The 141,873-nt window shown below is 41.2% G+C and overlaps 8 protein-coding genes and 2 long non-coding RNA genes across 13 annotated transcripts; 5 read left to right on the forward strand and 5 right to left on the reverse strand.

The window, feature by feature from the left end:
• Window positions 1-3,343: 3,343 nt before the first annotated feature.
• Window positions 3,344-8,323, forward strand: cuedc2 (CUE domain containing 2). 3 transcript variants are annotated; one of them, XM_012880567.3, is made up of 9 exons: window positions 3,344-3,468; window positions 4,012-4,130; window positions 5,256-5,399; window positions 5,508-5,569; window positions 5,664-5,797; window positions 5,895-6,062; window positions 6,627-6,691; window positions 6,777-6,837; window positions 6,932-8,323. In XM_012880567.3, the coding sequence occupies exons 2-9, from the start codon at window positions 4,057-4,059 to the stop codon at window positions 7,076-7,078; spliced, it is 855 nt and encodes a 284-aa protein (XP_012736021.2). In that variant the 5' UTR covers window positions 3,344-3,468; window positions 4,012-4,056; the 3' UTR covers window positions 7,079-8,323. The 3 variants fall into 3 exon arrangements, with proteins under 3 accessions (XP_012736021.2, XP_021163234.2, XP_021163235.2); XM_021307559.2 differs by lacking the exon at window positions 3,344-3,468 and adding an exon at window positions 3,480-3,832 and having other exon boundaries at window positions 3,961-4,130; XM_021307560.2 differs by lacking the exon at window positions 3,344-3,468 and adding an exon at window positions 3,480-3,832.
• A 4,136-nt stretch (window positions 8,324-12,459) lies between these two features.
• On the reverse strand, window positions 12,460-24,475 carry hif1an (hypoxia inducible factor 1 subunit alpha inhibitor). Its single transcript, XM_012880566.3, has 8 exons — window positions 24,032-24,475; window positions 17,434-17,684; window positions 16,871-17,019; window positions 15,698-15,843; window positions 15,494-15,600; window positions 14,550-14,613; window positions 14,341-14,451; window positions 12,460-14,045 (listed from the first exon to the last, which is right to left on the reverse strand). Exons 1-8 carry the CDS (start codon window positions 24,209-24,211, stop codon window positions 13,989-13,991), a joined length of 1,065 nt encoding a protein of 354 aa, XP_012736020.1. The 5' UTR covers window positions 24,212-24,475; the 3' UTR covers window positions 12,460-13,988.
• Window positions 24,476-24,670: 195 nt separating this feature from the next.
• Window positions 24,671-28,445, forward strand: LOC118557204. The gene is made up of 3 exons (XR_004927696.1): window positions 24,671-24,743; window positions 28,002-28,151; window positions 28,281-28,445. It is a non-coding gene; the product is annotated as an uncharacterized LOC118557204 (long non-coding RNA).
• Window positions 28,446-34,918: 6,473 nt separating this feature from the next.
• On the reverse strand, window positions 34,919-42,743 carry wnt8b (wingless-type MMTV integration site family, member 8b). The gene is made up of 6 exons (XM_012880481.3): window positions 42,673-42,743; window positions 41,412-41,445; window positions 40,340-40,478; window positions 38,366-38,491; window positions 38,128-38,270; window positions 34,919-35,610 (listed from the first exon to the last, which is right to left on the reverse strand). The coding sequence occupies exons 1-6, from the start codon at window positions 42,741-42,743 to the stop codon at window positions 35,041-35,043; spliced, it is 1,083 nt and encodes a 360-aa protein (XP_012735935.1). The 3' UTR covers window positions 34,919-35,040.
• Window positions 42,744-48,752: 6,009 nt separating this feature from the next.
• On the reverse strand, window positions 48,753-57,319 carry scdb (stearoyl-CoA desaturase b). Its single transcript, XM_012880586.3, has 5 exons — window positions 56,959-57,319; window positions 54,303-54,433; window positions 52,196-52,401; window positions 51,506-51,738; window positions 48,753-50,289 (listed from the first exon to the last, which is right to left on the reverse strand). Exons 1-5 carry the CDS (start codon window positions 57,185-57,187, stop codon window positions 50,090-50,092), a joined length of 999 nt encoding a protein of 332 aa, XP_012736040.2. The 5' UTR covers window positions 57,188-57,319; the 3' UTR covers window positions 48,753-50,089.
• Window positions 57,300-59,426, forward strand: LOC110366467. Its single transcript, XR_002426707.2, has 2 exons — window positions 57,300-57,448; window positions 58,772-59,426. It is a non-coding gene; the product is annotated as an uncharacterized LOC110366467 (long non-coding RNA).
• Window positions 59,427-60,417: 991 nt separating this feature from the next.
• trmt2b (tRNA methyltransferase 2 homolog B) lies at window positions 60,418-64,907 on the reverse strand. The gene is made up of 2 exons (XM_021307589.2): window positions 64,033-64,907; window positions 60,418-61,431 (listed from the first exon to the last, which is right to left on the reverse strand). The coding sequence occupies exons 1-2, from the start codon at window positions 64,840-64,842 to the stop codon at window positions 60,811-60,813; spliced, it is 1,431 nt and encodes a 476-aa protein (XP_021163264.2). The 5' UTR covers window positions 64,843-64,907; the 3' UTR covers window positions 60,418-60,810.
• Window positions 64,908-67,927: 3,020 nt separating this feature from the next.
• Window positions 67,928-78,828, forward strand: dnajb12a (DnaJ heat shock protein family (Hsp40) member B12a). The gene is made up of 9 exons (XM_012880593.3): window positions 67,928-68,121; window positions 68,445-68,619; window positions 72,690-72,835; window positions 72,912-73,082; window positions 75,063-75,142; window positions 75,243-75,352; window positions 75,455-75,627; window positions 77,132-77,274; window positions 78,184-78,828. The coding sequence occupies exons 1-8, from the start codon at window positions 67,989-67,991 to the stop codon at window positions 77,251-77,253; spliced, it is 1,110 nt and encodes a 369-aa protein (XP_012736047.2). The 5' UTR covers window positions 67,928-67,988; the 3' UTR covers window positions 77,254-77,274; window positions 78,184-78,828.
• Window positions 78,829-79,363: 535 nt separating this feature from the next.
• Window positions 79,364-80,651, reverse strand: LOC105938731 (DNA damage-inducible transcript 4 protein). The gene is made up of 2 exons (XM_012880594.3): window positions 80,324-80,651; window positions 79,364-80,205 (listed from the first exon to the last, which is right to left on the reverse strand). The coding sequence occupies exons 1-2, from the start codon at window positions 80,487-80,489 to the stop codon at window positions 79,700-79,702; spliced, it is 672 nt and encodes a 223-aa protein (XP_012736048.2). The 5' UTR covers window positions 80,490-80,651; the 3' UTR covers window positions 79,364-79,699.
• Window positions 80,652-97,088: 16,437 nt separating this feature from the next.
• spock2 (SPARC (osteonectin), cwcv and kazal like domains proteoglycan 2) lies at window positions 97,089-139,150 on the forward strand. 2 transcript variants are annotated; one of them, XM_012880643.3, is made up of 11 exons: window positions 97,090-97,496; window positions 117,584-117,592; window positions 117,991-118,036; window positions 130,198-130,312; window positions 130,653-130,758; window positions 133,758-133,866; window positions 134,041-134,175; window positions 135,810-136,028; window positions 136,286-136,348; window positions 138,129-138,260; window positions 138,747-139,150. In XM_012880643.3, exons 1-11 carry the CDS (start codon window positions 97,308-97,310, stop codon window positions 138,890-138,892), a joined length of 1,269 nt encoding a protein of 422 aa, XP_012736097.2. In that variant the 5' UTR covers window positions 97,090-97,307; the 3' UTR covers window positions 138,893-139,150. The 2 variants fall into 2 exon arrangements, with proteins under 2 accessions (XP_012736099.2, XP_012736097.2); XM_012880645.3 differs by lacking the exon at window positions 117,584-117,592 and having other exon boundaries at window positions 97,089-97,496.
• Window positions 139,151-141,873: the final 2,723 nt, after the last annotated feature.

Genomic DNA, 141,873 nt, shown 5'->3' on the forward strand with positions numbered 1-141,873 from the left:
ATACCAAGGAAGCATTTAAAATGTGTTGTTATTGTTTTTTTTTTGTTGTTTTGTTTTTGTCTTGTACATTACAAATCTAAGATTGTGTTTTGAATAATCTCTGTGCAATGAAGAATATTCCAGATTCGGTATGGCCATTCTAAATATGCTAAATTTCGAACTTTAGATGACTGGGAGCAGTCTAGACTCCCCCAAACCACATAAATAACCATTTTTATCTGCATCATGTGAAAACCTGTGAATATCATGGTCATCAGCCACCCCTGGTGAACAGCAATGTTTTCTTGGCCCACTACATGGTGGTGCCCATTCTCACTGACTTTACATGCAAATACACAAAAGACAGTACTTTCATGCAACTCAGATTTGTCTTACTTATTTATTTATTTGTTCATAGTCTTATAGAATGAAATGTGTATTTTTTTTAATCACTAAATTCCAGGATTTTTTTTATTAAAACGTGTTTACATACTATTCATTTAACTATTTGTCATTAGATCACGCATCTAACAGAAATGTTTCTAGTGTTTCTTCAAAGGCCTACATGATGATCTAAAATGATTCAATGCTGCCATCTAGTGCTCAGACATGTTAATCTTCAAATGAGGCCAAAGTGAAGAGTCCTGTCTTCAACTTCAGCAAAGTGCAGCAAGAGTTATTCTGAACAAGCAAGTTATGATTAAAGGTAGATTTAGAAGAAAAAAAAACAGCTTGATAAGGTACATTATTTGGCTGTGACAACCTTTATTTCTGACTGAAACTTATCATGGCACTGCTGTTGATATTTTAACACCCGCGTAAAAGAAAAAGAAAAGTCAAAAGAGATGTTGATCTGTTGGAATTATGAGGATAATATTTTATAATGTTATAGTTAAAAAGCTTCAAGGTTGTTGCTGGTATCAGCTGTGAACACAGGAGGAGAACATAAAACCGAATAGGTGCTGTCTGTTGATGGAAAGCAATGTCTTGTTACCTCAGTCGCACCCGTCTAGCCATGAGCTCAGAGTTGAAACGCAGGTCAGCCAAGTTGGGAACCGCTCCTGTTTGTTTTATCAGGAGCATGTACCATATTTCCCGATGAAATACTCCAGTCGGCAAGAGACACCCCTACGCAGCCGAGGAAACAATTGACCTGTCATTAATGATTCACAGGTACATATCTGCTATAATACCAACACAGGCGGACGTAACTGAAGAAGGCTCTGATGGCATCACTGATGCTGCCTCAGATAACACCTTGGTCATCAACTATGCATGGATCTGGCAAAAGATAATAAGATAATGTCCAAGTGAGAGTAGACTTTTTACCAACCCAAGGTCGGTAGGAACAGCAGTAAGACAGCGAGGTAGAAAGAGATAGATCATCGAACACAACAGAAGCTAAAGCAGCTCTGAAATTTTTTTGGGCGAAAGTCTATTAAGAGTGCAACATGAAACATGACCAGAAGTACAAGGTAAATGAGAATTTCAGTGAAAATAAGACTGAAACTGAATGTTTACAAAGACACAGAAGGTGCAGGAGCTGTAAATCAGCAAGTATGGGACCCAGCACCAGAACACAGAGAAAACAATCACATTTAAGGGAGATAAAATATGGAATTTAAACTTAATGAAAACAAAAAATATTAAAATGTTCTATAAAATGAGTAAAAAGATTCAAAAGAGGGCAACCAATGACCTGAACGAAACACAAAACATATAAAAAAACAGTATGTAATGTGACCAGTCTGACAGAAAAAAAACAACTACTGAACTCAAAATTACACAAAAGCCCTAATATAATCAACAAAAACGTAATTATAATATGGTTCCAAACTCTTGCAACACATTAAAACTTGGACTTGATGGGGTCCAATAAGAACAGAAACAAATGAACAACACCTAAAGAAAACACCACAAAAACTTCAGGAGAATGGAAAAAAATAAAATATTGCAAGCAGTACCAACTGTAGGACAAGAGAAAAAACAAATAATGAAAACATGAAAAATTACAATGTTTAAATAACAATGCGACCTGTCCAGGGTGTACCCCACCTCTCGCCCGGTGACCGCTGGAGATAGGCACCAGCAACCCCTGCAACTCCATGAGGGATTAAGTGGGTCAGAAAATGGATGGATGGATGGATGGATGGATGGATGGATGGAAATAGCAATGTATAAGAGTACAGAATATTCTACATGAGAAATAAAATTTGTCTGATCACATTATGTTTTCTGTTTTGTCTGTTTTGTTGTTGTATTTAGATTATGTTTTGATCTCTTTTTTCTAGAGAATAGGTCAGTTTGCATGTCTAGAAACTGAAATTTCTGCTCTTCGACTTTTTGCAAAAGAGCTCAAGCAGAGTCAAGTTTGGAAGACTACAGTAATTGTTGGTCTCATCTGACCAGAGCACCTTCTACATACTTTCTATGTCCACCACATGACCTTTTTGCAAACTACACACTGACATCTTAGGGCCTTGTTTTAACAATAGTTTTCTTCTTGCAACTCTTTCAACAAGGCCAGACTTGAAGAGTTTCTATAGCTGCAGATCTTCTCCAGAATTAGCATTATTATTGCTTTTCAGATTAACATCTACTTGCCTGGTCTGTCAGTTTAGCTGGATGGCCAAATCTTAGTAGGTTTGCAGAGCCATGCTATCAATTTCAGATGACGGACTGAGCTTTTGTCTATATTGCTAAATTATCTTCTCTTGCTTTAAATCTTTTCACAACTTTATCCCTGATATGTCTGGTGTGTTCCTCGATCGCCATGATGCTTTATTCATTCATGTCCTCTAATATACCGCTAAGGCCTTTACAAAACACTTGTCTTCATACCTAAAATGAATTATACAACGTTGGACTGGATTTCATTTAATCACATCATAGTAAGGAGGAAGAATACAAATGAAGGCCACTCTTAAAATTTTTTAATTTGTTTGTGTCTTGTTTTTTTTTTTTTTCTTTTCTTCCATCTCACAGTTATGCTGCACATGTTGGTCTGTCATTTGATAAAAAGTTGAAAAACACTGGTGTAACGAGTATGAATACATTTTAAAAGGCACTGTTTCTCATCTGGGTTTTTTTTAAGGTTGACTGATTTATGTTTTTTTGTGTGTTTTGGTTTTGAGCAGTTAATAAGTCTTTATGGTCATGAGAGCAAAAAAAAAAACCCCAAAAAAAACAGAGCTTGTCAGGCTAACAGTTTTTACTTCTGGTCCAAACTTCAGGAAGCGCACGTTAGATTGTTATGTTTAGTTTATATATATATATATATATAGCCATGTGCCTCATGACTCTCTCCACCTTTAGCCTATCCCTGACAGGCATGGCTGTTTACACTTGGCGGAAGTGACGTCAGCAGCGTTTTGAATCGTGCGGGCTGACGACGAGAGAGCCTGCATAATAACCTCTGCACTGCTCATCCTCCCCTCTCGCACATCTGGGGAAAACGGCGAGCTCCATGCACCCGTAATCTGTGACGCGGTAAATCTGACGCCGTCAAAAGCCGCTCCGTCTTAAATAACGCAGACTGTAGTTACCAGGGTAACAGCATTCCGCTGCAGCCTGCTGGATGGCTGGCTGTTGTTGTTGTTGTTAGCTAACGGCGCTAGTTCTCTTACATAATATTCAGCTCGTTTTATCGACGGGACGCTGTTTGCGTGGCAGTAACGAGAGCAGTGCCGCTGTTGTGCTCGTGTTTCACGCAGAGACTCGCGCTCGGCCGTTTAGCTTAAGACAATTTAGCAATGACAGCCGTTAGCTCTTCATTATGCTAACAGGACAACAAAGCTTACGCAAAAAGAGGTCACCGCGTTGTTTAGATGTTGCTCCGCAACATTTCCACGAGGTAGCCTGAGGAATAGCGTCAGTGTGGCTGGCTTTTGTAACATCTTTTGTAACAGTCTATATTCGGGTCTTTAGTCTGTAACCGTAATTGTTAGATGTGCGCCAGCTGTTGTCTCCCGTCATTTACAGCTGGCCGTGGCTGCTGAGCGCTCTGACCAGCTCCGATCCTCTCCTGTGCAGCAGCTGCAGCCTGGGCTGACCTGTACGTCTGCTTTGAAGCACAACATGGACCTCCACAAAATCATCCACAGTGCGCTGCACGAATTCATCCAGACTTACATTCCTGATGCAGATCTCAGGTAGGAGCCTCTCCAGACTTATTTAGGCCCGTAGCAACATTTCTGGGGGTTTTGCAGGCTTAGTTCATGCCAGTTTTCTCAGAGCTTCTGGTTGGCCAACCAAACAGCTAAGCAACAGTTTCGTTAACATCTGTCATGTCTACAAGAAGATACTCTAGGCCAGGGGTCAGCAACCTTTACAACCCGCAGAGCCATTTTTGCCCTCGGCCCAGCTAAACGAGCTTTGTTTAGAGCCACAAAAGTTACACATAACTTTGAAACAAGAGCTTGTTTTCATAGTATACTATAGGAAATTTGTTTACATTTTTTCATATTAAAGATCATTATTTAAATGATAAATAATTTATTATTTAAACCAGTATTATTATTTTTTTAGGTTTAATGCATTTTCTTCAATTTGGCATTTGATATAGCAAATGGCATCAAAATTATGGAAAAGCAAGTCGTTTGCAACCTATTGACAAAAAGATATACACATGTTAATTTAGCTATAGCAAAATATTCTATACAACAATAGTTTCTTTCTTTCTGGAAATGTTATGCATATATTGCAGAACTAAATGCATCCTAAAGCTAGCAGTTTCAAAGTACCTTTACATGTAGAAACATTGACCAGTCCCATCCCGTAATTTTGGTCTAGGTTTTTAAGAGCCACTTCCTGCTCTGGAGCCACAGGTTGCAGACCCCTGTTCTAGGCCAAGATTTAGCATCTCCTGCACATTTTTGTGCAGTTTTTATATAAAAAAATATGACTTTATTCTCAGAATTTTACAACTTTATTCTTGTAATATTATGACTTTATTCTCACATTATTTCCAAAAGAGACTTTTTCTTTAATGGTAATCTAGTTTATGCAACAAATGATGTCAACAGCTTTAACGTTGCATGTCCATTTTTGGTTACTCTGCGAGCTCGTCTTAAAAACATTCATAGTAAAAATAATTAATTAATTAATAATAGTTATAAATGCTAGATTTTCCAAAGCCTCCTAAACGAGGACAAAAAGTCTTCACCTTTTTCCATCAGACCTGACGGTTTTAAGAATGTTGTTCTTTTTAAGTTACCCAGTGGTCTAAACCGGAGTGATCCAACTTGAGATTGAATTTTTTCCCCCTCCCAACGCAGCGCACTGGACGATGTTCTTCTGTCGTACATCACGGGAGTTCTGGAGGATCTGGGGTCTCAGCAGAGCGTTGAGGAGAATTTTGATGTGGAGATCTTTGGAGAAATGCTGGAAGCTTACATACCAGGGTTTGCCGAAATTGACAGGTAACACGGTCACACTTCATCTCTGTCCTGATTACCAAAATGTAAGACCGATCGACTGGAGTGCTGTCACATGCGGTTGATTTAAAGGCTGTTGTGTTTACTCCTTAGTGTCAAAGTTTGTGAAATGATGTTCAGTCTGGCTTCAAAACTGGCCACTGCTCGGACGTCCGGTAAGCATCTATTTTTATTCTCTTAAGCTATGCTTTTGCGACTGGCCTAAATGTTGATATTTTTTATTTTTGTTTATCTTGTGCTTCTTTTCAGCTGATAAAGAAAACAGTGTGCCTAAGACGGAGGCAGAAGAGGTTTCTTTGAAACTCACTGCCCTGACCAGTCAACCAGCGTCTGGACAAGAACCTCAGTGCCTTAAAACACAGACAGAGGGCGCCACAGCCAAGGTTAACAAGCCACTGTTACCTTTTCAATTCAACCTTTTTAAATCTTTTTTTTTTTTTTTTATGTAGCAGTTAAACCTATAAATGCGGCATTCTTCAGCTGTCTGTGTCTGAGTGGGAGTTCCAAGAGCAGCACCTGCTGGAGATGTTTCCAAAGTGCAGTTTGTCGGAGGCGCGCAGTGCCCTTTCCATCGCCAAAGGAGACATGGAGGAAGCGGTGCGCCTCATCATCGAGGGCGACGTCCAGCTCAGCCCCACTCCTCTTAATGTAAGTCCCTCCGTGAGTGGAAAAAAAACGTTGTGCTTCATCTTAATCAATTTCAACCATCTTTAAGTTACACTGTTTGCAAAAGTGTTCATGAATGTATGAATGTATTCCCACCTTGTCACTTTGGAACCACAGATTTTCACATATATAATCAGAACTTTATGTGACAGGCCAACAAAGTTGCTCATAATTTTGGCAGAATCAGACAAAAAAAAAGGTTAGGTGGTGTTTTTTTACACATAAAAATCTGAAAAGTGCATCTTTTTTGAAGAAGAACCTTTGACCTAAATAACAGCTGCATGTCTTCTAGGAAAGGTTTCTAGCAGCTTTGCACATCTAGAGGTGGAAATTTTCCACATTGCTCTTTGCAGAATTACTCAAGTTCAGTCAGATTAGAAAGGTGACCAACTTTTCCGCTATTGACCCAGTATTTCCCAGGAACACAGAATATCAGTGTTCAACTCTTGTTTAGCTACCTCTGACAGTTTTTTTCCCCCCAGTGTTGCACTTTATTTAGCTCGATCCGCCTTCCTTTCTAATTGCAAGCGGTTTCTGCTGCCTCAGGTAAACCAAGGGAAAAGCATTTCCTCGACTGCAGACCAGAAACTTAAAGAAAGTATCCTTGAGAAGTAAGTAAAAACAGGTTAACATCATGGCTGGTAAAGGTAAACATCCTCACAAGATAATCATACTGTTCTCTCTCTACCTCTACAGGTACATGCTGGTGGACAGCGAGGAAGATAACAAAACACACCGGCCCGTCGCCCCCAAAGACGTACGGTTCTGCACATATTCCCTCTCAGTAAAGTTTTTGGATTGTGCATTCAAACTTTTTTTATTTTTTTTTATTTTTTTTTTTACTTTATCAGGCTCCAAAAAAGCTTGTTCGCTACCATGGTAACCAGGTGGTGACGACAAAAGGTGAGAGATACCAGCTCGTGAAGAAGAACGAGACGGATGACATGAAGAAGACCTACGTCAACCTGAAGCCGGCCCGAAAGTACAGGTTCCATTGATGACGAGAGCAGCTGGTGACGGCTTTGTTTACACGACCTCTTCTTTATCCGACTCATTTAACCTGAACTCAATGTGTCCCCGCCCCTTCTTCTTCTTCTCCTTTTAATAGAAAGCATTTCTCAGCGTGGCAGTGGCTTATTTTAAAACATTCTTAACCATCATGCCTCAGATGAAACCATTTTTTTTATTTTTTTGCATCGCTTTGTTATTTTTGTCAAGCTGTTGTAACGTTGTGTAACAAGCAGCCTATCAGATTTGTTTCTGGCCACCTCAGCAGGTCTGATGTCGCACTGACAGCTTTTTTTATTTATTTATTCCTTTCCTTCTTTGGGGGGGACAATGAGGGATCCATTGTCATAACATTAACATGCGAACATTTCTATCACCATGTTTGTAAATAAGTGGTGCTGTTGAAATTTGTCTTGGACATTACGAGTTTCAAGGTGCGTTCACATCGAGTGCGAACGTGTCCGGCCGAGCCACAGATTTACGCGATGTCGCTAAGCACAGGTGCCACGCGGGAGCGATGAGACGCAAAGCGAGGCCACAAAGGCAAGGATTTTGGTGACTAAAGTGAAGCCAGAGTGACGTGACACCTGCGAAGTGACAGTAGTTGGATTTGAAAAAATTTGAACTTTTGTGTCTTGTCGCTCTGAGACAACCAATCAGGAACTGGATGTGGCTGTGACGTGGCGTGGAGAAGTGCGGCGGAGACAAAGCAATTTTCATTCAACATGGAGGACCAATTTGATAGTGGGGGGTCTGTGGTCGCCCTGAGTTGTATGACTCAACCAATTATTAGTACCGACACAAGTCCAGACCGGACCGAGCCTGAAGAAGCGTGAGTGAGGAGGCTGGAGTGTCAGTTAAGCGAAAGCGTCACTAGCTAGCATCGTTGTACTGCTGTGTTTCTGGCTTGTCGCCCCGCCATGCGAACGGCCGGCGATGACGTCACGCAAAAGTGGCGACTCTGTGGCGCCAATGTGAATGCACCTTTAGTGTCTTGTTTTCCTTTGTCTGTTTTTGTTGTAAAGTTTTCATATAGATACATTTTTAGATCTCACGAGACCGAAGAGTCGGGAGAATTTTGTTGAAACCGTTAATTTTCAAAGCTGTGCTCCAAGACGCTATTCCATCAGACAAATTCACACAGGTTATTTAGTTGTTGCACTGTTCCAATCTTTTGGACAAATGTAGAAAAGAAAGCGTATTAGTTACATTTTGTCTTTGTTTACTGATTTGGGGGGAAAAAAAGTATATTCTAAGCTTTAAAATGGCCATTTAGACTTTAGACTTGTCATAGATGTGACTTAGCCCTTACAAAAGAAATATGCCTATGTTCATACTTCCATCATTGCAATAATTTATTTCTCGTAGGGATGTAGGATTTATTAGAAAGCTAAATTAATACATAACTTTGCTGCACAGCAAATACATTTTTCTAGAAGTGAACAATTTAGAACACCACCGTGTGTCCGGATAGAGGATTGTGGGTTTCCCCTAAATGCTCAGTTGGATATGATCCCGATGGGCTTTGTTTTAAAGTCCAGAATATTTATTTTTGATATATAAATGTTTTGATTCTTGAATCCTGTGTAACTGAGTTTCCAAAATGTTGGGTGGGTGCATAAAATGTACAAGGCGACGATTTGCAAACCTAGCCTGAGCCCTTCATTTTATTTCATCTGATCCACATTTAATTTGAACAATATGTCATTTTAGGTTTTAGGACACCCCAGTCACTTTTCAGTTCTTTCCAACTGAATGTCTAATCTTTTTTTTATTTATGTGCAAAATGAAGTGATTTAATTCTAGCTAAACACCAAAACCTTGTTTTGCTCAAACCAAACAGAAGAAAAAAGTACACCATACCTGCTAATAGCTAGTTTTAACCCCCTTGGCTAAAATAACTTTAGTGAGATGCTTTTTGTAGGCATCCATCAGTCTGTGGGAAGTTTGCCTCACTTTCTCTCTGGAAAGGTTTACTCCGCCCTTCATGCTTTTCTTGAGGGTCAAATGTTTCTTCCTTTCACAGTTCCCATGAAAGTTGAACTTGTGCGACCTCTTTTAGATTGCACATGCATACGCTTTCACGTTAACAGTGGTAACCGCCTGTTGTAGGTCCCTCTAACATTTTCGGAGACCTCGCTTGGTAGCGTGCGGCCCGCTTACAGAGTGATTGGCTTGGGCGGCCAAACTTTACCCTGTTTTGAACATCCACCAACTTGCAGACTAGCGGCTCCCGACCTTATTTGCGCCACGGACCGGTTTAATGTCTCAGTATTTTCACAGGCCGGCCTTTGAGATTTGGAGGACAAATACGACAAAGGAAAATAATGTGACCAGCATAAAAACTGGTATTTCTAAATATAACAATTTAAGCACAAATTCAAAGTGCATGAATAATACAAGTCGCCATAACTCTGAATCAGTGGCAGCCTGGAGCTTGTTTCTCTACAAGTTGGTCCCATCGAGGGGTAATGTGGGATGGGTCAAAGGTCAGGACCTAAAAGTTGGCTGCAGCTAATTTGAGGTGATTCTGTTAAGTTGCTCGTCTTTAAGAAGCACAGCCAGACTGAGGAAGATGACGCTGTTGTGCTTGGCTTGCCCTCACCCTTCCCCTTAAAGGTGCATAGTGCAAGTTTTGAAGTTAAATATTTATTTTATTTCTCATATATGCCCTTCCAGTTGCCCAATGTGTAAAATGAGTTATCCTCTATTTACCACAGTTGCCTCTATAGGCTCCATCAGTCCGTCAGATTCAGGCTGAATCCTCTGGGTGTGTGCAGGCTCTCGTTCACCTGGCTAAGTTGTCGAGTCTCTGCTGTAATCGATGCATTAGCGAGAGAACGCGGGCTAACTGCAATATTTATAGCTTTCTTAGATCAGAAGACATTACGACTCTAAGCAAAAAATGTGCGCAGTCGCAGCAGCAGATGTTTATTTCCTGCTTCTCCCATGCTCGTGCACAACAGGGGTGTCATTTAAGCTATCCAATGGAAGGGCTGCGTTCAGATTTTCTTTTGGTGATAAAAGCTGCGACTGTCTTGTTTCTCAAGGCTCCAGGCAGCTCTATTGCTCTTACCACGGGTTCGCTTCAACACTCAGGGGCACACCGCACTAACTGTCCGAGGCTTCTCCATTATGTTCATAAGTTATGACGTTCTAGTCATGCAGACTTCATGTGGCTCTGGGAACTGTAAAAAATCTATTTAGCGTTTTATTTGCAAAGTTTTTGCGAGTTCAGCCATTTTATGTAGATTTAAATACGGTGAGTGCTACGACAATGCTTTTAACCATTTGTTTTTTATTTCAACTTCAGTATTTAATTTAAGTTTTTTTTTTTTTTTTAGAATTGCTAAATAACACTTATGTGAAGATAAAATTTAGAACACTAAAAGGTAGTTATTAGAAATACTGATACTGTCAATATTTGTAGGAATTATCTGTGATTTCATGACCGCCGTAGCACTCTTCCTACAGAGGCTGGTGGTTTGATTCCTGCGAACTCCACATGTTTAAAATATTATCAGATGTCACCATTTCCTCAGCCTTAAGCAGACAGTAAAGCGTCACAACTAATTCTACTGTATGGGTGAAGAAGTTTTCACTCCGTCTTGTTGCATACAGGAAAACGTACATCAAACTTTTTTTTTTTTTTTTTTTTAAGCGTTAGCCACTGCTGGGTTTAAGACAAGCAGCCTAGTTTAAGCACTTGAGTGAAAATAGTTTATGGTTGCAGTCAGATATCAATAAAAACCTAAACTTCAGATGCACAAGTGTGTACAAAGCAGATCTAGATGTGTTAAAGACTAAGGGTATTCTAATAAATTGTACTGACTAGAGAGGCCCTTTGCTGGCAGCTTAAGAGCAGAATTAGGGTATCTACGTGCTGAAAACAGTAGTTTGACCCCTTGGCCTCTAACCTTTGTGTGACACAGTATAACCATCCATCAGGTCCCTATAAATGGGCATTCTCCAGGGTTTGCAAATCGTTGTCTTATTTGGCTTCCATCGCAGCTCTTTTGGAAACTGGATTGTTTGTAAGGATTTATGGTTGTGTGCTTTCAGGGAAACATAATACTGCTGTGGTTCTCATCTCATTTGTGTCCGTGTGTGAGTTTAGTGTCATTGAAATGAGTGAACTCTTTTGTTCTTGTTAATTGTACATTTTAGGACGAATAAGCCGATCTAATTTTCTTTCCCAGGATTTACTATTTATATTCCACTCCTATTTGGTGTAAGTAACACGCAGCTATTTGAAACCTGTGATATATTGTTTCTCTGACTGTAGTATAACAGAAATGGCTGTCAAGATGATGTGATGTTATATTTATCATGCGATGGTGTTACTGTATGGAGCGGACCTCTCCAAAACTCCTAACGGATGTTTTTTTTTTGTTTTTGTTTTTTTACCGTGGCTTCAAGAAATGTCTTAGTGAAACAGTAATTTTTGTAGAGTACCATACACTTCCTGTGTAAGTACTGTAGTGTCAGTACTCTTAGAAATTGTTGTTCAGATAAATCAGAGTGAAACATTTCAGTCTGCATATCGAGTGGTCGTCAGCTGTCAGGGTTCCTACACCCGTCATTGGAAAGTAAGAAGTTGTTTTTTTTTTTCATTTTTCAAAACAATCAAGTTTGGAAAAAATTGATTTTCTATAGCTGTTTTTTTCCTTACATTTTCTAAATGGAAAAAAAGCCTATTAATGCCTAATAAATGCGGTTGTTTTACAACTTGATGTGGTTTCCTCTTATTTAAAATTCTACCCATCACTATTTTTGGTTTTGACTTACTGAATGTAAAGAAGCACCGTTTTACTGCCCGTTTGTTCAAGCGACAACCTTACACTCGGCTGGCACCGGGCCCGTTCTTGAACTTGAAAATCCCAAAGCACTAAAACTGTCATTTTTACAAACTAAATACAAATAACAAAATTTACAATCTCCATTTAGTCTAAGATACTACATTCCTTATCTGTTGATCCATGTTCATATACGTCACTCTGGAAGTCAGAAGCCAACTTCAGTATTTTGTTTCATTACAAGACTGTAGTTCAGTTCATGGTTTAAAGTTAACGTCCTGTTTTCAAATATCTTGAATACAGAAATACTGACATTTGGCATGCCATAGTGTAGCAGGAGACCGGGCGCTCCATAATTGGAGGCAGAGGTCCTGATCTTGACACCTTTTGCTGACTTTCCCCAACCCCAACCATTTTCAAACAGATTACTGTCCTTAAAGCCCACCAGCACCACCACATCTTACAGAGACATAAACATTTTAGTCTGGAAAGGTACGCAATCTTTAAACCACTGAATCCACTTTTTTGCAGAAAGTAAAGAAGATCCCATATTCCAAGCTATAATAATGAAACAATTTCACATGTAAAGCTTTTTAATGCCAGAGTGAAAGCAAACACATTCATTAAAATACAAAAGTTTAAAATCAACTTCCTTTTGTTTTTGCCACGTCAGTCAAATGGAACACAGTAAACGATTCACCTAGAAATAAAAACGGATACATTTTTACACAGGAATCAAAACCTTTTAGAGTGCAGTTAGTAAGAAATACATACGCACGCCAAAAAAAACAGGACGAAAATCTGTTCCAACCCGACTGGATACCAATGAGTCCAATCCGCATGGTTTAAAGTGAGTTTGGCACAATATTCGCTCCGATCTGCCACATGTAAAAAAGCCTCAGAGAGATCTGAAGAAAGCGTTGAAGAGACTCGTGTGTCCACCTGTCCTGGAGACCTTAGGGGGACGTTTACGTCGCCTGGCTGTTGGGTTTCGAGTTAAAGGCTGATCAGTGTTCACCTTTTACACAGGTTGTAATAAAAGTAAAACTAAGTGCATGTGAGATCATTGATAACCTAAAAAACACAACAATAGCTATTTAAAAAAACAACAGAAATCATATTTTGTACAGGTTGCTAACTGATTATATTTCTAATTTGCTAAGACGAGCTTAATAAGCAATCGCAAACCTGACCACTAGATGGCGCGTTAAACCGCGCCTTAATGGCTTTTACAAGGCTACATTCCGGCAGATGGCGTTAATATTTGTTGTTTGTACCATTTATCTTACCGTAGTTTAGTTACAACTCAAGAGAAACTAGTATTAGCAATTAAAGTCGCAACACGTTTATTTTCAGCAATCAGTACTGCATTGCCTGGCTGCAAATCCCATAAAGCCCTAAAAATCAAAATGAAACAAGCAAAAGCATTTATATATAAAAAAAAAAAAAAGCAACCATAGCTTCAGCTGCACCCCACTGCTTCACGCCCATACCTTTTATCAGACCATCATCTAATAACGGATTTTAATATTTCTAAATCAAGTCTTGCTGATAAATGACTGCACGTTAGTATGAAATGATATAATGTGGGTAAATTATTCTAAAGAACAATAATTTGTACAGTTGTTTTGTGGTCAGAATGTGATTATTGTATTTTTAAATTGAGTAGCAACTGTAGTATTCCCTGTAGATAAGAAATCTCTCCATATACGTCCTCTTTATAAATATTTTACTCCTCATCTAAACCACTAGTGCTCAAAACACTGAGGTTCACTCAAATGGTAAAGATATTAAAATTTAAGGCCAAAAGCAGAAATTGTAAGACTTAAGGAAACACTGATTGAAGGAAATCTATCTTCGCGTCTTCTCTCCAACGGCAAAACGAGCGTCTTCAAGTTGGTTGAATTCATTTTCTCCTCTCGCTCGGGACAGTTGTTTTGACAATGGCATTCTGAGACTGAAGCAGAATGGTTTCATTATGGCTGATTGCTGCCATGCACTGGTGCTTAGCTCCAATGACAGAAATGCGCACTGAAAACACACACGCTTTCACATGCAAACAGTTTGTGGAGCAAGTCCGTTCAGCAGTCCCGAGGCTGGAGCTCTAACTGAGGCCCTGGTCATATCTCCCGCTGATCATCGTTTTTAGTAAAGGCCCAACCTGCACGGGAGAAAGCACAAGATTTTACTGCAGGGTGGGGGTTTATCGTATCTCCGTCCCAAACGGCATTCATCTTTCCTCAGAGCAAAAATCATGCTGGCCATGAATATTCACAGTAACTGGGTTGTTGGGAGGGTCGGCATGCCTGAGAGATTTCACTGTAACAGGTGACCTAAATATAGGTCCTATTTAAACACTCTAGAAACGGACAATGTGACATTCATGTGCAAACGGTATTCTGATGATGGCTGCGGCGCTCTGCTTCTTTCATTGCCAGTAGAACGAAAGCTTTTACCTCATGGGGATCCCCGAGCGCTTCTCCTAGCATCTTTTCAATATTCCTCATGATGGCAACCTTTTGATGAGCTCGCAGGGGGTATTCTATCTTCTTGGGTGTGGGAGCTCCCTAAAAAAAAAAAAAAAAACACAAACAGGTTATAAAGAAACGAAGTGGGAAAGTTCTACGTTTTAAAAGAGGAATGTAAATGAGTCAAATGTACGCACTTTGTACCAGAAGTTAACGGTGATCGTCACTCCGCCGTTCAGCAGTGACTCAATGTGATGCCACCTTCAAGACAAGAGAAATACGGTCGGCTAGAATCGTGAAACCAGAGAAACTTTATCATCACTTTTTATTTTAAGGTGAACAAATTTTTATTTATTTTTGTGTACTTGAAAGATTTTAGAATAAAACATGGAAAGATGAAATATGGGCCTTTAATTAATCAGCAAAATTCGAAAATGTTGAAGAACTTTGCCATAATTTTATGTTTTTATCCTTTTTAATCATCTATAAATTGAACATATTAATTTGAAGATGTTTTGAATATGTCCACTTTTACGAACGTCTTATCCTAGCAATATTAAAAAAATTATTTTTGGTTATCTAAATTTGTGATTCATGGCAACTTGAATAGGAGACAGATCCAGGCTGCAGGCAGAAAACTAGTATTAACAAAAAAAAATTTGTTGTTTAGTTTAGTTTGTTTACATGTAAAAACGGCCTGGTTGGTCTGTAGAACACCAGGTTTTCTTCTTCTTTTTTTTAAACAAGCTAAAAGTGGGACTTGTCTGATGCAGAATTACTGCCTTTCTGTCCATCAGAGGTTTGCTCCTGCTCAGCTACGTCTCCACAGAGTTGATATATGGCTTCCACCTTGTGTGATACAGTTTCACGTAACATTTCTGGAAGCAGGAGACTCTGATTACAGGAGGCAATCAAAGCAGGAGCTATTTTCATCCAGAGTGCCATAACGTTGATAATCTAAGAGCTGAACTGCTTTCTGAGCACCAATCAGTGTTAACCGTCTGTTTGGTCGTTAGACGCAGACAACCTAAAGAGCTGCACGAAAGGTTGTTACGATTTTTTTTGGGAAAGATAGAAAACCTACCATTCTGAGCTACAAATGTATAGTTTTACAGAATGATCAAAGAAAAGCACATCGTACCAATACATGGGGATGTAGAGAACATCTCCAGGTCCCACAACAGCTTCATAGCCAACAGCATTTTTAAAATTTGGAAACTTCTCATAGTTTGGGTTATCAAAATCAACCTAAAACAAAAAAAAAGAAAGAAAAACGGTGAAAAATATGAACGAGTCCTTAAGCAAAAGGAAGCAAACATTAAATCAGGTTAAGGCCCCAACTTACTTGGCTCTGTCTATCACAGGGGTGATGCACAGGGAAGGGATAGAGACACTCGAACTGGTCTGGAGGGAAGAGGATGCATCTCTTATGGCCTTTTATCTGCGCAAAGAAGTTCTGCTGCTCGTCATAATGTGCTGGTGTCACATTGCCTGAGAAGATGACGGGGGAGAAAAAGAAAAAAAAAATCAGACTTTAACACATTAAAATAAAGTTTTGGGCCTTTTGTGTGATGCAGCAGCAGTGTGTAAGGGAGAGCTGAAGTAAAACCATGTCATTCAAAATTCCTTAGAAATAAAGACAACCTTTCACTTCCCCTACAGGTCCTGGGACATGCCTCTAACAGCTGTCTACAGGCAGAAAATGTTGCTCATTCTTCTTTGACAGCACATAGATCGGAACAGGACTGAGCAGTTCTGACACGAATCTCTGATCTAAACCCTGGATGAATGTTTCGGGTCATTATCGAAACATTATTGAGGTGAACCTCTAGCATGTTCTCTGCCAGGACTGCCTCGTGTTTAGCTCCCCACAGCATGATGCTACCACCACCATGTGGCACAGCAGACATGGTGCGTTCAGGGTCTCTTTGACTCGTGGTCTCCTCGCCTAGCCCGTCAGCTTAGGTGGGCAGCCATGTCTTAATGGGTTTGCTGCTGTGGTAAACTATCTCCATGATTGGAATAAGCTCAGCGAGATGTTTAAAGCTTGAGGTATGGTCCCATAACATAACTGCATCAGATTTCAGCTTATCCCTGACCTGTATGGTGGGATCCTCACACCTTATGATGCTGCTTGCCTCCCTATTGTTCTGCTTGAAAGCTCTGGCACCTTTATTGAACTGGCCTTTTTTCTACAGCGTTTAGTTACACAGAGATGGACTATTTACCAATTAGGTGAGTTTTCCAAGCAAGCTGGTAGGACTGGATCCTATTTGGGGGCATAAAGGGGACTGAATACAAATGCATGCTGCACTTAGGTTTATTTGTCTAAACTCACTTGAAAACCATCTATATTTTTTTCTTGTGTTATACCATTATGTTCACACCCGTGTTTTGTTGGTCTACCACAAAATAAAAGCAAGATTCTGATCATAACATGGAGAAAACGCAGAAATTTTAAGCGGTATGGATTCCTGTTGCGAGGCACTTTATAACAGGACAGAAGTGAGAAGCTCACCCTCCATGCCAACCAGCAGCAGGTTGGACGTCAGCGGTCCCCAGTTTCGCTTGGCTTGCTGTTTGTTGATCCAGTTCCAGTTGAAACGCAGAAAGTCAAGAACAATCTTCTTTCCTACCGTGTCATTCAGTGTTTGCTGCAGATAAACTCTTGAAACACACACAAGGAAAGGGACATGCTTTGAGTACGAGTCGTGCCAGTTCACACACGCTGAAAACAAGTTTTAATCCTGCCTGTGTTAAACGTGCTGCGAACGAGCGTGAAAAATGACTTTGCCTATAGGGGAGTTTAAAACCTGTGAGGGGGGATATAGCATTAAACGAGGGAGACTAAACAACAGCCACTTTGAGGGTCAACAAGTTAAAAAGTGATACCTCTCTGGTATCTGATCTGAGTACGAGCTGCCAGATCAGCCAGGTCACAGATGTAAGCCCCCCCCTCACGTATCCCCTGAATATCTGCTTAGTCACTGGCTCGGTTGCACAGGCGTAGCTTTTCCTCAACACTTGGAGGTTCAGGCAGCTGAAAAATCACTTTTCTCACATCTCATCCATCAGACTTACCTCTCATCTCCTCCCTCTTCTTCTCTTTTATGCATGCTGTCCACAAACTCAGAGAATTTCATGTCCACCCGTCGAGACTTGGGAACAAAGTCCATGAATTTGCACATTTTGTTCTCGTCGTAGTAAAGGAACTTATGGTTTTCTGAAATGTAAACAGAGAAGTCTCCATTGCCAATGTTCTCCAGGAGATACGGGATGTCCCACTGCAGTGCTGGATACACGAGGTTGGTGTCCGTTAAAACCACTGGCTCCTGGAAGAAGAAGATCGGGGATACTTCAGTGAAATATTATCACGCAGGCTGGTGGTCGCTTTGTGCTTTCTGCCTGTACACTTTAGAGGAAGCGAGATCCACCGCAGGATCATTCATAGCTGCATTCTCAGCTGTATAATTAGCTGCCTCTGATTTACATACGGCTGATTTAATTATTTTTCATCCTTAGTGAATCATTTTAAAAAGGAAGGAATTCCAGATGACAAGCTGTTTTCATCAAATAGCAAAAACATCTATAATCATAAACATTAACAAAGACAAACATGGATCAACAACAACAAAAAGCACAGCTCCGTGAACGAACAGAATCTGCTTGTGATGCACAAAGGTGGAAGTGACTTGAATGTACAATAAAAAAAAAGCTATTTTCATACATTTAAAAGACGACCAAGTCTTTCAGATGTCAAGTAAAACTTCTTCATAGTAACATGCATTTTTACACTAATAATTCTCTCCTGCGGCCAGCAAACAGACAGCAGCTCACCTCTGACGTTCATTTTTGTGTTAAACTGTTTATGCATCTGAAATATGAAAAGCAACATCTGAAGCAGCCGCTGTTAACGGTAAATAAGCTTGCTTACAGTAAATCTTTTGGTGTTGTAATCATTACTACGTTATATCAGATAATGACGCTTTTAAAACGTGACTGTATCTTTTATGGTCTTTTTCATTGTCAAGGATAAATATTGCACTTTGTATGCAACAAAACTAATTAGAAAAAATATTGCCTTTTAAGACCAAAACTCTTTCAGGCAGCCAGCTTTCAGTGAGCGCTGCTGATTTTCTGCAATTGCTTGATTGGTGATTACGCTTTTGGCTGTGGCTGTTTTTAAGCGGTAAAATATATTCTACAGTGATGAATGCAAACCTTTAAATAAAAGGATTTTTACAAGTCGGTTAACTCATGTCTTCTAACTGCACAAATGGGAGATCACTCATCAAGGATCGTTTACCTTAAAAAATAAAATTCAGAATTTTTTCCTCATTTTTTGGTCTTAAATCTTTATTGGTAAATTGAAGGACATAAATTGCCCCAAGATTCTCAGCTTCTAAACCAGACCACATGTTTCATTGTGATGCCAAATTAAAGTTCTTATAATGACCTCTCAGGTAAAAATCTTTTACATACCACTCAAAATATACCATGCAAACATTTTAAATAAAAGCAACAGTGGGAAAAACCTGCACACACTGTATATTTGACATTAAAAAAACAGTGCACACTGTTTTTGGGGATCGTCGATTTAGTTTGATAAACTGTAAAAACGTAATATGCAAAGAGACTTGTAGTTGCATTGGATGGGACGCTGCATGTTTGTTCTTTTTTGTCAGAATCATGTAAAAAAAAAAGTGTGTCCTGGTAATGATTTACGTATTAAATCTACAGCTTAGTGTATATGGAACAAAAAGAGTGACAGCATGCAGTGATATTGAAAAGAGATTTGCCATTAAAAAGCCAAATGCAGCTTTTTTCTAATGAGAGATGCTTTCATTTCTGAGTTCCTTCAGCTACGATGTCCCTACAAGCTGACACTGTTTTGCTGTGGGGGGCGGGGCTATATTGAAGGCCCCTTCACGGGCCTTCCGTTTTTCCGGTACTCCTAGTCATCTACCTGCAGTGAACTTATGGAAAGCTCTGGTCAAGTAGCGCTGCTCGACCACAAGAAATGGTTTTATTTTCATTAATAATATCTTCATTAGCTTATACAGCTAATGATTGCAGTGACATGGAGCTAAACCAGTGACAGCAGGGGCTTTCAATTTAACTTCGCCTCCCCAAGGGCAAAACAGTGCCATCTTGTAGTGACACGGTTTAGCTGAATTAACTCTGCAGTGACAACGAGAACATCTCTCACTGGAAAAAAACTGCAGCATAAAATGGGAATATCATCATAAGTTTTTACTTTCTAACAATGTTTGACTGTTCAATACTTGTATTTTCAATTGCAAAATCTCGTTTTCGATGTCATTGCAAATGATGTTTCCGCTGCAAGCTGTCGCTGTTTTAGCTCCATACATGGCGTTCCAGAGAGAACGTGGCAGGTAACGATAATCCAAATGCAAAACAAACTAACGCCATGAGTCACCTACTGGGTTTTTAAATCTATACTTCAAAACGTGTTTTATGGTGTGTTTGTTAAACATAATCTCGCGCGCGCGACCGCCCAGCCGCGGAGCTCCGACGCCTACGTGACAAACTGAACGTAGCCCGCTGTGCGCGCTCCCGCCGCGCCGGCTCTTGGTTTCGCTTTCACCGGAGGAGGAGGCTGCTGCCGCTGAACCCGGCGGCGCGGAACTTTTTAAACGTGCCGGTCTGCGTTTAGCTCGTTTTATTTTTTTAATAATTTGCGTTTATTGGCAGCGGCGGCCAAAGATTACGTTTCGCATCTCGTTCATAAGAGGCGACTCAGCGAGGCAGAGGTCGCTCCAGATGTGAGCCTCGCAGACGTCAACGCGACGCTTTTATTCACTCCGTGTAGAATATCCCGGGAGTTCGGTGCTCTTTCCGCACATGCCGAGCTGATAACAATCATTCTGGGCCCGCTTTCAATTATTAACGAAAGCAAACAGCCTCTCCCCAAATGAATGAACGTCTACGAGAGGCAAAAATAACTCCTCAGCTTTAAAATACCTCCTTCAAAACCTAACATCAATTATCTAAACCACCATTGACCTGTTGACTGCTTTTTTTTGCCCTTTAAACAGAGCATTATTTTCTGGATATGACCATCTTAAAAGCTCACTCTAGTTTAACATAGATCTTTTTTCAGGCAGCTGCAGAAGCAGACAGGAAGGGCCCACATTCAGTCAGCGGCTCGGGTTGCTTTTTGCACCCCTTGTGCCATTTTTTTGAAGGTCATTTAGAAAGGAGGAGCTCACTTTTACGCAGCCACTAATGCTATTCTTGTAAAACCGTTCTCAGGAGATGAAGAACATTGTAGGTCTGTATAACGGAGCCCTAAAAAGCAGGGTAGGGAACTCTTTTTGAGAAGATACAGATGTACAGTATCTCATAAAAGTGAGTCCATCCTCACATTTTAGTAACTATTTTGTTATATATCTTTTCATGGGAATACACTGTAGATATGACCGCAATTTGCTGTCCAGGATAAAACGTATTTGTTTCAGATGGTGTCAGTCTTACCTACAGTCAAGCATGGTGGAGGGAGTGTCATGGTTTGGGGCTGTGGGGAGCTGCAGTTCACTGAGGGAACTAGGGATGCACGATATATCGGCATCAACATCTGTACCGGCCAATGGTAGTCATTTTTTAACATATCTGTCTGATAAATAAAGCTGGGCTGACATTAACAGCCAATGTTTATTTTGTGTCTGCGATTCAAGAGGGAGAGGGGTTGGGTCATGCGACAGTGATGCATCGCAGCAAGGATTGTGTGGTTTTAAAATTAGATTAAAATTTTTTTTAAAAAGTAGTGTTTAAGTCTAGACTGTAACCCACATTAACAAATTCAGATAACATAGTTTTCAATCGGTACAGGCTTTTGCAAAAATTGACCGTCACAGAAGCGTAAATGTGTGTGTACATACACACACAAACAACGATCAATATCGACACTTAACAGCAATGTTAATATCGGACATCGATATCGGCTCAAATCTTTTATACCGGTGCATTCTCTGAGGGAACCATGATTGCCCACATGTTTTGGGACACACTGACGCAGAGCATGAGCCCATGTCCTCCGCCTGCATGTCTCCAGCAAACTGTGGGCGCTTTCTTGTCCACCATTTTTAGAAGAGGCTTCCCTCTGGGACGACAGCCGTGCAGAACAATTTGAAGCGGTGTGCAGCGCGTCGTCTGACCCCGCCTGCTCGAACCTGTGCGGCAAACCCCGGCGGCCCTCAAAGGGCCATTTTGTTCTCAGGGTGTCGGCAACCGTCTTATAGCCGAGGCCATCTTTACGTAGCGCAACGTCCTTCGAGACATTTTTTTGCCATCTCAAACCTCCATTGACCAGAATGGGAGACTGAGAGTGATAACGCCAAACTTAACACTCCTGCTCCTCATCAATAACAAGTTGCATGACATCGTGGAGGAAACATGGCTAATTGGGTGCAATTTGGACATTTTCACTCACTTTTGCTGGCAGCAGGTTAGACATTAATCGCTGTGTGCAGAGTTGTTTTGAGGAGACGGCAAATTGTCACATCTTCAGTGTTGTCCCATGAAAAAATATAATAAAATATCCACAATAATGTGGAGGGGGGGCACTCATTTTTGTGTGACCCTGTGGAATCTAAATCTCAAGGTTACAAATTGCATCTTAGCCTGTACTTGGGCAACAAAAAAGATGAAACCTTAACCGAAGCAGAGCCTAACGGCTCATGGAAGGGGAGTGTTTGTGAATTTCTGGGTGCTGAAACAGGGCCGCAGCGGCGTACACTTCATTTATAAGTAAAATGATGTACTCTCTTTAAAATGCTGGGAGAACACTCCCCATCGCAAGGAATGCATTATTAATTCCTAACGCAACATCTTATTGCACAAACACAAAACGCCAGAGTTGTCCTCCTTGCTTCGACTCTGAGCCTGGTGAACGAAACTTTCTTTATCAGAACCACAGGAAGACCTGCTGAGATGCGGCGCAGCATAAATACGAGAGAGAGAAGTCAAAGTAACCATGTAGGGACGGGTGAAATGGGCAGAATTTAATTTGAAACGCAAACAGTACAGCCCATTAATAATGAAAGAACCAAAGAGGAATGTAAACAAAGGCCTTATGTGGAGCTGCACACCTGCCAGAAGGGCTTCTGTTAAAACGCCGCTGGCTGGAGACAGGAGATAATATGAGATGTGTATATAAATTAAAGTTTTAAATGTTGTTTTTCTTTTTTTAAAGCATAGCAGTGGACACCGTTTCCAAATGTCTAAATCTGTCATCCACACCGTTATTCCGGTTTAAAGTGCCTTCAATGAGATGCCAGCGATCCGATCGGAGAGATCGGGTCCGCTGTAACAGTGCCCTCATCTGTTAACGTGCACTGCTAGTCAGCTGGCTGAAAGGAGGAGGAGGGGGGGGGGGGCTACAGGCTTGCTTCACATGCAGAGAAAGACACATCCAGCTATCTGTAAATCTTTCGGAGTGCCAACAAAGTTTTGACATCAACGTAACCCCATGATGGAGTCAGCAGGTGCATTCAACCGCCTGATGTTTAAATCAATACTCTGGATTTAGTCGACCTCGGAAACTCAACGGGCTTCTTGTCTGTCACTGTGAACAAGGTTTCTGCTCATTCTCCAAACTCATTTACTCTGCAGACGAGAAAAAATTGCCACAAAATAAATGCTCCGTTAATCTTTGCATGAAGTTTTGTAAAACTTGTCATACTAACATTGTTGTGAAGAATTTGGGTATCATTATATGTATGTTCCCCACAATTCTAAAACATTAGTGCTGGAGTTATCTCCCGACTCAGCCCTACGCCTCCGATATTTGTCAACATAATACTGGATTATGTGGCATCGCTGGTTCAGACTTCTCAGCTTTTTACTCACAAATATAGCAGCATGTAAGACTTGTGACCCAAACTACTGATTTATATACTTCTACGGCAATTACATAAAAATATAAGGAAAAATATGTTTAAAATATATATATATATATATATATATATATATATATATATATATATATATATATATATATATATATATATATATATATATATTGTTTATGCATATAGCATCTATATGTTATTTATGAGCCAAGCTTTGGGGACCACTGTCCTAAAACAGATTATGCACGGCACAGTTGAGATCTGTGCTTTCTATTCTGTCTTGAAGAGAAAGAAAAAATTAAACTACGATTGTAGTTACAATGTTTAGCATCAAAAACTAGACGTATACTTAAAGTAACCAAGGTCCAATCAAAAAATATTGCATGGACGCCTATAATGGTAAGTCCGGTGTGTAAAGTAGCAAAAAAAAGTGATATGGTCATTTAAATGTATTATTTATATACATGTGGACGGGGAATAAAAAAATATATAAAAATGTATTCATTTATACTCTGCTTTTTTTCTATACTTACCAAGATCTGGAAACTAAAAAAACTACTTTTATATTTTTCCAGACTAAATAGGAACCTAGTGTGAATATTTTTCAAAGCCTTCGCTTGCTCTCAAATAGAGGAGCTAAATTACTTTCACTATCAGTTTCCTTGTTTATGCTTCTTTTGAGCCATACAGCAGGTCTACGGTGCAAGTTGCCTTTTGTAGTTTTGAACATTAAATATTGGAGAATAACGGAGAAAGTAGGACTCGTTCTCAAAAAAGCAAACACCCTAACCCTGCAGCTGAGTTACCTCGTTGTTTATCAGCATCTCTGCCCTGGGATCCTTGTAAGACAGCCGGGGAATGGGCTTGGTTGGGAAGGAGTACTTTCGGAGCTGGGACTCATCCCAGCCCCGGCTCTGGACGCCGGAGAAAGCCGCTCCGCCGTCGCACGTCGCCGCATCGGCCTCAGCAACAGTGGCCGCTGCCATGGTCGCTCGACGAGCCCCGCTCTGGCTGCAGCACCGACTGGTCCGCCTGACAATGACAGCGTCGGACAGCTGCTCCTTTCTTCCTAAGAGTGTGAATATAAACAGTAGTACTGAACCGGAACTGCTCAGGCAGCCCCCTTCCCCGCTCCAGTTTCCTACTGGATAAATGAAAATTAGGAGGCTGCTGTCGCCCTGCAGGGTTTCACCGCCGCTCTGTTCCGTGTGTGAATGTGTTTACACGCTGCAGTGACAGGCACCAAACAAAACCACGCATGCGCAGGAAGAGGCTGTCAGAAAGGCAGGCACAGGAGATTCCACAGCGACACCTAGCGTCGCGGGTCACATGGTGCGTCGTACGCTGACAGGTTTATCCACTGATCTCTATTTGTTCACTGGATGGCTGATTGGCCCGAAAAAATTAAGTCACTGGCCGCCATCTTGCTACTCCCTACTCTCACGTAAACATGCCGACGTGTGCAGCATGTGGTTGCAACAACAAGCAGCTTTCTGGCTGGGGGAAGACGTTTCACAGGTAATTTTACAGTCAGTGGATGTACTAACAGTATCAAGTACTGAGAAAGTCATGTGAAATATTCTGCATGTTATATATGCTCCTTTGTATATATATAAAAAGTATGGGTGCAGAATGTGAGAAGGGTGCAATGGGTGCAAGTATATGCATACATACTATGTATAGTATATGCAAATCCTCAACTAGAACCGCAACTCTGTATATCATTACATCATTGAAGATATTTTTGGTAATTTGTTTACTGTTACTTGCATTATTATTATTATTATTATTATTATTATTATTATTATGCAGAAATGTGTGTGTGCATACACAGGCTGTGTATGTAATGTATAGATATGCATGTACACTTGAGTGTGTATTTTGCAAATTTATGTGATTTTTCTACTGTAGAAACTGAAGCTCTGTGGAATGCCTAAATTGGTTCATTAATTTAGCTCTGTTGTAAATCTATGTCAGATTTAAAGGCTAATGCACATATACAGCATAAAAGTATATGCCACTTGACATTTTAAAAGTCTTACCAATATGGCGGCTGGTGGCTTCACAGCGACGTGTACTACTAAATAAATAGAGATCTGTGGCTTTACCCCAATCTTCTTCTTCTGTAAGGTTTTATGGCGGTTTACAAACGACTATTGCCGCATTATCACTATCTACCGGAATGGAGTGGGCCTGGAAGCCCGCCCCCATCAATCTAACATATCTTTAATTCAAATCGCCTAACATTATTTTCTTGATAAGAACCCATTCCTCCAAAAAAAAAAAAAAAAAACTCAGTATTGCTTTATTTTGACATAACATCCCTGTAACATAGCCCTCACAGTGAATGGAATTGTATTATCTTTCATACAAGCCTTAAGTGCTTCCCTCTGCTGATGATATCTTGGGCAAACCATAAGAACATGCTCAATTGTTTCCTCCTCCTCACAGTAATTACATTATCCAGCCTGATCAATTGTATCATTGAAAAGGTCATTTGTTTAAGTTATTCAGTTTAAAAATAGAAACTTATACATTGTATACATCCACTGCCAACATCGGGATATATTTCAAGCGTTTATCTATGTACATTTCCTGTTTGTTTGTTTTTTGTTATTATTATCAATACATTTTATTGTACTTTACAACGTTCAATAAAAAATAAATATAAGTACATTGTGGTGTGAAGCTGATTAAACACCAAAATTCCCCCTCTCAGAAAATGACTGTACTATTACTGTAAAGAAAAAAAACAAACAGACAAAAGGATTTTCAAAAACAAATGCCCTCCAACTACAGTTGGTGGGCATTTGTACAGTATAGGCACTCATTACTTAATTCCTTTTGCATTAATCACTCCGTTAGTTTGGAGCTACACAAACCATACAGAGGCGTAGAGCTGCCACACAAATGAGCAAAAGAAAAATAAAGCTGTTTCACGTTTTAATGTGAAAACTTTATTTTAACCAGTTGTGAGTTGGCATGCTCTTACATTACATTTGTCCTACTGGCAGTGTTTTATATCTTTGTTAGATGTAAACATGTGCTTTATAAATAAATTGGATTTGGATATTGTTCAAACAATAGGCTATCATGTTATTACAATATAATTTTATGTTAGAACAAAATAATATCACATAATTACAATGAACATTTCAATCACTACAACACAATAACTTTTCCCGTTCTCACAATAGACATGCTATGTTGCACTAACATGATAATATACTATACATGATAATTATAATATTAGAACAGTGGGGCTTTTGCATTATGACATGATAGCTACCTCTTATTATTAGAACGTAACACATGTTTACCTCGTAGCATCGTCATGTTGATCACGCTGCAGTTCTGTGGTTAAGAAAAAGTCTTGTTTATTGGAACTGAATTTATTTCTGTCAGGCTTGGATTGAGTTTATTTATTTTTATTTTTTATTTATTTTTTTTGCTGTTGTTCAGCAGCCCAAACAGTAAAGTGATAAGTATGCATACTCTGAGAAGGAATATAATGCACATAGGGCTGTACAGGAGGAATAGTACATTTGATCTGATTGAGGCGGCAGCGTTTCTCATTCATGAACTGGAGGAGGAGGGGAAGCTCCATGGAAACAAACAACACCACCTGAACTGCATTCAGACGGGTTACATTATCAGGCAAGAGAGCCGCGAGACATTTACATCAACCCACACAGGGTTGATCCAAGACAAAATTACCCAAAATCAATGTGGCATGTTGACTCCTATGACAAACTCACTGCAACTGGTCTTTCTGAACATGAAATGTTTTACATTCTAACAAGAAAACGTGTTCTTCTAACAAGATCTTTTTGACGTTTGCACAAATAAAGGATCATGTTCGTTTTCTCGTGGTTGTGTGATTTCTCAAACTGAAAGCAGGTATCTCATTTTAATGCTTTGTATTTATGGATATCCATAAATACAAAGCATTAAAAAGATAGCATATTGCAGTGGGGCCACACACGATTTTTAGAAGGTGCTTGTATTTCATTCAGCTGTATACAGGCGTGACGACGTGTCTGGTACAGAGGGGTTTTTTTTGTATATAAATTGTATTTTAATGGAGTGGTAAATGAATTGTACCTTGAAGTGTCTAGTTATTTATTTGACTTTCATGTTTTTATAGTTTCAGATGTATCGTCTCCTGCTGTCCTTTTTTAGTTGAGTTGAATAAATAGTTTTTGTTGGTCTGTATACCAGAAAACCTGGGAGTGTGTCTTCTAAGGGAGCACTATCTACTTTTTTTTTTCTTTTTTGTCTTTTATGGTCACCTTTGTTTTTGACTTCAGCCACAATTTATAGCCACAGGCTCTCATCTCCAGGAGACCTGACTCTTTTGGTGCAATAAATGTGAAGTTGTTTGGTATCTGGAAGTTTGCTGAGGTGCGTTGTAAGTTAACTTTGCAGTGATTAGTGCATTGCTTTGGTGAATCAGCCAGATTTATCTCAGGGTCTTCCTTGATGTCAGGCATTGTGGAGTATATAAATAGTGCTTGGCTGGGTTAACCAGGGTTTTAAATACCCCATATATGCATCAATACATTTTTATATTCACTTGCTTGAATAATTTGACCTTTGCTGAACTTGGTTTGCAGCACAATATAAATATGTATATTGTAATAACATGCTATTACAAGTTCTAATGTGTATATTGTAAAAACATGATGGTTTACTGTATAAAGTATATTGTAAAAACAAAAATGTTTTCACACTACAATGTGGTATAACTCTACTTTTCTTTTGTGTGGAGGGCAGCGTCATGTTCCATATAAAGGTGATCAGCCTGTGGCCCCGCTGAGGTGTTATGGAAGTCCAGGTTGCTTTGATCGCAGCCTTAAGCTCTTCTGCAACGTTGGCTCTGATGTTTCTCACCATCCCAAAGATTCTCTATGGACTTTAGATCAGGTACGTCTGTTGGCCAATCAAACACACAGTGATAGATAAACCAGATTGTGGTACTTCTGGCAGTGTGGGCAGGGGGTACGTATCAGCATCTACGTGAAGTTCGTCAACAGAGTGACCATTTCATTAGAGATGACTGTGCTGAGTTTGGACTTGAGAAAACTCAGTGGACCAACACCAACGGATCCCATAACTCCCCCTGTCATTACTGATTGACCTTCTGAGTTAAAGGAACACCTTGATTTCCTAATGAAACGCAAAAGATTGCATTCATATAAAAAGAAGACAACTGAGCAACAGTCAACTCCTTCTTTTCTTCTGTCCAGGAAAGAAATTCGGATGATTCTTGCTCCAGAAGTTGCTTCATATGTGTAATGCAACATTTGGAGCCCATGTCCTGGTCAAATCTGAGAGTGGTGGTCTTGAAGCACGAGCTGGGGCCACTGTAATCACTTTTGAAAATCTCGCCCAAGCTCTTGAATCTTCTCAAGGCTGCAGTTATCCCTGTGGCTCAGGCACCTTCTTCAAACTTTTTCCTTCCACTGACTAAACCTTGGATACAATACTGTCAACCACCAGCCTCTTTAGCAATGACTTTAAAAACCCTTTTCATTGTTATTTTGTGGCTTTCACGTTATCTGAGACACGGGTATATTTGCGTTTTTAAAGGGTATGAGCCATTAATTTGTAGTAAACCAAGTTTAAAGACGGACACATTTGATTGACAAAATATGACCTATTTTTAAAAGCATTTAAGGTGTTAAAAACACATTTGTTTTGTTTGTTTGTTACAATGTCATCGCATTTAAATTTGCTGAACAATTTGGTTCCATCACAATAGCGTGATTTAATAATTAATAATTCAGTCATTTCACTGGGTATCATCTTCATACAAGCAAATAGAGAAAATATATCACTTGCAGTATTAAAAAAAATACAATTTTATTTTCTGTGATTGATTATACTGATGTGACTGTTTATATATGCTGCCTGTTGCAATAAATGAAAGTGAAATAGCAAAAAAGAATGTATTGTTATTTTAATCTGTCTATTGTCTAGTGTTTGTGCTCTTATTTTTTTTTCTTTTTTTAACTTATTGTAGTATTTTGTTTTTGTTGTGTTGAATTAAGTGGTACCCTCTTCAGAATTTAGATCTTGATATGTCTGATATGTCTCAAATAAGCATTTATTCCCTAAAGGTATCTGGGTAATCGATTCCAATGTAATGGCATGTTGTTACCACAAGGGAGAGCCGTTTTTTGCTTTTCCATAGTAGTTACCATAAAATCATGATTTAATATTGCAATGAACTTCTCAGAAGGACTGTCCTTTTTAAGAAATAAATCTTTTAAAGAAATTAGTGAATATTCGTATTTAACTTGAATTTCAGAATAGTATGCCACATTTAGTCCGCTTGCATTATCCTAAGAGGGCACACTCCATTTGTAAAGTATGGGATTTTATGGCTCTCATAATAGGGAAACCACTGAAAAAACTGAGAAAAATGTTTATATTTCCAGACTATCTATCCATCCATCCCTCCATACTCTTTATTTTCAGCCTGTGATCTTCAGTAGGTTCCATATTTCAAGTCTGACATCTGTAGAAATATCAGTCTTATTTCAAAGAGAACCTTTGCATTTATACTTTAAAAAGTATGCAGCTTTGAAGGGGGGGGGGGGCTCCAATAAGTCCTGGTGTTGAGATGTGTTTGCTTGTCAAGCATGGTTCCTATAGATGCTCTCTATGATTCAAATTTAAAATAATTTATTTTAGCATATTTTGGCACATTTGTAACAATATTAAGTCTTGACACCCTGATGAAACAGAAAGGAGACGAGAAGAAAATAAACATCTTAAAATTGTTTCTCCTGTAATGAAAAAATATAAACATTAAAAGGGTTTGACAAAAAAAACCTCATAACTTTGACTTATTAGAGTCTTAATTTAAGGTAAATCTGGAGACTTCTGGGGCATTTGAAAGTACTTCCAGCATGAAAGTATTTTGCGCCATTTTAGCTCCATTTATCTTCCCATCAACTCAGACCAGTTCCTCTGTCCTCGAAGGAAATACTCCATATTTCCCTTTGGGCATGTTCAGGTGTTCAGGGTGATGTGAGGTGTCAGTTTCCCCCTACACATTGTGTTTCACATCTACGCCAGACAGTTCAATTTCCTTTGCACGTTTTGTGGCAAACTGCGAACACAACTTCTAAAGATATTCCTGCAGCAATCCCCCTTCTTATTTCCACTCTTCCATAAAGGTGAGATTTGTGGATTGTGCTAAATTTATACTTTTTATTCCATTTCACAATTTTCTATACTTCTCACAATGTATAGAACTGATACAAAATGATCCAGAAGGAGTAATAATAAGACTTAAAATGGCTCAACAGATAATAAAGTACAGTTTTTCGGTAACATGTTTAGTCGTTTTAATAAATATACTTTGATAGGGATGAAAGCGACATTTTGACAGGACAATTTTGCAGGGGGACACCCCTGCCAATGCACATTTTAATTGTTTCAGCAGGATGGACAGTAAAAAAAAAAAAAAAAAAAAAAAAGCAAATGAAAAATCAAGGACTTGAAACCCATAAAACTGCAGTATCCTGTGGTTACCCGACATGTCTATTTCTGGATGAAAATGTTTGGATAAAAAAAAACTGAGCAAACACCTTTGAAATCCTGAACCAATATTTGCTCGTGGTTATCACAGCCCTGGCATTAACGTCCAATCGCTGTCCATGGGATCACAGAGGGACGTAAACCCTGTACCTTGCTCCTGTGGCCTGATTACCCGAGGAAGCCCCGCTCTTAAACATCGCTCTGCCGTGGATGTAGATCTGACACATCCTGTCAGCCACTTTGATCATTGCCACTGAGTGTTTTTCTTTTTTTTTTTTATCTTTTGAGGAGGGAACAGGCGTGGGCTATTTCAGTTTGGTGATTCAGCAGCCTTTCCTGGCAGGTCATGTGTGTTTGCTCTTAAACAAGGATTTAGGGGCAGATTTAAATTGCAGGCACCGGGTGAGGCTCCCTGGTGGGTTCCCATGCCCAGTGTTTCCTGTGCAGATCAGTGAGCTGACCTGAGCAGGGCTGATCCCCCTCACCTCTCGCCCCCATTCTTTTGAGATATCAGTCACTGGGAGCTAGGACACCCCAGCAGGCTTCAAGAAGATTAGATCTCCATCCTGCAGATTCCACTACCGCTACTGTCCTTTTTCCATCTACTGAATCCTTTCCCAGAGGCAACTTGTAACAAACGCCTTCCATTACTAATCCTGTCATTTTTTTTTTAAAGATTACATGAACGGCGATACAGCAGCGGCTGCTGGTTTTGCAGAATTTGGTCAATCGCAGCTTGTTCAGGTGCCTTTTCATCTGTACTCATCTGCTTTCTCTCACATTCACACTGACCCTCGCCCCTGGAGGTGTTGTGGGTCTAAAACCTTTAAGTCATAAATCCCATTAGTCAAGGATCCTGTCAGGGATTATGAGTCTTTTTCCCAGCTTCAATCGTACAAATGATCCCCCCATTAACGTAAATATAAAGGTTCACAGTGTAAAGTTTTGAGGTTTTTTTTCAGTGACCTTACATTTCTGAAGGAATTTTCATTTAAAAAAAAAAAAAGCCTTTTAATGTCTTACGGTCTCACAAGGACTTTCTGATATATACAGGACAATAACCTGTTGTGTATTATCTCTCCACATGTTGCAAAGATTGCAAATCAAATCTGTTAACAAAACCATCTGCCTGAATTCCCGGCGCTCCTCTGGGTTGGTCGCCTCTCCTCCCGTCACCTTACGCTTACGTGTCATCACAGATTGGACACGGCAGGGTTGGCCCAGGAGACGGAAGTCCGGACCCCCGGGTCAGAGGTCGTGTCTGTCTCTACGTGGGGGTAGATGGTGCGTTTGGGTCGTGATCGGCGCTATGTGCCGTTTCACATGTCCCGTTCACCTCCACCTCTTCTTTTTGTGAGTATGTAAAGGTTTGAACCCGGGGGATGATGGTGGAAATTATCGGCAGTACACGGCACGACATCAGGCTTTGCCAGTCAAAGAAAATACGTTTTTTTTTTCCCTGCACGAAACAAGAAATAAACTTTAAAGAACAAAAGAAAAAAAGGTCTCGTGGACAGTGCGTATTATTCTCAAAGGTGGGGTCAGGACCCCCCCCCCCCCCCCCCTTTTCAGCTCAGCTAAAGTCAAGGATATTTTCAGCGTTGGCATTAGGGACTCAGAGCAGAGTGAGAAAAAACAGGCAAAGATTTAAACGTTTAAAATAAACACAAGGAGAACGTAATATACAAATGCCTTAAGAAACCAAATTTCTTGATATTTAGCCTCTCTAGAACCAGGCCTTGTCAGAAACCTTTAAAGAGATCTTGTTCCACACATTCCTCAGGTTATATGCAGTTGTTTGTAGGCTTATCTTTGAACATTGCTTGCTCATGTTCCGTCCAGCACCTTAAGAGTTTCAGGGAATTTTGAGTTGAGTTTGCTTGTTAAAAGCCATTTGACTCCAAAATTCAAACAATGTACCAATGCTTTGTCAACACAAATCCTTTAAAAACAACTTTTAAATGGAATCCTCAGGCCTTTTGTCACCAGCAACAAAATGTGTTCTTTTTGACAGAATCTATATATAAAAAAAAAAAACATCATGTGTAAGGACAGCGTGGATTCTCTTTGATTTTGTTTTTTTAAGTCGGCCACCAAATACAAAATTACAACTCTCAAAAGATGTCATCTATTAAGGGAAAAGCTATTCAAAGCAGCCGGGCTGTAAGTGAATAATCGCTCCTTCCACAGAGATGTAAAACACTCATCAGTCATTTTAAAGGCCTGATGGCAGATATTGCTGCCGTTGGTGCCACAAGCCGTCCCCAGCTTTTGTGGACGATAACTTTTATCATTTTTTTTCCCCAAAGGGAAAGATTTGTATTTACTTATGTACTTCACGTTTTAAATTACAATTGGTTTGATGGTGTGAAACATTGCCCAGGGACAGAAAGCCAAGAGCAATAGAAATCTGTAAAGGGACCATATATTTTTTTCCACATCACGGTACTTTTATAAGACACTGGACGTGAGCCACCTTCACAATAGCTTTGATGGGTTAACTTTAGCTCTACGGGGCTTTTTTCGCGGCGCTGAAAGACGTTTTGGCTCCTTTTCCGTCCTCTCTTGTTGACGTCTTACCGTGCCTCCAGGCTCCTCTGTTGCTACGACGCTCCCCTGGCGGAGCAATCCAGTCGGCCCACGGGGGGCCCATCAGAGGAGGAACGGGTTCCAATTATGATCATTATTTGGTAAATAAGATGTCAACAAGGTGTATCCTTGACACGCCGTTGTGTAAAAGGAGGAAGGTGCAGAAATGAACGCCCCCTTCTCAATGGGACCTCTAATCTCCCCCTTTCATGTCCCCTCCTCGTCTGAAGGGTCTCGGACTATGGCTGCCATGTGCAGGCCCGCCGGGGCCCGGCGCTTCTTACTCGCAGGTGGGTTGGTTGAGTGTCCTGGCAAGCATGTGTTTATAAAACTCGCTTGTTTGGGCACAATACTTGAACTAACTTCTTTTGAGCGAACAGTGTGAATCCGTGCAAAGCCTTTTCCCAAAGTTCTTTGGGAGGCGAGGGCCCATTGAGGGGAGAGAAGGGGGGATTACCTTCCTCGACAGCGGTGCATTTCCGAGAGAGCTGATTAGCTCTGCATTCATTGTTAAATCGAGCAAAGGAAGGCCCTAGAGGAGTGAAAGGACCCAAATAGGTGGGCCCAAAAAGAAAACAGCCACAGGAAGCCTTGCCCAGGCAGACCCAAAGTTTTCCCAACATTTCTTTCCCCACCACCACCGCCACCACTCCTGAGGAGGCGCAGCGTGAAAAAGGAGATTAGCATACAAAATTAGAGGCGGAATGATTTTTTAGGGGTAACCTGCTTCATTGCCCTCCACCCCCACGGCCCTGCTCTGTCTGGACAAAGTTAATTAAACCAGTATTAAACAGTGAAGGAACCTCCGAGCGCTCCACGAGGATTACCACGATGAAGGAGAGCGCTGGAGGTTATTTGTTGGGGCGTAATTGAGAAAGGCGTGAAGGGAAGGAGAGTTCGCTGGGCGCCTTTCTTTCTTTTTTTTTTTTTCTCTCCTCGGTTCGCCCCAGTGGGAGCAGAGCGAAAAGCGAGGCTGTTTGCTCCGAACCCGGCCGAGTATTCACGTCACAAAGGGCGTGTTAGCGCGTTCTCCGGCCTGAATGACACGCACGATTAAAGGATTTATCATTCTTTCATCACATTTTAATAGAGGGGAAATGAAAAAAAAACGGAACACTAACAATAAAGCCAGACTAGAAAGAAACAACGCCGTGCAATAAGTTAACAATGTACAGTACAAAGTGCTTCATTTTATTTACAATTAAATACATCATGAGGGCGAAGTCGGGTGATGGGCGAGATGAAAACGCTAAAGGAAATGTCAGAATGTGAAGGATTTCCGCACTAAACCTATGACTGTGAGGGTTTAAATCAACGGCTGCGCCAGATTATCTAATTCAATCTTTTTTTTTTGTATAGGTGTGAGAATAAATAATGTGGATAATTGGGAAAGTCAGCGAGGTCTCGTCCGGTGACATGTCAGCTTTTTTTTTTAAATGTAAAAAATATAAAAATATATCTTAAATACATTTATGCTAAGAAATCTATAAAGTTGTCTGTTTTATCGTGTGACTCTGTGCTGGAATAAACTTTAATATGAAGGGAGGGGGGGGGGGGGGAAGTGAAGTTTTTTGTCCAGAACACGTTTTTTTCCAGCAGAGTCCAGGCGTCTTGATGGAGATGCAGAGACATGAGGAGAGGGAAGGATGCGGGGGGAGGAGACGGGGGGGGATGCTCAGTGCTTCTTCCTCAGCCTCGGGCTTTTTCGGCGGATGGTGGCGCTCTCGTTCCTCCCCCTCTTACCTCCCTTCTTCACGCAATAGTACTTGGTCACAGTCTTCCTGCACTGCTCGCACTTCACCGCGCAGCACCAGTGGAACTTGCAGTTGCAGCTGGACACCATCTCGGCTTTGCGCTCCTCCACGGCCAGCCCGCACTCTCCGCACAGCCTCCTGCAGCTCCGCTTCTCCCACTTGTTCAGGTTCTTGCCCTTCTTCAGGCATTCGCGGCCCTCCGTGCCGGCCAGGCCCAGGGTGCGGTTCTCCAGGCAGTAGTCGGGCGAGTCTTCGAGGTGGACCAGCTCCTTGCGGGAGATGGAGTTGAAGGTCTCGGCGATGGCGCCACGGCTGGCCGCGCTGTTTCCCGCTCCGCGCAGGAGATCCACCTTCAGGGCCCTGTGGTACTTCTCCTTCAGGTAGTTCCCCACCTCCCTGAACTCGGGCAGCTGCAGCCAGCAGGTCTGCGTGGTGCAGCTTCCCGAAACCCCGTGGCACTTGCACGTCTTCTGCATGGTCCCCTTCACGGCCTGCAAACGCCACAAAGCAAGGACACATTTCAGAACCATGGACCTCCAGTTCAGTAGATTTTAAAGACACTTTAAAGTAATATTTTTTCGTCCCTGCCTTTATTGGTGTCTAATTTTCACTGTGAGATGTTTGGAAAAGATTATCAATACAACTTTAGAAGATGTACACTTTTTCAAGAAGAAAATGATGATGCCACAATCTTTTTATGACTAGAAAGAGCAACAGGGTGTGAGGATTATGTTTTACAATGGTGCAACGACTACAGTTCTAACTTCTAACTTTTCACATTTTACCATATTCAAACCCATAAACCTCTTAATATTTTATTGAAATTTGCTGAAACAGAGCAACACAAAGTAGTGCATAAATGTGAAGAGGCAGGGAAATTATGCATAATGAAGTCAAGTCACCTGCTTAGTGAATACAATCCACTTGTATGTAATTTAATCTCAGATTAAAACCAGCTGCTCTGTGAAAGCCTCAGAGACAAACAGCATCATGAATACCAACCTGATAGGTCAGGGATTATAGGGGTTTGGTTATAAAACAATGTCCTAATAATGGAGTACTGTTCAGTCCATGACCCGAAACTGGAAAGGTTCTGGCAGAACTGCAAACCAACCAAGACCAAGACACCAACTAAACCCACAGGGTAAACAAGGAGAGCATTAATTGGAAAAGTAGAGATCTACAGAGTGTGCTTTGGTCAAGATTTTGGCCGCACCTCACCTTGAACCGACTATCTGAGGTTAAGACGGCCGATTCCAGGTGATGTACAGTATTTAGGTTTCGATTCTGAACAGTCAAACATGGTGGTGGCCACGTCATGCTGTGGGGATACTTTTCTTCAGCAAAGAGAGTGTAGCAGGTCAGAGCGGAGGGGAAGGTGGGTCAAGTTACAGGGCCTTAAAGAAAGCATGTCAGGGGTTCCAAAAGATTTGAGACTGGGATTGGAGGCTCAGTGAAAACAAAATGTACAGTCTGATGAAATCATAGCATATCATAGCACATACATGCATCCAGTGGCCTAGTCAAAGTCCAGACCTAAGCACAGCTGAGAATCTGAGGCAAGACTTGAAAACCGATGTTCAGAGGAGCAGTCCACTTGCTCTGACTGAGCTTGAGTTATTTTGTAAAGTTGACTAGAGAAAAGAAATCAGTCTACATAGTTTCCCCAAAAAACTCAAATCTATATTTACAGAAAAAGTTGGTTCTACAAATGATTGACTCGTCGGGGCCTGAAAACAAATTCACTCGACATTTTTCAAATTAGGTTGAAAAATGTGGAAAATCCCGATTCACTTTTGTTCTATTCTGCGTATAAACATCACACAAAATCCCAACGAAATCCATTGAAGCTTGTTCTCTTTAGACAAGGCGAAAAGCTTGGCCCGTGCGACTACAATCGGCCGGCACAGTACGTGTGAAATGTTGCACTGCAGCGCAATGTCTCCGTGCAGATGAAGGCGCGTACGCAAGTGAGCGAGGAATCGCCTCCGTCTGTTGATTGATGTGTTGTCAAATTAACAAACTGCATTGTTAGAGCTTCTGACACAAAGTGGAAGAAGAATGAGCGCCCTGAACAGAAGATAGCTTCAAGTGTCTTTGTCGTCCTCTGTGTCTCCTGACTTTACCCGACACAAAACAGATGTCTGGCGATAAAGCAAGGGGCGCTTTCTTCTCGCGGAGAGGCGGCGAACTCTACACCGAGGTGAAGCTGAATCAAAGTTTCACATCGAGCCCCATTGTCCCGCCCAGAATAAATAGGAGTATTTATTTAGCATGTTCCTTGTCAACATGTTTTTCCTGTGAGTGGGGACCCTACCGAGAAGTCCCATTGAGTTCAGGAATAAAAAAAAGAGTTTTTTTCTCTCGCTTTCTATCCCCATTTTTTTCTGTTACAATGATGCTCCAGGTGCCATTAGGATCCCAAGGCCCTACAGGGGGGAGCAAAGGCATCATAAACAAAGAGCACTTCAGCTGCACGCCTGTGGTCTCCTCAGACTCCCCCGGGGCCGGACAAAGACCAACATAAATGTGGGATCCTTATTGCAAGAATAAAAAGTAAAACACTTATTTTAAGGAAGTGGAATAATGCAGAATGCTTTGCAATGTCTGGCTCCCCAGGATCTCCAATTAAGCTTGCACCAGCCATCCCGAGATTCTTGAGCTGAGGTATTGTCATAAAGTGCATTCAGTCTTGGTAAATAGGCCCTTCTGGTACACCGAACACACTGTTATTATTGGGGACGAGTGGCACCTCACTTATAGAGATCTGAAAGGGATGCTTGGGTGGCACACTCAGTGTAATGCTGAGAAGGGATAAAAAAAAAAAAAATGATTCAAAGGGTGCTTTACATTATGCACGCTGTCGGGGGACCAAAAAGAGATTCCCAAAATTTCAACCAGGTTACCACCCAGTTCACAACCTGGTTCAAATTAAGGCTCCCATGGCGTCGGATCCTTCGGGTGCATCTTTCATTTTTTAAAGCGACGAAGTGAGTTCAGAGCTGTACCTTCCGCCCAGCTTCGTTATTGTGAAGATTCATGGCCGCCCGAGCGTCCTGCCCGGTCTCCAAGGCATCCACAAACTGCTTGGAGATGGCCTCGCCGAAGCCAACATTATCGCTGCAGCCACCCCAGAGCCAGCCGTGACCACCTAACACAGACAAAAGGGAACAAGATTAATTACTGCTTATTGTCCCGCACATTTTCTGGATGCTAATGTGCAAAAAATCCATGAAAGTCTCTGACCTCGTTGTCCGTTCCTGCTGTCGTCACAGCCACAGTTGTCAAAGTCTCCGAGGCTGCAGTTCCTGGTCAGGGTGTACATGACCCCAGCAGAGCTGATGGCGTGGACGAATGCAGTCTCTCGGTTTGCTGTCGATAGAAAAAGCTCTTTATACGTGTTTCCTATAATGGCATCTGTGCCCATGTGTTTCACGCGACATGCAGTTTATAATAGGATGTGATTAATCAAAATGTTCAGCTTTTACCTTTTATAAATCATCAAAAACGGAGTGAACTAATGTGTGATTTTACTTCTGGATATTGTTCAGAGTCCTTTGCAAGTCACAAAATGTGACATTTACAGTAAAAGCCAGAAAGATATCTTCCATTTTATTATTGTTTCATGTTCAGATTGTCTTAAGGATGAGAACTGTACAGTTATTTGATCCAAAGGGAATCAATCGAGAAACATTGGAAGCATGACCTGGGCATTACTGCACTGTCTACTTTGAGTAATGCTAGATGAGTTTAGAGTTACCCAGTGAGGAGGAGGAGGAGGAGGAGGAGGAGGAGGAGGAGGAGGAGGAGGAGGAGGAGGAGGAGGAGGAGGAGGAGGAGGAAGTCAGGAGACAGACACCTATCAAACAGGCACCTCTTGCCAGGATTTAAAGCTCTCCATAGGAGGCCCAGTTTGTCTATAATACAACACTGTGGCAAATCACTGGATGTCGCAAAAATTGAGATTTGACACGTAAACTTCAGATAGATGTAATTTCTGCTCTGGTTTTGGCCAGCATTGACCCTCCTATTTATACAAGGTTCCTCCAACAACTGAATCATCAAAAATAGTCTACTAATTATTAGTGAGCCATGCAGTGGTTGTGCAAGTCTGGCTTTTCACTACCTAATCAATCCATGCTTGACCCAGGAGGGTTAAACTGCAGTAACACAACTGTCAAGACGTTCTCCCGACAACATGGTCTCTGCCTAGCTCATACTCAGTACATCTGTCTACAGCTGGTTTCCCACAAAAACTTGTGTTTGACCCCAAACACTCACCGATCTAATGCTACACACGTGGCGGACGCAAAAGAAGTTTGATTGCTTCAGACTGAAGCTGCAGTGAAACACAGACAAGAGACCGCAGCGGAAGCTGAGCGGTTAAGCTAAACAAGAGCAGCTATTGGTTTAGCGCAGTCACGTTAGCAGATGTTCTGCACTGACAGAGGAGATCTAAAAAGTAAAGGATTTTCTTCCATGAAAAACTTTATGCTCACAAACAATCCCTATAGCTAGCTGTCTCAGCACCCCCAGGTCTGCCGCATGGATGACCTTTATGGTAAAAAAGCTCATTCCATCCTGTTACAAGTGGCGCCAATAAGCAGCCGCCCATCCCTTCCACATATTCCAGGAACACAGTCTATAGGACACTGAATCTAGCTGACACGTTATCATTCATACATGGAACTAACTTCTTATTTTTAACAGAGCAACAATGTTTTTTTGGGTTTTTTTTGTAAGAAAGTACTTCTACAATGACTTTTGTGATATACAAATGATGAAAAAGGTAATTAAGATTTTCTGGTGTTTTATACTTTTAGTAGTCATAGGTGTTATGGCTCTAAAATATGATGATATTTGCCCTTTAATGTTTTCCAGAAAAGCTTTTAAACGCATCTGATAATTAAACCACTGGAATGTCAATATTTATTGCAACTCTAGATTTAAGTACAGTTTTGCTGTTAAAAACTGGTGGTAAGATTTCTGCTTACAACACAAATCTGTGAATGTATTCAGTTGGCTAAATGAAAAGATTTCAAATTAGCCAAATAATCAGACAGTTTGTTCCTCTAATTCTTAATAAATTGATCTCATATGCTAAAATGTGTTGTTGTTTTTATTTTTATGTCAAAGCAGACATGCTCATTTAGCAAACATAAAAGACAACACCGAGGCCATGAAGCCACACAATGACAGTCACACTCTGTGGGCGCTTACCGCTGCGCAGGCTGCTGTGTGTGGACAGCTGCAGAGCTCTCTCGGGGCAGTTCCAGCGGTCCCACGCGAACTGATATTTGCACTCATCGATGCCACTCTGAGCTCCTGCCGCCACGCTGCTCGAATAGATCAGGTACGCCTGCAGCAACATCACACACGGCACGATTTCACAGCCATGACACAACGCAAGCGTCTCGTCTGCAAGATGAGGCAGAAAATTTCTGCAGACGGAGAGGTTTTTTAAGGAACCTGATGTACTTCATGCACATGAAGGTAGCCTCCTGACAAAGGCTTTTTTTCATTGCGTCCCTCTTACGGCGCATATATCGAATGCAGCGTAGGACAGCTCGGCTTACAATTGTCAGGGATAAATAATGAATGCATACAGATTTCAGTTAGCATTTTCCTTCTGCTGCTTTAAAAAAAAAACATGAAGAGCAAAGATCTAAACTAAGCCCACCCATGTTGTGAAAACAAAACTGGAAAGAAATATCCACCAGTTTTTGTCAAAAAGAATATTTGTGAAATATTTGATTAACTTGTGAAAAAAAATGTGAAAAGGATGAATTCATGACAAACATAAATATCTTTCTGCTATTTAAGCCGATGGGTATTTCTCAGAGGCCTGCACTCTGAGCTTGGCTTTCGTCTGCCGCTCCAGAGTCAGTTCAGACTGCATGAATGATAATATAACTAATATGTCTCAAGTGGCCTTCAGGGAGATGGAGTACCACCTCTTTCACGGGGATCCGGCTCACTAATGATGACCACCCACAACACCGCTGCCTGCCCTCGCTTCTTAACACACTCGACCATTGGACGTACACAGAGCTTCTGAATAAGGTCAAGTGTACCAAGAGGGTAGCAGAGGGGGGGAGAGAGGGGGGAAAAAAATCACAAAACGCCAAGAATATCACTGATTTAGCGCTTTTGTTGGGTACAGACAGGAACCCAGACCTTGTCAATATACTTGAGTTAAGATAACACAGGGAGTGAGGTTTATCTCCCGCTTTTGCCAAAGAGAAAGAAAAAAAAAAGAGATTAAGGGAAGATCAAAAGAAGCCTGGCTTACCTTGGGTCCGGTCATCAGGAAATTATTCACTGACCTGGAAAAGGAGACAGCTTATTTCAGTTGGGAAAGCTCAGTGTCCGCCACAAATTCCTCCACTAGCATCTCTCATTAGTGTGCCGTGGACATGTGCAACTGTGACACCGTGTGGGCATCCAAATCTCAGCCCAAATGATTTCTAGGAGGCGCTTTGAAGAAAGGCGACGGTTCATTTCCATCTTTTTTCTGCAATATTCATAATGACTTTTGAAAACCCGAGAATCCTTTTTTTTTGTCTGCAAATAAATTGATTTCTAAATGTCTCCGGTTGAAAGAAATTGCATAATAGCATCATGTGTCAACCAACCCACAACCAAAAGAGGTGTGAATCAATAGATTTTGTTTCTGACCTTAATTCGGTTGAGTCTATTCACACAGAAGCAGTTGGCAATAAATATCATCTCACTTGGACAAAACCAATTATATGGCAATATATCATTAAGGATATGTAATTAATATGCCACTGAACAATCAGCTGCATGCAGTCCAGTTCTAAGGTGGCATTAATGGACATAGCTTTGATATGAATGACACGGCTTTCTGCTCAGGGCTGCAGAGACTAGGGGCCGCCAAGAGGCAAACATTTAAAGTAGAAAATTTAAACGATTATTTTCATTTATACACTCAGTTAGTTTTCTTGTTGTTTATTTACATGATGGTCAAGCTGTGGTATATGAGGCACAGTTTAGGCTTCCATGAGAAATTACAGTCTGGACTGCATCTGATCATATTTACCTTAAAGCAAAATACCTACCTTATAAAAACTTGGACTGAATTATTGTACAGCGATCACTGATGTGAAAGGTTGTGATTTGTGACACTTTTGTTCCGTGTTTTTTTCAATTATATTTTTGAAATATAGCTGAAGCATTTTCTTTGTTAGCTCTCAATGTTTCTTGCGAGTCACAAAGTAAACAGGCTTCCTCGGACACACGGGCCTCTATATGTCCTTTCTTCATGCAGCCATCGAGAGCCAAATATCACAATCTGGCAAACCCCCAAATGCATGGTAAATTTAAATCTTTGCATCTACCGGCAAATACGGTCTGTAGGGCACTTCCATGAAAAGCTTGAAACTTTCTGAATAAAGCGAGAATTTTATTTAATGTCATTTGCGCAGTCACCGACCTACATAAGTCCTATGTAAACCAATTCAGAATAAATATTCGGATGAGGGGGGAAAAATACAAATAATAATAACACATTATAAATAAAATAAACTCACCAGCAGTAGTACAACCTCATGTGCGTCATTAGAATAAAAACGTAGAAGAAAACCTCCCAGTGGACGAACATCCTGACAGGTGAGGCGGTAGCTGCGCACAGAACAAGGGATGCAGAGGGGACTGAGCGCACCGAACTCCACCAGGAGCTATCCGGATTCAAGGAGGGGGCTCTGAAATGGAGCCGCTCTCGTCCCAACAAGAGATTATCTGCTTAATTAAAGATTTTCCCCCCTCCTTAGCTCCCTGGCCAATCAGAGGTATTGCCCAGAGGAGAGACTGAAATGATCAAAAGGGCACCCTGGGCCTTCAGGGCCGGGCGACGGTGGCTCCCCTGCCTCCACTCAGCAGCAGAGGAAGATCTGTTTAATCCCGCAGGAAAAGTGTAACACTGATCCCCCGAAATTCAGCTAAGGAAAAGTTTACTTTAGATATCTATTGCAGATCTGATTGCTGGGATTTGTGGATGATAGCGAAGTGAAATCGGATTGTTGGGCTGATGAGGCGTCAAAAATTAGTAATTTGGAAGTACAATCTGAGGTTCAACAAATGTGTGATTGAATCAAGGCGAGCTGACCCGAAACTCCTGGGCTATTACTCACACAGATAAGCTAAAAGGTGTTTTATATTTCAAAACAAACGGCATCAATGCTGGACATTGGTTTAAAAAAAAGAAGAAGAAAAAACAGAGCTGCAGATTTGCATGTCAAACGCTGCCTAAGCGGATGATTGGTTTCAGGCAAGGTTCAAGCCAGCGACTGAATTTCAATTGAAAAAAATTGTTTTTTACCATTAAGCCTACATTGAAATTTTAAAAATGTTTATTAAAATTTAGGTTTAGTCAGTTGCAAAATAAAAAGTGAAGCTCTGATCAGAAATGGAACCACTTTCATCGCTAATCCAGACGATCATTTCCTGACGCTGGATGAAGGACTTTTCTCCAATAACCTCGTCTGACCCCCGGGTCTCTTTCCTTTTGGCTCAGGCTGGCCTTTCGAAAAACTTCTTGAGTGCAAATTGGGATTAAAGAGAGACACAGAGAAAAATCTTATTTGAAAGGTGGTGGCGGAGGGAGTGATGTTTGTGGATTAAAATTTAAAGAGAGATGATGAGCAAGAGGAGAAGCATCCTGTGGTTTTAGTTGGGGAAAAACATAAATAATGAAATATTATTTCACAAAAAACAACAAGACTGTAGGGTAACATGTTAAAATAGCCAAAAAGCATCTAAGATGGGTGATGTTCACAGAATAACTCTGTAAAGATGTTGAAACACTTCTCCTCTGGGCTGTGGAGGGGCAAGTCTCATGGAAACCAGAATGATGCACAAATAGATAAATATTAAAATAAACAAATAAGATGTTCAATAAACTGTGCTGTTATAGTTTCTTTTACTTTCATCAATACTCAATACAGAATTGTGTTTTCTTTTTCTTTCTTTTTTTTACATTTGCTCCAAAACTTTTGATATATTTTTCAAAGTGCCCAAAAGCTTCAAGAGTTGTTCGCTGGTGGTCCCAAAAGTTTTTGTTCCTGAGTTCCCGTTCATTCAGCAGGTCTTTTGTAAACATTTTTAATAGATAACATTTTTATGCACATGAATATTTGAAGTAGTGATAAAGCATTGCTTCGTTTTAAATAAATTGAAATAAAATTGGCATGTTAGTACAATAAAAGAATTCCTGATAATCCTTCAAAGCATTCATTGGTTAGACATTTATTTATCTTTTTTACATTTTTATATGAATAAATAATAAAATCATTGACCGATAAAATTCTCAAGAAATCAACCAATGAATAATCAACATTAGCTTCATTTTAATATTAAATTATTACAAATTACTTCCATATCAAAAATTTATTTTCTTGGAAGTATTTGACAAAGTTTCATTAACATTGTATTTGTGTTGTTTTTCATATGACATTCCTAATTACAGAACATGTGAGAAGACAATTTACCCTACTAAAATGTAGTATTAGTATATTTACGTATGTGAAAAAAGGAAAACAAAACAAACAATAATATGCATATTTACTTCGTAATTTTAAAAAAAAGAACAGTTAAAAGGGTGTCTTGAACCACTACACAAATACAGCATTGTCCACACTTATTTGCATTAGCGTCCCAAGAAAGGATGTTTCAAAAACTGCAAGTACATTCATGCTCAATTGCAGAAGTATAAAATCTCACGTTGACATTTTTGCTGTAGGTTCATCATCCTCCTTAGTGTATGTAGGGGGTGGGAAGATGAGCTTGGATCCTCACTAGTGTTGTTTTATATCCTGTTGTTTTGGGGAAAAAAATTATTTGATAAGTTTAGTCAAATAGCTTGTTTGCACTGTAGCATTTAATTCCCTTCTGTTTGAATTATAAGTTATCTTCTCTTTCCCATTTTCAAGAATGGCTAGAAGAAGAGGCCTCTTGGTTGCAACATATTTACACTGAAGGGAGAGAGAAGGAACATGTTACTAGTAAAACTTTATAGCCACAATTAAAAAACACAATTTAAGAAAGAAACCATGAATTCAAAAGGTTCCTCAGTGACACTTCTTCTGTGTGAAATCTTAGAGGTGTCACTAACTTTGGCACCAGTAATTTTAGCAAAAAAGGGATTTTCTTTTACCCCCTCCACTGATTTATTAACCACCACAACAAAAACAACAACAACAATAATAATAATAATAATAATAATAATAATAATAATAATAATAATAATAATTATTATTATTATTATTATTATTATTATTATTCAGTAATAATACTACAGTAACACACTTTAATTTAAGGCTTGGTTTTACTGTTATATTGTGTTTCAGACTGCAGTTGAAATTCTGCCCTATGATTTTGATTCCTCTCCAAAATAAACAACAGCAGCTCTGAGTTAATACACAAGTTATTACACAAGTTTGCCAGTATCCCTCTGCAACTGTCTGTCTCAACAGTGAATTTTCATGGGTGTTGCATGGCACAAAAAGGATGGCGTGACAGTCAGCAGCCAATGAACTGAGGGTTGGTGCCATCGTCTGGGTGACAAAGGCCAGCAGTGGTCGCTCCGCTTACAGTGGATTTGGATCAGATTCAGACTGATGGCTGCTCACAGCGACACAAGCACGCAAAGACGCAGACAAAACTGTTGCAACAAGCGAATAGCCTTTGATGCTTTCTCACGCAACAGAGGGGAGGATGGATTGCACATTATTGCAAATTTCCCAAGAGGTCCCAAAAAAATGGAGCAACAAAAAAAAAAAGAATTCTTGAGATGTTTGGACAGTCTTGCTGGCAAACATCAAAAGCCTCCTTGTTGACCTCAGCATGAGAATTACCTTCCACCTCTGAGCAAATCCAGCTTAAACAATGGGAACTGGAGAGCATTTGGTGCTGTGGAGTATTCAAACAGACCTGAGGTAAAGGTGACAAAGAGATTCAAACGCTCTCGCCACCCATAAAGCCATAAGTAATTTTACAGAGTAGGAAGAGAGGAAAAGAACAGGGTAGCTTCTCCCAACAGGAGTCAGGTTGCCAGATGCGCCGTCAGAGCGTTGAGGCTCTAGACAGCACATCTGATGTTTACGTGCACAAGTGTCCAAGTTGAGGCTTTGGTCGCCTTTTTACGCTCTAAAGGCATTTGGTCTGAATGCAGCCTAAGCCTACTGCAGCATAACTACAGAGATATCTTATGATAAAGCCACTCTAACTATAAGCTTTATTAAAATGGAAAGTTTAAAGCCTAGTCTTAAAAGTAGACAGGGTGTCTGCCTCATGGACCAAAACTGGGAGTTGGTTCCACAGGAGAGGAGCCTGATAGCTAAAGGATCTGCCTCCCATTCTACTTTTAGAGACTCTAGGAACCACCAGCAGACCTGCGGTCTGAGAGCGAAGTGCTCTGTTAGGAACATACAGGGTAATCAGAGCTCTGATATATGAGCCTGATTATTAAGGGCTTTATATGTGAGAAGGAGAACTTTAAATTATATTCTTGATTTAACAGGAAGCCAATGAAAGGAAGCTAAAATTGGAGAAATATGATCCCGCTTGTTGATTTTCATCAGAACTCTTGCTGCAGCATTTTGGATCAGCTGAAGACTTCAAACTGCATTTTGTGGACCTCCTGATATTTAAGAATTACAATAGTCCAGCCTTGAAATAACAAATGCATGGACTAGTAATTCAGCATCAAGGTGAAAAAGGGAAACCCTAGAAATCTGTTTAATATGGGATTAAAATGACATGTCCTGGTCAAAAATAACTCCAAGGTTTTTTTTACTGTGATACCAGCAGCCAATTTAATGCAATCCAGATTAGGTGATTGATTAAGAAGTTTGTCCTACTTTTTAAACTCATAAACCTCCTGCCAGAGCGCAGAGGGCTAAAGAGTCTGTGCCCAGGGTGAAGGGTCAGACAGGATTTTCTTAGTCCTGGAGAGACTGTGAGACCTGGCAACGCCCGTCAGTGAGGAAGGGGTGCAGCCGATGAGTTTTTGAGTTGTCAGTGGCATCTCTGGCATGATAAGTTCAGTGGAGCACAAAAACTCAACACGCATTAGCAGCAACTAATATTTTTGTGATGCATACAACTAGACTTTGATCAATCTTAAATTAAACTGATAATTCTCATAAACCATAACACTTGAAATTACATTTTACATAAGCTAAATGTAATTTATTTTTTATACGTAAAATTACAAATAAAGGCTCACTCATATATTAATGTATTGAACAGAAAAGCTTCACATCGATCCTTCAATGAGCCAGCAAGGACAACCAACACTAGATGGTCGCACACTATACGGCAGAATGTAAACGTAGCGTGTGCATTTCCAGTATTTTGATTGAACGATCCGAGCTTGGGACCGTAGAATTTGTGGCCCACGGAGATATACTGAGAGCGTATTGGGTATGCACGCTGCGATTTCAGAGGTTCATTATTTAAACATACATTGGTGGGCCGGCCCCAATTTCAAGGCACCTCAAGAGGATTTAGCCTACTGAGCTTGTCAGTATTCTGGCAGACTTAGATATATAAACAAAAATGTTTATTACAGAATTTTATTGCCAAGGGAATCAGTCTTTTTTACAATATTACTCTATAAAGAATGATCATGTCCCACTTATTATTGCGTTACGTAGATCCCCATAGCGACGTCTGGTAGGGCCAGGCCCCACTGGCTCCAAATGCAGAGACGCCACAGTTCTTTGTTAATTCCTGTCTGCTGTTGTGCAGCCAGCATACCACACTGCTTTGCAGGAGACCAAAACACTCTCCGTGGTGGATGAGTGGAAGGTCAGCAGCAGTTAGATGTCTGTCCAGTTGGTATTTCCTCAAGAATCTGAGGAAATAGAGCCTCTGTTGTGCATTTTTATCCACTGCTGGTGTCTCGGCTGAGCATGAGAGGTCAGAAATGCTATTAGATCAAAATGTTGAATATGTTTGGGTAAAAATTGCCTTCAGGAATTAGAACTGCTCAGACCCTAAAAACATTTAAGATGCTTTGAAGGAGCATTGCACAAGTTTAATGATTAAATATTACTAGTTTTTCTTTCCCATACATGTCCTTACAATTGCACAATGTGTGAAATCAGTTTTCCTCTATGTACCATAGTTGTCTCTATAGGCTCCATTAGTCAGTTTATGAGAGAGTGATTCAGGGTTGCATTCTTTGGGCATGCACGTTAAGCTCTGAACCTGGCTTCTATGAGTCTCTCTACGCATTAGCAAGGTAATACGATCTAACTTCAATATTTAGAGCTTTCTTACTTCAGAAGTCATCACGCTTCTAAACTAAAGACCTGTGCAGTCACAGTAGCAAATACTTTTCCTCTTCTCCCATGCTGGTGTCATTTGAATTTGTCACCAGAGGGGGCAGACTTGTGCAAAAACTCAGATCTTGCAATATGCACCTTTAATCTGAAGTAGATGTGAATATATATATATGTGTGTGTGTGTGTGTGTGTGTGTGTATATATATATATATATCTATATATATATCTATCTATATATATATATATATATATATATATACACATACGTGTGTGTAAAAAGAAATAAAAAAAACACATGGGCTCATTAAAAACGAGTACAACTATTTTGCATAAAAGTTTGGTTTATTTATCTCATACAGTAGATACAAAACATTCATTTGAAACAAAAGTGCCATTTCCCAACACATTACAAGTGTTGTTTTGTTATAGAGAAAATTTTGACAAATATTACAATGGTACTTTCAAAAATGTCCTAAAAAGTTTTCCGTGTAATTTAGGTAAATTCTTGTTTGGTTAAAGAGAAGTCTAAATAGATTTCCTTTAATTCATTGTCTTTCACTTTAAACAAACAGGTTTGACAGGGGGTATAAATGCTGTTGAAAAGCTAAAAGACACCAATTGTTAGGCCTGTTTTATCTGTATATATTGCACTATGAGCTTTAAGGATGTGTAGAACCATTGTAAGGCATTTGGACTGAACATTTCTGTACTATGACACATTAGAAGAAAAAAGAATGTGCCTTCTCCATGTCTCGTGGGCCCTTTTTACTGACGTGGAGAACATTACATAACTCAAAGATTTTTTAATGCAAGAGAAAAATCTGCTTTCATAGGGAAGTATTAAAATATGCAGTCTGATGTGTCTTTTTATCTGAATGAGAACAAAAATATGTTATATCAGACAACTTTATCCTTCTTGATAAGAAAACTAGACACTACAGGTGCCAAAGCAACCCCACCTATGGCACTTTGGAGCTGTGCTCTTCCAGGGCCAAAAATAGCAAGAGCAAAAATGGAGGCCTGACTGCGCTGATGTCACATTTCCAACATACCAATCTATATTTTGGTGAGACAAAATAAACTAAAGCTTGGTGAAAAACATACAAATGCCAGGTTAAAAATCCACATCTCATTGGGTGCAACAAAGCACCTCCAATTTAAAGCAAAGTGACTTCAGTCTCGCTTGCAGAGAAACCATAAAGGTTTCAATAAAGCTTCAAAGTGCAAAAGACAATTAATAACTAGCAAATAAATGTATAAATATGTGCAGAAAATTATTCTGCAACTACTACCTCTACACATAGCTTACACACTTTTTTATATTCATGTGTTTTTGTTGGTGCTGTTTTCATCTTGCCAAAAAGATAATACATCCAGTCTCTTAATGACATTTTTTAATAATAGGATGAAAAAGCTGCTTTGCACATGTAGTCAAATCTCTACTAGTTGCAAACACTTGGTGAAGACACTTCAGAACTTAAAAGAGATTCACAACTTTTAATGGAAACAACTCGTTCAAGCCGATATTAGTTTCACAAAGAAGCATGGTAATCACCACCGCACTAGTGAAATGCTGCTGCACTTGTTGCTACGTTCTGTCTCGGTTCGGCGTGTTTGCATCACTCTGAGAGTTTGTGGCCGCGGCCTCCCCCCGTCGTACTCAGCCACTCTTGTAGCTGCCGTCGCCCGTTCGCTGGATGCGAGCAGCGATCGTGTCTCTGGAAACGCTCTTGCAATCTTTGGCCTGACCCAAGAACCACATGAGGTTGATGAAGGCGGTGGTGAGGTTGATCTTGCAGCCGAACTCGCTGGTAGAGTAGTCGAAGGGAAACGTGTGATGGTAGTTGTGGAAGCCCTCCCCTGGGAAAAAGTGATATAATTTAAAATAATATATATCGATTTTTAATCTAAAATAAAATGTGCTTCATGTAGACCTTGGATGCAAAGGATTATCCATCTATCACAGGACTGTGGCTGAGCTGTAAACAGCTGTACGCATCATGTGATAACTTGTGGTAACTTGATGCAATTTAGAGATTTACGTAAGAATCTGCAAAATCAAGATGGCGGACCGTCTTTTAATGTAGTTCACAAGCCTCCCAAATCTAATTTAACACATTATGTCCCATTTAGACCATCTCAGAGTTAATCTGTGACCCTCCCAGCTAGGATTCCTCCAGCATAATGAGGGATGCATGTGAAGTCAGATGGCCTGGCATTGATGACTTCTCTGCCTGAAATCACATTTGTGGATCCCAAGCCGACGGTCACACAGATTTACATCAACAGTTGGGTGAGACACAGTGAGTCACAGTTTATGCATCATCATCACATCATCCTCACCTTGGTTGGTCACTGTGCTGCAAGAGCTTCCTTTACTTATTTTAAAGCAAAAGTTAAATTAAATCACTGGAGAAAAAAAAAAGCTTTTAGCTTTGAACACTGAAGTCAGTGTGCAGAAAGAATAAATACACTTGAGCTCTTTCCAGAAATTATCAGGAACCAGGACTGGGTGATATGAACCAACAATAATATCTCGATACTTTTAGGCTGAATGCCGATAGATGATTATCTCGATGTTTTTCTTTTCACACAGTAATTGTGAAAAGGCGTCTCTGAGTCGAAGTTTCATCCCAAATGTCTCACAGGTACATTTTTTAACAAGCAGCTGAAAATTAACCTACTGAAATACATAAAAGCATAATTATGATGCAACACAGACCATCTCGATATGAATGATAACTTGGCAAGATAAAAATCTTGACATATTGCCCAGCCCTACTAGGACTTGCTCATTTGGTAATGAAAAACTGAGTCAGTTTCTTTTTAAATCTAAATGAAAATAGTCCTAATAATGTGATTATTGACTTAATAGATTGAAATTCTCCTTGTGACATGTCTTATCAGATAAATGTGGCTCCTATTTAAAATCAAGCAGAAAATAGAAAAATATTTTAGATTGTTACCATTATGTCCCACGCCCCAAACCTGAGCAACACATCATAAGAGTGTTACCCTTCAGGCCCATTAAGAAACGAAAACATGACCCACATTATATGAATAAACGATTACTCACCTATGGCACTCAAGGCCACAAATTGGTTTTCCCGAGGGTTGATGGTCTTGTCGTATGGCCTGTTGCCCCACATGTGCGCAGCGCTGTTGACCAGCCAGGTCGCATTGAGCACCACGGTGTACCTCAGGAGTCCAGGAACAAAATAACCCACAACCAAGGATTCCCCCCAGAAGTACCAAGGTACCAACATGGGAACGAGGAAGCAGAGCAGCACCACAGACTGCTTGTAGTACCTGAAGGGCAGTAAAAAGACAATGTCAGACGTCACAGAGTATGATTATGACAAGAAAAAAAATGTATTTAGAATATTGTTGCACTAAGAAGTATCATGAAAGGAAAAGAAAAGACTATTCAATCGCAAATTTCTAATAAAACAACTGTCCAAGTAATTTTTTTTTTAAAAACTACTGAAATTCTGGGATTGCTTCCAGTTGATCATGAATGAGGACAAATGTCGAGTCAGTGGACACAATGCGGTCAAACTGTGACCACATCGGTCACTTTAACCAGACACACAGTTGTCACATGGACTGCAGGATCCTCCAAAACTCCGACTGCATGGCATAAATCTATGTGGCACATCTTTAGTTGCAACTTTCATTCCTAATGACTGCGGCAGGATAAAAGGAAGTCCTGAATCTTGTTGTCAGGAACTGCATGCTGAAACACAACACTGCGGCTTTTCCTCACCGTCTCTGGAACATCACCACACTATCCGCCCTCAGATCTCCCATCTCCAGCTTCTGTCCCTTTTCGATGACGTCGGGATGTTTGCGGACCAGCAGCCAGCCAATGTGGGAGAAGAAGAAGCCCCGTTTGGCGTTGTGAGGGTCTGCGTCTGTCTCCGAGTACTTGTGGTGGACACGATGGTCCCTGGCCCACTCGTAAATGTCATTCTTTGCATCGTGAAAAACAAAAAAGTCAAAAGATATTATGGAGCGACTATAGGAGGCACTAACCGATACACAAATATCCAACCACCAGAATATCACAGCAGATCACACAGATTAAAGTGTGTGAAATATTGTAGCTACATGAAATCTTATGTATCGATTCAACTTTTCAATGTTTTATAGCTTAAATACATTATGGAGAACATGCCACGCTTAAGATGAGAGTAAAAACCAGAGATTTTATGTCCTTTATGTTAAAATAATTCAGTGCATTTTTCATTTTTTCCATTGCAGACGAGCCAGATTGTACAACACTTTATAAAACTGTTCACACCCCTTGATCTTTTTTGTTTTGCCACAGTTGCTTGAACGTATTTTGTTGGGATTTTATGCGATTGACTATCTCTGTCATAATCGTAAAGAGCATTTTCACACACCCCCACCACCCTCCACCAAGTAAAAATCTCAAAAGCGTGGCTCGTATTTCTCTTCAGCCTAGTTTGCTCTGATACATCTAAATAAAATCCAGCATATCCAATTGCCTTGAGAAGTCCCATAAATATTAAAATCCATGTATGCAATTCAGTTTCAGTATAGATCCAATTGTTTGTCTTTAGAGGCTGTTGAGACAACATTAGTGAACATACAGCATTATGCAGACCAATAAACACAGCCAGGAGATCAGGCTGAAGGGAAACAGTTTGAAGCGGGATTAGGTTACATCTCTACAACTCACAGAGAACTCTTCAAACTACCATATAAAACTATAACAAGTATTGCTGACCTACCAAGACATGGCTAGGCAAGGAGAGTGTTTAATCACAGAAACTGAAGAGACCCATTTTAACTTTGGAGTGGAAGTGGAAGAATATGCTGATAGGACAGCTACTATGTGTTCTGCATAAATTTTACCTTAATGTATAGTAGTGGCAATAAAGTGTTGAATAAAAACTACAAGAGACCCAGTAAAAGGTTTTGCCACGAGCCGTTTGGGGAACACAGCGAACGATTGGAAGATTTGTTTCAGAAAAGACAAAAACTTTCTAAACCACGTGCAAAACACTATGTGGGATAACAAACCAACACTGCACCCTGCGAGAAAGAAAAAAAAAAAAAAGATTCCTGAGCATGAAACATGGAGGTGCAAGCATCATGCGGAGGGAATCTGTTTCTTCGGCAGAGACAGGTGAAGCGGTCAAAGTTGATGGAGAGATTACCGTAATGGAGCTAAACACAGAGCAGGAAGAAAACCTGTCAGAAGCTGCAAAAGGCAGCGGTTCATCTTCCAGCACAGGGACAAAAAAAACAACAAATATACAGCCAGAGCCTCAATGGTATGGTTTAGAGCAATTGTCTTCGATTCCTCTCCTCGAGGGCCGGTGTCCTGCAACTTTCATGTGTTACTCTGCTTCAACACATTAGCAGGACTCTGGAGAACCAGACTGCATATCGAGGAGCTAATTTGATCATTTGATCCTGGTGTGTTGGACCAGGGACACACCTAAAAGCTGCAGGACACCGGCCCTCCAGGAACGGAATTGAGGGCCGTTGGTTTAGAGCAAAAACACAGCCGTCGTTTAGAATCGGCAAGTCAAAAGCTCAGGCCTGCATCCAATTGGCAATCCTAGCAAGACTTGGAAATTGTAGCAATGGACACCTTTCATCCTTTCTGATTGAGCGTGAGCCCTTTTTGTAAAGATGAAAGTTTCAACAACAGCCTCTAGAAAAAAGAAATGTTGATATCCAACCATTGTTAGCCCACAAAATTCCCACAAAATTACATTAAGGTTTGTGGCTGTAACTTCACAAAAGGTGAAAAAGGTTTTGAAGGAACGGGGTCTTTTCCGAACCACTCCCACCAGTGTTAAAGTTCCCATATTTACGTGTTTGTTTGTTTGTTTTACCTGAAACGCCATGGAGTTGCCAAGGGCGAGGAAGACTCGCAGGGGAAAAGAAGCCTTGTAGGACCTGTGGCTCCATAATCTGTGCGCACCAGCAGTCACGCCGAGAGCGCTCATCAAGTAGCACGCTCCAGCTGGAAGAAAGTGAGAGGCGTCTTACAAGGGGAACTGTCACCGCTACATCGACACCAATCGTACACCCATGAGGGCAGAGCCACTGGGACACCCTGTTCCTTTCCATAACACGCCGACCCCTTTCTGCTTGTTTTGAGAAAAGTCGGGAGCGTGGCTCAGCCCCTCACGCCTTGTGCTGTTCTAAAAACCGGTGAATGCACGTCTCTGTGAGGGACCAGACAGGACCAGCCAGGATCTGAGAGCCGAGGGCTGACTGGCAACAAGCGTTCTGTTGTGGTGCCACGGGCCTCACAATGGGATGTCTTTAGGGGGGAGCGATTGTGCTTTGTCTTCTCCTGTGAAATAATATGAAGCCAAGCCCTGGAAAAGGGAGCAAGAAAATATGCAGAGCCAGAGTGGCAACAGAGTAGAGATTGTTTGGGCGACTTGAGTCACACCACAACAGTCTTCATATATAGGTCACGAATTCCAGTTAATCAGCAAACTCTTTCTGACAGGGGGAATTCAAATATTCCTCCAAATTTGGAGCATTCGGTGCATTCCAGAATCAGGGGGCGGGGGGGTAGGGGTAGGTGCTGTAAAGATTTTTTCCTTTATCACGTGTATCATGTATGAATTTTCTTATGCTTTGGGGTGAAAATTCAACCTTAAACAACCTTATCTTGAATTTTTTTTTCAGTCCTGAAACAAAATTAAATTAAAAAATAAAATGAAGACTTTACAACTTGGGCTTCCCCGAGGAAGAAAAATTTTGATACATATTTTTTCCTTAGGAGTTTCATCCCTAAGTCACATACATACAGATTCATCTCAGATTTACCAGAGCCATAAGCCTTCTTGGACAGTTGTTTTTGCAGGGCGGTGTGTTGGAAAAATCGACAAGGTTCTTCCAAAGGAGCGGCTCTTAAAGCAACGGCCGGTGAAGGATGGAGGCGTGAGCGTGTGGACAGGTGAAGGTCCCTTGCTGCTTCAGGGGCGTAGGCTTCAAACCGAGGAAAACATCCGATCCCCACTGTCAGTGCTGGCAGCATCGTGTCGTGTCGAAGCTTTTCTCCGACAGGGATGGAGACGTTTTTCAGGGTTGGGGAGATTGTGGGTGGAGTTAAGTGCAGCACAATCCTTAGAAAAATGTTTAAAGCCTGAAGAAAACCATTTGAGGCTGGGACAGAGGTTCACCTTCCAGCATCTCCTTCATCTTTTGGCTTTTGCCTGTCAGGGGTAAACACGGCGAAATAATTTGTCTCCATCTTCTGCATCTTCTTCTCACACAACAACTACCTTCACGTTGTCCATCACTCCATCCCTAATATCCTCTCTGGTCTTCCTCTAGGCCTCCTGCCAGGTGGTTCCAGCCTCTTCTACCGATGTGCTCACTATCCCTCGTCTGCTCATGTCCAGACCATCTCAGTCTGGCCTAAACATCACACATGGGCTGTCCCCTCATACTTGCAGCGGGAAAAATGATCCTAAACACGCAGCCAGATCTACAATGGAAGGGTTTAAACAAATCAAGCAATATTCATGTGCTAGAGTGGCCTAGTCAAAGTCAAGACCTAAATCTAACATAGAGTCTGCCCAGTTCATCAGTCATTTATGGAAGATATTTTGGCATGTCCTGTTCTGAAGATCTGTTGCTGCTTCTGGGGGTTTATTGCTACAGATGAAGAAAACATGAATGTTGCTCCTTAGGAAAATGTCTCTGCAACTCACAGCCGAGTCGTGCAAAAAAATACACTGGGCTCCAGCATGGGAGAGAGTCCACTTCCCAGGGGCCCAGAATACATAAAATGAATGGTTTTGGTGAAGCCTCCTAAAATCCGCCGCCACCCAACCACGTGTCTTTGTGCAGAGCAAGAATTCAGCTAAAACGATAACAGGGATCTAACTCTGTAGTCATCCAACCGCTGGACGGTCTTACGTGGATATTAATTAAAAGGGGGGAGAAAAGGAGTTGCAACCTTTGCTTAATATTTATTTGTTTATGTTCACTCATTTCAACGTACCTCATTAGATAATTACAATCACTCATTCCTTGCTCTGCTCCTGTATATCATAACAGCATCATTAAAGGTCCTGAAATTCAACTTGGATTCGGTTTTTCATCCCGTCACGCCCCTTTGTAAACTTTCCCCCCCTGCAGAAGCGGCACAAGCAGCTGGAATATTTCTAGAGGGTTACAGGTGATCACTTCCCTGCATTTGGGGATAAATTGGCCTTTGTGTTTACTCGGGGTGGCTATTGTATGAAGATGAATATGCCACAAATGGACACCGATAAAAAGAAAAGAAAATGTTCCAAAATAACCCTAAGTGGGTTGGAAACCTTTCCACAGGCCCTTCCACTGAAATCAGGCCAGAGTGACTCATTCTCCATTATTCCCACAGGCTTGATCCCCTCAGGCGGTGTGCTCTGTGGTTCGCACTGATCACACACACACGCACAGCACCAGCGCGTTATCTATTCTAACACAAACCTGCACACACACACGCACACACACAAATAAATTAAATAAATAAATACTCACTCCATCCAAGAGTTAACCACGATGCGGAAGGGAGGAGAACCAGTCCATAGAGCGCTCCACCATGCAGGAGGCACATCATGATGATATTCCTCCACACCAGGACCCTCGGCGGCTTCTTCCCCTCCTTTTCTCTGTAGGAGTCGTCGAAAACGTCGTCGGCGGTCGACGTTTCCGCCATGGCATCTCCGTTCGGCTGCTTGGCGGCGCGGTGGAGCACGGTCTCGGTCATGTTTCTGCGGAGAGGAAGCGAGCAGAACAAGAGGGGGTGATGGTGTGGTTCAGTGTTATATACGCTGCTGCGCACAGCGTGATGGGGACAGAGGAAGAAGACACGGCGGCGCGTCGCGGCGCGGCACGGAACGGCGCGGTGCGGAGCGGCGCGGCGCGGCGAGGCGGCTGTAGACTCCTGCAGCGCCCGCAGCGGGCAGCTGCGACTGGACCCTGCAACAGGCGCATTATTCTCACTGGTTTTCTGCCTGGATCACCAATGGTTTGTCTATCGCTTATTAAAAATGTTTTTTTTTTTTAGAGGTTAGGCTATTATCCCTTTTCCAGCGTTGCTAATGTTGCTATTCGGGTTTTTCTGTCATTTTTACTTGAATCTTTCCTTATATTATTTTGTATATTCTCAGGGAGTGATTTGTGTATTTTCCTGTTTTTATTTAACGCCAATAAATATTCCAAAACAAAGGAGCGGTACAGACCAAATGGCTCAATATTTACTTTACTGGCACACCCAACAAGGACGTGTCACTTTTTGCGGCACATGAGTTTTACTGATTGTTTTTTTTTTTATCTCCCTTGTCATCCTCCCTAATACTCAAATGACATGTTCTCTTGTCTTTGCCGTTTGGAGGAGAGGCTAAGAGAACGGCGTCTCTGTCTGGTTACATTTATTAATGAGGGGGGAAAGGAATCGGTGGCTTGGTGATTTAACGTTTTGCCATTGATTTACTGCTTTATCAAGATCAGCGCATGTCATTTTCTCTTCCCTGTTTTGAATGGTGGCCAATAAAAAAGAAACTGGGTCAAGCTACTAAAATGCTGAGAGAGATGATGCCACAGAGAAGATTGGAGCTAGCAGGTGGGAACATTATGGTGTGGGCTGCCTTACAGGACATGTTCCTGGCAGACTTCACACCACTGAATAAAGGAAAGAACCGGGAGATTTCTGGAAGGGATCTGAAGATGAGACGAGTGTGGCTTTCCCAAGCAGGACAACAGTCCACGACATGCAGTCAATGAATCATTATTTGGTTTTAGAGAAAGATATGAAAAGTGCTTGAATCACCCACTTTACTCGAATCCAACTGAAAATCTATGGAAAAAACTTAAGATCAAAGGATTGTGGAAAGGATCCCCCTAACCTTCAGGATAGAAAGTGTTTGTCTGGAAGAATGGGGACAAAATCACACCTGAGCAACCTGGGCAAGCTGAAATGAAAACTCTAGGTTGAAATTTTCTCCTGATATTTTCAGTGTGGGATTATGATACAGCGATATGATGATTTCATTTAAGGCTTTTAACTTTTTTTTTTCTTTCTTTTTTTTTTTTTTTGCCAGGAGGGTTAATATTTGTAGACAGCACTGTACACTAAACCAAAGAATCAACAGGAATCTCTAAGCTAAAGTCAATTATTTGGAACACAACAGATACACAATGAGCAACAAATAGAACAATTACCAATTACACTTAAACCAATTCACTAATAAATGTACCTAGACTTATGCTAGAATAAAGGCATGTGCTGTTAAAATTATAATGATAGAACTAATGTCTTTAAGCCAACTCACTGTTTGTTCTTTTCGAGCAGCTACCCGGCACCAGGTCAGATGTGGGGGACAGTCCAAGATGCAACGCTGCTCCCTCCCAGGGCTCGTTTTAAAGCGACATATGGCTGTGGAAATATGTCAACAGCTACGAGCATCCCATTGGTTGTTTGTTTAACCAATGTTTAACTCTTTTTTTTTTTTTTTTTTGTCTCCACCGGAATCTTTATATAACCCAAAGTTGTTACCCAATCTTCCCAAGGATCTCAGTCTGATGTTGTTGGGATTAATCATTGCAAGAGGTTGCAAACAAAGGTCTTCTATTTCACGCCGTGATGTCATCCAGCAATGACATTTCTGTTTTAAGGCCTGCATTTCACAACGTGTGCATTTTAAGCAGCACTTCTGCATTTTGATGCAAACTTCTGCAGCAATTGCATTGTTTAGTACGGGCAGGTTTTGTTTTATTGTTTGCAACGGCTGAATGAACAAAAAAAAAAAAAAAACATGTTTCTTCACGGTACATTAAACTTTCCAGCCTGACTTAAACTTGTTGGCGTGAAAACTGTGCAACCAGAGAAATAGCACTTATACAGATATTACAAATTGCCTTGACTGATGTATAAGCAGACACTGATGTAACTTCTACAGAAACCTATCCCAGAATGCTAAACCCAATAAAAGTTCACAAGACGGGTATTTATTATGAACCTTTACTCGGCCAGTGCTGACACAAACTTTTGAACAGGAGAAACCCCCTACATATTTTGTCCCTTAGTACAAAATGTGACCTCAGATAAACGGCGGTAATCTCTGCGGAAATAGTCTTGCCCCCAAATGTACCATCCTGATGTTCTGACCTGCAGTGAACTGGAATGAGTTGGATGAACTCAGGCAGAATTATCAAATGATTTAGGTCAGTCTTGTGACACCTAAAAACAGTCTAGGGGAGTGGTAATGGCTCCCCCTACTGCACACACGTGGGTACTACGTGTTCTGCAAAGTAGACTTTAGTGCCGTTTTGTTCCCTTTATTCGTGGTTTGCCCTTAATGCTGCATTTGTGAGTCTAAAGACAAACTGAGACTTTGTCGGTTTTATCATCTCTAGAGGTCTTTAAAGGCATTACTGTCAAATGTACGAAAGTTTTGTTGTTGCTGGCACTCTAAAAAAAAGTTACAATTAGATGCCTTATATCAGAAATCTTAAAAAGGAAAAACAATCTAATACATTTAGATTTCGTATTACTGTACTTCAACTGGGCTTTTTCTCATTAAGGACCATTCAAAAGAAAATACTTAAGTGCATGCCTATTAAAAAAAGATTTGCAGCAAGGCTTTACAAATTTGACAATTAATGAACTTTCAGAAGTCTTACTGTATCGGTGTATTTTCAATATATCCACTTCTACATTTTATTGAGTAACATTACAATTATTGTCTATCTAACTTGACAGAACTGAGCTTTTAATTAAAAGCTCAGTTCTGTCGAGTTTAATTTAATCCTAGTAGGTTAATTCATCCTAGGCTTAGTTGATCTAGGATCGTCAAAACTTGTCAACGCTTTGGATTTGGGTTCTGTAAAAAGGAATTTAGTTTAAAAGTATTCACTATGCTCTCATTGGCTGGATGATGTGAAAATGACAGCAGCACTTCAAAGCGTGCGATGAACCCAGAGTGCATAACATGTTGGTTTGTTGCTTCTCAGTTTTATTTCACATGTGCCAGTTTTGGACTTTGGGCAGGAAACAAAAGAATGAAACAAATCATGTTCGGCTTCGTCTCCGTACAGCATAGTGAAAGCAAATCGATGAGCCAACACAATGGTGTATTGATCAAAAATTAAATACTTTAAAGCATCTTTCACAAAGTTCTGCAAACAGAAAGCTGTAACACAAAGTAATACAAAGAAAGCTGTAACTGTAAATTCATTGTCATCTTGAAGTCTGTTCAGCTTTAATTAGCTGCATTCAGCCTGGTTGAATATATATATATATATATATATATATATATATATATATATATATATATATATATATATATATATATATATATATATATATATATATATATATATATATATGTGCTACCTCTCAAACAGCAGCACCAGTTCACAGTGAGGGGTATGTGGGAACATGTCCACAGGCACAGCCAGAGTGGGAGAGAAGGCCGGTCCTCTGAGCTTCTTTTCTTCGTCGGGGGCACAGCAAAGCTCCCTGAAGTTCCTCATAGCCTCTCCGTCCGGTTTGCAGGAAACATAGACCAGTCTGCGGATGGCGGCGTGATTTCTCAGCGCTCGGACCACTCTGGGGTGGAGGCCGGCGCGGGACGGGTTCACCACAGCAGTGAGGCCTCCGGCTACAGAGCCCAGCCGAGTCATCAGAGCAGGAAGCACCACCTCCGCCTTACCTGGGAGAAACTGGCAGTTTGTGACGTTATTGAGAGCCGCGTTGTGCGCGGCATCCCTCACCGCCTGCTCTATGAGCTCAACGCCGATGACCCTGTCCACTCGGGGGGATGCGATAATGCCCATGGCGCCCGTGCCGCAGCACACGTCCAGCAGAGTACCTCCCGCCTCCCGTTGTGTTGCTCCGTCCTCGGCGGCCGGGGCGCACAGGTCTCTGACTGTGCTGTACAGCACCTGAGCAGCTGCCGGGTTCACCTGGAAAAAGGCGTCGGCGGACACGCGGAACCTGAAGCCCAGCACCTGCGACGACAGTCACACGAGGACAGATGTACATCAGACTGGACATGCCTTCGTGGGTCTTAGTTTGATAAGTTAAATAAGAAAAACCCTCATTTGTAATCAGGTCCAAAGCTGTCCTGCAAACTAAACAGTCTCCAGTTTCCTGCAGCAGCTCCAGTGCCTTGCAAATCAACATCCAGCCACAAACCTCAATTCATTTGGTTGTGATTTTAGACGGACGCGTACTTTTGAGGTGGAAGGCACATGGTGCATGGTTTTTAACATTTGTTTTTCATGAATGATAGTTGGAAAAGTGTGGTTTGAGTTTTCGTTAAGTCCCCTTGAGTCGATACTTTGAAACTACCGTACGCAAAAATCACTGAAGCAAGTTTGGCCCATTCTTCCTAGTGTCTGTGAACCAAGGGTGGGCAATATGGACTAAAAATTTGCATTTTGCAACATCTATTCAGATGACAATTAAAAAAAAAAAAAAAATCGCCTTGTGTTTGGCTAGAAATGAATCCTTACAAAACTGATTCTGTGCTAAAAATAAAACATCACCAGGGGTGATATCCGCTACATCAGTAGTGCTGCTAGATCCACGCCCAATACTTGCATTCGGTCATAATTTGAAATGTAAGCGGAGCATTTATTGATGATCTCACATGACCCCAACGGTGCATAACAGCGATAACCAGACCTGGACTTTGACTGAATGTGCTATAATCTGGACCATATCAGCAAAACCGGTTCCTGCAGTACTGATGCAGATCTTTTTTTCCTTTTTTACAGTTTTATTTTCACCAGGGAAGACATATTGGAACATTAATTCAATCCATAGAGTTCGACCAATGAGCTGCGGAGTTTGTAGCTGGTGCTAGTTTTCAACTCTTGTCCCTAGTTGGCCTCTGGCACAATCCCACATGGTTCAAACGTCCCGACTAGTTAAAACTACATTTACACTCCAGAATGAAATAGATGTACACAGCCAGTGCGATATAGAGTAATTTAACAGCACAACAGGATTTAGAAGTCCAGGATAAGCGATAAAGCCAGACTTGACTTAGTGTGATCAGAGCATCCCGGCTTTATCCGTTTCATGAAGGCCATTCCAGGCTCATGTGCTCCGACTATAACAAGCCAGATCAGGTCATTCAGGCAAATGCTCGCCCCCAGCTTTCTTCAAGAGACCATGAGGTCGATCACAGATTCACTGATGCTTCGATGGATGCGGTCCGTGCTGCAGATTTCAAACCAAAGGAGCGACATCTTTTGATGGAGCCTTATGGAGGACCTGAAGCGCATCATACTCAAGATGGGAAACACTGACGCTATTATGAAGGAAAACTGATTTGTTTGGAGCTACTTATGTGCCAGACCCCGTTTTTTCCACACGCTATCAGATTCTGTGACTCTAGAGGGCGCCGTTTCCCTGACCCCTCCATGACTCCTGAAAGAAAAGTGGTAGAGGGGTGAAACTTTTTCAGCAGACAACACGCCACAGAATCTGATGCTTTGCAACGCAGTAGATCAGGGGTTCCCAAACTTTCCAGCTTGTGGCCGAGTTGCTACAATATATGCGGCTTGATGCGAAACAAGCTTGCTTACTTGAGAAGTACTTCTATATTGCAGCACAGCTCTTAAGGAAATTGAGTGTATAGTTAATTGCAACTTTTGAAAATGAATCTCATTTGTTGTGGTGGCTTATTCCAATTATTTCTATCTGCCAGCACTGAAAGATACTACCTTGGAAACTCCAAAAAAGTAAAAAAAAAAAAAAAAAAAAAAAAAAAAAACATTGACTTTTTTCCGAAATTTGAAGACATTTCGCTTCCTATCCAGAAAGCTTTCTCAATTCAAAAAAATGTTTTAATTGAGAAAGCTTTCTGGATAGGAATTTGACTGAGAATCTTCACCAGCATACCTTGGAAACTGCATTGGTCATTTGAAAATAGTGATACTCAAGAGAATTTGTCCAATATAGAAGGCAGTATTGTGAAATTAGCTTTTCTTCATATCCCCCCCCAGCTCTAGTTGGACGATTTTCTAAGTAGGTAACTTGTGACACGGGGTTTTACTCTATTCATAGTAATAGTCACCTGTATATTATATTCGGTACATATCCAGCTGTAAATTTAGTTCACAATACTAGTTATCCATATATTATACTCATAGGACAAATCTATCAGTACAATTCTGTTTATAATAGTATCCATGTCTATATTTATTCAGTAATAACTCATGTGCCGTACTTATGGAACCATTGTTTATCCTGCACTTGCTGCTATTGCACTTCTGGTTAGACCTAAACTGCATTTCGTTGCCTTGTACCTGTACCTGTGTAATGACAATAAAGTTTAATCTAATCTAATATAATCTGATCTAATCTATTTAGGGGTATCAAGATAAACCAGTGGAATTTAAACTGGGCCGTTTTCCTTTCCACTTTACCATCATGTGCTATCTTGTTTGGTCTATGACATAAAATCCCAACAAGATACTTTTTTTTTTTTTTTTTTTTTTTTTGGTGTTGCAAACGTGCCAACGTGTGGACTTGAGGGGCTATGGAGCTGGAGACAGGCCTTGGCCTGCAGACTCTGGTGCACGGCCAGCATGTCTCACCTCCTCATACATGTATGGCCGGCCGTGCAGGAGCTGGTAGGGCGACTCCTCGTGTGTGCAGCGAGTCATGGCGCTCTCCTGGAAGAACAGGGAGTCCAGCTGACAGACTGAGCCGGGGCCCCGCGTGAAATAGTCCACCAGCTCGGCCTTGTGCACGGCCACCTCCTCTGCGCTCAGCGTCTGCGGGTGGAAGTACACTATGGCCGTGGTGTGTCCCTGCGCGCTGGTCCTCACCGTGACCTCCCTCCAGTGGCCCCCGGTGTGGAAGAGCAGGCAGGGCTCCAGAGAGGAGAGGCGGATGAAGTCCTGGTAACATCTGGCCACCAGCGTGTGCTTCTCGGGCATGTTGAGCAGGTGATCCGCGCTCACGCACACTATGTTGCCCTTCCTGGCCGTGCCCACGTACAGGCCCACCGTTTTGGGGTTGCCGTCCACTCCTCTGTTGACAGAGAACGTGGACTTGTTGCGGTAGCCGTCCCTCACCGGGGACGGCAGGACGGGCAGGACGGGGAAGCTGGGTTTGGCTGCGGCGGACCCGGAGAGTTGGGACAGGATCCGCTGCTGGTGGTCGTGCTTGAGCTCCAGCTGCTGGTCGTAGCTCAGCCTCCAGAGAGGCGTGACCGCGTCCGCCAGCCTCTCCTCCCAGGACAGGCCGTCCGCCGGGGCTGCTTCTCTCTGACGCTTCCTCCGTCGTTTCTGGGAGCCCGCCGGACTAATGTTAGTAGAGAACAGCAGGCAGGCGCTTCTCGGATAAAACAGAGTTCGGCTCAGGGACATGGCTGACCTGCTGCAGGCCGCGGTTAGCGACATGTTTTCTTAACAGGTCGCTTTAGGACCAAAGAGAAGTGCAAGCGGGTTAAAACTTGACACACAGCAGACAGACCTGCATGGTGCTCCTGTTCTTCTTCGTTTTGTTTACTTCTTCTTCTTCTTCTTCTTCTTCTTTTCTATTATGGCGGGTCGCAATCAACTTTAAGGTGCATACCGCCACCTACTGTACACGAGTGTGTAGCAACTGTATTCTACATCAGTCATATTCTATTTTTTAATTTTGTGTTATGAAGAAAAATAAATAACGCTTTTCTTATCATACAAATATCCATTATATTTCCATCATTTCCCAATATTCCTTTCAAACTCCATTCTTGATCTGTCTTTCCAACTATTCTTCTCAATTTCTCCCTTTCACGTTCATATGTTTTACAGTTCAATAGTATATGTTCTACATTTTCTTTCTCTCCACATTTTTCGCATTTATCATTATTTTTCTTCCCTATTAAATATAAAGTATCATTTAAATATGTGTGCCCTACTCTCAATCTACTCATTATTATTTCTTCCCTTCTATTTCTCTCCTTAACATTTCTACTAAATATTGACTTCTGTATTTTATATAATTTCCTTCCTTTCTTATCTTCATTCCATCTTTTTTGCCATATTTCCATTTCTTTATTCTTAATAATTGATTTCCCTTCCCCTTTGCCAATAGGTATTTTAATCGTTATTGCCTGATCTAAAGCCCTTTTTGCTAATTTATCTGCCCTTTCATTGCCTTTTACACCTTGATGTGCTGGTACCCAACAGAACCAAACATCAATGCCACCTCTGTATAATCTAAATAAGCTATGTTGAATTTCTAGTACTAGATCTTTCCTATTGTTTCCTTCTCCTTGAATACTTTCTATGACTGCTCTGGAATCTGTGCAAATTACTACTCTGTCTGGACGCACCTCCTCTACCCACTGCAAACTGATGATAACTGCCACCATTTCTGCCGTAAATACAGATAGTTGATCAGATAGTCTTTTAGATATGTCAATTTTAAACTCAGATATATAAATTCCTATTCCCACACATCCTTTTGAATTCTTAGAACCATCTGAATATATTTTAACATAATTATAATATGAGTTTCTTAAGTATATATCGGTTTTTACCCCTATTTCTTTTAAATACCAATCGTTTTTCATTTTAAGTAGTTTTATGTCTACATTTACTGCCGGAAATATCCATGGAGGGCTAACGTTAATTGGATTAAATTGAGCTATTTCTTTATCTTCTAATTCATATATTTTAATCCATTTGTTTATGATCCATCCAAATCCATTACTATGGAACTTTGAATATGTTTTGTTTACTGATTGCAACCTTAGCTTTTAGGTGCATACCGCCACCTACTGTACCGGAGTATGTATGGTGCTCCTGTTTCTTCGTGGGGTTTCTTGGCGGTTGGCAAACAGCTGTTTGATGCATTAGCGCCACCTGCTGGTGAGGAGGACGCATCTGAACGGCAAGGGTCCCAACATAAATCAGTCATTGCGATGAATATTGGTCATATGAGTTATCTAATGAGGCCTTTCATCCCTTCACCACTCCGTTGTTATAGATGCCAGATATATAGCCATATAGCAGCAGTTAGTAAAGGAACACAGAGGTGTCCAAAGTGTGGAGAAGACCACAAAAGTAAAGATTGTAAGGCAGAAGTACAAGAAAAATGTTGTAACTGTGGAGGAAAGCACGCGGTTACAGTCGGGGGATGTGAGGTAAGGAGGAAGGCAACGGAAATTCAACAAATTAAAGTTAGTAAATACATCAGTTTCGCAGAAGCTGCCAAGAGTGTACAGAGTGAAAGAACAAGGAACGCAGGTCAAAATAAGATCCAACTTTGCAGAAAGAGTAATGGAGGAAAGTGTAAAAATAGCAGAGGAAAAACTAATATTATGTGCAGCATATGTCGTTAACTGCACAGATCAGGCTAAACACAAATCAGAAAAGATTAATATAATAATCAGAGGGGCAGAACAAGTCTTATGGTTCAGAGAGGGATCTTGGGAAAACTTTACTAAAAAGTTGGAAACAGTTGGAAGTAAATTTAGATATATTACTAATCAACAATTTGAGAGCATTGATGTAACAACTGATATAAACTGTGTAAATAGGATTTTTTTTAGTCAGATTTTACTAGAGGCAATGGAACAGTCAGTAAAGAGAGGAGGTGCATGGAAAGAAATGAAGATGGTACTATGGTGGACAAATTATTGTACTAAAGCCATTAAGTAAAAAAATAAAGCTTTTAAAATACAAAAAAAAAAAAAAGAAAAAAGAATCAGTTATTTTTTATTATTACCAGCACACATTGGAGTTGAGAGAAACGAAATTGCAGATAGGGTGGCAGAAAGGGTAAAAACAAGGGGAATTAATTTTAGATTTAATATAAGTAAATCAGAGACGAGAACTATAGTTAAACAAAATATGAAGGAAAAGAGAAAAAAATAATGGAATGAAGGGAATCAAAGGAAGATGGTATGAGATTCTAAAAGAGAAGGAGTAATTAGAACAGGAAGGAGAAACAGGAGAGGGGATACATTAATAACAAGATTAAGGTTTGGCCACACAGGACTTCATGATAGATTATTTATAATAAATAAACATGTAGAACATGTTATATTAGAATGTGAGAGATGTGAAAAAGAAAGATGACAAATGATAGAAGATTTAGGAAAGATTCAAGAAAAAATAAATGTAATAAACATATTGCAGAAAGATTCAGCAAGTAAAATTATTATAAGTAACTTATAATAATTTATATACATGTACATAAATTATACATAATTTATGTATATAAATATACATATATAACTTATATATTACACTTATAAGTTAGATCAAACTTAATCCAACTTATTAAGTTTGATTACCTTTTTTTAATAACAAAGTTGTTTAAAATAATTTAAATTATAGAAATTAAAGAGGACTAAGCGATAATTCTTCTTGACTACACTCCATACTAGTAGGTGGCGGTAATGAAAAACCTTTGTTTTTTGCTAACCACCAAAAAGAACTCCACAATGAAGAAGAAGAAGAAGTTAGTGACGTCTATTTTGCCAGACCGAAGCTGAATCCACTACGTCATCCCTTCGCGTCCCGGGGCAAGTAAACATTTCCGCTGTGTCGCGATGGACTCAAACAAGGACGAAGCGGATCGTTGCATTAAAATAGCTGTAAACGCTATCAGTAACAACCATCTGGACAAAGCCAGGAAGTTTTTGGAGAAGGCTCAGCGTTTATTTCCGACAGATAAGGCCAAAAGTAAGTCGAATAACCGCCTGCTTGCCAGCGATGCTATCTTAGGTGGAGGGCCAGAGCTGTGAGACCGAACGAGCTAAGGCTAGCATAGCCGTTAATAATAGCTACAGGCCGTAACTGGTACTTGTAGTTTTTTTCTAAACTACGACCCACTGTTTCGTTACTATATATAGTTTTTCTTCTAACCTTAAATCGGGGGTTGCTTACTCTTACTGTTGATGCTGAAGTTATTTCTATCTGCTCGGATGCTAAGTGTTAGCTTTCCAAAGTGTGGGATTAAGTGGCTCAGGAAGCAAAACTTTAATGTAACGGCGCCCCCTTCACAGACCTGTTGGAGTCATTAACGCAGAACGGGAAGCCTCCGGATGAGAACGGCAGCGCTGGAAACGGAAATGGAGCCGGGCTGAGACACCGGGGTGAGAGAGACGGAGCCAACGCGTCCCACGGCCCCGCAGACTCGGACAAGTCCTACACGGCAGAGCAGCTGGAGGCGGTCAAAAAGTGAGAGCTTGTCTTCTGGTTACTGACATGTCATTATCTTAATCCTAGGCGGTCCGTGTTAACGCAGAGGTTGACGATCCTGGCAGTAATTTAGGGGGTTCCATCATAATCATCATCATCAATCTTTATTCCAAAACAAGAAGGGTGTATAGCGAAATAAAAAGGAGATAACACAATCACACACAAAACAATTTAAATATGTGTTTTTGTTCAAACATTATTTCTGGGTTTATCTAGGTTTTTACCCTGTTATCTGAACGAGCCTTAGCAGAACTTTTACATAAATCCACTGTCATGTCAGGGTTCTCAGCAGCACATTTCTTTATCAAAATGAGGCCAAAATAAACGGCCCATTGGCAGAGATCTGGGCTCCCTTTACGCACGGTGACCCACTCACATTTGCCCAGATTGTCGCATTTCTTCCAGTGTGCTAGATCAGCTGGTTGAAATCTTTGCTAAACGCAGATGTGTCTCAAGAGCAGGTGGCTGCGCTGATGCCTGTTTAAAAGTACTGCCACTGTAACACAAGCGTTTAGAAAATGTTGTTGGGAGTCCAGTTTGTTGGAATACATTTATGTCGCCGCATGGAAAGAATAAGTTTCAGATCTCTGATGATTCCGGAGCGGCATTCAGTGGCAAGCATCTCGCTTTGGGAACATTGCCGCCGATTATGACAAGTTCAAGTTGTGACGCCACTCTACATCTCGTTCGGTTGAAGTCGTATCTCACTCACTCCCGTACTCTGTTAATCGGTCTAATGTCATTCCGCGGAAATCCCCGGCTGTTACCAGATCCCAAATGTAAATCCCTGTGTTGTTCAGAAAGTTTCCGTTAGTGTGGCTGCACATTAAGAGTAGCGTCGCCTAACGAGTGCATTGAGTTCTTTGCCTGTTAGGTCCTGTTAAGTCTGGTTTTAGCTGCACTGTGTGTACAATATGTGTAAAATGTGTTGGAGTCAGCACTTGTTGATGGTAGGATCAAATTTAATAAAATCAGAATCGCATAACTGCTGACGTGGCATATATTTCTGTTTACGTATCCAAACAAGAGACAAATCAATAATGATAGTAGGAAATAACATTTCTAGGGCAATGAAATGTAATTTAAATGCCTCATTTAGCAGCCAGGATAGCAGTGTGGGTATCACAGTGAGATCACGCCACTGTTTGTGGTATCCAAATGGACAAGGCAAGACACTCCTAACCTTTCTGTTAAACAACACCATAAAAGTTAGGAGTCGTATATTTTAGTATTTGTCCGTCTGTTCTCTGCTGTAGAACTGTGGAACTCACTGTTTAAAAGAAATCAGCAAACAATCAAGCCTAGATTGACTTTTGACAGACTGAGTCCACGACTCAGAAGTTTGTAAAAACTGTGGTCGCCTGATCAAATCTCTGCAAATGAACGGGTTCAAAGAAATGTTTCCAGTTTCTGCTTTAAGAGCCATCCAACATAGGCTTTAAGTATTAAACATGTTTGGATGTGAAATGATATGATCACACCTCATGAGGAGGTTGCACTAAAAGGTGTGAGTCCGTAGAGATTAACGTGTGAACCACCTGGTGGAGAGAAATCTCCCCCCACACACCAGCAAGTCAATATCTCTCTTTTCAGTCTTATACCCAAACATAAACTGGTCTGATTACCAAAATAAATGAAAGACAGACAACCCGGTCACAAATCAACAACAGGCACTTTATCTCGCACTGTTCTGCCTTAGCCACTAAGCTGTTTTCCCTGCCAGGTTTTCTGGCCTACCTGTGCTTCAGTCCCAGCTAGTAAACCGCTGTTGGTGCTTTGGGAAACAAATTCAGATCAGACTGGTGACAGTCACGCTGAGTCATTATAGCTAGGAGCTATAATCAGGACACTTAGGATACAGCCCATGGCCTTGTTTAGCAGCTCCGCAGCAAATACTGTGATGTATTTGTTAAAAAAAACATAACAGAGAACTGAATGGCTTGGAATATATGACCCAAAGAGCATATAAAGACTAAATTCCAACTTTCTGCACTCATAGAGATGCCAAGTACACTACAAAATGTATTTAAGCCAGGGATTGAAAAAGTGGATTTTGCATGATATGTCCCCTTTAAAAGCTGAAATTAGAGAGGTGGTTCTTTAAAATTTCCATATATTGTCACATTACAACCAGAAACATAAAAATAGTTTATTGGAATCTTATGTGAAAGACCAACACAATGTGGTATACAGTTTTGAACAAGAAAGAAAGTTCTACATGTTTTTTTTTTTCTCTTACGTATAAGACACTAAAAAGGGGATTGTGCAAAAGTATTCAACCCCCCCTGAGTCAATACTGCATTTTTCAGACTATAAGTCGCTCCGGAATAAAAGTCGCACCAGTCAAAAAATGCGTCATAAAGACGAAAAAAAAACATGTATAAGTCGCACCAGACTATACGCATTCATTTAGGAATTAATTTCACACAATCTAAGACTAAAAACTGACATTTAATCTGGTAAACCAATTTATTAAAATCCACAGCTGCATCCACAGCCGTCTGACTAACATGGAACATATTTGGGAGGATGAATAGGGTAAATTAGCAGCTCCAACCAGCAAGGTTTTATCCAGCGTATTTCAGGTGGTCTCTATTCAGCAATCATCAGGCAACTTCTGAAGGCAATCAGTTGCACTCAGAGAAAAGGGGGATTAATACTTTTGCACTCCGCACTTTTCGGTTTGAATTCAGTGTTTGTGTGTTCTGTATCTAAAAACAGGTCTTTAAGCAACAATATAAAATGGCCAGGGCTGCACTTAAAATATATGTTTTGAATTTGTTGATAATTATCGATATCGATCAATATTTCTATTTTATCCATATGCTTTTTTTCTATATCGTCCAGTCCTACCACTTTGTGTTGGTCTTTCACATAAAATTCTAATAAAATATTTGTTTGTGGTTGTAATGTGATAAAATGTGGAAAAGTTCAAAGGGTGTGAATACTTGCCCCTTTAACACGATGGATTTTCGCATGTTTGTGAACTCACAAATATCACGAGAATTTAAGTTGCAGGCAAGTTGGTGAAAAGTGGAACTGACATTAAATATCTTGTTAATGTGCATGAAAGTGATTAAAGCCGATTCTGTTTCTAGATGTCAGAATAACAAGATGATTTATTACAATTTTTTTTCCGAGTCAAACATTTGGCTTTAAATAAATTGGGAAAGCAGAGTCCTTTTATGATTTTTGTGAGCTTTTAGGTTAATTAATTTCCAACAATTAAGTTATTTATAGGCACATCTGTGGATGTATTTAAAGGCAACTCCTCAAGCACACCGCTTCCTCTTGTGACAAATAATATCAATCAAGGAAAATCGGCTCAGGAAGAGAATCATGGAGCTCCACAGGCCTAGCTAATTCTTGGGTGAAGTTTCCTGATGCCAAGTGTATCTGATGCTGGCTGAAGCTGCTAAGAGTGACATTTTCTGTAATAAAAAAAATATCCTATACCAAAATGGGATTAAGGGGCCGCTCTGCGAGGAAGAAGCTAGCTTTTGGAGTTATATTAGACCCGGGCAGTCTAATAAAACTCAGATCAAACTATTGGAGGAAACGTTAGAGGAAAAGAGGGAAAACCTTTGACTCTTTGGAACACTGGCAGCAAAATCAAACTGAGTCTTGCTTTCTGTGCTCACTTAACAAAAAGAAATGAATTAAATATGAGCATGACTGCTTTTTTTTCTCTCTCTCTCTCTCTCTCTCTCTCTATAGTCCAGCAGCTCTAACCGCTGCAGTGTTAGAGATGATCTATTCAGTGACCGGATTGCTTTTCCTGCGTCAGAGGTTTTACTGTCAGCTAAATTCTTCTTTGCAACATCCCAGTATAGATTTTCTGAGGGAAACTGGAGTAGTTGCAACACCCCCTGTGATCCCATCACCTTAGTTGGTCAATTGAGTTGCTTTGTCCCTGACCCCAGCATGTTTTAATCAACATACCTAAAAAAAAAAAAAAAACACATTTGCAAAGAGCTTTAAATAAATCCCATCTGTTTAGTAACAGTCGCTTTTGTGTGTTTGTTTTTTTGTGTTTAATTTCAATTCAGGATTAAGAGCTGTAAAAATTACTACCAAATTCTGGGAGTGGAAAAGTCGGCTTCTGAGGAGGATCTTAAAAAGGCGTACAGAAAGCTGGCGCTGAAATTTCACCCGGACAAAAATCACGCGCCCGGAGCCACCGAGGCGTTTAAAGGTAGGTGTGGAGCTCGGCGTCTCCTGTGACGTCTCTGGGAGCCCGCCGTAACCAAACCTGCGCTCGTCTCTTTCAGCCATCGGCAACGCCTACGCTGTCCTAAGCAACGCTGAAAAGCGGAGACAGTACGACCAGTATGGAGAGGAGCGCACGCAGCCGAGCAGACACAGACACCATCACGACTTTGAAGCAGACATCTCACCCGAGGACCTTTTTAACATGTTCTTTGGTGGAGGCTTCCCGTCAAGTAAGTGGAGGCTAAAAGCCTTTAAAAAGCATGCCAGTGATGTCCAGTGGCACTTCTGAATTCAGCGTTTACTCTGGTTGGGGCTCATGGATAATAGATGGATGGAGAAATAGGTGAGATAGAGGTATCCCTCAACCTTGAGGTGTCAGGTTGAGTGTTTCCAAAAACATACTAAAGGCTTTTCAATCAACTTCTTCCTTAAGAAGGTTAGATCAATTTGGTGCCAAAAAGTCTTTAAGGATATAGTAAGAATTTAAATAGACTCCACAACAATACGACATGACAGTTTCAAGATCAATCTGTGCTTCAGCATTAGGATGCCAGTATTTATAAATTATACGGTTGTTTTTCTTGCTGGGCCCTCTCACAGAAAACATTTCAACGTAGAAGCGACTGGAAGCGTCATTTTCAGAAACCTCTAAGATCAAAGCATCTGAGATTTTTGAGGTCACATGAGTTCAGGGTTTGAGTGAAATAGCATTGGACCTGACTTTTGGATTTGCTGGAGCGCTGCTGTTTATGTTTCTGGTTTACATTTAGAGCAAATCCATTTTATTTCTACGCACAAGCACATTTAAAAAAAAAAACAGTGCGTTTAACTAAAGCGCTGTTTAGTATTAGAACAGGTTAGACCATGACAAAAATATTCCGATTAAAGTATAAATCAAATACCAATAAAATCAGAAGAAAAACTCGCACTGTGTCAAAAGCCTCTGGGGGAAAAAGCCTGAGAAGAAGCCTGTATGAGATTTAATAACAACTTCTGGAAGTTTGGTGATTGAAAAGGCCCGATCTCTGAACGTCAGCCTAGCTTTTGGCACAACCAACAGAAGTCAGGGAGGAATGGAGGAGCAGAAGCATCCTGAATGTAGGGTTATGGTAGGGTTTGTAATCTGTTGCTCAACATCTGCTTCCAGGTCACCAAGGTTTGGGGGAGAGGTTTGTGAATTACCATTGGGATTTAATAAAATGACCTGTTTTCTGTTTTTATTAAAGCTCAGTATTTCCACGGCCATCCATGCTTTGATGTCATCAGGGCATTTTAGCAGAAGTTGGGCGGAGCATAGGCAGTTTGGCTTGATGGGGAGATAAATCTGACAGTCATCTGTGTAATTAAAGAGATGAGATGCCAGGAACGTCTGAACAACTTATACATGGTCACTTGTACAAAGGACCTTCTTAGGGCTGGGGGGGGATAAATATATATATGTATTTTTTGTCAATGCATTCTCTTGACCTTTCATTATATTTTGTATTATATCAGTCCTGAAAGGGGAAATTGTTTTGATAATAGCATGCCATGTTGGAATATATGTTTAGCAAAATATATTGTCAAAAATTACCACTTTTTTATTCTACTATAACTGTTTTATTCTAAGATGAGGTACTTTAATGTATTTATTCATTTCCTTATTACTTTCAAGGTATATAAGTAAAGTGGGGCCTGTGTTTAGCTGTGCAGTACCACTAGCAGTAAACATTGTGCGTTATAATTTTATTGTTTACTACCATTTAGTTTCATAAGCATGTTTCAAAGCTTGGAAGTTGTACTTTGAATTCCGGACAACTTCCAAATGAGATTATTGACATAAAAATAAGTTATTAAAAATAATTTCAGTAATTTGTTTTCATGAAATGAAAGGGAGAAAAAAATGCCTAAATCAGATTTGGTCAAATAAAATCTGAGATTTTATTTTAAGATACATCGCTCTGGACCTTTTTTATTTGAAGTGTCTTTTATATAATATATGCTGACCTCTTGTGAGTGGATCATCGTCAGTTCAGAGTGTAAAGACACCAGTCCTAATATTTAATTCAATTTTATTTATATAGCGCCAATTCATGAAACATGTCATCTCATGCTGGAGCATTTAGCTTTTTAATGTGCTTTGTTGGCCTTTACAATCAAACTTTCTCTGGATGATGGAGTCAAGTATATTATTATGTTAAACTATATTTGTTTTCTTGTGTTCCTTTCAGGTAACGTCCATGTTTACAGGAATGGAAGAATGCATTTTGCACACCAGAATAGACAAGAAAGACGAGAGCAGCAGAGAGATGTAAGCTGGGGGTTTGTGACGCCTCGTTAACGCCTGGTTTTAAAACGCACCGAAGCGTGAGCCGCGTCGTCAAATGCCGTTTCTCTTCGTCTCCCAACAGGGAGGCTTTGCTCTGCTCGTCCAGCTGATGCCCATCTTAATCCTCATCATCGTTTCTGCGCTCAGCCAGTTGATGGTCACGCATCCTCCTTACAGCCTTAGCTATCGTCCGTAAGTCGGGGGGGTTTATGGTCGCACGATTCATGAAAAAAAAAAAAAAAAAAAAAGTGTTTCAACGTGCGTCTGACTTTCCCTGCTTTTCTGTTTCGTCAGATCAGCCGGACATATTCACAAAAGGCATACGTCACACCTAAAGGTGCCTTTCTATGTGGGGGACCGTTTCAATCAAGAAGTTACGGGCAATAACCTGAAAACTGTTGAAAGAAGTGTAGAGGAAGACTATATCTCTAACCTAAGAAACAATTGCTGGAAGGAGAAGCAGCAGAGTAAGTCTAAGGGCTCCTTTACTCTTGGTCACTTTTACGTCCTGCGGGTTTTCAAAGCTGGGGTGGAATGAGAGGATTTTGTAATAATTTTAGACCCAGATCAAAGCGAAGTGGGACAAAGACGACAAGAACAAAGATTGTGCCACATTATGATGCTGCTGACTTCAAATTTAGAAGATTTTTTTAATTTGGCACAAGTATTTTCTTTGCATTGTTTTCTAACAGAATTTAAGACTGTTTATAATCATTTAACATTTTGGTTTTGCTGTTTGGCCACATATGCTTTGATAAAAAGGGCTCAATGCTGTGAAAAACTGTTTGCTCCCTCAAAGTTTTCCAATGTTTTTTTGCCTTTTTTTTGACACTTAAAGCTAGACTCTGCGGTTTTTCTGGAAGTTTCCTCAAGTCCCTTTTTGAATAACAGCTCATAAGCAAGACTGTGTCTTACCTTCAGGGAGATCGCATGAGAAAAATCTCCCAAATTCACTCTGGTCTTATTTCTTTCCACTGAGCCCTTCTCATAAACATGAGCACGGTTCACACTCCTGCGTCAGACTTCTGTCTGAACGGTTCAAGACCACAAAGTGACCCGCTAGCACAGATAACAGCAAGACGTCACACATTAGCGCACTGTTTACAGACGTAATGGCGGCTATAATTTTTTACTAGAACTGTTCAATAAAGCTTTGTTCAACAGAAAAAAAAAGGAAAAAAACAACGTGGAGTTGAACTGGTTGCGCAATGGCAGACAACAATAATTAAACCAAGGGTAAGAAGAAAACAGCACAGCTATAGGAGCAGTGGAGCCGTGAGTGCTGCAGCTGTGGAGAGGTCTGTGGGTGTGTAGTGGGAACCAGACAGTGACCTGACTGCTGGATGAAATGTGACAGGACCAATCAGACTTCGGACGCTTCAAAAATATCCAATACGTGTCTGATCTCGTGCCAGACATGGAAGTGGCACCAATTGGATTTTTATTTATTTATTTATTTATTTATTGGGTGGTCTGAAATGGGCCGCTCACACTGCCATGGAAAAGTCGGGGATGGTTTTAATTTGCCTGCTGTGTGAGCGTAGCCTATGTGACAAAGGAAGTGCCCCTGAACCTGATAACTGATTTAAAGAATAAAAGGGAGTGGTGAGTGGTGGCCTTGGGGTTAGAGCAGGAGTGTTCCCAGGTTCCAATCCCACAGACTGTCACTCTGTGTCCCTTAACGAGACCTAAAATGCTCCACAGTGGCAGCCCACCGCTTCCTAAAAGGATGGGGAGAATCCATCCATCGCCTCCTGCTTATATGAGATCAGATCCAGTGAAGAAACCCAGACATCCCTCACCAAGCAACATCCTCCAGCTCATTCTAGGGTACCCTGAATGTTCCCAGGCCAGACAGGATATACTGTCCCTCCAGCTAGTTTAGGGTCCTCCCTGGTGATGATGACAGTGATTGCTGAGTTTGTTGGAATGCTCACTGTGCTTTTGACACTTGTGTTTGGGTCCTTTCAGAGGAAGGCTTGCTGTATCGTGCTCGTTACTTTGGGGACTCTGAGTTGTACCAAAGGGCCCAGAGGATGGGGACGCCTAGCTGTTCCAGACTATCTGAGATTCAGGTCATACTGGATGGCTAGGAAACACTTCCACACACATGGGTATGTTCGCATGACTTTTGGTGTAATTGTAATTTTTGTTAGTAGTTTATGTTTTTTTAAACAGATTATGTTGCTTAGAAGCTCTGATTTGACTTATTGCATGTATGCATCCTCATGAACTATAACATCCCTTTAGTCCGCCTGTTTCTCCCTATCACAGCGCGTTAATGCTGCTGCAAGCGGGAACCGACTCCAGATATTGACGGGTCAGCTCTGTTTTTCAGAGCACGGACGTCAGCTCATACGTCACTCTCATGGATTGGCTATCCTGAGCAAGGGTCAAGTCTTTGCGAAAGAGTTGGCTGTTGGGTTTTGTTCCGCTTTTGGAAAAACAGAGGACTTGCGTTGTATCCAGATCCATATCCCTTTTAGGGTCCAGCTGTTTGCAGATGTTAAACCATATGCAGCTCCCTCAAAACGAATACCATAAAAAAAACCTTGAAAAGTGAATTTATCCTAGGAGAATAACTCAAAAATTTAAACTTATCTATTATTTAGACTTTACTCTCTTGTTGATGTATATCCAGCATTTATTTCTGTTTTATTTATTATATTACCTGTTTTGTTTTCTATTAAGAAAACAAAGCAAAAAAGCTAATTTAGTACAGTAATTTTATTGTTTGGCTTATATAATCATGAGGTGGGCTGCTAACTTGACAATTGTCCAGTAGATGGACATTAAAAAAACAAGGGCAAGCCTTAAAAGGACAATGCTAAAGAAACTGATCATTCAGTGTTGTATCCAAGCACATAAATGGAAAGCTGAGTGGAAGGAAAACTGGTACAAAAAGGTGCATTTTATGTACATCTGTAGCTATTCTGCTTGTAGAGACTAGAGAGTCACAAAATAGATCCGTATTTTTAAAGGTGGCGATCATCTAACTTTTTTGTGTCCTTGTTCTTTTACAGTTCGTCGGTACTTGAATCCAATGGGAAGAAATCAGCCGGAGCCCACTCTAATTGGAGCGTATTTCTGCAGCAGTCCAGGAGAATCCAAACAAGCCTTACACTCAGCGTGCAGAGGGGCCTCGTCGGGGGGGACCTCTCCGCAGCTCGATCCACTTCCTGTAGAGCTGCAAGAAGCTCCGAGCCGCCTGCTGACATTTTTCTTCCCCTTCCGTCTCAACCAGCGGTGAGAGTCCGATGGGCGTCATGGTGTGAAGTGAGCGCGCTGAAGTCTGTTCGAATGATAAAGAAGGCTGCTGAGATTAGCTTCCTCTGTCCTGATCTTTTTATTTTTGTTTGTTTTTTGTTTTTTTTTCCTGGAGAAACCTGAAGGCCTTTCTCATAGACAAGACAGTCTGAGCCACTTGTGAGGGGAAAAGGAAAAAAAAAGTGTGTAATTTTTATAGTTCTTACCAATGTAAATACTCATTTTACTTAGCAGTGCAGGGGATGGTAGTCACTTACAAAAAACGTTTTGTGAATTTGCTTGTAGCCTGTTGGATAATAACTAGTAAAAATTGTTGCACAGACAAAAGTAAAGCATATTTATTAAATTAACAACCTAAAATTCTATACATTTTATTTGAATAAAAGTTGTCCAATGATTGACTGACTGGTGTTTCCTTTATTTTTTTTTATAACACTCATTCACAAAGTCCAACATCATGATGTGGAAACTTTTTAGTAGGTCTTAAGCATGTTTATTTACACAGATACATTATCAAATGATTTTATTTAATTATTGCAGGATCCTACAGTCTTAAATTAATCAAAATTGTAGTCTTAAAAACCAGGTAATTTAAAAAACCTAATCTATTTGTGTTCAACTGTATATTTGTTGATTCATTGGTTCTTCTGTGTCATTCTTAAATTATATTTGGTCAATAAAAAAATAATCTAGGACTTGATAACTTTTGTCCATTTTTTTTTCTTAGTAGTATTCAGGTAAATATAAAGAGTACTAATAAGGTCTTAAATTGAAAATAACTTTAACCTTAAATCATTGGCACTGAGCAGAAACCGATGAAAATGGTCTACACTTAATACCCGAGGGAATCTGATGATTCAGCCTAATTGTAAGTAGCAAAGTTATGCATGTGGTACGTAGTGGATCCTGAATGCAAACAGACAAAACACCACAGAATAATAGAAAATAATGTATTCTTTAATCTTTAAGATACAAAGCAGTTTCAGGTGCAAATATTTAATACTAGTAAATACATTCCCTTACAAAAGTGGAAATTCACAGTCATAAAAAAAAGAGGACTCAGACATGAGTTTTCACTGTGAGCCACCTGAGATCAGGTGAGTAGCTGCCATGAGATGCAGTTTGGTCCTTTTTTATTTACAGTTTTACAACTGTTTAAGGACCTTGGATGTCAGTGCAATTAAATGCTTTTTTTTTTTAAATGAATATGCGGTAAAGATTGATTATAAAAAGAGTTCAGGTAATCTAATAAGGCATGCGAGTGCTCCTGAGTTAGCGGCATTCTTCAATCAGCAGCTCTCCTGAGCTGTACAGCTTCCTCCTGATGGCCCTGAAGCTGCTGCTCAGCCGCAGGGTCTTGTGGTGCCTCGGGGACATTGCAGATGGGGGCTTTCCACCTTTGAAGAGCTTCTGAACCTTGGGCCACAGTCCCCCAGACTCCAGCCTCAGCACCAGGGTGACGTGAAAGGTCGGGACCAGAGTGGGATCCACTGCTATTTGATCCACTGTGCACAGCATGCCCTGATCCCCCCTGTCCACGCACAGGTCGATCACGGCCCCCCTCAGTCCACAGGGTTCGTTGGAGGCCAGATGGAGGAGCTCTTGGCCGATGTTGCGCATCAGACAGTCGGGTAGGTAGAGTTTGGAGCAGCACAGGATGGGCGATGCATTGTTGAGGCTTTGTGTCACTGTGGCCACCACCTCCGCGGCCAGGGTCTCCTCAAGGGGGTAGAAGAAGCTGCTGTCGGAGTCTGACACGGAAAGGTCTGCAACAGATCCTGGAACAAAAAAAAAAGATTGAAAAAGTGTTAAAAGTTTGGTATAAATTCTGCACTTTAAGATGCAAGGGGTCCGTGCTTTTCCCGGAAAATGATAAAGAAAGCTCAAAATATTCACCAGTTTCACTGCTGCAGTACTGATCCGCCGAGGCCCCCTGGTTGATCCCCTTTAGCTCAACGAGCTTCTGCAGCAGGTTGCTCCAGGACAGCCTCTGGGAGCCCCTGTCCTCCGCTGGAGACGGAGGGAAACTGCCATCCAGTGATTGGTTACAGGAAAAAGACATTTATACAACAAATGTCTTTTTTTTCCTTTGCTAAATAAAAAAAAAAGTGCGGTGTTCCAGTTACACAAAAACAAACAAAAAAGGAAGTGCGGTGGTCCCTCTCACAGTTGGTCCTCCTCCTGCCCCTGAGTCGGATCAGCTGGAAAACACACTCTCTAACAACGGGACAAAGCTTAAATACTCCCTGGAGTTAGCCCCGCCCACTCAATTTCTAAGCCAATTAGATTTTAGCTCACGTCCTCAACGCACAACCTGCCTGGTTACCGTTGTCGTCCCATTGATGGGGCAAGACGTTCACACCCCCCGCGGCTGAGAAGCAGATGCCGATCCCCACGAAACTCATTCTAACGATATTAAACTTTTATCTTCATATATGAAAAACAATTGATCTGCCCTTAGAAAGCGAATCTACGGATGCCGCTTAGGTATTGAATGTTGCAGCACATAAACCAGCGATGAACAGGCAAAACGCGAGGAAACGAGCAGCCGAGGAATGAATTGTTGTGAATAGCAGAAGCGAGGCACGTCTGGCACGTAGAGCTCGTCTCTTTGTCAGTGGACAAGGAGGAGGTTGCGCCTTGCTTCTGGCAAAGTTTAACCTCTAAACACGTAGACAAACTGCTCTGAGGCAAACGTGTAGTGAATTTATTTTAAAGAAGTTCAGAACAGACGAGGGCTGGGATAGATTATTCCAGAGTTTTCTAGGAAGCATGTAGGATCTGCTGTATTTATGATCATGTCTTTTGGGATGTGAACGAGTGCAAATATTTCCTTTAACTTTAAATGCTTTTAAGGAGAATGTCCAACCAAAACAACCAAACTTTAGGGTTAACTTCTCTGGGTCTCCTCGTTCAACTTTTCGGGGCCTGTTCCACTCAAACCAACCCCCTTCCAAGAAAATAACACTTCATCACTTGTGTTTGGATAGTTGTCTTCGACACCTCGTTTGCCTTGTGCTTTGACATATATATTGCAGAGGAATAACTAAGGTACTGTAAAGAAATGAAGAATAGAGTTTGCCCACAGAAATTTCGGATGTTTTTGCTCATTCATGTCACCAAAAATGTTTTTGTTTCAAACAAAGATAACCTTAGTAGCCTATATACAAAATTCCACTTTATGGTATGTTGTTTTCTTGCTTGTTTTTTTTGTTTGTTTAGGAGCACTTGCCTTGCAGCAAGAAGGTCCAGGGTTCAACCCTCTAGTTCGACCTGGGGTCTTTCTCCACAGAGTTAGCGTGTTCTCCCTGTGCAGGCGAGGATTCTTTCCAGGTACTCCGGCTTAATCCCACACTCCTAAAACATGACTTTTAGGTCAAATGGTGACTCTTATAGGTGTGTATGCATGGCTGTCGGGACGATGGGGGCACAAACATTAGGGAGTTTGTCCTGTAACTCACGGGTTGCCAGTTCGGTCCCCCCACTCTGACTGTCTCAGTCATTGTGTCTTTGGGCAAGACACTTCACCCCATTCCCTTTTGGCGGTGGTCAGAGCGCCTGGTAGCACCACTGTATGGCAACCTCGCTTCTTTCAGTCTGCCCCAGGGTAGCTGTGGCTACTAACATAATTAACCGCCGTCAGGGTGTGAATGGGTGAATGACTGATTGCAGTGTACAGCGCTTTAATAAAGCCATGTACATGTACAAGTCATTTACTATTTTGTTTGACCTGTCTGTCTCTGTGTTGCCCTGTGAGTGTATCCTGCCTCTTGTCCATTGGACCCCCCAGGGAAACAGACGCTCTGTACTTCGAGATTTCAAGCAAAAACACCCAAAGACCAGATCTGTGTGTATCACATTTGTTACACACAATATTTCTCCATAAATCCCCACTGGAGACTTATATGATTCAAGGCAGAATAGGCTCTTGGATCTCAGCCAAGTAAAGTTTCTTTCCTAACAGTTATCACTGCAAGTAGATCAAAACTGGAAGGTGTCACGTGCCACCAATGTGTTTAATTTTACAGAGTCGACACTCCTTTTATGTTCAGAATATATCAGATATCACAATCAGAATATTTTATTTGTCACTGCGTTACAGCAGCGAAATTTCTCTTTGGCTACTTTGGTTCACATTACACACAATGAAGGCAAAAACACTGATAAACAAACATGCAATGAACAAGGGTTTTTTTATTTTTTTTAGAAAAGTCACAGATAAAGACAGTGAAGTAGTACAGTGCTTATTGAACAGTGATGATTGAGGCTTCGTTTACAGAAATATCCATTTAGATATTCTGAGATGATAGTGTGTAAGTAGGCAATAACATTAAGGTGATTGTATTATATGAAGGTGTTAGTAACAGTGAGGGTGATTTAAAAGCGTTGTACCATCAGGGGCGATAGCCCTCACAGCTCTTGGGAAGAAGCTTTTTCTAAGTTTATTTGTTTGGGATTTGAGGTTTCTGAAGCGTTTATACCTGATGGGAGAGGGGCAAACAGCGCATTACCTGGGTGGGTGGGACCAGTGGAGATGAGTCTGGCCCTGCTTTGGACTTGTTCTCCATAAATTGTCATGAACCAGAGACAGGGGGACCCAGTATTCAACCAGACAAGCAGAGGTTATGTTAAAGATAATTTATTAACAAAATGCAAAAGCCAAAACGGGGATCAAGACAAAAATGGGAAGACTGCATCCAATAACAAAAAGGCAGTCACAGACAAAACTATATGCAAAAACAGGGGACAGGCTAACTCAAATATCCAGAGGCAAACAGGGTCAGAAGAACAGGCAACCAGAAAGCATTGAAAGCTGAACTTGACTCACCAACTGGGCACAGAAAAAACAAACAATGATGTGGCAGATTGCAGGGGGCAGAGGCAGGTATAAGTAAGGGAGTGATCAGGTGAATGGAGTGAAACTAATTACTGGCATGGGTGGAGCTAATCAGGAACAGGGAAGTGCTTGGGAGTAAACTGAAGCTGATACGTAGGCCGTTTCTCAATATGCGTTCTTGAGCGTTCTCGTGTGCTCGTGTGCTCGTGACACGTCATCAGCCTCAGCCCGAGCACTGTTCCAATGCTGAGAACGCCAAATCGAGAACGCGCCGAATTCCCCGGATGTTGTTCTCGCCCGCCCTCTTTATCGAGCATGCATCAGAGCAGACTTGTGCGTTCTTCAGACTGACCGCTTGCCCAGAATGCACCGCGACCGCAGCTTGACTCGAGACAGCGCAAACAGAGCTCACAGCGGTAAGTTAAAAACTCCCTTTTCTGCTGCTGTTGTTGTTCAAAAGTACGTTTTCAGATCGTTTGAGGCGAGAACATTATACTTTTAAGTTTTCTCTATGTGGCCTGTTTACAGAGTTAGTGCGTAATTAAAAGAAGTAGAGTGCATAATACTGCTGGTTATGATTTATTTATTTGTTTTGTGTTTATCTGACTGACGTGTGTTGCTTTATTAACTCAATACTTGCTGGAATAAATTGTAAATGTCTGCCTAGGACGGCAGCAGCATATAAAATAAATAAATAAATACATTCTATAAATGTTTTTCCTATCTAAGTGAGTTTATTCTGAGTCAGGACACGGATAATTGAGAGGAGAAAGAGGGAAAGAAAATAATAGTAATAATAGTATATGAAAAAACTGACATTTATTTTATACAAATGTTTTATCTTTGGAACAGAATGAAGGTGTAATATATTCAACAAATTATTAACAGTTACTAACATGGTTTAAAACAAAGAAATAACTCATTAAGATCTTATACAAACAGACAATGCCTATAAACTTACAATTAAAAATAGTTGGAATGGAAATTAATTTACGCATTATTTTATGTATTTTCACAGGTGGTGAAAAAATGAAATGAAGCAGCACGTGAACAAGACTCCAACTGATCTACATTAGGTTAGGTGTAGTCAGGTTCACTTAAACATGCAGCCAGCTGGAGCCGCTCTGTGTCTTCAGCCGCTGGATGATCATCCTCCTCTGGATCAACCTCCTCATCCTCCTCTGGATCAACCTCCTCATCCTCCACGTCCAGCTGGTCACCTGCCTCTATACTAATATTGTGGAGGATGCAGCAGGCGGCGATTACTTTTGGGGCAAACGTCGGGCGGACCTCCAGCACCCTTAAGAAGATGGAACGCCACCGTGTCTTCAGACCACCAAAGACACGCTCAATGATGTTAATCAGCCTTGGCGTGGTGTCTGTTGTAGCGTGCCTCCACTAGACCTGTACCAAATATAAAATTAACTTGTAATTTAGGTAATATGCTGATCTGTCTTAATCTTCTATCCAATTAATATCATCTATCAGTTGTGTGTCATTGTTGGCTCTATTTAAGGACAAGAAGGTAAGAGATCTTACTGGCAAGCTGTTTTCCTATAGGATGCACCACAGACCAGCCAGCAGAGGGTCAGCAGCACCTCTATCTCCTGTGGCCATCCATGGACCTTCTGGATGGGCAGCAGCTGAAGGAGAAGGATGATGGTGGCCCTGTTCAGCCTGAAGGCTGGTTTCAGGTCCCCTTCATTAAAAAATATTTGGAGGATTGGCACCGAGGTGTTTATCCTCACATATTTTGTTTCTGTTTCTTCATGTAAATAAAAAATGCCAAATGTTACCATAATTGTTTTTTGTCACCTTTTCTATGCATAAAACTATACCTGTTTAACATGCAGATTATTATAGTTCTCGTTCTCAAGAAAGAAAAGGTAAAATGTATAGTGTTGTATAGTAAATGTAACAAATGGCTTCCCTTCTCTGGTATTTTTACCATTTCACTGAAAAATTAGCTGAACTAACTGCACATAATTTATAGATTAATCACTGTAAAGGTGGACAGACATAAAAATTTGTTTTTTTTTTCCTTTCTTAATGATCAATGCTGTGAAGGTCAGTAGGTGCAATAAAGTAGCTTAACCCTACTGTTATTAATGTTAAAACTGGGTCTTCGTTTTTATTAATATAGGAAAAATAGTCACAATTTCAACCTGATCACGTTTTTAATATCATCATCAATGTTTTTTTTTAAAGATAAAAGTAGGAAACAGGCTGTCAATCTTAAAATGCCTACCAGATGGCAATAGATGGGTGAGCAAAGCCTGCCTTCTGAGCCTCCTCTGCTGCATCAATCTTCTCCTTGCTCGGATTCTCCTCCTCAGCTGCATCACCTCCTCTTCAGCCTGCTGGTAAAGCTGACCAACGACCAGAGCAACAGCAATATTGCTCGTATTGCTTCTACAAAGTGCTGATTTTTAAAGAAGATTCAATCGCCTCTGCAACTACAACAATTACAACTCCCCACAAAGAAATTCACGCTATTGCTGGTTTTATACCCACAGTTCTGTAATTATTTTAGATATTTTTTATACCTATACTTAGAAATTAATTTAAATAAAAAACGTTTTCAATAAGATATGATGGTGTAGTGTATAAATAGTTTTGAACGTTAAAGGAATGCTCAAGCGCTGTGGGTGTGATGACGTCACGAGTATACTTCTGTTCCAATGCACAATACGTGCTGCGTGCTCGCGTTCTCGTCAAGTCCGATCTTCCTGTGTTCTTACCGAGAACAGACTTGACGAGAACGCGAGTACGGACTCGCGTTCTCGTGAATTGAGAAACGGCCATGGTGACTGGAGAAGGGGAGTGACAGGGTGGAACAATGCTGGCAGGTGAACTGAATTAAGACTGGTGACAGAAATGGTCGGAGCAGGCCAGATAAACTAATAATATAAAACAAAATCAAACCACAATAAAACCCAACCTATTCAAAAACTAAGACAGAACCTAAAACAGAAACTGAACTTCAGGCAGGAGAGTGAAGTTATTGATCAAACAACAAACAAAAACCATAACCAAACCCAAATCATGACATAAATTGAGTCTAGAGTCTGCAGACGGCATCCCACAATCCCCTGCGCTGTTCTTACCACCCATGCTAGGTCCTTCTTCTGTTGAACTGTGTAGTTCCCATACCACACAGTTATGCTGAGACATGAAACACTCTCTATGGTAGCTCTGTAGAAGTTTTTTAAGCAGCTTAGTGGGAAGTCCAGACATTTTCAGTTTCCTGAGAAAGAAGGGTCGTTGTTGGGCCTTCTTCACCTGGTAGGAGCTGCCTGCAGTCCAGGAGAGGTTGGAGGAGATGTGAATGCCCAGGAATCTAATGCTGTCCACACGCTCCACCACCTCCTCATGTATGTGGGGGGAGCATTCAATCTTTTGGACCAGTAGTTTATGTTTATGTTCTCCGGTGACCTTGTGTGCCTCTTCTCACCTCCTTTATGCCCATGATGCCGTCATGGTTTTTGAAAGATCATGCCTGTGAGGGAAATCATGGCTTGATTTGTGATTTATGAATGGGCAGAGGCAGCTAAGACAGTGGCTAGTCTTTGCAGGTTTGTGATGGAACTGGTTTGAAAGATATTTTAGAACTGACTTTGCAGCTCTTTTCACACTTTCAGTTATCAGTGACTTTGTTTGCAATTTGTTCTTTCATTTCTTTAAATCAGGATCTGATGCAATGATTTTGAGATCTTTTGGCCTACTTAATGTTGTCGGACCAGTCTTATTATATTGATGTCTCATTTCTACACGTCTGGCATTAAGCTCTGGACATAGGGAGTGAAACACAACTCTGCATTCCAAAAAACAGGGTATAAAGTTAATTAACATTTAAAAAAGAGAGAAAATAGTTTTGTCCCCATAAGGTTTGCTTAGATTAGATAAGTTATGAAATAGGTTTTCATAGCCCTAAAAGTGTTTTCACATTCATTTTGTACAAAGGCTCCATTCCTGGTCAAACACAGTGGTAGGGAAAGTAAATATAATTAGCAGAGGCCCCCAAGAAGTTTCTTGAAGGTACTTCTGTAATCAAATTTGTAAGCCAATGAAAAACATTGATATGCTTTGCTTTGGATATGAAAAATGCAAATAGATTTTATTACATGCCTACTTTTCAATAGGTGAAGGTAGAGAATGCTTCATTTAAAGGGGTCCATGTATGTTTCGGTGAGTGGACGTTGTCATCAAAAACTGGGAATGAAAAACATAAATCAAGAGGTTATTTGATTTTGGTTTTAAAAAATTACATTACTATTGAAAAGAACATATAAAAGTAACAATTATCTGAAACACTGAAGACCTTGAAGTGTTTTTAATTGCACATGAGCCAAGGAAAAATCAGGCAAGTGAACCTGCAGCACCTCAGACTGGAAATGTGTAGAGACAGCGGAGAGAATCATTGGGACAACGCTTCATGTTTACTCTGCCGCTCTCTAGCAAGGGGTTCAGCAATGCAGGACAACCAGATTCTACAACAGCTTCATTCCACACATCATAAGACTGCTGACCTTCCAATAATCCCCACTCCCCTACATACTAAACTGCTACATATATGTGCACTATTCATATTGTCGTACACATTTCTGCACATATAAAATGTTTACTTTTGACAAATGACAAATACTTCTATTTATAATGTTTCGCTTTTGTCTCCTGTTTTTACTCGGAGCTATTCAACAAGATTTTGCTCAAATGCACTTTGTGAGTGTGCAGTTGAAAGACAAGAAAGTCTAAGTTTAAGTTTTGAAAATACTAACCCATGCCATATGTGGGTAGTGAAGTCTTGCAAGGGAAACACATGCACTGACAATGTGAGTGAGGATATGAGAATGCAGAAAATATTTATGTCTCTTTTAATTTAAATAGTTATGAAAAAAGCTTATATTTCAGTTTAACATTTGGTGTTTGCAAAACCATGTTATTCCAGTAGCCTACTTGTTTCTGATGAGAAAATCTAATTTCCAAAAACCCGACACGGTCCAAAAACCTACTGAACCTAATAGTAAGTGTCTACATTCAGGCTTTAAACTCTAAAAATAGAAAAACCTTTGTTTTTTGTTTTATTTTTTACATGACCTTAGCTAACTGATACTGAAGCATCTCAGCTTTGGACTAATATACCTTATTTGCTTGAATCAGAACTGGCTCAGTTTTATCCAGTCCTCCATCCATTATCTATGCCCACTTGTCTGAGCACGGTCACAGGAGAGCTGGAGCCTAGCATAAAAGATATAGGAGGGTTTTTTTTATGTACCAGTCTCTGTGGACTTTACCTTTTTTTTCCCACAGCACCATATTTACCAGACACATCAGGCTAACTATAAGACAAAAGCAATAGCTACGGTTCATGTTATAACACAGAATCTCCTAATTGTGATCACTTGTTCAGGGCAGATATGATGGATGGAATAGAGCTGGTCCTCTGTTGTCTTTTGCATTTCAGGGTCCTGGAACATCTCCCAGAAGGCAGCTCTTCCACCAGGAATATAAAGTTCCCGGATCGTTGCTGTAGAAATGCATGTCATAGCCATGGCGTCAAGGGCTGCAAGATTGAAAAGGGGAAGTCCTCAAGTGTTGTTGTTGTTGAAGTTTGGGCTGGTTTGAAATATTGTAGAATAGCTTTGTCCAATAAAGCAGAATGGGCTGGTTTATAAATTATTGCTGTGAAAAAGTCTTATTCTATTGCTTTAATTCTTGCTTTTTATTCTGACCCTGTGTGGGCCAAAAAAAAAACACGAGTGGAACATTTAAAGGTTAACAATGTCGTCACGCTCCGGCTTTTTAAATGCCACAAACCCCAAATTGTAGAAGTGACAATTGTTACATTTCTCATTGTGTAAAAGCTTATTCTGAGATTTAACTGTCTAACAATGAAACGTGAATGAAACACAATGGGAAAGAAAGAAAGAAAGAAAGAAAGAAAGAAAGAAAGAAAGAAAGAAAGAAAGAAAGAAAGAAAGAAAGAAAGAAAGAAAGAAAGAAAGAAAGAAAGAAAGAAAGAAAGAAAGAAAGAAAGAAAGACTTGGTTTAAAACCAGCTTTCCTTACCATCTTGGATGGAATGGTTGAATTAGCAAACTAACCACACGGTGGCGCTAAGGTGCCAGCTGCCGTCTAGATGCTTGGAGCTCCTGGTTGTGAATGCATGTTTTGTTTGGAGTGCCTGTGACCATGGACTCCTGCCTTGCCTTTTTTCTGAGTGAATGAGTAACTTTACTGAAGATATAACTCCTTTATATCATTCACTCTGGATGTTTCATCAAGCTCAGCCCTTGCCTATTATTTTATACTTTTTTATCTTAGTTTAAATCCTCGGCATTATTATGAGAAGAAGAACAATGTAACAGAAAACATAAACAAGACAAAGAAGAGACTGTTTTACAATTCATGGAGAAGCTTTGGTCTGGGCTGGCCCAGGCGGTAATCTATTTTATCAGAGGTGGATCTCCAAGCAAATGGTTCATTATAAAGGCACGAGTGACACTTTTTATTCACCGAAGCCTTAACAAGAATCAAAAAGCTCATTTCTAGGCTATTCCCTGCTCTCTTTTAAACCTGCTGGAAGTGGCCTGCGTTCATTCAGACTTCAGTGGTTCTTGTATGTTGTTTTTTGTTGCAGATTGTAGCTATAGCAACACAATGCTTCTATAACACTGAGAGGATTATGTCAACAAAGACGACAGGGAAGCTTTCTGTCTCCGCGTCGAACAGCGCATCTTGTAAGTCATATGAGTCTCTTGTTTGTCAGAGGATCCTTCAACACTCTCTCCACCGGCTTTGTGTGTCTGCATCACCTGGAGCTGGAGCTGGGACAGGATTACGTGTAGGTTTTGATTTATTGCTGGAGGAAGCAGAAACAGAGCAGCTCTCTCGGGGAGGCCAAACTCTCACGTGTGGCAATTTCTGCTGAGGCATGCTCTTTTTTTTTTTTTTTTTTTATCAAAGCCTTAAGATTTTGCAAGCCATCTTAAAGTAGCTTTTCCTCCAAATAAAAGCCCAGGTATAGATTAATCTGGATTTCTGTCCTTATTGTTGTTTTTTATTGTTTTAAGTTGGCTCAAACTTAAAGATTTTCACAATATTATGAGATTAATGTATATTTACAGACATACTGGTGGTGACTCCATAATAAACAAAGACGTCCACCCTGTGCAATTTCTTGCAATTTTGCATTATATTATCCAGAAACACTTCCATAGCATATGTATGAATAGTTGTGGTTCTACACCATTTTTTTCATAGTTGTAGAGAAAAAATATAATGAAAAACAGAAAAAAGGGGTACATTTCAGGGTTTACTTCATTAAGTGAACCACAGAGCCGAGGAGCCTCTTGCGGTTCTGGAACAGCAGACTGCAGAGCCCTGATCTAGCAGATGAAAACTGTATCTTAATACGACGGAAGCTAAAAGTGCAACACCTTCATTTTTAAATCAGTGTTAAAGTAAAACTGTAAAGGTAAGAAATGAAGTTGGTCCAAGGGAGCAATCAGTTACGATTACGGTGCCAGCGCAGCCATCATTCATTTAGTACTATCTCTTCAGCACAGGGGCCATTACAGGCGCCAGGACCAGTTCTACAAAGGCAAAGGCCCCTGTTAACTCCTCTCTGGAACTCACCATGAATCAGTATAAGATCTACCTTACCTTACCAAAATATTCATACTCTTTGACTATTTTTACAATTGGCGAGGTTACAGTGACACATTAAAAGGTATTTTATGGGGATTTTATGTCACTAGCGAACACAAAGTAGCAAGTAGTCGCAAATCATACCTGGTTTTCCAACCGTTCTGCAGATTAAAAAAAATCTGAAAACTGAATGGTTAATTTGTATTCTTCCCATTTTACTTTGATACCCCCAAAGGAAATCTAGTGCAAATAAAATGACCCTCAGAAGCCACCTAATAAACAAAGTCCAGCTGTGTGAAGACAAAGGGGCACTGCAGCGAAATCGGGCGGGGGGGAATTTAAAACAGGGTTAGGTCATAAAACAGTACCCCAAGTTCTGAATACAGAGCAGCATTAATCAGAGAAGGAGCCAAGAGGCTCATGGTAGCTCTGGATGAGCTGCAGAAATCCATAGCTCAGGCGGAACAAGCTGTTGGCAGTACACGTTTTAATACACTTAGCAAATGTGGCCTTTATAAGTGTTGAAAAGCCTGTTGAAAACCATGTATAATTTTTTCTTCCACGTTAAATCTTGCGTTACCTTGTATTGGTCCATCACATGAAATGCCTGTAGAATACACCGCGTTTTGTGGATGTCATGTGACAGAATGTGAAAAGGTTCCTGATATAAATACTTTTGCAGGTGATCTACTGTAACGTAATATAATTAAAAGAGCATAAACTCAGCGTTTTTCATTTCCTATAACTGTGCAAATATCAATATTTAACCGTGTGTTTTGATGCGCCATTGTTTAACTATAGCAAAAAGAGAGCACTAACAGGAATGTTTAAATATTTAGAGACATGTCCCGTTTTCTACCAGCTTGACATTAAAATCCCATAGGAGAGGGATTCGTCGTATCTAATTTGTGCTGTGGTTTCACTGAACAAGTTTCATTATTAATATAAACCCAATGCTGTGTGGCATAGAGGCTGGAGGCAAATAGTCCGTATATTCCCAAATTCTGGGTAACCACATTACACTACCTAGAGAATAAAAGCCAGTATTCTGAAGTATTTGTCTAAGTCTAGAAACATTTGCAGCATTCAGCAGTGATTTGCCTGGCTATTGTGTTTTGCTCCGCTGCAGACGGAGCGGACACTAACCCATTAAAAGAGTCGTGTAATGTTAGTCAATCTCAAATTGTAATTCATCACTTTATAAAACTGAAGTGAATCATTTCCCTGTTTGTTTTGTTAGGGTCACATACTTAGAAAGGTGAGAATATGTCTGAGTGCTCCAGTTTATTATCAAATCAGCAATAATGTACGGCTGAAGTCAATGAGTAAATCAACATAAACTACCAGTAGAATCAAAGGTTGAATCAATTATGAATGCGTGCATTCTCTGATTAGGAATAAAATATGCATACAAACAAAATGCCAATCTAAGATAAAATAAATAAAAATAAAAAAAAACAACTACTGATAAGAATTAAAATGGGGAAATGTCAGGGAAATGGAATTACAATTTGGCAGGATCTAACAGATCAAGCTCAAAAATATAATTTTGACTTCACCAGATTTTCAAAACCTTTAGGAGGAATGGTCTCTTTGTACTAATACGATTTATATCCCAGCTCAATGGGGAAAGGGTCCAAGTTCTCTTTTCCACCTCTTTTTTGTGCCAGAGCAACACAGAGCTATTCCCACTTCAAGTGTGACTGGAAACACCAGTTACACTTTGTTTGGCTCTCAGGCTCCCAGCAGAGAAAAACAGGCAGAGAAAAAGGAGGAATAACACCATATTGCTCTTTCTCTGTGAAAACAGCTACAAGGCCCTGAGTGCCGGTCTGATTTCCTCTGAGGAAGGAGGAGAAAAACAGATGAAATGGTTCAGTCTTCAGCTGTGGCTAAAGGAGAGGTTCCCAGTGAAATGACAGGAAACACCGTCCTACAGCGGTCTTTTCTCTTCAGTTGAATGATCAGAATAACATGCAGCAGCAGTGAAAACCAAACAGAGGGTTTTACAAAGTAGGCTCACTGGACAATCAGGCCGGACCTCACGGACTGCACACACGTCTGGGATAGGGTTTGGAAAACCAAAGGGTCAGGGTGACAGATTCTGTAAGTCTCACCCTGCTGGAAGTAAGGGCCACCCCTCGAATGAAGGAGAAGGGAGCATATCACCAGATATGAGATCCTTCTGTTTGCGCCTGAATGACAAACCCTCAATTAAAGGTGACATTTAAAAAAACAAACAAAAAAAACAACCCAGAAAATCCAAAAAGGACTTTAAAGCACAATAAAATGGTGCTCAAGAGAAAAATTCAAACATGACAGCTATCACTGCAATAATAGTCAAGCATAAGGGTTAAAAAAAAACACACAGTTTCTTATGAACTAGTTTCACAAGGCAGGTTCCTCAACTGAAAACAAACAAAATAAATAATTGAAAAAAAAACACTTTGTGTGCATGAGGCGGAGAAACTCTGGCCTTCAGCTTGGAGCAACCCAAGGTCTAAGCTTTCCCTCTGAAGAGATAAGAGTTAGTGTATTGCTAAAACTCCAGAGGTACAGGAGATTGCGCCGCAGGTACGAGCCCAGAGGTGAAATGTGTCGTACCTTGAGAGATCGAGATGTGACACGCAAACTACCCGTGGTAAAGGAGTATAATATTAATAATAATTGAACTTTATTGATCTCACGATTGAGAAATTCACTTCTGCATCTTAACCCATCTCCTTGGGGAGCAGTGGGCTGCCACTGTGCGGCGCCTAGGGAGCAATAAGAGGTTGAGGGTCTTGCTCAGGGACCCAGAGTGCCGTGACTGGGGATTGAACCGGGTACTTGCATCCTTCTCTGAGTGCAAGCGGACTGCTCTAACCACTCGGCCACAACCCCCCCTCAAAAGACGAGAACCCTGGCATCACATTCAGACCTGCTAACCATGCTGCTGCCGGTTAGACAAACTCCGCCCGGCAACACTCAATTAGGCGCTGAGAGATTTGTTTGTTTTGTATGACATTACACAAAACCGCCCATGGGTCTTTTACTCTAAAACGACACCATTTATAGCTACCTGCGCTGAATGAGACGAGCATTGGTGCTGCGCTCTCTGTCGTTCTCTTTCCGTTACCCTCTCGGAGCGCGTCTAAATCAGGACTGCAATTGACCCCCGCAAGTGAAAGAGCTCCGGGGTCTTTCATCTATTATCTGCCATAAAAAAACGCATTATCCTTCGTCTGATTGATCGCTTTTAAATATGGTTGGGGGTAACGCAGATTGCTGCGGCTGCAGAAGTGCAGTCTTAAATAGGTCAGCGGAAGACGACACTTTGTATTCGTTTCTAGAAAGGGGAACCTGGTCCAGCTCCGAATAACTGCATTGTGGTTCTTATGCAGCATGAATAATTCATTTCCCACCTGACCATGTGGCATGACTAATGATCACGCGCGTATACGGCTTTTACATCTGTTAAAGTGTGTGCATTTTGTGTGCGTCCGAAGGTAACGACGTCGCAGTTTCTTGTGCGTGCTCAGCTCAAACATCTTTCGTGTCTCCTTGTCTTTCCATGAACTTGATCGGGTTGAGCCGGGAGATTAGGTGACCCCTTGGCCTTGTTTAGGACCAGGCTCTAGTCACTCCGCTGCGGATCAAGCGCCAACGGTTAATCCAGCGTTTCACTAACAAGCTGTCGTTCAGCGGGACTCTCTAGGGCTGGACGTGGAGCGCGCTAGCACGACGCAGTCAAAGCCGTGGTGCGAGCTCTCGCCTTCACGGGAATGCATCTGAACAAAGGGGTGAATCGCACTGAGAACACAGCCCGTCTGTGTCGTTTCCTTATCGGCCAAGGTAACCGTTCTGAGGTAAAACACCGCTGTAGGCTCCATTTTTCACTTTAATAGAAACTCACAGTTTCATTTAAGCAACGTGTTTGAAAAAGGAGTGATGCTAACCCTAACCCAAAGTGCAAAGATTCAAACTTTACCTTCCCTGTGACCAACTTTCAATAATATGGTTAATTTTCTTTGCGGCCTAAAGTTTTAACACAAATTAGGTGTTTTAATAGGAAAACTTTAGCCATATATTTTATTATTTCATATTTATGGCATATATCTATGTTGTTGCACTGCAACAAAAATGCATTGTTTTTTAGTAAATCCTGAGGAAGACTTCTTCTTCTATTATTATTATTATTGCTGTTGTTGTTATTGTTTAATGCCCAATCTTCAATTTTGGATCCCAGAACTGCATCCTTTTTAATTTGTATCTACTTTTATCACTAATTTACCAAAACAATCCAGAATAAAATACACATACATTTATGTATGTGTGTACAGATGACAGTCACTACCAGTTATAATGCGAAAGTGTGTCCGTGATAAAATGTGAAATAGATGAAGAAAACTAGTCGCTGGTAAAAAAAAAAAAAAAAAAAAATCAAAGAGTTCAGAGCTGGAAATGAAAAACAGGATATGGAGGGAAAAAAATCCAGAGCAAAGCCACAAACAGGAGCTTAATGGGAGGGACAGAAATGAGAAGATGAAATGCTGAAGAGGTTGATTACTTTGATGTGAAACAGGTGAGTCAAATCAACAACAGGCTGCAGCTGTGAGAGAAGCAATACAACAAAGAATGCATGAACCAGTAAACTAAAAGGTAACCATAAAAATCAGAAACAGGAAGTAATGAGAACGGTGTGCACAAAGGAAATGGACTACAAAACCAAATGTGAACTAAAGACTCAGGATGCTGTGAGATAGCGCTGTTTAGTCTGCTTTAAAGGGACCAGAGTTCGCTTCCTCAGATAGTCCACTTCAAGGACAACACCTCGTCCAAACTCTGGGGCCGACCAATCAGGCTAACTTGCGTCTGTCTGGGAAGGCGGGTCTATCGAACCAAAGAGAGTACGGGACATCTCTTACACGTATGCAGAAATGTGATCTAAACATGTTTAAATCTTTGCCGTATGTCCTATTCTCTCCTTCTCTGCTCCCATTTCTGACACTGCTGCAGATGTTTCCTACCTTTAACCTTTTTGAAACTGAGAGCGACTTCATTTGTGCTGTGTTACATGAAGGGCTACCAGTAATGACCTTGGAACTAGAAGAGTCAGATCTAATCTTAACTTTATGAGAAATAAACACATTTTTCATGCTTTTTTCCCCCCAGATAATGTCATTTTTAAATCTATTTAAACAACACAAGTGTGTGTGATTACAAAGGAAGAGCAACGGCATAAAATGCCATTTTAGATGCAGTTCACTGGATGGTTGTCCCATTTTTAGAACATGCTCGAGGGCACCACACACGGTCCTTGGGTGCCACCATGTTGGTGACCACCTACAGAGCAATACGCAGGAGCCATTGCTGTTTCGTTCACTGCTCATCGTGAGCAGCTTCCTGTGATCGCACCCCCATACATAATTGCATGACAACCAGGTAGGTCGGTCTGCTTTCAAAGGTTCGGTGCAAAAGTAAACCCATTTAAACGAAGTCTTTCGACGTTCCCTGCCAAGTCCTACCAAAGTCCAGAGGAGCGTCTTGGCGTGAAAACACCCCAAGACTTTTTACTGAGCTTTCACTGCAACTATATGCGCTCTCTTTCTTCCTCTTGAACGTAAAACTGGCGCAGAGCGTATCTGCTCAGCTGGGCTTCTTTCCGAAACACAGCCACCTGTCCTCTCCAACATAGAAAGTATTCCTGGATCGGTGCTTCTGTGTCCTTTTTTTTGTGTCTCTGCTCCGTCTTCTCTAACCCCCAGTCGGTCGCTGAGCCTGGTTCCGCTGGAGGGGAGTTTTCCTCTCCACTGTCGCCACATGCCTGCTCGGCGTGAGGGATTGCTGCAAAGACAGCTCTTCACAATGCGGGCGACTGTCCGCTGTTGCCACACGTTCTTTCAGGAGGAGTCTGCAATCCACAGGGTTTCCTTTGATGGGAAACTTTTCTGTCTGCACAATTTGATGGAGTTGACTTTGTAGAGTGCCTTGAGTTTCCATTCGTGAATAAAAAAAAAACGTGCGTGTAAATCCTAAGTTATTCAGGGGCTCGCAAAGATCTCTTTGGAAAATGCGCATAACTCTTAAGTTTCCGCCTAGAGGTGTAACCAGAAAGGTGTCTCACATCAGCCTGGGGGGGGGGGGGGGGGGGGATTCAGTTTCTACACCACTGAACAGCTCCCTCCCTCCACGGCTCCCTCCGTCTGCCTCCCTCCCATCTGAAGGAGCATCTTACGGGCTAATCAGGTGGCGCTCTCCCTCCAGCCTCAGCATCCGCCGCCTCCCAGAAGAGGAAAAGCCGACAGACGGTGGTGCTCCGTGCGGGGAGGTGTCCTGTGATCGTGTTGTTGTTGTTGTTGTTTTTCTTCCACCACCACCACCACCACCCCTCCTTCCTTCTTTACGGCCGAACATGGTGGAAATGTCGGATGTGGCGTGCGTTCTCGTCCCGCTGCTGGTGTTCGCGGGGTCCACCTTCCAGGCGGACGTGAAGAGCGTCCGAGAGGCGGAGAAATCCGGGAATTTCATGGAAGACGAGCAGTGGCTGTCCACCATTTCACAGTACAGCCGCAAGATCAAGCACTGGAACCGCTTCCGAGACGTAAGTGTCGACTCGCCGGGAGAGAATGCGGCGTGCGGACGCGCGGATGGAGAAACGCTGCCATGTTTACTCCATCTTTCACGCAAACTTGGCGCTTTCTGCGGGTTTACCGCCAGCCACACGCGGAACATAAATAAATGAATATTTAAGAGTTTGATAGGTATTTTTTTATTTTATTTCTGATGGTTTTGCCTCATTTTTTCTTATTCGTTCTTTCATTTATTTCCTTGGATAAACCTGTTTGGAGATGAGAATGCAACTTAACCCTGAAAAATCTGGGTAGCTAAAAGTTGGATTTAATCAGAAAACTAGAATGAATCACCTTCCTAATAAACACAAAGCACATTGGCTCACTCTCTATTTCATTCTTCCAGCAATGGCCCATTTTTTTATTTGGCTCCTAATTATAAGCAATTGATGCCTGAGTAGTTTCTGCATGGCAGTGTGGGCCCAAAGCATCATGCTGCCCTTCATCCTTAAGTGCCCCACCTCAGAGGTGGCTCCAGGGACTTCACAAACAAGAGAATTAAGGAAGACAGACTGCGCCGATTGACTGATGTGCTCATGCACCTATTGAACAGACTGATCTGGGTTGCTGGGATTGATTAAAGCCTGCAGGGTATGCCTGGTGATAAATTGCCGTGTCTGTGGACGTATGGATGCCGCTCTGCCTCCAGCTCTGTGAAATGATTACTAATGATCCCCAACAGGATTTGGACAGTATATTGCAGCTGGATTAGGTTGCATATGACCTACGTTAATTTGGTTTTAATTGATCCTGTGAGACTGCGGGCTGCATGTGAAATGTGTTCCCGTTTGATTAGAAATAGAAATAGCCGAGGGCGTGTGGGAATATGTTTCGAGGTGTATTTTCTTTCTCTCTTTGAGGGATCTTTACTGTCAGTTTAGTTAAAATAAAAACAAAAACAAATAATAACCTTAAAGCCAGGGCCTGAAACAAAGAGAGAGGCTTTATCTCACTGTAATTACCTAAAGAATAACACATGTTCCCTGGAACTGTGAGGAAGTAATGATATTGTGGGCATGGGAAGATTAAGTTGAAATCATTGTGGGATTATGACTCACTGGGTGCTGATCTAAATTTACACAGCTTTGATCTAAAATGTTTGCTTCTCCAGCAACGACCTTCTGAATTCAGCACATCCTGGTTGGCCGTGCAAGAAGAAAACCTGTCTACCCTGAGTCAACGGGAGACAGCCACAACTAGAACATGTTGCTCCTCTCAGTGCTCTTCTTAAAGGGGCAGTTTACAATTGTTTTGAAGAAAGGGTTTTTTTTTATTTATTTTTTTATGTTTGTACAGCTAATGATCAGTTAATACCTTACCTACAGTAGATAGCGCTGCAATTAAATTTATTTATTTGAATTAGGACAATGCACATTCATCAACATGTCATCTTAAAGCATCAATGTAAATATGCCAGAATTAGCACAAGAGCTAATTTGCATCCACTGTCCTAAGGCAGGTAAGAACAGCGAACATTAACATTTCATTTGTTGTTTACTATAAATTCAGATTAGATGCTCTTAGAAGCTGAAGCTAATGGGTAGTTTGAGACGGACCCATGACAAAAGCGGGTTTATGTTGTCTTAAAACAAGCCCAAGCATAAAAAAAAAAACACCATGACACTTTTTAATGAACATTCAAGCCTAAGTCATGAGTGCATTTGACAAAAATGCACAAAGAAGCCAATAATCATTTACAAAGGAAATAAATGAAGGTAGGAGGCAGTTCGATGCCAATGATCTTCCTGTATGAAACATAAGGATAAAGATAACACGTATGTTTTTCCCCCGTAAGATTAACTATGTAGATGTAACAAGATCATAAAACAGATTAGAATAAAATGTATTTATTTATTGTTTCACACAATGACAAACAGGCAAGATACAAACAGTAAACACTATGAGAATAGCAGGACTGGCGAGGCGTTATCTGCAAAGATTTGCATCTACTTCAAGCTTCTTGTGAGCAATAAGGGCTATTTCCTGGATTTTTTAAATGTTTTAGATTGCATTTGGTTATTTGTTTTTCAAAATCTAAAATACTGAGACTGATCAGACCCCAACTGAATAATTATACCCTGAACAGAGAGTCATTAAAACATTGTTTGAGACAAATGAAGACTTTAATCTACCACAATGTATAGACTACTTAAACAGGTATTGGAATATTCCATGATGATCAAAATCTTCAAACTCCAGTTTGTGATATGTTGAACATTGACTATTTGTTTATTTTCAGTAAACATTGCTAATCTCATTTTGTCTAACATTGTAAGCATGATATGTATTGCTGCATCACGACTAATTTATGCAAAGTTGGTGAATGTAAAAACTAGACATTAGTCCAAAATTAGACATTAGTCTTCGTCCCTCTCTGACTAGCTCTTAGCTTCAGACTAGAGCTCCAACTAATCTGGATTCATACTAAGCAATTATGTCAGATCAGTTATCTACTGCATTTATTATATAAAATGTTTTGTGCAACAATAAGTTTGTTTTGGCTAAGAATATTTATTAAGTGGAAAATGCAATTATTAATTAAGTTAGTAATTTTGATCACCACGTTATTATCAGTAATTAATTAACAGACAAACAGCTCTCAGTCTCTTTCCGTTATCGTTTTATTAACCTGCCTGGTGAAGTCTGGTATTATAGAACAATAGATGAGGGAGTGAATTTTCACACCGGCGTGCTCAAACAGTAAGCCCTGCACACATATACTGCATAAATACAAACCATGTCTCATCAAATATAAGAATTTCTAACATAAAATACTTCAACTTCCAGACATTATTTCACTTGGCTAATACCAATCAGCTAAACTACTAAGTAAAAAGTAAAAACAAATGAGTAAAACTACAAAAAACATAGTAAAAAGCAACAAATAAGAATAAAACAATACTGATATCGCAGTTCGGTGAGAACATGTACATTTAAAAATGTAGCTTCAAAACCACTTAAGAACAATTGCAATGTGTTAAAACAGCCAGTTCACAAAGCTTTCAAAAATATTTTGCTAAAGCAGAAATAATTATATAAACAAACTCACAATTTGGCCATCTTGAGGATGTGGCTCATCATAACAACGAAGGAAATGGCGTCGGTGAAGTTATTTATTAACCCTTTTAAGTCCCTTGTGTCCCTGTGAGTGCCGTTAATACACATATTAATGTGCGTCTGGGCACTGGCAGCTCGCTATGGTCAACTGTACAAAAAGAATGAGCCGTGTAGGCAACACAGAACTAATGATGGCTACCATCTTAACATTAGCAGGGCTTTAGCATTAGCGGCCGAGCTAACGGAGGCACACATTTAGCACGCTTACAAGGACTATGCAGATACATTTGATGGCTGTTTTTGAGAGGAGATGAAGGAAAAACGCAGATAAAACTGAATAACTTCGCAATACAAAAGTAAATTGACTCTTGACCAATCACAATTGCACAAAAAAACCCAAAAAACTTGTAGCATTAGGCCGCTCTCCGTCTAGCAGCTGGCGTGAGCCTCTGCTCGCACTGGTCCACGTGTCAGCTGTGCTGGTTTTAGTTATTTCTTCTTTTGGCAGCCGGAAAAAAAAAAACGTTTCTTGGAGAGTCTACAATTCTGCCGGACCTCAGTTAGCCAGGTTCAGGCGGCTAGTCTGATTTTCAGCTGTGGTACGGTCACCGGATACACAAGCACCAGAACATAATTTACTTTGGATCAGCGGTCTTCAACCCTGGTCCTCAGGATCCACTGTCCTGCACGTTTTGGTTGTGTCTCTGCTCCACTGCACCTGAATCAAATGATTGCATGACCACTTCAGGAGCCATCAAGGGCTGCAGAGTCCTGTTAATCCCCCGTTTATTTAGGTCAGGTGTGTGGAAGGTAGGGGGACACCTAAAACATGCAGGACCAGTGGATCCTGAGGACCAGGATTGAAGACCCCCTGCTTTGGATCAGAGCTTTCCTTGAAGACGCAGTGTTTTACCCCAGCGAGATCAAGACGTTCTAGCGCGTGTCCTCCCCAGTGCAGCCTGCAGGGGAACTCCGATCAAAGAGAAAGCTGCTACACCAGTTTTGTAGCTCTATGACGTCACGACTCCTCCTCCTTGGGAGCTGTGCATTGTGCTGTTCGGTTTTTGCCCGTCTCTTTTGTTCTCTGTGTGTGGTTCAGTCCCTGTCCTCTCCCATGGCTGGGCCCAAAACCCACTTATTAGATTTAACAGAACCTCAGAAAAAACTCTTCAATAGCTTCCCTTGTCTCCTGCTCTGACTTCCCATATATCTGAATTTTTAAGAAAGGTCTCACGAAGCACAAAAAAATAAGCATGACACTTATCCCTTTCATGACCAATACTCCTTAGGGTCTTTGTGTGCATTCAGATGTTTACAGGCATGTGATCGCAGTCAATACTGGTGCTAGCATAAAAACAGGGTTTTGATGCCAGCGCATTAAAGAGCGGTGGCGTCTCTGGCGATCATGTAGATGACAGGAAAAACATCAGAGAAGTGAGGCGCTAAACCTCCCGCAGGAATCGCCAATGGAAACCACTTTGATTTCAGCTGGCTGCTGTAGCAACAGCATCCCCTCTGCACCGAGATGGAGGATGGATCCCTGGGAGTTTGATGACTCTATCCCCTTAACCAGCCGCACTTCAGGGACGGAACGTGAAACAAAAAAAAACAAAAAAAACATCCTTTTGGTTAAGTTTCTCCAAATCATTAAAACTGTGATCTGCCACGGCTGAAATAACACTGCTTGTATCCTTCTCATTGTTCCTAATGAGCAGTGCCTAACGGTAAATGTAATGAACCTTTAATTGGCTGCGCTTCATCTTGGCCTTTTGAGCTAAAAAAAAAAAAAAAAAAAAGGAATACGACAATAACCAGTGTAGACTTATGGGCATGTGTTGGTGTGGAAGTCTCTTCCAGTGACATAATTCTAAGTAAACAGATTGATGCTGATATCTCTGAGAGATTAGAGCTGGAATTTGATAAATCCAAGCCCGGGAAGCAATAATCAAAGCCACACAACTCGAAAAGAATCGCTCCACCTCTCCCCCTCCCTTTCACATGTCTGCACACAGATAAACACAAACACGCAGCACACACCGCAGACTGTGGGCAGGGTGCACTGTAAATATTTCATATTTATTCTTCCACGGGATGTAAAAGCAGAATCGGGATAAGAGGCTCTTCCGCTTCAAGTTAAAAACAGCTCCCACGCTCCGATTCAATTTATTTCACAGGAGGACAAGGCGATTAAATTTAACAGTAACAGTCAACAAATAATAAAGGGGAATACCTTCAATCCTTTAATCTAACAGGTGCACTCAACATTTCATTCCGCTAATGCACTAAATCCTGAGGAAAGGAGAAAAGATAAAGCGGGCGACAGGAAAGACGAATGTATGACTTTATCCTAAACAATAACATCATTAGTGTCCGTTTGAGTTCAAATAGCGGAAACAGTGATGGATGATCACTCGGTCTGTTTTTCCAGCATTGCATGTCTGAAAACAAAATTAGCTTGATTTGCTTACTGTTGGATGCTTTTTTTTTCTGTGATGCCAGTGCAGTTTTTTAGCATAATGTGATCAGGCTGTGAGATTTATTTTAGACTCTCTATATTACCTTAGAAGTGAGCGTGTTCCTGCACGGTTGTGTGTCCTTTGTGTCCTTGTGTTGCCCTGTGAGGGACCTGTTTTCCAATGACTGCTGGAGATGGCACCCTAGAAGGATTAGCTTGGACGGATGGATGAATGCATGGATTTATGTATTTTACACATTTTCCAGACAAGGTAGAGCTGGTGCTACAGTAGGTTTGATGGAGGACATACTAAATCGTTTTAGTTTATTTTCGAAAACCTCTTCTTTTTTTTTTTGGTCTCCTTCTCTCAGTACGTTGAAATGACCTGTTAGCAATAAGGTATGGCGCGTTCAAAACATGAACTTTTAATCAGTCGGTAGGACTTGTCTGGTGTGAAATCAGCTATTTCCAGTCACCAGCTCATTTTTTGATGCATTTCTAGGTAGACAGAAAAATAAAAAATTTTAAATTAATTGCAGATAATAGATCAAAGCATTTTTTTTCTTATTATAGAAATCTACAGATTAAGCGATTGGGGCAGATACATTTTCCCTGTAATGCAAAGCATGTATAGAACCATCCATGCACTAGGTAATAAAAAGTAGTTTACAGAAAAATTACAGAAGAAATGTAAAAAAAAAACAAAAAAAAAAAAACTGTTAAAAACAAGAAATGCATCTTTAAACAGCAGAAGAAAATAAACATTAAAATAAAAGAAGACATATATAAAGCAATAAATATAAAACAAATTGATTACTAAAGACATGATAGAAGACCGATAAAAGAATGTCTGATCATGATAAGGAAGCTGCAATAAACACATCTCAGGTTTTCAGAAAGTCTGTTCCAGAGCTGAGGAGCATCAGAGCTAAATGTTGCCTGGGAACACTGACAGGCGCTTTTGGGAGGCTGTCAGGAAGCATCAGCTAAAAAGAAATGACTGCAGCTTGGACCTTACAAAGAAGAAAATGGTTTTGGTTATAAATAATGACTGTGCTCTATCAATTAAAACTAATTAAATTAAACTAATTAAGAGCTATGTCAATCCATACTGGCTGACCAGAAAAAGGAAGTGTTGAAAGGATAACATTTTCCTGTTGTGTTTCCACATTGATGTATAACCTTTTTTCACCAGCTCAAGATAAATAGAAATAAGTTCAGTAATTCACTTGTGTTTGGGTGTTTAGCACTTTCCTTATGTTGTTGTTTTTATACCGTATTTGTGTTCTGACAGTCATGGTTCCATAGAAGGACCAGCTATATGTTGCCCGAGTCGACCTACTGTTGGGGGTCTGGTGCCTCTTTTTTTTTTTAGTGGAAACACGCGACCGCGGTTCTAAAACAGGTGCTGGAACCAGAATGGGCCCGAGCTGTGTTGGTGGAAAAGGCCTATGAGTGAGTCAGTCTCAGATGACACTGTGGCATCTACATGTTTACCACCTGGCAAGCAATCCAGAAATGTGTTTAGGCCCAATAACCAATGACTCGGTTTTAAACATCTATCCAAACAGGGAGCCTGTGCACAGACTTTCCTGGTGCTGGTCAGGGCCCTGGAAGCAGCAGTGGCCTCCTCGTAGATGTTGTTTCGACAGAGCTCAGTAAAGACATTACGATAATCTAAGCCTCTGCAAATAAAATCACGCACCGGTTTTCCTGTCCTGTAATCTGTTGTAGTATTTCTCCTGACCTAAGAATAAACTACAGAATTAGTCCAGTTGAAAGGAAGCTCAATACGGGACATACTGTGACGCGGCAGCTTTGATTGGCTCATCTCTGCTGCCTGCACTTCCTCAGCCAGCCTGATTGTACACACCTGCTCTCAATCACCTCCTCCTGTGTATTTAGTCAGTCTGTTCCTTTCCTCCCATGCCAGTTCGTCTTTGTTTCTACCAGCAATGGTCCCAGCCTTTTTTCCCCGCAAAGCTTTCTACCCTCTAGTGCAGGGGTCTGCAACCTGTGGCTCTGGAGCCGCAAAGTAACTCTTTGGACCTTCCACAGTGGCTCTTAATAACTTTGGCTATAAATTATATTGTTATTGTGGTAATTAAATGTATTAATGATAAAAAAAATACAGGTTTTAGCAGTTTTTTTCTTGGAATAATTGCTTTTAATTTTCAGAATGATGGTGAAAGTGCCAGTAATATTTTATTTTAAATCAATATTTTTTCATTATGTTGGAAACTATGATTTATTTTACATCATTATCCACAAATGTCAACATCCCATCCATCATCTTTTTTTAAACCTCAAAATAGACGTAAAATGACGTTTCTTTAACAATGACAACATATTTCCCACAGCAGATATTTACCAAAAATTATAACTTGTCCTTTTTCAAAAGGCCAGGCAACATTTGGGGCTCTGAAACGAGTTTAATTCAAGTGGACTGAAGGCAAAATGGCTCTTTAGACTGTAAAGGTTGCAGGCCCCTGCTCTAGTGACTTTTTGACCTATTTTGTGCTTCGACTCTGCCTCAGCCCAGTGTTTTTGGATACCTCTGCCCTCTTGACTGATTCCCTGTGTACTGACTTTTGGACTGTCAGTAAACCAATAAATTTTTGGAAACTGTCTAAGTCAGGGGTCACCAACATGGTGCCCGTGGGAACCAAGTAGCCCCCCGAGGACCAAATGTGGTGCCCACCAGCCTGTCCATAAATAAATAAAAAAAGCCCAATCCACCAATTGCATTTTATTTATTCACACTTGCATTTAAATAGATTTCAAAATGACAATATCTATAAAAAAGCATGAAAAATGTGTTTATTTTGCATAAAGTTAAGGTGAACTCTGACTCTTCTAGTACAGCACTGGTAAGCCCTTCTTATGACACAACACAATGAAGTAGTAGCTCAGTTTCAAAAAGCTTGGTCACCCTGGTCTAAGTTATCATTTGAGTCCTGCCTGCCCAGTTTTTTGTCACGCATACTCGTTGGTTCAGGTCGTTTTTTTACTCATTACCCGCATCACACGTGCCAGCACAGAGGTGGCTAAAAGGGTTGATGGTTATCTCTGAGTGTCTGGTAAATCCTTGTCTTGGAAAAGTACGTTCCAGTGGTCAGGCAGCTCTGAAGCATCAATCCTGCCTGTGCCTGTTTTTTCCCATTCAGGCTGGATGCTAACGAGCAGAAAAACGTTTGTGCATAAAGTGGATTCATTTTGCAGAGAGACAGCAGTAGCCGAAGCTTTTAGCAGCCATGAAAAAAAATGTGATGCCGTGTTAGTTCAGGTTACATTTAGATAACATTTCTACCTTTTCTTTTACCTTTTTTAACCTATAATACACAGTTTTACTCTTCTGCTCCTGTTGTTCATTATACTGGCATCAAGCCTTTAAAAAAATTCTTATGCGTCGACGTTCATTCCAGTGTTGTCTCACTACACTACACCACATAAAGCATAATTGTGGATAATGGCATCTGTAACGTCTGAGCCAAATACTCCATTAAAGACGATCTGTAGAAACAGTAAACTATCAGCGATGGAGCTCGGTCTGGCTCAGCCACCCAGTGTTCCCTGATGCTCAAATAGACTGCCTCTGATGCATTAATAACATGGCTGATGATAACAGCTTATCTGAAACCCATTAGTCTTCCCAGTCATGCTTTTGCACCGGCCATGAGTCATTCCTTATCATATTCCAGATTCTTTCTGCGGCCTTGAACATCCAGAAACACTGCAGCGAACAGCAGATGGACTGCATCTTAATCGTTTCCAACTGTTCTGGGACGAGCGGTCCGTTCAGCGCCGTGCAGGACTTGGAATGACTAGCGGTGCCTCTGTGGGGTGTCTTGGCTGGCTGGGAGCGGTATAGCGGGGCTGTGATTGCACAGACGACTGAATAGAAGCGGCCATTCACTGTGATCTAAACCCCAGCTGAAGGCACAGGTGTTGTATAGACAGGTCATGAATTGTAAATTAGTCGGTAGATCCAAAATGACGTTCTAAGCATCAGCTCTAGCATACATTCAGCAAAAAAAATTAGATTTCTTCAGATTTTGATGTAATATCTTTTTTTATATCCAAACAAGAATAACTACGGTACCCTGCACAAGTGTGGGATAAGCCAGCACAATATGTTCATGACTGTGAAGTAAAAGGATAAGGATACTTGATTGCCAAATTCTTATCAAATAAAAACGTAAGGTGTATTAAGGGCCGGGCCTGGACATTTGGGGGAACCTGCTTTACTATTAGTGGACAGTTATAGATACTCAAAACCAAATGCTGAATGCAGTTATATACCTTATGCATAATATTTTACCTTTATGACTAAAGTGCATCATAGTTACCACACTGACTGACAATGCTGCAAGCATGCATGTGTGGATGGGTAGCCGGGGGCACAGAATGTGTTGTAGAGTGCTTTGAGCAACCTGATTGGCTAGAAAAGGCCTATAGTCCATTTAGTATTTGTTGGTCTAGGTCTAGATACTGCTTCGGGTTGAAACTTGTTAAATGTTAATCTCAGTTTTACCGTTAGAGGGCTTCAACCCTAAGGTTTTACATAAAATATATAGTCACCTCTCACAGAATAAAAAATAATACAATAAAAGTTTGTGTTTTTTTATATTTATTCTCTAAATTACAATACGGCAAAAAAGGCAAAAAAAAAAAAAAAACTTCCAACTTTGAACTATGCTAGCCAGTAACAAATGGGACACATGTTCAAATCTCAACAAGATGAAAAAGGTACAAACTGCACATATACGTTTTCTATAAACAAATAAAAACAAATGTGTAAAGTTAGAAAACAAATAAACACAAATTCCTTGTTCCAATCTTGACAAAATGAACAAGTATAAATGGCAATGCGCATAAAACCCCTCAGAGAAACAAAAGAGTTATAACAATCTAAAATAAAAAAGTATGTTCTTTCTGGTTGAAATTATCATCAAATTGTGGGTTTTGCTTCTTCTTTTTGGAAGCAAAATTAGCTTTAATATGGCTTGTGCCCTCATGGCAGCTCTTGTGTGCACAGGGTCAACCAGGCCTAAGCCCAGGGGCCTACAAAGTGGGCGAATCATTGGGCTAATAAGATAAAAAAAAAAAAAAACAGTCTTGTAATGTTTCAGAGTAGCTGTGAGTCGGTTTTTATGCACGTTTGAGTTGCTGCCGACCCAAATTACACATGACTGACAAAGGTTCAGTCTTTTTTTGTGGCAGGCGCCAGAACAACGAGTCAGTTTATGGTCGTAAGTCTCGGGGGGGCCCTCGAGGCCACCGGCCCTAAACCACAGCTTAATATGCTTAATGACAGGTCAGGCTCTGAGTGTAGCATTCATTTGTATTCTGTCCCCTTTTCTCTGGGACTCCAAGGCAAAATTCAGTGCAAGAAGACACTAGGAGTCCAATGGTCCGTCGATGAGCTGATCATCAGCTTAGCTGGAAGAATCAGCAGGAACACTTTCAGTGGTGCGCTCTACGTATCTGCCTTTATGGAAGGGTTGCAAGATAAACATCATTGCTAAAAGAAATCCTCAAGAGGACTATTATATTTCCCCTGATCTATTGCACTTGTGATCAACCTGTGTGACATTTCTAGCGATCTTTGCCTGCTGTGGGTTTGGGGGTCCTTAGCAGCTGCTTAGTTCTCTAATGCCGCTGGCCAGCCAGCTTTGATTATCATTATTAAAACCCTAATGTCATTTTAATGGAGTTGGGGGTGTTATGTGGAATCAAAAAAACCTAACTTAGCAAATCTTTAATCACAGCAGTTGTCTCCGCCATTACTGCCGACTGGCCTAAAGCAGTCTGAGCACAACCATTGTGAGGTTGGTTCAGTATGATTAGCTTTATATATATATATATATATATATATATATATATATATATATATTCAGTATTTACTATATATTTCTCCATATTGACAAGACAGGAAGCAGCTGATTAGAAATATGTACACATTTTTTTCTGCCAAAAGCTTGTTAAATCAGTATTTAATAGGCATTTACACCTATGGCTTACTATTTAGTTTCAATTCTTCTTGGGTATGTCTCTGCAAGTTTGGCACACCTGTTCCCCATTTTCTTTTCTTGAGATCCTCTTAAACCCCATCAGGTTGGAAGGGGAGCATGGCCATGCCGCCATTTGCCAAACAGATCTTTCCCAGATCCCTGTGAAGCTTACACAGACGGTGATACTGGCTGAACAACAATAAAAATGTAGTTGAAAAGTAAAAGGTGAACAATCCCCTGCTTAAAGATATCTAATGATGTCTAAATGTGAAACAGAAAGATGGTCAGGGTTGATCTAATAGCCTCATAAAGGCAGATTTTAAGTGTCTTTGGGCTACATTTAGGACATATGAAGCAAAAGAGAGGGTTTTACCCAGGTAAAAAAAAAAAAAATACAAGAACTGGCCAATCTTAAATAGCCAGTGTTTGATCAAATGTGTTGGTGTTTGTGGATTGTTTGCGGTATTATCTATCCAAACTCTACTGACATCTCAGAGAATGCTATCCCCTGCCTGCTGTGTCTCTGAAGGAGCCAAATTTAGCCGTCTTGCCGTTGCTCTGTTTGTGCCTCTTATTCAGTTACCTTCTTTTCGCCTCGCCTCCCTCAAATCGTGGGGCCCAATTCTCCTCCTTGTCGTATCTCTCACCTAGGCAACTCCATTGATTTCCCATTGTCGTACAAGTCTTGTTTTTCCATCGAGCCGGGTGTCTCCAGTCGAGTGTGAAGGTTCTTGCTGTTTTTACCTGATTCTCTTGTGAGTTGCAGACCGTTTTCTTATTCCCCACGGCGGCTCTAAGAGGCATAAGGGGTCGCCGTTATTTATAGACAGTGAGCACAGGGCCTGCCTGAGTGCACAGACACTTTGTGGGACGAGTGGAATTTTTACGCGTGTGTTCGTGTGGTCTGCGCGTTCTGTACAATCAGCAAGGTCAGAGAAAGAAGCTTGAAATCTATAATGGTGACAACCACGCATGTACGGGCAACAGCCATGCATATTTATTCATTCTTCTTCAAGATTTGAGCACTCGAAGACACAGAGTCAACACGTTAAGCACAGAGAGGCCTGAGGAGCAAACAGGACAGCATTTAGTCTTCTCCAATGGCGATCAACAAGAATGGAGCGGACATAGAAAGAGGGATCTCTCTTTGCGCAGTCTATCCAGATAAGGGATGTCCAATGCTAGTCCTTGACCACCGCTGTCCTGCAACGTTTAGAGGCATCCGTGCTCCAGCACACCCGAATCAAATGAATCTGCTCCTCCACTTGTTATTACACTCTGCAGAGGCCTGGTAACGAGCTGTTCATTACCGTGTGTTGAATAGGAGGCGCGTCTGAAAAATGCACTCGAGGACCGGAGTTAGCGCACAATCAGCCAAAGTCACGTGTTCCTGGTTGCTCTTTAATGCTCTCTTCCCCTGAGCTCATTCAGCCTAATGGAGAAAGGTTGGTTATGCATGATGTGAAGCATTTCTCTGGTGATTTAGCCAAATGTTTTAGATCATTATCCAGCTGGAAAAGAAAAAAAAAACAGATGATGACTAATCTTCATATTTCTGCCAGAGTTTCTTGGATTTTACTTAAAAGTCTCCTGGTATTTAACAGAATCCATGACGGCGTTCACTCTTAACAAGACAAACAGGCCCACAGCATCCCCGCATCCCCCACCAAACCCAATAGTGGACATGAAGTGCTTTGCTACCGAGCCCTCCGTTGTTTCACACCAGAACCACCGGGGAGTGTTCATTCCTGAAACGTCCAATCTTAGCCTCATCTGAGCAAAACACATTGTTCCAGTTAAAAATCCCAGTGGAGTTTAACCGAAGTCACTTAATTACGCTTTTGATGCGATAACCAAAAATACCTTTTGTCCGGCATCATTCCCGAACAACCCATTAGCGTGTAGATAGCATCCGATGGTTGTTATGGAGACCTGGTGTCCCCAAGATGCCACTTTTTGATACAGTTCTCTATACGTGAGCAGATTGGGAATTTTTTTTTATCATCCTGCTCACGGTGCGTGGTGGCAAGAAAAATACAGTTCCTTGTCCAGTCTAATGACATATGGTTAATAGAAATTGACCTCTTTTTCTGTTTTATGTAAGGGTTGAACATACCTCTCTATAAACCTTGCAGACAATTACTAGTGTAATGGTTTATACCCTGTCTACTCAGAAGAGGAGAAGGAAAGAATTACCTAAAAGAAAGAAGAAATTGGTTTCTCATGAACATGATCAGTGTCGTTTTTTGTCCCTGAAAAGTAAACTATATGCACATTGGGAAAACAGCACCTCTCTCCTAATTATAGTTTTTTTTAAAAGCATTTTTGTTTTCAGTTTTTCTTCTCCCGCCCATTGTCCGACCTGCCGTTTTTTTACCTGGTCTTCGCAGCTCTTGGTCTTATTTCTTTCTTCTGAGGCCTTCCTCTTCTTCACATAAACTTGGAAGGCGGTGTTCTTCTTGCGACTCTCAGCCATTTTCAAAGTGTACGGTGAGAGCAGCGGATGAACGGCTGAAACCAAACTTAACTGGATACATAAACATTAGAAGTGCGCATGCGCAGCACGAGGAAACTAGCAAGGAGCTTTCACGCACATCGGCGTGAACTCAAAGCTGAAAATAAGATTGTTCACTATACCTTTAAGTCTGCCAGTAATTGTTGCACAAATGTGTCTTAACATGGGGATCGCTTCACTGTTTAAACAATGTATTCAAAAATGGTTACATTTTTCAAGACTTATTTTAATTTTTTATGTCATTTGTTGGGAGAAAAATAATATGCCTGCTTGAAATCTATGTTTTTTTCCTGCAGATCATTTAATTGCTCTTTTCCAGAATTGTTTCCTGGTATTTCACAGGAAAACAGTAGCTACGTTGTTTCCTCTTGCTCTGCTCTCAATCATTAATCGGGTTCCCAGAATGCGCTCACCTCTGCTTCACCTTCTATTTACCCATCACCCCCAGCTGTCTTGCATAAGCCTCTCTTCCATCCTCTCGTCATTTCATGCTCCTGCACTACGATCGTGAGGCATCCGTTTAGAGTCCTCTCGTGTGCATGCAGGAATAAGGAGGTTTGTGACTCATGCCCTGCAGCCCAGTGTGCACTGAAGATAAGAGGACGTATAGAATGAGAATATTGGAGAGAGGGGGGGTGTTGTTTCATCTCAGCCATGCTCAGTGTGACACCAAAGCAACGAAGCTGTGAACAGCTACTGAGTGCCTATGGGAATCACTGGGTGGGAGGAATTGAGATGATGTTGAATGCAGTTTTATACAGTGAGGAAAATAAGAATTTGAACACCCTGCGACTTTCCAAGTTCTCCTATTTAGAAATCATGGAGGGTTCTGAAATTTTCATATTAGGTGCATGTCCACTGTGAGAGACATTATCTAAAAATAAAATCCGGAAATCACAATGTGTGAGTTTTTAAAAATATTTAATTTGCGTGTTACTGCTGCAAATAAGTATCTGAACACCTGTGAAAATCAATGTTAATATTTGTTACAGCCACTGAGCTATATAATACACTGGAGTGCTAATCGTCCGCTGTTAGAACAAGTCACTGTGAAGCCACCAGCCGCCATATTGGTACTCCCTATTTTCCCCCAGTAACTAGGGAATATGTGCGCTACAGCATCGAATAATGATGATTTTCTCATGTTCAGGGGGGCTTAAAACTTTTAAAATGTCAAATGCCATATACTTTTATGTTATGTTCTAAAACTATCAAGTTCTGAGAAAGTCAAGTGCTGAAATATTTTGCATTTTATTTATTTAAATATATATATATATATATATAAAACATTTATAAATATATAAATAACAATATACAAAAACATATATTTACATATATGTATACATATACATATATACATATATACATATGCACATACTTATATATACATATATGTATATTTAATATGAATAACATGTAAAATATTTCAGCACCTAATTTCCTAGTAGTTGATAGTGTTAGTACATCCACTGACTGTAGAATTACCAGTGAAACGTTTTCACTGAGCCAGAAAACTGCTTGTTGTTGCAACCAAATCCTGTGGGATTCTGTGAGAGTAGGGAGTAGCAAGATGGCGGTCAGTGACTTCAGTTTTTCGGCAAAATCAGCACTCCAGTGTATTATATAGCTCAGTGGTTACAGCAGCCTTTGTTAGCAATTACAGAGGTCAAACGTTTCCTGTAGTTTTTCTCCAGGTTTGCACCAACTGCAGCTGGGATTTTGGCCCATTCCTCCACACAGATCTTCTCCAGATCAGCCAGGTTTCTGCGCTGTCGCTGAGAAACATGGAGTTTGAGCTCCCTCCAATGATTTTCTATAGGGTTTAGGTCTGGAGACTGGCTAGGCCACTCTAGGACCTTGATATGCTTCTTACAGACCCACTCCTTGGTTATCCTGGCTGTGTGCTTTGGGTCATTGTCATGTTGGAAGACCCAGCCATGACCCATCTTCAATGCTCTAACTGAGGGAAGGAGTTTGTTCCCAAAAATCTATCTATACATGACCCCGGTCATCCTCACCTTAATACAGTGCAGTTGTCCCGTCCTATGTGCAGATAAATTCCCCCAAAGCACGATACTCCCAACCCCATGCTTCACATTAGGGATGATGTTTTTGGGATGGTGCTCATCATTCCTTTGAAATTAAGACCAAAATGTTCTATTTTGGTCTCATCTGACCACAGAGCTTTCTCCAATGACTCCTCTGGATCATCTAAATGGTCATGGGCAAACTTAAGACTGGCCCGCACATGTGCTGATTTAAGCAGGGGAACCTTCTGTGCCATGCATGACTTTAAACTATGGCGTCTTAGTGTATTACCCACAGGAACCTTGGAGCCCCAGTCCGAGGGAGATTGACAGTCATATTTAGCTTCTTCCATTTTCTAATAATTGCTCCAACAGTTGATCTTTTTTCATCAAGCTGCATGGCGATTGCTCCACAGCCCTTTCCAGCCTTGTGGAGGTCTACAATTGTGTCCCTGGTGTGTTTGGATAGCTCTTTGGTCTTAGCCATGTTAGTAGTTAGAGTCTTACTGATTGTGTGGGGTGGACAGGTGTCTTTATGCAGCTCACCACCTCAAACAGGTGCTTCTAATTTAGAATAAGTGGAGTGGAGGTGGACTTTTTTGAGACGGACTTACAGGTCTTTGAGGGCCAGAATTTTTGCTCATTGGCAGCTGTTCAAATACTTATTCGCAGCAGTAACACACGAATAGATTATTAAAAAATACATTGTGATTTCCAGTTTTTTTTATTATTATTATTATGTCTCTGACAGTGGACATGCACCATGATTTCTAAGTGGGAGAACTTACAAAGCCGAGAGTGTTCAAATACATATTTTCCTCACTGTATATTATATTACAGCCAACCTTGGAGTTGCTTTATGTTTTAATAACGAGTGGTATCTTCACCAGGTTTAGGAGTCATTTAAGCCAGCTACAACAGATATTAATTTAGTGAGTGAAAATGAAACCAGTGCTTAAATGCTTGTATGATTGGACAGGTCCCCTTCTGAGGATCTCAAACGTGGGATGGTGATCGAGACTGAAGGTCCGTGAAACTGTTGCCCCAAGCTCCAAACTAACTAGTTACTACAGCCCTGGTGATTGTTGTGTTAGGTATTTTAACCCCGACCATAATATCTTGCAGCCAACTTTACTTTAGCTTTAGGAGCTAGTGGGTATAAAAGTGTTATTAATCTGAAATAGAACGAATTTTATACGATACAACTTAGTCCAGATGCTTTTTTTTAATACCAAAATAAACTTTAGAGTAGAGTTTAATAGGCCTTCTTAAATGTCTGTACTGATGTTTTTCTTCAGAAATAATAGAAAAAGATAACTGCACTCCAAAGCTAACCAATAGTAGGAACACATGCAACTGTGACATTCCTATTAATCTTAATAACTGCACAGTTGGTAGCACTGTTGCCCTGCAGCAGGAAGCTCCTGGGTTCGAGTCCTGGCCTGGGATCTTTCTGCGTGTGGTTTACGTGTTCTCCCTGCGCATGCGTGGGTTCTCCCCGGGTACTCCAGCATCCCTGTGATGGACTGGCGACCTGCCCAGGGCGTTCTTTCCCTATGACGGCTGAACATAGGCACCAGCCCTGCCACGGACAAGCCGGTTTAGATGACGGATGGATGGACACTACAGAGAGAAACAGCTTTTCTGGCCACAGATCTTTCTGAGCTCCTCCCTCAGTCCATCACACCAGCCAACAACTGTGAGCCGGACATGGGAACCCGCTTCCTCAGTTCGTCTGCGTTAAAACCAGCTGCTGTCTTTGATGATCCAGTGAAATGCTGCCGTAGTTTTGGAGTCAGGGAATAAGGCTTATTACGCCACTCCAAGTGGCTTTGACGCTGTCATTTTCTTCCCATCTAGTCAGCTGTGTGATGTCAGGGGAAGGGAACGAGAGAGCCTCTCTGGCATTTCAGCTGCATTATAAAACGCTGCATAAGAACACAGCGTGTGGGACAGAGGCAAACCGATGTTAAAGCTAACACCGACTGACAAAAGGAAGGATGGAACCGCTCAGGGTTACATAAAGCTTTCAAAATGATTATAATCATAAATATTAAATAAATCGCTCTGCCTTTTTGACTAAAGAGACCCAGGTATGAAATCCTTTGGACAAAGGGTTGTTTCTGTCATTGGCAGCACTGTAATTGTTTTAAATCCTAAGTCAATTTGGAAGCATTCTACGCTCGCCAACTCCCTTTGTGCTTAAAGTATGCCATTTTTGATTGTGGTTGATGAATCCACCAAAGAAAAAAAGGTTTGCTTCGGTACGCTCCATATCTGAGAGCACATCCCTACAGAAGAGGGTTATGTCCGCGTCCTCTGATGCCGATGACGTGGCAGCGCTTTCTGCACAGAACCCCTCCCCCTCCGGTGGAGACAGAGAACACGGCCTGCTGCTGACAGCTGACATTTGCTCAGAGACGCCTGTCAGTGACTCGGGCGGCTTGTCAAACAGACTCCCAAAAGTCAGATGCGCACATTTCAGCCACCTCATTGTTTGTTGTTCGGTCCAGCAGCCAAACAGACGTCGTTTCTGTCGGTCAAACTCCCGCCTTTGACCGAGTTTAACCGCGGTGTTCAGCACAAAGGTTTGGGAGTCTCACCATGACGGATATGAGGGCCTGTGCTCTGTCAATCAGTGTTTCTTCAATGCTAAGCTTCTCGGTTTCTTGTGATCTTATCTGATCCCACAGCTCCTGGATGTAGCCGAGTGTTGTTGTTTTTTTTCTTTTAATCTCTCAGTCTGCCTCCTTTAATCAGCGTTAAACCTAACTGTCTTTTTAACACCTGCATTTTGCTCTGCGAAGCTACTCGTGGCGCAGCCTCCCCGTTGTGTCACCTCTCAGCACGCTTCGAAGCTCACTCTCGAAGCTTCAGGCCGCAGAATTTATTTCTCCCCCAAATACATTTTCTGCAGCCTCTCTTTTTAAAAAAAAATAAAAAATCATTGATTTCCCGTCTTGTCAGCCCTGCAGGACTGGCTTCCTTATCTGCGCTGGCAGGAGCAACAAATACAGAAAGGCTTCTAAATAATGCAGGAGCCGCGGCATCGATAAAGGAGGCATGGGGAGGCATCAGATTAATGGCCAGCTCATAAACTCTTTGAGGTCTCAACCGGCTGCGGCGTCGGACTCCGTCGGGCCCGACAAGGTTGAACAACGCAACCGACAATCACTCACCGAGCTCAGCCGGCACAGACGGCTCACTGCAGGTGTGCCTTTCGGCGCTAAAAAGGCTGCAGCGAGCGCGGAATTGTTAGAAGTGTTTATGCCCCTTGGATATTGTCACCTTTTGGCACATTACAGCCACAACAACTCTGTGTATGTGAACGTAAAAGCTGTGGCGGGGGGGGCCTGCTTCAGTGGAGGCTGCTTATTTCACGTGTTGTTTGGGGATTTATCGCCTCCCGAGGAGCTGCTTGGCTCTGGCTTCTATAGTGCAGTAAATGTTTACAGCGATGAGTAAGTCATTGCTTAAGGATCGGTTGTGTGGCTAAACAGGAAATGTTTTTGAGATGACTCATGTTTGTATTATACTAGATGTGGCAATATGCGCTAAAAGCTTTACATATGCAGCCTCGCCTGAGGGGGTTCCCTGATCTAAAATAGATCTGATCCACTAATGCGTGCACCTTAACTCGTTTGCCAAGGTAGGGGGTTTTAATGTTTTGGTGGGTATGACTTTTCTGGGTTTCTTCCAGGATAAAATAGCTGCCAATGCAGTTTTTTTGTTTGCACCTGACTGATATTTACATGAGCTTTATTTCAATGGATATTCTTATCAGTTTGTTTGGGTTTTTTCATTGTTTTTTATTGCCTTTCTGACAGTTTTAAATTAATCAGAGCAATCATGACGTATGTTTTCAAATCAAATGAATCAAATTATAATATCACTGAATGCATTTTTTTTTTTTTTTACGAGAATGTAAAAGAAAATTTTGTCTCCTCACTAAAACTGACTCTTTTCTCTCTTTATGCTCTCATTTCACCAGGAGGTTGAGGTCAGTTCTCTTTCCTTTCTCAGCTGCTTTTGCACAACACCTTCATCTGTTTGTGTGCCACAACATTTTTTTTTCTCTCTCCATCCATCCTCCACATCTTAATTAGAACGAATAATGTTCTAATTAAATGGGGTAAAAGCAGCCTTCCCAGTGTCGGCATATGTCCCACTTGTCAGCAGAGGGTCATTTCCATACAAAACACACGGCGTACCCGTTTTACCCTGCTGATAGTCACTTATCATGCCAGCATTCACATCAGTCAGTGTGCAGTGATAAAAGAAATCCCTTTTATGCTGTGTGATACCAGGATGTTGTATCTTTCAGACGACCTGCAACACTGTGTCCCTTGTTCCCTGCAGCTGCTGATAACACCATTTATTTTTCCCGTGTTTCTGCAGGATGATTATGTGCGTACCTGGGATGAAAATCAAGGCTCCAATGAGAGTAAGTGTCACACTACCTGTGTTGTGTCTTTGTGCATGTTCATTTCCTGACAGCTAACAAAAGATTTATTTTTTTTTTTTTTTTTTTTTTTGCTGGTAATATAATAGCAAAGTTACTCCCTGAAACAACCAATCTTCTTAGTTTGTCTGGTCATCTTTTTTTGTTGGATGTAATTATTTTTGAATGCCGCAGCAGCGACTGCAAGGCACAGAATGTCCAGAATGAACACCATGTTGGAGCACAAGGTGGTCCACAAGTGTACTTGGTACCAGGCCACCTTGGGCTAAAGGTTGATAATTGATTTTGTACTCATATCGTCAGACCTATGGCATTATGTTTTGGACACTCGGGAGAAGAGAGGGGCAGAGCTGTCAACCAATCACAACCTGGCAGTGAGTTTGATCCGCTGGCAGGGGAGGCTACTGGAGAGACATCGTAAACCCAAACAAGTGGTGAGGGTGAGCTGGGAATGTCTGGTCCAGAAACCTATCCGAGTGATCTTCAATTCTCTCATCTCCCGAAGAAGGTTTTGGGACATGGAATCTGGAATGGACCCCATAGATGACCTCCATTGCTGAGCTGCAGCCTGAAGGTTATCGTTGTCTCTCGCGTTGGAAACCAGAGGAATCGCTGGTGGACGCCAGTGATGATGGAAGCCATAGAGCTGAAGAAGAAGGCCTTTAGGATTTAGTTGTTCTTAGGGACTCCTAAAGCAGGTGTCAGGTAGCGACAGCCAGAAGGACTGCCGCTTATGTGGTTGTGAAAGCTAAAAGTCTGGCATGGGAGGAATTTGGAGAGACTATGAAGAGACGTCTTCATCTGGCCTCAAGGAAGTTTGGCAAATCAGAAAAGGGAAACAGAGGCCATTCCAAGCTGTGTATGCTTTGGGAGGGGAAGTGCGGACCTGGAATGAGGACAGCGTTGTTGGGGTGGAAGGAGTACTTTGAGGATTTCCTCAACCCGGTCACCATGTCCCCATGGAGGAGGCAGAGCCTGTACAACTGGGAGAATTTGCTTCCATCACCGTATCAGAGGTATCTGTGGTAGTTAAAAAGGTCCCCTGAATCAGGACGGCAGGTATGGAAGAGATTCAGCCTAAGTTTCTGAAGTCTCTGTACCTTGTAGGACTGTCACGGTTGACACGCCTCTTCAGTGTCACATGGAGGACCAGTACAACACCGCTGGAGTGGCAGCCTAGGGTGGTGAGTGCAATTTTTACGGACCACCAGAGAATGGGTTCCAATTATCGAGGGTTTACACTTCTCCGCCTCCCTGGAACAGTTTACTCTGGGATGTTGGAGAGGAGGCGCTAACTGATTGTTGAACCTCAGATCCAGGAAGAGGAATTCAGATTCGTCCTGGCCGCAGAACAGGGAACCAGATCAGTACCCTTTGCTGAGGGGGTCATCGGAGTATGCTTCTCTGGTTCACATGTGTTTTATTGATCTAGAGATGGCCTACAACCGTGTCCCCCCAGGGTGTTTACAGGTATTAAATAGGGTATCTGGGTGGCTTTTAATTGCCATACAGTCCTTGTATGCCAAAAGCAAAAGCTGTGTCCACATTGGCAGCGCAAAGTGGCGCCTGTTTTGAGTGGTCAGTGGACTCCGACAGAGCTGCCCCTTGTCATCGATCCTGTTTGTGTTTTTTATGGAGAGGATCTCATGGTGTAGTCACTGAGAAGAGGGTGTCTGGTTTGGGAATCTCAGATCACATCTTTGCTTTTTGCAGATGATGTGCTTCTGTTGGCTTTTTGAACTCATGACCTTCAGCGTGTACTGGTTCGCTGTTGAGTGTAAAGCGTCCGGCATGAGTCAGCTCCTCTAAGTCTGAGGCCATGGTCCTTGACCAGGAAAAGGTTGAAGAAAGAGCTAAGCCAAAAAGTAAATATCTCGATTTAACAGTTTGTCTACGTTTAGACCCTCACATATGGTCATGAAGCTATCAACCATGACCAAAAGAACGAGATCCCGGATACAAGCAGTCAAAACGACCTTCCTCTGGAGGGGGCTAGACTCAGCTGGAGAGTATCCGTGTGGAGTGTTTCTCACGTTCTAACCGTCGATTTCGTCCGTATTTTGACACGAAAATTGGGAGCTTACGATTACGGACGAAACGGATCAATACGGAGCAATACTACTGGAAAAGGTGGGGGCGCTATTGAGTTTCTAGTACAAAATGTCAACAAAATCCCGAAGAAGGTTATAATTCTGGGCTCTAAACAATGGCGGGATTCGAGGAACGACTTGCGGAGCTTGTCCGCAACTACCCACACATATATAATGTCTCGTGTCCGGGGCACAGGGACTAACAAAAACTTTACTTACGGAGCAAATACAACAAAATCACGTCTTGGACCGTCGCCATGTTTCATCAATGACGAATTATTGGCGCCCAGCACTGCCACCTAGAGGAAATATTGGTTATTGTGCACCACAACGGACGGAGGTATGAAGGAGTCAACGGATAGAACGTACGGACAGAAATACGGACGTGTAGGCCAAACGTAGGGTATGAATGGGCCTTTAGGATGAGTGACTGTGTCATATGGGGGGAGCTGCTGCTTTTCTGCATCCAAAGCAGTCAGTTAAGGTGGTTCAAGCATGCTCCATATGGGGGGTTTCTAAACACATACTTAGACAACTTTAGCAAACGAAATCACAGATTTGTGTAAATAGGGACGCATGTAAAGCACATTGAATTGTCCTGTTACTGAAATGTGCCATACAAATAAACTTGCCTTACCTTGCCTGATATTATGCATGAATGAGTTTGTTTTAAACCATTGTTTAAAACAATTTAATTTAACTTAAATCCTTGATAAATCTAAGGGATGCATTGAAGAAACTGAAATGTACACACAAGACAAAACTAGGTTATTTAATTGAAGAGCTCAACATTAACTGTGTGGTGACAGGGACTTTTCAGAAAAACAGCTCATCTGAAAGACGTTAAAGCACTGCTTTATTTGTCCAAGTGATTTCCCCTTAAGCCTTTCTCCTTTCTGCCTTCTCTTGAAATAACAGCCTCTCCTTCTGTTTCCTCCATCTTTTTTTCTGTACCTGGAGCTGAAGCTTGAGCCGTGTGTAGAGCCCAAATGTCTAAGGTCGCCTGCAGTAACTCCTGCAGCAACTGCAGCCCTAATTGAGTCTCTGCAAGATGAAGTCATGACACGGAGTTGAGTTGTCAGCCATTGTTGTCTTTGTTGGTCGGTTTGCAGCTTAAGTGAAGTCAGCTGAGGGGCAGAGTACATTAGCACAATATCAAAGAGCTCAACGAAAGACTAATTATAGTTCCTCATAAAAAGCTTGTCAGAGCGCAGCGTAAGAGGGGAGTGTGGGTGCTTTGGTTTATTGTTCAGAGAAGGACATCTACATTAGTCCTGCCGAGTCTAAGACGCCTTGGACAAAGACAACAGGGTTAAAAAAAAAAGTTGACAGTTTTGGTGAAAGTGTGATTCAACTGGAAATTGCTATTTATCTTTATGGTTTTGCTTTTAAAGATGAAATTGAAGTCGTTTAGTTTGAGAGAACAGTAACAAAATATAAGATGACATGTACTGGACTGTGCACAAAGACCCTTGAGGGGAAAGAAAAGTGGGTAATGGGGCCTCTAATGCCGCACTCCAGTGCTTAAAGGAGCTACAAGTAAGATATTTACTGTAAAATCAACCCTAAATCATTGTCATTTGTCACCCAGGGTGGAAGTAACAACCCCTATAAACAATCGGTCCTCTCCATCAGCAAAGTTTTTCTCCTTTCAAACCTAGAGGTACAGTGCGGAACGACTTTGGTTCAGAGTGTAGAGTGTTTACTTCCTGCTTCCTGAGCCAATCGTATGAGAGTTCCCAGGGTTTCCAAAACAGAGCGCAGCATTTGGTATTTTATTTGGCAAAAGAGCAGCAGCCTGCAAACATGGCTGCCAGTAAGAGAAGCAGACCAGAAATAGAACAAAATACAACATCATATACCTATACCCTGTAAGTAAATGGCTGGTCTTCGTGAAAGGCACTGCGTATGTGTTGTTCCGGTTTTAACCACTAGGTGCCATTATTACCTGTTCCTTTAACTAGTGCTAGCGCTGAATTAGCATCAGTCCCACTGAGCTATATAATACACTGGAGTGCTGATTTTGCCGAAAAACTGAAGTCACTGGCCGCCATCTTGCTACTCCCTACTCTCACAGAATCCCATAGGATTTGCTTGCAACAACAAGCAGTTTTCTGGCTAAGTGAAAACGTTTCACAGGTAATTCTACAGTCAGTGGATGTACTAACACTATCAACTACTAGGAAATTAGGTGCTGAAATATTTTACATGTTATTCATATTAAATATATATATATGTATATATAAGTATGTGTATATGTATATATGTATATATATGTATACACATATGTAAATATATGTTTTTGTATATTGTTATTTATATATTTATAAATGTTAAACATATATATTTAAATGAATAAAATGCCAAATATTTCAGCACATGACTTTCTCAGTACTTGATATTTTTAGAACATAACATAAAAGTATATGGCATTTGACATTTTAAAAGTCTTAAGCCCCCCCCCTGAACATGAGAAAATCCTCGTTATTCGATGCTGTAGCGCACATATTCCCTAGTTACTGGGGGGAAAATAGGGAGTACCAATATGGCGGCTGGTGGCTTCAAAGTGACTCGTTCAGTGATTAGCACTCCAGTGTATTATATAGCTCAGTGATCAGTCCCCCCAGCCCAAATGTAGTTCATCCAGCACCAGTGCCGATTGGACCAGCTTGAAAGAACCGCCTTCATCAGGATCAGCGGGAGGGAACATGTGTTAGAGCAGCCAATCAAAACATTGTGAGTGCCCTGCCTAAAAACGCTGATCATTTGGATATGTCTGATTTAAAACTACCCACACAAAAAAAGCTAAAACAGTGTCCTTCGGCAATAATAGAATGTCTGATTCTCATCGCAATAACACTGTCTCTTTTGTTTCCCCAGTTCATTTAGACACTGAGTTTAGGTCATCGAAGAGCTCAAGGCTTCACTTACAGCAGATCATTTTGCACTGAATCCTCAACCAATGTTGTTAATAAACCCTAACCCAGGAAGTTGTGTTTAGATGGTGGAAAATAAAAACTAATTTAAAAAAAAACTGGCTCCTCCAACACCAGCCATGGTAAAGCAGTGGGACCATTTTGGTGGAAAAGCCAGCAAGGCAGAAGCTATGTGACCGCTGAAAACAGGTATTTAAGTCTCCATCCTTCAGAAACAGGATTCCTGCTCCAATTACGTTTTTCAAGCTTAAAAGTTGTTCTATATGTATTTAATATAACACGCAAGCATCATAAACTAAAAGAAATAGTTTGCACAAGCACAAATTTGAAGCTACTGCTGACAGGAAGCCAGTTAGTGGTGCAGATGAGCAAACACAACTCGTACCACAGACACAAAAAAGAAAAAGCAATCAAAAACTAACTTGGAGCTGTTCAAATATCCCATATCTCCATATCTTAGAAAAAACACAGCGTCGTGAGCGCTAAGCTAATCCCCTTCTTTGCAGGAGCTGTGATTTGTTCAGTAATGAAAAACTAGATCTTAGCTCCTTCCAACAGACTCACATGGGCAAACATGCAGATCGTGCAGCTTTCCAAACAAAAAGCTTATGCGAAGAAGGTGCGGGGAACTCAAAGGCATGAATGCGACAAAGATTTTTGCACTCTGTGGTTTCAGGTACTGCAGCACGATATCACACTGTTACCTCTTTTGAAATTAATAAACTGCGCCCTGCATGCCTGGTTTCATTGTGTCTTTTGTTTTGCCTTTGTTTTACCAGCAAAATGAGAGTATTGAGATTTAAAACTAAGGCGGAAAGAAATGAACGAGCAACGATTGTACAACAAAGCAGACACGATCAGCATAAGCATGCACAAAATGTTTGTATATAAGCATTAACCATTATCCAGCATCAATAGCAACGTACGGTTGTCATTATAGTAGCAAAGCAACTTGTAGAAAACAGTAAAAAAAAGTGTGAAATTTGGTTTTGTGCTTTGAATTGGGGAAAAAAGTTGCTCCAGCTAGGAAGTTTTAAAGCAGATGGTAATTTGAACCTTGTTAGTAACTAATAGAAAGCCAGCTCCTTTCTTCTCAATGCTAATAATTCAAATCGTGTACATCATGATTCTTATTTTCTTCCAATAACCAAAATATGGAAGAAAATAAGAAACCAAAGGCTTTTTTGACTCTTTTGTGATACCTGATGGCAGAAATCTTTATCAGTCAACGCTGTCAACACAGCAGGACAACCGTTTAACTCTTTTCTTACTTCAGTATCAGAGTCATAAACGTGCGTACAACTTAATGTGAAGCTTAAACCGCAAATATTTCTGACTCATATTAGTAGCATTAACCTACTTCGCCAAACAAAGTCACATGCGAGCAGCAACTTCACAAGATAAACTTTATGTAGGTACGAAATATATCACCATATAATACTGAGACATCTCATTACTATGGGGTGCCGAATGTAAAAATGCAACTTCACATTTTGTGCATTTTGTCACGTTTAGTGGGAAATGCTAAAAATAAATCTTAAATCCCTAAAATATTATATCTAAATATATATGTTAACTCTATTTTTACAATCTATTTCTATAGCAATATACAAATGTTATTTATATACCCTGCTGATTTAAACTGCAAATATATAACTTTGTGGGAAAAAATGGGACTTTTAGAATTTGACCTGTTTCTACAATAAATAATATATATATATGTATATATTTGTTATAATATATAACAAATATATTTGTTTTTATGTCATCAAACAATTATTTTGTTCTCCAATGGCTGTCTAGTTTCACAGCCCACCAAACCATCATCGATCAAAATTCATCAACAAACATTTTAAGGATTAAGGTTGTGTTTCAGAAGGGTGGATTTCTACTTTGATTTTCTGCAGGTTCAAGCCTCTAATCTACTTCCCTTCCTCCCTTTTGATGGGATTCTTCCACCTCCCGCCATTGATCTGCCTTCCTATATGAGTGGCCTAATGAAGCGAAGAAGTGAGAGGAGATTTATTCCTTTGAAACATCCCTAAATCAGTGTGATGTCTTTACTCCGGAGCTCTGAGCCTGCGGGCGTCATTCCTCAGCCAGGCATCCATGCACAGGAAGGCAGAGCTTCAGAACCGTCAACACTCCTTACGCTCAGAGTTAGAAAGTCAATGCCGACAACAGGCTGATGTTTGAATCTGCATTCAGGCGCGGCAGCTGCTGACTGCTCTGGAGTCAGCGGTGTGCTGAGCGAGGGAGATGTCAGGGCAATTTGGAGCTGATTTCTGCGGTTGATTCATCAATCTAGCTGCTGATTGAATCAGCGCACCCTTAAGACGTCAAATGTTGCAGCCGGGGCGCTTGTAGACTTGACTTGTAAGAGCAAACAAGTGCGCACACACACACGCCTGTGAAGAGTCGAAGGCTCGCACGCGGCGCCCAGAAGGTCTGATCCTTCCTCGCTTTTCAGTTTACGCTGGATCTTTAGACACAAGTATCAGAGAAGCCCGGTGAACGGTGAATAGACACTTTGTGGCAAATCATTGGCTTCAGATCAATGGCAGACAGTAAGAAGATAGGAAAACACGCTGAGTTCACACTCTGTGCAAGGTTTAGAGTTTAAATCCTCTCGAGGCTTTTGATAGATTATTGGGGGTTGGGCACGTCAAATACGTAGACACTGAAGGTAGACCGTCGCTATAAAGTCCCTCATTTCAACCAACATCGGATGAAGCCTATTTGTTTTTGTCGGAATAATTCTGTTTTCATAATCAACTTACGTTCATAATGTAAAAACAAGTCAATAATAGTTCCCCTCACAAAGTTGTCTGGAATAGCTTCACACGTAGATCTTGCTTTTGAATTAATGCTCTACTTATGAGGCAGTAAAGAGAACAGTTCAGTCAAAGCATCATCATCCCCTGTGCATGAGAATAAATCCTGTCTAGCCTTTTCTTTTTAGGATTTTTAGCTCTGCTATTATGTTTTTTGTTTTTTTTTATTGGCACTGACTCAGCTGCTGCAGTGTTTCTTTTCACCTTACCCTGTCTTAAAGTTCTTTTGAGACTCAAAATCTGAAAAGAGTGGTGTGCATTTCTATTCAGCCTCCTTCACTCTGACACCCCTAAATAAAATGAAATAAAAGTAACTATCATCAGAAGTCACCTTATTAGTAATGAGAGTCCTGCTCTCTGCGCCTGTGGCCAATCAGTGTTTTTTTTGTTTTTTTGTTTTTTTGTGTCATTCTTCATCAATAAGATTAATATGTAATAAATCTCAATCAAAGTCACACTAGATTGTCACCCCACCATACAAATACAAATTAAGACAACAACATGAGGACAGGAGACGAGGTATCCTGTCCATTTTAGAGTTAATTTATTTGTTTTCAAGCCTTCAGCTACTGCACCCCCACCCCGGAGCTGTTAAACATGATGTGTGACACTCTGTGAACACCATGACCACTACAAAACACGGTGGTGGCGGGGTCATGCAGCGTGAATGTGCTCAGAGTTGTTAGGAAGACGGATGGAGCTGGGTACTAGACAATCTTCAGAGGTTGCCTTTGTTGCAGGACAACAGCGATGAATATTCATTCAGAGGGGAAGTTCAGTGTTTCTCAATACAAGAGAGCTGATGAGGAAGATGTGGCCAGAGCTCTGTTTCCTGTTATCCTCGATCTGTCGGGTTAAACCCTGTGCAGATCTCGTCTGGATTAGACAGCGGCACTAGCAGGCCTAATTAGGAGAGATTTTCCACTGGAGGCATTAGTCTAATGCCAAAGGAGGGTCTTCCAGAAACACCAGGCAGAATCGGAAGGAGAGGGCGCGATCCGGAAGTCGGGAACCCCACGAAGGAATGCTAAAAAGGTGGAAGAAACTGCGATTTTGTGGGACGATTGGACGCTGGGGATTTCAAACGCATCAGGAGAGAGGGGTTCTCAGAGGCAGCAGATTGAACTGCAAATCACAGTCTACCAAGAAATGATTCTCCGACCACGGAGAGCCTGTTGCTATGGAAACGTTATCATTGCAGGCACCGCTTTAATCCGTGGAAGCTTGTTAAGTTAACATGAGGCTCCGGCAGCCACCTTATGCTTCTGCACTCACAACACAACGCTGTGCCAGTGCTCTGGCTGCACGCAGGGGACGAAATTTCATCAGAAATGCTTCCATCCTAGAAGCTGGGATTATTTTTTTCATTAGTTTTAAGCTTCTTTTATTATTTATTTAGCAAAGAGTCTTGGTTAAAAAAAAAAAAATTCAAACAATGTAGGTCTGTATACATGGAGTTGCATCGATTTTTGACAGACTCCTGGTGACGCATTTTGATTTTACTTGTGCTCTGGTGGATGCCAACAGATCTGCAGCAAACAGAAAGGCGGACTAAAAAGGGCCGAGAGCAGAGAAAGGTTGGCGACACTTACACCCAGAAACCGACCAAGTTTACGATCGTCTAAATGGATCGTCTGCAGGGATGAGGAGTCTGCATTCGGGTGTTAATGCCTGAGAGTTTCACATTTCCTGCAGCGGAAGCAGTCAGCCTGTCAGTTACGCAACTGTCTCGGTCCTGACAGCTCGCTGCATTGTTTGGGATTTGCCTCTAAAATCAGATATCTGTCGGACGGCTATAATAATCCAGAGGAATCTGCCGCATTAATATATTCAGCTGAAGGGACAAGACAGGAGATGATAAGCCTGCCCTGCTTAATGATAATACAGCCATAAAACATCACGTATTGAAAGAAGGAGATGAATTCAAGCCTGATTTACAGGCAGCTCTGTCACACAGAGGATGAGCAGCTTTTTTTTTTTTTCCCCCCTTTGCTGCACTGACGGATATGTAGACGAATGAAAGGCCGGCAGTGTTAAAAAGAACGGTGAAGCCACATCCAGGTCAGGCTCTGGGCGGCCTGTTCGGAGCAGATAGCTATGACAGATGAGCGTAGTGAAAGGTTGATACACTGGCTGGCATTAGTGAGTGTGATAGATGGAGGCACACTGAGCGAGTAATCCAGATTTAGTCCGAGTTGCAAGAAGCTTTTGTTTTCCACTGAAAATAGGAACTAAAAGTGAGTAAAAAACAAATTTAAATGAGTATATTTGTCCTTATTTGAGACAAGATTAAATGATTTGCCAATGGAATAAGATATTTGCACTTAAAATAGGAACAACTCATCCCGATCACCTTATTTCAAGTGCAGTACATCTAATTATGTATTATTATTATTATGGTCAAAATACTTATTCCATTGGCAGATAATCTTATTTACCTGCTCAAATCAACGATAAATACAACAATTTCAAGAACGATTTTGTTTACTTTTTTGTTCTGTTTTTGCAGTGGATCCAAACTCAGCTAAAGTCTAGTATTATTTGTCCATAGATAAATTAAATTGTGACAGCTGTGCCTTAATGACAAACTGATGAATATCATAGCATTAAGTTAGGAGTAGTCATTGCTTGAAAACCCTTCTACAACCCATCTTCAGTGTTTTGGCAGAAAGAAGAAGGTGCTTGTCCAGTATTTTGGGGTACAAGACCCCATCCATTATGCTCTTCAATCATTCAGTAAACGTAGCTTACTTCAAACATGGACAGTCCAAATTGACAAATAATTACCGAGTCCTTCTGGAATAATTTAGACGTTCAATGGTAAACTTAAGACGAGACAAAGTGTGTTGTATGGTGACCTTGTTCAGATCGTGAACAAGGTCCCCTAGCATCCCTTGCCTTTCTCAGGATCTTCCTCAACCAGTGAGACAAAATGCTTCATGGAGCCGTAGACAAAGGAAGTTCATTATTTTATTATTCTTCCAAGTCCAAATAACCACACCAGTGCTTGTTTATTACTTTCCAGGCTTCTTGCTGATAGTCTCTAGGCCCATTCCAGGTTTGTGGAGATCTAAGATCCTGTCCCAGATGTCCTTTGGCATCACTTTGTTACAATCAAGGGTGGTGCAGAGGTTGGGACACACAATGTCATTCGATTCAGGTTGTTTGCCGCTGCTGTGCTTCCGTGGTAGCAATACAGGATCATGCAGAAAGACTTCCCCATAGAAGGTCATCAGATCACAGCTGTGGGCATACTTCATCCAGAGAAGGCCATGAAAAGCAAATATGTTTACAATATTTATACAGACTTTGCTCTTAAGATGCCCTGTGCTCAACACATACACAGCTTCAAGTCACCAGCGCTCCACTGTGACCACAGGAGCTGTCTCAAACTGCAGTACCTCCTTCACACTGTTTAGTCTCTTGCGCTTTTATGACCTACAGAAATATACTGCCTTAGGTGAATATTCGTCCAGCATGTCCTTCCTTCAATATCACTACAAAAGTCCCACATTAAATGTTGCAGCAACAATCTCACTCTACACCATGCACAAGATCTGTCTTCGCTGATGAAAATTTACTCATCTTGGGATGCTCTATGCTAGAGAGGGGCAGCCCGAGACCTTTTTGATTAATACAGCCAATAACCACATGGTAGCAGTCATACAAGGAGCAGGAAGCATTGAACATCCATCCACAGATCATCAATCGCTCCTTATTTAAGGGAATAAAGAATGTGATGTCGCATCAAACTGGCATACCCATTCCTGACACAGTTAAACACTGAATTCAAGGAAGTTCATCCAAATACATCTGCACTTGCAAAAGAAGAACAAACAAAAAGAAAAATGGATGAAGAAAAATGGAAGGAAAATGGATGGATTTAAACAAAATTAGCTGCATTTTCTAATGATTAGAACAACAAAGACCAACATTACATGGCAAAACGGGGAATCATGTGGCAGCAGCTTAAATAAAACATTATAAAACATACTAACATTATTCTATTAGAAAGTCTTGTAAGCATCTGTTTGTAGGGGCATCCTGTTTTTACTTCCTCTCAGAGATTACAGACGATATCTGAGTGTAATCGTACAACAACAGAAGAACAACAGCTCTGCCCTGATGTAATAATTTAGACCAACTCTCATGTCTTTCTGAGTAAGACAAGGAGAGCCACGTGGGATCTGAGACTGGGAGTCAAATGCAATCCATCGGATAAGAGAAAAGGGAGGCAGAATCATCACTGTTCGTGTCTAATTTCCTGTTTTTTTCCCCCCCAGATGTAGACACCACCAAGGACCCTTGTCAAAAGGTTAAGTGCAGCCGACACAAGGTGTGCATCGCCCAAGGCTACCAGAGAGCCGTGTGCGTCAACCGCAAGAAGCTCGAGCACAGGTGAGCGTGTGTAGAAGGATGGATGACTAATTCCCCAAACACAGAAAGGGTCAGAAAACACAGAAAGGGTCAGAAATGCTCCGCCGGCACCCTGACATGAGGTCAGCACAGCGTCTAGGCTGCTGTTAGAGTGGGATGTGTTTCGCTGCTGGCCAGAGTGGGAACAATAAGAGCTTCCTGCTGTGTAAAGAGAGGCTAATACATTCAGACAAGGTGGAGGGGACTGTTTGCATCATGATCTCATGCTCAGCCTGAAGCCGCTGTCTCTACTTGATGTGGCAGTGGCCGTCTCAGCTTGAGGAAGTAAGGGTGAAGTGTTTGCGTGTCCCCTGTCCCACAGACTGAAGCAGCCCGCTCTCCGCTCCCCTGATGGGAACTGTCAGCCCTGTCCCATCTCCTCCACCGGGCCGGTGTGTGGATCAGATGGACACAACTACGCCTCAAAGGTATGGGTTTATTTATTTTTTTCCCATGGTTAGAGGGTCTGCACCAATGCATACTGTAGAAACTCACAAGACAAAACCAGCGACACATTAAAACACGTTTTACATAAAAGGGAGCCTAGAAAAGCCAGAATTCATTATCTTATTTATCTTATTTCGATCTGAAAAAAACACACATGGCGTTTTCAACAGGACAGAAATCTTTTCTTTCAAATTTAGGAAGAAACACGATAGAACATACTGTTTGACAGATGTCTTAGTGTATTTTTAGCAGCTTTTGCATTGTTGTATTTTAGTTTTTGTAAGTTTTTGTGAGTTTTTGTGGCCAGGTTTTGAGCAAATTTTGGTTCTAGTGTTTTAGTAATGCTTTTTGAGTTTTCTGTTGTTCATTTTTCTCCCTAGTCAAATAAAACGTGTTTTCCCAACTTAGTTGACTTTTTCGTTGTATTTTGTATAAACACTTTTTATTTAAAGCTTTTTTATTTTACTTATCTTGTGAACTTTAGGCACATTTCCTCTTTTCTAGGAATTATAATAGTTTACAGGGGTCATTATTTAACCCCCTTGTGTATCCACAAGATCAACCAGGATAAAACTATTTAGCAGCCTAGAAAACTACCCAGGTTTGGGATGTAGTGACCTACTTTTGATAGTACCTCGACCTTTTGTTCCAGGAGTTTTGTAGAGGGACGGTGGCAACCATTTCCGATCGCAGGAAAACTCTTAGCATTGACAACCAAAGTTTATACGCCTCTGTAGATCATAGTTTAGCTGTAACAGTAAGAGATTTTACTTTCCTGACTTCCACCTTTAACTTGTTGTTTTGGGGAATGTAGATCTTCCTGTCAAAGATGTGTTTGAAACATCTTCTAAACTCCTCCGTTGCTCCTCCTGATCCAACCGGGCGGTTCCTTTGGTTGAGCTCCTCCTCGGTTCCCTGAAACTGCAATGAAAGTTTTATGTTGCTTTTGCAGACATTACTAGAGCTTTTTGTTTTGCTATTTTACTGAAACGAAAAGCACAAATAGCTCAACATGAGCTAAAAGTCCGGTGACTGTGGGCTAGATCCGTTTTATCCACAGGGGCTGTATGATAGAGTAGTTGGTAGCAACGTTACCAAGGAGCAAAAAGAGGTCCAGGGTTCGAATCCTGGCGCTGGGGTATTTCTCCATGTTCTCCCTGTGTTCTCTCCAGGTACACCGGCTTCCTAAGACAGCCTGAAAATATTTTATAAAATGACTGATAGGTTGACAGATTTTTCCAGTTCTAGAAAACATAATTAGGATTTGGATCCCAGTCGCGCAATCATTATGATATTATTTCCACATGATATTATTACGTGGTGTAATTTTGTTTTAAGTTCTCAGTAATTACAAAAAAAAGATAACTTTAACTAATAATTGGACCATAATGTCTTGTGGTGTTGAAAGTGATCTCTCGAGATCTCCCTGAACATCAGTTCATAGTTTTTGCATGGAGAAGGGTTTACATTGCTGCAATATATTCCTCCCTACCAGTTTACCAGGAACAGTTTTAAAGACTGGTGCAACACTAAAAAGAATAAATCCAACTCCAATGAAGAGTGCGGCGGCAAAGGGGATTACTTGTCCACATGCAGAATGTTCAGATTGAAGACTTCATTAATTTTCTCCCCTCAATTCACTAAGTGTAACACATTATATAGATTGGACACAGAAGGGTGTTTTAAAGCCTTTATTTCTATAAATCACAATGATTTACATCTTATAACAAAGGAAAATGCAATGTCTAAGATTAGAATATTACATCTCACCAGTAAAAATATATATTCTAATACAAAAACATGGGTTTAGAAAAAGTATGTGTAATACCTGCTAAATTTCAAAATGTACTTTTATTCTGAGAAACAAGTCTCATCGGAACATATATCTAATTTATTGAATATGACTGTAGTTTGCTAAGTTCCTTTGAATTCTATTATCTACACTTACGTTCATCTGTTTACTAGATATTCTTTGTTATTTGTTATTTATTTTTATTTAAAAGGGGACAGTGTACATTAATCAACATTAAAACAATGTAAATGTACCCGAGTTAGCTAAAAAGTGCTAATTTTCATCGGTAGTCCCCCAGCCAGGTGTAAAAAAGGCAACCTTAAAAGTAATCACAAGTATAAAATCACAAGAGAAAATTACAATGCCAATTACATAAAAAAAACATTATGGTTAAGAAATACAATTCATGTAAAATAATTATAAATTATTTCAATTTGTTTGTTTGTTCTTGAGGTGATAATGCGTTTATCAATGTTTTACTCAAGAGTTTATTTCTGTCCCTTCCAGATGGCAATAAATACGCATTTATTTTCTCAGAATTAAACAGAAATAATTACTGGATGTATATAAAAATGGATGGGGGATATATATATAAAAAAAAAAGATGCGTTGGCTGCATTCCTCCGTATCAGGCAGTAAAAAATATGGAAATCTATGCGTTGGTTAAACATCACCTTTAGTGTGGTGGTTATTTAATACGTGTTCGGAAAAACCATATGTTGTGTGAAGAATTGCTAAAATGCACATGCGGCTATTTAAAGCTATATAAACCTGTCATACATTCAGACAGCACGCTGTGTGCGGATTGGGATTAAAAACAGAAGTACGCTCTGAGCTGAGCCGTGTGAGGAGCTTCTCCTCGAAAAAAAACCGGCACACAAAGAGCCATGAAACGCTCCCTCAGAGGGACCAATTGGCTGCCGGTGGTGACAGAGTCCTGTGTGAATATTGATCAATGCTCTGTCCTGTGGATCCCCACTCCTGACCTTGTGCGTGAGCAGAGGTTGGACTTCGGCACATTTAGGAGCAAGCCTCAGATTTTGAATCGAGGTTTACAGTCAGTCACCTCATGAATATTTGATCTGTGCTGTGTTGCAGCAATAACTCATTTTGGTTCACCTTTGAGTCCCCTTGTCGACGATGCTGGCTTGTGTGTGTGTGTATGAAACGTGTGTGTGTGTGTTGCAGTGCAAGCTGGAGCAGCAGGCGTGTCTCACTGGGAAAGCGCTCACCCTGAAGTGTTCAGGTCTGTGTCCTTGCCCGACTGCAGGCCCTGCATCCAGGGAGGGGAAACGCGGTGAGACCCAAATCTGTGACAGAATAATTAACACCCGTAGAACATAGGCATGATAACCGCATCAGTGTTTTAGTCCGCCTTCGCCTTTTTCATTACTTTGACGCATGCCTTCTCCTCGGAGCGGCAACAATAAAAAAGAGGCTTCATGCGTGTCCCTCCATCTGGCTTTCACAGAGAGCTGCACCGGGCAGGATCTGTCTGATCTCGGCGAGCGTCTGAAGGACTGGTTCCAGCTCCTGCAGACCAACGCCAAGCAGAACAACAACAGCAAGCAAGGGGCCAGAGTCCCGGCCGCCGGCGCCACGTCAGGTTAGAGCTCTGCTTTTTTTTCTCGCCGGGTCACAACAGCGTCGGGGAAGCAGGGTCCTTTTCCTCTTTGTTCGCGTGGAGGAAGCTGTCGACGAATCCAGTAGCTCAGAATCAGCTGTTTCATTGCGTAACATTTCTCAGAGAAAAGAAGGCCAGCTCTGGCCAGCTTAGATGCCTGTGTGAGCACAAGGCTCTGAGTGGGACTGCTTTCCCATATATTCATAAAGGCTTTCCATCTGTTTGTTTTGGTATGTTTGTTTTTCGAATAAAAAAAAAGAACAAATAAGCATAAATTATTGCTCTTTAATTGCTGCCTCCACCGGATGTCACAGACGGGTTTTTGATGCCAGCAAAGCTCTTCGAAAGCGGTTTATCGGTCAAGTTGGTGTAATGCACGGTGTTACACTGCAGCTGCGCGACATATCAGGTTGCAGTGAAATGCATTTACGTTCTGCATCCCAGTGATTATCATCTGGCCTGTTGGACTGACTCTTAACTACCCTTGATCCCCGCAACCAGATATAAGCTAAACAACGGTCTGGTCACTGCAATGATGCAAAAGAAAGAACAGGGCTGATCGTAACCGAGACTGTCATGGCAGTCATTCAGGAAAAGTCCTGGATGTAAATGCTGTGTAAATGTCAGCTATGCAGCCTCATACCAGGCCGTTAACTTTTGTTACTGAGGACTGTAGTAGAAGGTGGGGTGTCAAGGTTGCAAGCAAAAGTTAGAGTTTGATCAAAATCAACAAGGCCCAGAAATTCAGAGAGAGGGGTCTACAAACCATTGTCCTAGTCCAGTTCTTATGCACTTCTCTTTTCCTCTCCTTCTCAGAGCTTTTGTAGAGGATTTACAACTGAGATGCGCATGGCGGCAGGCTGATTTTGTGTCTGGTGAACCATTTTATGTTGATTAGGCGTCCCGTCGTTTGATTCTGTTGAAGTAGTTCATGACAGCCAGTTGTCCCTTTTCTGGCAGAGGTCAGCAGATTTGTATTCAAGGCGTCTTATTTGAAAGAGTTCATGTCGGCGGGGCCTTTGTAAGACGAACAGGCCCACGGCATCACAGACGCTCTACCGTGCTTCTCGGTGGCGATGAGATGCTTCTTTGCATGTTCCTTTTTTTTTTTTTTTTTTTTCAAAAGTTAGTTGTCAAAAGGCTCCATCTTAATCCAAGCAAAGCAAATGTTAAAGTCCCAGCACTCACATTTGCAGGTTTGGTTTATATGGAGACTTGTTGAACCCCCAAAGCTAATTTTTTTTTTTTGCCTGAGCTCGCTGACACCTAAAGCCTTGGAGATTTTTATTTTTTTATTATCACAGTGGCATCCAGTGGCTAAAAGAAATGAATGTTTTGCTGTGTTTATACTCCAGAGAAACCAGAAGTTTTGGATTAAAGTCACTTGAAACCCTGATCAACTTCAACCAGGAACTTATCAATGACAAAATGAGACTTCACACGTGACTTTCTCAGTGCATTGGCCCGGTTCGATGTTTTATTTGTGCAGCTGTCTGCACACTGATGATAAACGTGCGCGCGTGTGTGTGTGTGTGTGTGTGTGTGTGTGTGTGTGTGTGTGTGTGTGTGTGTGTGTGTGTGTGTGTGTGTGTGTGTGTGTGTGTGTGTGTCAGCAGTGCTGGACAGGAGCCTGGTCGCCAGCTGTAAGGACTCCATAGGGTGGATGTTCTCCAAGCTCGACACCAATAATGACCTTTACCTGGATCAGGCTGAGCTGGCCGCCATCAACCTGGACAAATATGAGGTCTGCATCCGGCCATTCTTCAACTCCTGCGACTCGTACCGGGATGGAAAGGTTTCCACTGCCGAATGGTGCCTCTGCTTCTGGAGAGAGAGTGAGTAATCCTAAGGCTGATAGGAGGTTTTAGGTCCACGGGCGCTTTGTGTGTCTTCCTGCTGACATTTTGGGCTGCCTGTGGGTTACGTGTTGCTGCAGTGGTATTAGTCTTCCAATTCAGCCTTCTGTCACTTTGCGGGGTAAAATGCTCACTGTGTTTGCAGTGTGAGTTTAAATCAAGCCTGTAACTGGACATTAGCGGGTTTCTACCTCCTGTGTAAAATTCATTTTCGTCCTTTTCATTTTTTTTTTAAGAGCCACCTTGCCTAGCGGAACTGGAGAGGATTCAAGTACTGGATGGTGGAAAGAAAAAGTTTGGTATGTATTTAACATTCTGTAACCGCGTGCCAGGTCTTTAGTTATTAAATAAATAACTAGAGGGAGGCGATCCACCCCATGAATTACATAGTGCCAACTTGAGACGCAGGCCTCTGTCTGGTCCTGACTGGATGTGTAAGCGGATGGATATTTAAACGTGCAGATATCAGCGTGTGAGAGCGCGTACGTGCTGCAGAAGCTGGTCGGCTGACTGGGCTCTGAGTCAGGACTCTCCAAGGACACAGAGTGGCAAGCAGAAGGCAGCCTGCCAGCAAGACCCAGAGATGTTCCCCTGAAAAAAAAAATGGATGAATTCTCTGTTTTGGCTGTTATTCGTTTCGGGGGGGGTATTTACAAGATGATAAATATCTAGTTTATGGAATATTTGATTTTCCAATCAATCTCTCCATGTCTGAGAATTTGCTTCGGTGTGAATGGTACAGTCCAAAAACAAACCTTTACAGGCTCTTTTAGTTCTGGCAAGGGCTGGGCCAGTTTGAGAACTGTGAAAATGATGCATTCGCTGCCTGTCAGCTCCACCTCCAGCCCGCACTTATGTATCATTCCTTCAACAGGTCCAAATTTTTGTTTGTAAACAACGGCACAAAGGAATGTTTCACAGAACAGATACAAATATTTTTGTCATCAATCCATCTTTTGTCTATCTATCCATTTTTCCACTATCATCCCCCCATCCATCCATTCATCCATCCATGCTCTTCCTCTCCTTTATCCGTTAAGATCTGTGGTTTTATTCAGATTTAAAGCTTGACAACCCCAGAAATACCTTCCATAAATTCATGGTAACCTTCTGTATGTACTCTTTGAATATGGGTGAAAAGTGGCAGACCAATCTGGAAATGTAAGTGTAAAAATCTACTGTAATTCCCCTTGACCACCAGATATTACAAAAGGTTGAAGCATTTCTATATTGAGCCTTATTTTGGAGAGTAAAGGACATTTCCATCTTTTTCTATGTATGCCTATCACAAACTGTAAGGACGTTGTTGCTGTTGTTTTGAAGCCTGTCTGCATGAATCGCATACCATTGGAAAGCCTTTAAATTGTGACAAGAATTTTTATCCTCTCCACATTTTTTACCTTCATCCTCTCAACTCTGAAATCCTGGAAGTAGTTTCTGGTAAACTGTGGGGACTGAGCGTAGAGTTTGGTCCCTAAAGCCCAGGATAGACTGAAGGATTAAAAAAATGTGTTATTGCTTGATATTTGTCATTGAAGCGCTAAATCAGCAGACAGCGTGTCTGCCACGCTGAACAACTACAGACCACCGACTGAAGCTCACAAACTTTTCTTTCATGGCTAAAGACTCTATCTACGAAATCCAAAAATCCCACAGGGGTGGAGACATGTTGCCACTGGTTGCAGAGGCTCATCTTGATGCCCATCTGCACTGACATTGCCTCCGATGGACATAAGCCTCGTGTTTCCAGTGAGAGAGATGCTCCACAACGTCACACTGCCTCTACCAAAGGCTGTTAGCACCAGCTCAGAGAGTTTCAAGTTTCTTTACCTGTTAAGAAACAAGTTAACCCCAGGAACACATTTGGTTTACGAGTGTGCCACCGTTTAAGGCGACAAAAGACACACATTGTTATAACAAAGAATACAACATAAATGACCTTTCGGTTTGCACTAAATTTACACAACTTGTGAGTGCAGGGTTTTTTTGCATGTTGCCGCTTGCATGCATTTGTATTCTATTAAAACTAGAACTGCCTGGCTCCTGGTGACTGAAGCTTTTTGCGTGTGGTCGATCCAGGTCGATTCATCCCCAGCTGCAACGAGGACGGCTACTACAGGAAGCAGCAGTGCGACAGGGGCGAGTGCTGGTGCGTCGACCAAAACGGAGGAGAAGTGGCGGGCTCTCGAATCCGCGGCAAACCCGATTGCGGTAAGATTTCGGCAGCTGTCAGGGAATTCATGGGGTTGTTTATGTCGGGATCGGGACAATAGAAACACAGCCTGTAGATATCCGGACAGACGCTCCCTTCCCTGCAGCCTCACTTGCAATTTTTTGCACAATTCCTTCATTCATTGGGAGCGAAACCCTGCAGAAACACAGCTCAATTCAGAGACAGGGGCCACATTAAAGTGTCCAGAGTCATTGGCATTCTAAAGCGCCGCTTGTCGCTGTGAGAGAAAAAAAAGTCTTTCAAGATAAATTGGGGAGGGGTGGGGGGGGTTGTTGTTGGACGGAACCTGCGCCTGATAAGAATGGCTCCCCTGGCACAGTTTAGAAGTAGCTATTAAAACCCAGACAAAGTCAAACGCACGTCCCCCTCAGCTGTCACCGCCGTCAATTTTCTGAAACACACACACACACACACACACACACACAGCGGCTTAATTGATTTTCTCTGCATGCTTTCTTTCACAGATTCTGAAATGACATATTCAGGGGATTTTGGCAGCGCAGTTGGATGGGAAGACGAGGAGGAGAAGGAAGCTGAGGAGACTGCAGAGGAGGCTGAGGAGGAGGAGGGAGAGGTGGGAGAGGTGGATGACGGGGGGTACATCTGGTAAAGGGTCAGTGTTGAGTCCAGCCTCTATGTGGGAGCATTTCAACGTTCCCAAGCACACACACACACACACACACACATAGACACACACATAGACACACACACACGCTGCTGACGATGGACGTGATGAAGACACTCCACTCAGATTAACACTGGATTATAAAAACATGAGGGGACGTCATGATTCAGAAGGAGGGGTCAGATCAGTTAGTGGAGTAATTATTGTTTCAGGATGTTCTTATCTTGGGTGGGATGGGTGGGTTGGGTGGGGGTTGGGGGGTGGGCGGTGTTGTTCTAAAAATCTGGGCCTAGAGTTAAAAAATCTTGTCCTTAAAATTGTGAATCTTTGTTTTCTTCTGTTGTATGTCCTTTGAACTATCTATGAGCTGTTTTTAGCTGATGCATAATGGAGATTCTAAGCAGCTGCAGGTGCTTGCGTTTAAAAAAAAAAAAAAAAAAAAAAAAAAGATCCAGTTTGGCCGCATTTCAATAGTCTAGACTGGCCTTCTTTATCTTCTATGTGTGCAGATCAGAAACCAGTTTGGGTTTTAGCTCGGAGGCTGCCAGCGCAGAAGATTAAAGCGCGTCAGGATATTGAAAAGCACCTTCTTGACTTTGTTGTTTTCACCTCATACGCTTCGGCCCATGTGTGACAGTAGTGCTCTGTCTCATTCATGACTTATTAGGACGTTTCTCACACACCACCCCTTAGCTTGTACATAAGGTTTGCATCAGAAGACAGAATGTCACCTGCTGGTCGATGCCTTGAAAAAGACTGGCAGCTTTATCGCTTAGCTGACAAATGTACATCGTAATATAATGTGCATTGGTTATTGTGTTCAACTTATTAAAAAAAAAAAGAGTCAAATAAAATCAATCTTATCTATGTGGCTGGTCTGGCCACCTTTCTTCTGAGTCTGTGCAGTTTTTTTTTACGGCTTACACTCCTTTCTTAGTGAATGAAGCGGCACATATTATAGTGACCAGAAAAGATTTAGACTCTAAGCTGCTCTGTTGACAGACTAGTTCAAAATAATCAGACCCGTGATTCATATTTTTAATAGATAATTTACCTTGAGAAGAGGAATGAAAGCTCATGTGTGAATGTATTTTGTGTTGAGACATAACTCTGGTTAGTCTCTCTAGTTGAGGAGACTTTATTAATCTGTATCACTACTGGTCAGAGTAAAGTGGCTTAATAAATAAGTATAAACAGAAAGTTTTTCTAACAATGATCATTGCTACACTTGAAATGGGTAGAAAATAAAAAAAACAATGAAAATCACAATCAGGGATTGGGGTAGTTAGAGGTTTGGAGGCATACATGGCAAAAGTTTTAGTGGTTGTTTCTTTTTCTTTTTTGCTGTGTATCACAATTATGAGAATAAATGTCACAAATAACATTATATATGCAACAACCATTTTTAGTGTATTATATTTTTTTAAAGCTGTATAGACACACTTAGAGTGTCTAGGAACTAATAATTTGAAAGCTGTGACTTCCTTTTTACCTGAGCCCCATTTCTCTCAGCAACTCCTCAAAATACATGATGCAACAGAATGGCCTTTCACCTACAGTTCATGGTAAACCTAATAAGTCAAGAAATGCCAACAAGAATTCACCTGTTAACCTAAAACATGACAATAACAAAAGAAAGTTGAATTTTCAACAACAAAAAATGAAACGGTTTACGACGACAAATCGAGGCTGGATGAGCTCCCAATTTGATCTGGCCGCCGCGCATCTGAGGAGAGACGGTGATGGAGTTACAAAAAAAAAAAAAAACCTCTAAAGTTCACTGATAAACCGCAGCAACCAGCGGCGTCTTAAGGTCCCCAGGTCCCCTCATTTTAAGGCGCCGCACTGACCCTTACAAACGTCCCACTTCAAGCTGTGAGCAAAAACATGCCACAAGCACGACGAACGTTCACAGATGAATTCACATCAGCACAGACGGTCATCAAACAAAGAAAGACAGACGGAATGAAATAGGACTAAAGGTATAAACTTAATAGTGGTAAAATAACTGGGGGGGAAATAAAATGTGATTTTAATTACCGAAGCATGGCATCCTTTTGAAGTATATCAGAACAAATATTAACAGCTCCTCTTAGCCTTCGTGTTGCTATTGATAAGAAGAGGCCAAGTTGATTGAGACTGTTGGCCACAGGTTACATTTCACACTTCAGAGTAAAATTCACAGATTTTGAGCCTTTGTTGGTTTTAAACCACTAAATCTGCAAAGGTCCGCAGCTTTTCCACGTGGCAGTTCTCTGGTTCAGGGATGTTTCAGAGGAGCAAATGTTTCAAAGGAAGCTTGTTCCGATGGGACCGCGAGAGGGGAGAGCGTCTGCTACAATGTGCTCGGTAGAGGCCCTCTGGAGGCTCGGTTTGAGAAATCACCAGCGCACATCTCTAAATCTCTTCTCTGTGTGACCTGTTCACTGTGAAGCGCATCGTGTGGACACAACGTGGCTGTCAGCTTACTTTCCTTCCCCCGTTGTGGCGTGAAACGTGGCTTGTAGATAAACCAGCAGAAGTTGGATACAGACCTCCGTCTGCATGTGTGACGCAGAATACCTAAAGAAACGCGCGCCGCTGTTCTAGACCAAATCTAGCAGGGGGGCCAGGGTGGGGCCAGTGTTTTTTCACAGGGGCACAGAACAAAAGATTGGGAATAAAAGCCTAAATAGGTCAACATTTCATCGTTTAATATATTAAGTAAGCCAAAGAGCCAACTGTGGCTCTGGAACTGCAGGTTGCAGACCCCTGATTTTTTTCTCAATACGGCGAGAGCTTAATGTGAAACAGCTAAATTTTTTAATTATTGTTATTTTTTTCTATTTATTTTTTAATTATTTTCTTTATTTTATTATTGGGTAAAACCATAAACGTGAAAAATACAACTGATCCAAATGACCAGTCAGTCACGGTATCTTTGTCAGCATTTATCATCCTAAGAAATGTAATATCATGTCTTTAGT

This window comes from Fundulus heteroclitus, chromosome 22 (genome assembly GCF_011125445.2).
Source record: "Fundulus heteroclitus isolate FHET01 chromosome 22, MU-UCD_Fhet_4.1, whole genome shotgun sequence".
Taxonomy (NCBI): Eukaryota; Metazoa; Chordata; class Actinopteri; order Cyprinodontiformes; family Fundulidae; genus Fundulus; species Fundulus heteroclitus.

Excerpts from the sequence above, each read along its gene's own strand:
- dnajb12a (XM_012880593.3), top strand. The coding sequence starts at position 67,989 with ATGGACTCAAACAAGGACGAAGCGGATCGTTGCATTAAAATAGCTGTA. Across the intron at positions 75,353-75,454 it reads TACAGCCTTAGCTATCGTCC|ATCAGCCGGACATATTCACA; the intron begins GTAAGTCGGGGG and ends CTGTTTCGTCAG. Across the intron at positions 75,628-77,131 it reads CTGGAAGGAGAAGCAGCAGA|AGGAAGGCTTGCTGTATCGT; the intron begins GTAAGTCTAAGG and ends GGGTCCTTTCAG.
- wnt8b (XM_012880481.3), bottom strand. The coding sequence starts at position 42,743 with ATGTTCGTCCACTGGGAGGTTTTCTTCTACGTTTTTATTCTAATGACG. Across the intron at positions 41,446-42,672 it reads ATGAGGTTGTACTACTGCTG|GTCAGTGAATAATTTCCTGA; the intron begins GTGAGTTTATTT and ends CTCCTTTTCCAG. Across the intron at positions 40,479-41,411 it reads TCCTGATGACCGGACCCAAG|GCGTACCTGATCTATTCGAG; the intron begins GTAAGCCAGGCT and ends ATGTTGCTGCAG.
- cuedc2 (XM_021307559.2), top strand. The coding sequence starts at position 3,755 with ATGCTAACAGGACAACAAAGCTTACGCAAAAAGAGGTCACCGCGTTGT. Across the intron at positions 4,131-5,255 it reads ATTCCTGATGCAGATCTCAG|CGCACTGGACGATGTTCTTC; the intron begins GTAGGAGCCTCT and ends CTCCCAACGCAG. Across the intron at positions 5,798-5,894 it reads CAGAGGGCGCCACAGCCAAG|CTGTCTGTGTCTGAGTGGGA; the intron begins GTTAACAAGCCA and ends GGCATTCTTCAG.
- scdb (XM_012880586.3), bottom strand. The coding sequence starts at position 57,187 with ATGACCGAGACCGTGCTCCACCGCGCCGCCAAGCAGCCGAACGGAGAT. Across the intron at positions 52,402-54,302 it reads GCAACTCCATGGCGTTTCAG|AATGACATTTACGAGTGGGC; the intron begins GTAAAACAAACA and ends CACGATGCAAAG. Across the intron at positions 50,290-51,505 it reads TGTGGCCTTGAGTGCCATAG|GGGAGGGCTTCCACAACTAC; the intron begins GTGAGTAATCGT and ends ACTTTTTCCCAG.
- spock2 (XM_012880643.3), top strand. The coding sequence starts at position 97,308 with ATGGTGGAAATGTCGGATGTGGCGTGCGTTCTCGTCCCGCTGCTGGTG. Across the intron at positions 118,037-130,197 it reads AAATCAAGGCTCCAATGAGA|ATGTAGACACCACCAAGGAC; the intron begins GTAAGTGTCACA and ends TTTCCCCCCCAG. Across the intron at positions 130,759-133,757 it reads GACACAACTACGCCTCAAAG|TGCAAGCTGGAGCAGCAGGC; the intron begins GTATGGGTTTAT and ends TGTGTGTTGCAG.
- hif1an (XM_012880566.3), bottom strand. The coding sequence starts at position 24,211 with ATGGCAGCGGCCACTGTTGCTGAGGCCGATGCGGCGACGTGCGACGGC. Across the intron at positions 17,685-24,031 it reads AGATGCTGATAAACAACGAG|GAGCCAGTGGTTTTAACGGA; the intron begins GTAACTCAGCTG and ends TTCTTCTTCCAG. Across the intron at positions 14,614-15,493 it reads CTCTACATCCCCATGTATTG|GTGGCATCACATTGAGTCAC; the intron begins GTACGATGTGCT and ends CTTGTCTTGAAG.
- trmt2b (XM_021307589.2), bottom strand. The coding sequence starts at position 64,842 with ATGTCGCTAACCGCGGCCTGCAGCAGGTCAGCCATGTCCCTGAGCCGA. Across the intron at positions 61,432-64,032 it reads GGCCATACATGTATGAGGAG|GTGCTGGGCTTCAGGTTCCG; the intron begins GTGAGACATGCT and ends CTGTCGTCGCAG.
- LOC105938731 (XM_012880594.3), bottom strand. The coding sequence starts at position 80,489 with ATGTCTTTTTCCTGTAACCAATCACTGGATGGCAGTTTCCCTCCGTCT. Across the intron at positions 80,206-80,323 it reads GTACTGCAGCAGTGAAACTG|GATCTGTTGCAGACCTTTCC; the intron begins GTGAATATTTTG and ends TTTTTGTTCCAG.